Below are 112,897 nucleotides of genomic sequence, written 5' to 3'. Positions count from 1 at the left end.
CTCTCTCTCAGCCCCCAGTCAGTCACTCTCTCTCTTCAGCCCCCAGTCAGTCACTCTCTCTCTCAGCCCCCAGTCAGTCACTCTCTCTCTCAGCCCCCAGTCAGTCACTCTCTCTCTCAGCCCCAGTCAGTCACTCTCTCTCTCAGCCCCCAGTCAGTCACATCTCTCTCTCAGCCCCAGTCAGTCACTCTCTCTCTCAGCCCCCAGTCAGTCACTCTCTCTCTCAGCCCAGTCAGTCACTCTCTCTCTCTCAGCCCCCAGTCACACTCTCTCTCTCTCTCTCAGCCCCAGTCACATCTCTCTCTCTCCTCTCAGCCCCCAGTCACATCTCTCTCTCGTCTCTCTCCTCAGCCCCAGTACACTCTCTCTCTCTCTCACGGCCCCCCAGTCACACACTCTCTCTCTCTCTCAGCCCCCAGTCCACTCTCGCTCTCTCCCTCAGCCCCCAGTCAGTCACTCTCTCCCTCAGCCCCCAGTCAGTCACTCTCTCCCTCAGCCCCCAGTCAGTCACTCTCTCCCTCAGCCCCCAGTCAGTCACTCTCTCCCTCAGCCCCCCAGTCAGTCACTCTCTCCCTCAGCCCCCAGTCAGTCACTCTCTCTCCCTCAGCCCCCAGTCAGTCACTCTCTCCCCTCAGCCCTCAGTCACTCTCTCCCTCAGCCCCAGTCAGTCACTCTCTCCCTCAGCCCCCAGTCAGTCACTCTCTCCCTCAGCCCCCAGTCAGTCACTCTCTCCCTCAGCCCCCAGTCAGTCACGTCTCTCCCTCCAGCCCCCAGTCAGTCACCTCTCTCCCTCAGCCCCCAGTCAGTCACTCTCTCCCTCAGCCCCCAGTCAGTCACTCTCTCCCTCAGCCCCCAGTCAGTCACTCTCTCCCTCAGCCCCCAGTCAGTCACTCTCTCCCTCAGCCCCCAGTCAGTCACTCTCTCCCTCAGCCCCCAGTCAGTCACTCTCTCCCTCAGCCCCCCGAGTCAGTCACTCTCTCCCTCAGCCCCCAGTCAGTCACTCTCTCCCTCAGCCCCCAGTCAGTCACTCTCTCCCTCAGCCCCCAGTCAGTCACTCTCTCACCTCACGCCCCAGTCAGTCACTCTTCTCCCTCAGCCCCCAGTCAGTCACTCTCTCCCTCAGCCCCCAGTCAGTCACTCTCTTCCCTCAGCCCCCAGTCAGTCACTCTCTCTCTCAGCCCCCAGTCAGTCACTCTCTCCCTCAGCCCCCAGTCAGTCACTCTCTCCTCAGCCCCCAGTCAGTCACTCTCTCCCTCAGCCCCCAGTCAGTCACTCTCTCCTCAGGCCCCCAGTCACTCTCTCCCTCAGCCCCCAGTCAGTCACTCTCTCCCTCAGCCCCCAGTCAGTCACTCTCTCTCTCAGCCCCCAGTCAGTCACTCTCTCTCTCAGCCCCCAGTCAGTCACTCTCTCTCTCAGCCCCCAGTCAGTCACTCTCTCTCTCAGCCCCCAGTCAGTCACTCTCTCTCTCAGCCCCCAGTCAGTCACTCTCTCTCTCAGCCCCCAGTCAGTCACTCTCTCTCTCAGCCCCCAGTCAGTCACTCTCTCTCTCAGCCCCCAGTCAGTCACTCTCTCTCTCAGCCCCCAGTCAGTCACACTCTCTCTCAGCCCCCAGTCAGTCACTCTCTCTCTCAGCCCCCAGTCACTCTCTCTCTCAGCCCCCAGTCAGTCACTCTCTCTCTCAGCCCCCAGTCAGTCACTCTCTCTCTCAGCCCCCAGTCAGTCACTCTCTCTCTCAGCCCCCAGTCAGTCACTCTCTCTCTCAGCCCCCAGTCAGTCACTCTCTCTCTCAGCCCCCAGTCAGTCACTCTCTCTCTCAGCCCCAGTCAGTCACTCTCTCTCTCAGCCCCCAGTCAGTCACTCTCTCTCTCAGCCCCCAGTCAGTCACTCTCTCTCTCAGCCCCCAGTCAGTCACTCTCTCTCTCAGCCCCCAGTCAGTCACTCTCTCTCTCAGCCCCAGTCAGTCACTCTCTCTCTCAGCCCCCAGTCACTCTCTCTCTCTCTCAGCCCCCAGTCACTCTCTCTCTCTCTCAGCCCCCAGTCACTCTCTCTCTCTCTCAGCCCCCAGTCACTCTCTCTCTCAGCCCCCAGTCACTCTCTCTCTCAGCCCCCAGTCACTCTCTCTCTCAGCCCCCTCCATTCCCCCCCACCCCAGGTCTTTCTCTCTTACTCTCTCTAACCCCACCCCATGTCTGACTCGCTTCCCCCCCCCACCCCACCCCATTTAGGATTAGTATAAATGGGTGGTTGATGGTCGGCACAGACTCTGTGGGCCAAAGGGCCTGTTTTACCGACTGCTTACCCACTGTTTTTTTCAGGTTTTTTTTCAGGTTTGCACTTGCTGCTGTTCAATATTCAGTGTAGTTACACCTAATCTGTACTAATGCTTTGTCTTTCAACAGACCATTAACATATTGTTTGCCTTTGCTCCGTGACCTTTTGGTCAGCTATGTGGCCTGGTCCAATCTGCACCTTCTCCTTTGTTATCTCTTGCCCCAACCCCACCTCACTTGCTTATAATCTGTGACTGTTCTAATATTTGTCAGTTCCGAAGAAGGGTCACTGACCCGAAACGTTAACTCTGCTTCTCTTTCCACAGATGCTGCCAGACCTGCTAAGTGATTCCAGCATTTCTTGTTTTTGTTGGCCTGTTTCAGTGCTGTATCTCTCTATGAAAACCAGGAGGCATAGATTTAAGGTAAGGGGCAGGAGGTTTAGAGGAGCTTTGATGAAAGATTTTTTCAAGAGGGTAGCTGGAATCTGAAACACACTACCTGAAGGGACAGTAGAGGCACAAACCCTCACAACATTGAAGAAGTATTTGGAAGAGCACTTGAAACGCTATAGCACACAAGGCTACGGGCCAAGTGCTTGAAAATGGGATTAGAACAGATAGGCTTGATGGCCAGCGCAGACACGGTGGGCCGGCCTGTTTCTGTGCTGTATAACTCCAAGACTCTAATCCTTGTGAAGACAAACTCTTGTCTTCGCAAAAAGCACTATCACTATGCTGAGTGGGCTAGACTAAGGAGAGATCTAGCTGCCCAAAAATGGGTACCGATGAGGCACTGTAGGCCATTATATACAAGAAAAATGAGACTAGTAGAAAATCTCCAGGGGCTCAGTTCAGTCATAGCCATGACCGTCTCCAGCTGCTTCATAAGGTCAGGACTGGGACGGTTTGCTGATGATTGTATAGTGTTCAGTTCCATTTGAAAATGAAGCACTCATGCCTGCCTGGTTAACATCCAGGCTTGATCAGATAAGTGGCAGATAACATTTGCACCACATAAGTAACATTCACTGCGAACACAAGAAAGCGCAGCAATCACCGCTTGACCTTAAATGACACGGCCACTGCTGGACACCCCCATCCCCAACCTCTCCACCTCCAACATGATGGGGGCTCTCCACTCACCACAGCTTAATCAGATCAGTCTTCCCAACAGTATGCTTACATCAGCAGGTCAGAAGCTGGATACTCTGTAATGAGTGGCTCACCTCCTGATCCCTCAAAGTCTTTCCACCAGCTACATGGTTCAAGTCAGTAGTGAGACAGAATACTCAATACTCACCTGAATGATGCAGGTGTTCCAACACTGGAAGCTCAATATCACCCAACTCAAAGCAGTCCACTTCATCTGTGCTGCAACCACTGGATTTAGTATCTACTTTCCAACAGTGGGGCACGGGGCTGTAATATGTACCAACTACAGGATACATTGCAGCAACTCATCTCCCTCACAATCTCTACCAAAGAGATGTTGTGGAAACACAATCACCTCCAAATTTGCCTCCAAGTCACATACCATCCCAACTTGGACATAGATCACTGTGTCAAGATCATGGAACTCCCTGCCCAACAACATTGTGGGAGTACCTTCACCACATGGATTGCAGCGGTTCAAGCAGAAGACCCGTCACCACTTTAAGGATAGATAATAATTGCAGACCATTCCAGTGGTCCCCACATTCTAAGAATAAAATTTTTAAAGATCTGTAACTGAGTTTTGTTGCCAAGCGCTCATCAAGGTGAGCCTTCGCTGTACCTGCGCTGGTGGAATGGCATAGCGGCTGGCATAGTATGGACACGCCTTCATCTCCTTCCCCAGCAACACCAGCTGCTCAATGTCCTTCACCTCCACCAGCACCTCATCGCGCAGGGACTGCATCCGCTCGTGGCTGTAGAATGGGCAAGTCACTCGACTCTTACGTTTCTGTTTCGCGCTCTCCTCCTCATCCTCGCTGCGCCTTCTGTCAGCTATTAGAAAAATGCAATTGGAAGGTCAGCTCTCGCTCCAAACCTGATCGTGCATCCTCCCATCTTGTTGGACCTGAAGGTTTCCAGTAGAGGAAAACCTCCCTTAATCCAAATTCATCAAAGAATAAATTAGAATCCTCTCTTTACGTAGAAGAAACATTGTATTAAACAAGCAGCATGATCATTATTAATATTGTTTATATTAAAACAATAATTGGTGGGAGAAAAAGACTCCTGAATATTTGTAATAGGTTACCTAGTCATTTACCTCAAGGCTTCTTGTGGGACCTTACTATGTGCAAACTGATGTCATGTTTCCTACTTACTTTTGAAGTGCATTCACTTGTAGTGTTTAACTGGCTGTGAAGCACTTTGGGATGCTCTGGTTTCCAAGGTGTCATATAAATGCAGGAATTTCTCTCTTTCTGCTTCTTTTTTTAAACCTGCTTGAGAATTTTGTTCCCATGTATTAAGGGATTAACCACATCCCTCAATTAGATTACTAAAGGTCTACAACCCATTTCACTGTGAACACAGGAACAGAAGGAGGCCATTTAGCCCCCAAGCTTCTCTGCCATTCATTGAGATCATGCCTGATCTGTGATCTAACTGTATATCCCTTAATACATTTGGTTAGCAAAAATATATCAATTTCAGATTTAAAATTAACAATTGATCTCGCATCAATTGCCATTTGCAGGAGAGTTAAAAACTTCTACCACCCTTTGTGCATATAAGTGTTTCCGAATTTCACTTCTGAAAAGCCTAGCTCTAATTTTTACACGATGCCCCATAGTCCCCAACCAGCTGCTCTCTATATAGCTCATCTGTTCTCTTTAATATCTTGAAAGCTTCAATCAAATCACCATAATACTGTATTAAAAAAAAAGGACAATGCAACTGTTCTACCAATAGCCAACTGTGGCCTGATATAACGCAGGAGCACGCAGAAGATCTGTGCTATGTTGAGTCATCTGATCTCAGAAGCAAGTGGGGGTGCTACAGTTGGCTTCAGTGCCCCTGGACTGGGGAGAATGAAGAAAATGTCTCTTGTGGGCCTGCACCCGAGACCTGCCAGAGAACACTGGCTGGTGGAAATCTGAAAGAAAAACAGAAAATGCTGGAAATACTTAGCAGGTCAGGCAGCATCTGTGGAGAGAAAAACAATTAACATTTCAGGTCGTGATCTTTCATCAGACGTGGACAAGAGAATGGTCAAATGTGACGCTCAGCATGGTGAAGATAACACTGAGGCTCAGACATGGTCACCCGATCACAGTACCAGAGGGGTGCAAATGTCTAAAGAACTGTCCTACTGCATATGTCTGAGCCACCACCACCACCCCACCATAGAGAATGCAGTTCCTCTAAACCTCCCTCTTCCCCAGAATAGTGCCTTACAAGAGCAGAAAAATCAGAAAACAAAAGAGGACAGAAAGGATGATACTGTGGGACGTGTGGCACTGCCGCTCCCTACAGGACCGCTTCAATTAGCTCTGACAAAAGTTGAATCTGACTTTTCTCCCTCACATTGAGAGTGTCCTGTTGTGTATTTGCAGCATTCTGTTTCTAGCTCCGATCTTCAGCATTCACAGCTCATTTCTTTTATCATTGTTAAATGAGGATGGGCTGCATGTGACTGCACAGATGTAAATGTGTCAGGTGTGCTGAACCTTACCTGTCTGTACGTAGACCAGAAAGTCCGAGGCGACTACCAGGCCACGTTAGCAGAACTTTAGTTTTATGTAGATTGCTCAGTAACAATAATACCTCCAATCAGATGGAAGGTTCCAGACTAAATACATATTCGGGTCATCACTAAGACCACCTAGTTCCACCTCTATAACATTTCCTGATTTCACCCGTCTCAGCTCATCTACTGCTGAAACCCTCATTCATGCCTGTGTTATTTCGAGACTTGACTATTCCAACACACACCTGGCTGGTCTCCCACATTCTACCCTCCATAAACTTGAGGTCATCCAAAACTCTGCTGCCCATGTCATAACTTGCACCAAGTCTAGTTACCCTATCACCCTGTGCTTGCTGACTTACACTGGCTCCCGGTCAAGCAACATCTTGATTTTAAAATTCTCATCCTCGTTTTCAGATCACTCCATGGCCTTGCCCCTCCCTATCTCTGTAATCTCCTCCAGGCCCACAACCCTCCAAGATATCTGCGCTCATCATAAGAACTAGGAGCAGGAGTAGGCCGTCCAGCCCCTCGAGCCTGCTCCGCCAGTCAATAAAATCATGGCTGATCTTTTCGTGGACGCAGATCCACTTACCCGCCCTCTCACCGTATCCCTTAATTCCTTTATTGTTCAAAAAGATATCTACCTTAGCTTTAAAAACGTTTACTGAAGAAGCGTCAACTACTTCACTGGGCAAGGAATTCCATAGATTAACAACCCTCTGGGTGAAGAAGTTCCTTCTCAATTCAGTCCTAAATCTGCTCCCTCTAATCTTGAGGCTATGCCCTCTTGTCCTAGCTTCACCTGCCAGTGGAAACATCCTCTCTACTTGTATCTTATCTATTCCCTTCATAATTTTATATGTTTCTATAAGATCCCCCCTCATTCTTCTGAATTCCAATGAATATAATCCCAATCTACTCAGTCTCTCCTCATAAGCCAACTCCCTCAACTCCGGAATCAACCGAGTGAACCTCCTCTGCACCCCCTCCAGTGCCAGTACATCCTTTCTCAAGTAAGGAGACCAAAACTGCACACAGTACTCCAGGTGCGGCCTCACCAGTACCTTATACAGCTGCAACATAACCTCTCTGCTTTTAAACTCAATCCCTTTAGCAATGAAGGACAAAATTCCATTTGCCTTCCTAATTACTTGCTGTACCTGCAGACCAACCTTCTGCGATTCATGCACAAGGACACCCAGGTCCCTCTGCATAGCAGCATGCTGTAACTTTTTACCATTCAAGTAATAACCTTTTTACTGTTACTCCTACCGAAATGAATGACTTCACATTTATTAACATTGTATTCCATCTGCCAGACCTTTGCCCACTCACTCAATGTATCTATGTTCCTCTGCAAAGTTTCACAGTCATCTGCACACTTTGCTCTGCCACTCATCTTAGTGTCATCTGCAAACTTTGACACCCTACACGTGGTCCCCAACTCCAGATCATCTATATAAATTGTAAATAATTGCGGTCCCAACACCGATCCCTGAGGCACACCACTAGTGACTGATTGCCAACCAGAATAGCACTCATTTATCCCCACTCTCTGCTTCCTGTTAGTCAACCAATCCTCTATCCATGCTAATACTTTACCCCTAACGCCATGCATCCTTATCTTATGCAGCAGCCTCTTTGCGGCACCTTGTCGAAGGCCTTTTGGAAATCTAGGTACACCACATCCACTGGGTCCCCATTGTCCACCTTGCTCGTAATGTCATCATAGAATTCCAAAAGATTTGTCAAGCATGACCTGCCCTTCATGAACCCATGCTGCGTCTGCCCAACGGGACAATTTCTATCGAGATGCCCTGCTATTTCTTCCTTGATAATAGACTCAAGCATCTTCCCCACTACAGAGGTTAAGCTAACCGGTCTATAATTCCCCATCTTTTGTCTACCTCCCTTTTTAAACAGTGGCGTCACATCTGCTGTTTTCCAATCAGCTGGGACTACCCCAGAGTCCAGTGAATTTTGGAAAATTACCGTCAGTGCACCTGCTATTTCTCCCATCTCTTTTAGTACCGTGGGATGCATTCCATCAGGGCCAGGAGACTTATCAATCCTTAGCTCCATTAGCTTGCCCAACACTACCTCTTCCATAATAATGATTGTTTCCAGGTCCTCACCTACGTTCGTCTCTTTGTCAATTACTGGCATGTTATTAATGTCCTCCACGGTGAAGACCGATACAAAATACCTGTTCAATGCCTCGGCCATTTCATCATATCCCATAACTAAATTCCCCTTCTCATCCTCTAAAGGACCAACGTTTACTTTAGCCACTCTTTTTCGTTTTATATATTTATAGAAACTTTTGCTATCTGTCTTTATATTCTGTGCTAGTTTTTTCTCATGTTCTATCTTACTTTTCTTTATAGCTCTTTTTGTGGCTTTCTGTTGACCTTTAAAGTTTTCCCAATCTTCTAGTTTCATGCTGTTTTTGGCCACTTTGTATGCCTTCTCTTTCAATTTGATAGCCTCCCTTATTTCCTTAGACACCCATGGCAGATTACCCCTTTTCTTCCAGTCCTTCCTTTTCACTGGAATATACTTTTGCTGAGCACTTTGAAAAATTGCTTTGAAAGTCCTCCACTGCTCGTCAACTGTCCCACCATAAAATCTTTGTTTCCAGTCTACTTTAGCCAAGTCCTCCCTCATTCTATTGTAGTCCCCCTTGTTCAAGTGTAGGACCCTGGTATTGGATTTTATCTTCACACTCTCCATCTGTATTCTAAATTCAACCATACTGTGATCACTCCTTCCAAGAGGATCCCTAACTATGAGGTCATTAATTATTCCTGTCTCATTACACAGGACTAGACCTAGGATAGCTTGCTCCCTCATCGGTTCCATTACATACTGTTCAAGAAAACTATCACGGATACACTCAACGAACTCCTCCTCAAGGCTACCCTGACTGAGCTGGTTCGACCAATCTACATGTAGATTAAAATCCCCCATGATAATTGCCGTACCATTTTTACGGGCATTAGTTATTTCTTTGTTTATTGCCCGCCCCAATGTGATATTATTTGGTGGCCTATAGACTACGTCTATCAATGACTTTTTCTTCTTAGAGTTTCTAATTTCCACCCAAATGGATTCAACCTCATTCTCCATAGAACCTGTATCATCTCTCAGCACCACCCTGATGTCGTCCTTGAATATCAGAGCTACACCATCTCCCTTACCTTCCTGTCTGTCCTTCCGAATAGTCTGGTACCCCTAGATATTTAACTCCCAGTCGTGACCAACCTGTAACCATGTCTCCGTAATGGCTACCAAATCACATTAATTCGCGATGATTTGTGCCATTAACTCATCAACCTTGTTACGAATGCTATGAGCATTCAGGTAAAGTGCCTTTATGCTAGCTTTCTTACCCTCATGATTTCCAACATCTCTAATAATAACTCCTGAGTTATCCTTCCTTTCTGCTTCTTTCATAGTCTGCCTTGAACTTAAACCCTCCTGCACACGTTAACCTGCTGCTTACCTTTTTATTTACCATCATACTCCCTGTCGTTTTCCCTTTCCCTTCCCCCCGACTCACTAGTTTAAAGTCCTAGAGACCACCCTATTTATCCGTTTCGCTAGAACACTGGTTCCAGATCGGTTCTGGTGGAGACCGTCCCATCGGTACAGATCCCCCCGGTTCCAAAACTGATGCCAATGCCCCATCAAATGGAACCCCTCTTTCCCACACCACTCCCTTAGCCACGTGTTTACTTCCCTAATTTTCTTATCCCTAAGCCAATTTGCACGTGGATCGGGCAGTAATCCGGAGATTATGACCGTCGAGGACCTGTTCCTTAATTTCGTTCCTAGCGCTTTATAATCCCCAAACAGGTCCTCCATCCTAGCCTTGCCTATGTTGTTAGTCCCAACGTGGACCACAACAACTGGATCCTCCCCCTCCCGCTCCAATATCCTTTCAAGCCGGTCAGAGATGTCCTGCACCCTGGCACCGGGCAGGCAACACACCATGCGGGACTCCCGATCCGGCTTGCAAAGGATACTATCTATCCCCCTAATTATAGAATCCCCTATAACTACACCACTTGTCTTTTTGCTCCCCCCTCTTGAATGGCCTTCTGCACCATGGTGCCATGGTCAGTTGGCTCATCCTCCCCGCAGCCCTTTTCCTCATCCACACAGGGAGCAAGTATCTCGTACCTGTTGGATAAGGTCAAAGGCTGAGGCTCCTCCACTCCTGAACTCAGGATCCTCCTACCTGCCTCACTTGCAATCACATCCTGTTGTCCCTGATCACTAACTGAATTTGAATTACTTAATCTACCAGGTGTGACTGCCTCCTGAAACAAAACGTCCAGGTAACTCTCCCCCTCCCGGATGTGCCGCAGTGTTTGAAGCTCAGACTCCAGATCATCAACTCTGAGCCGGAGTTCTTCCAGCAACCAACACTTGCTGCAGATGTGGTCCCTGCCGTTCACAATTGGGTCAGCCAGCTCCCACATCATACAGCTACAGCACATCACCTGCCCAGCCATCTCTACTTAGTTAATTACTTTATTACTTTATATAAATTTATGAGTTAAATACTTTGATACTTCTCTAATGTCTTTTTCAAATAAAGAATTAATAGATAAATCAAAAAAATGAAAAAAGTAAATTTTTAACCAATCACACGATACAGAAGAAATAAAAAAGCTTACCTTATCAACACACCAGAGTCCTTTTGTTTTGGTCAGAGGAGGAGGGTGGGTGGGAGACACTACACGTGTAGTGTCTTGGGTTCAGCCACTGCCCAAATATATAGGTTTTTACTTACCCAGCAGTCCCCTGGTCCGCCGAAACAAAAGGTAATTTACTTTAAGCTGAAACTGACCTTCCCAGCTGATAACTCGCTCGCACTATCTCTGCTTCCAAAAAAGCTGCTGCAACAGACTCTTGAGCACCCCGATTTTAATCACTCTGCCATTGGTGGCTGTGCCTTCAGCTACCTGGGCCCTAAGCTCTGGAATTTCCTCCCTAAATCTCTCCACCTCACTTTTCTCCTTTAAGACACGGCTTGAAACCTACCTCTTTGATCAAGCTTTTGGTCATCTGACCTAGTATCTCCTTTTATGGCTTACTGACATATTTTGTTTCACAATGCTCCTGTGAAGCGCCTTGGGATGATTTATTACGAACATATGAATTAAGAGGAGTAGGCCACTCAGCACCCCCGAGCCTGCTCCGCCATTCATTAAGATCATGACTGATCTGATTGTAACCTCAACTCCACATTCCCGCCTACCCCCAATAACCATTCACCCCCTTGCTCATCAAGAATCTAGCTACCTCTGCTTTAAAAATATTCAAAGACTCTGCTTCCGCTGCCTTTTGAGGAAAGGAATTCCAAAGACTCACGACCCTCAGAGAAAAAAATTTCTCTTCATCTCTATCTTAAATGGGCGACCCCTTATTTTTAAACAGTGACCCCTAGTTATAGATTCTCCCACAAGAGGAAACATCCTTTCCACATCCACCCCATCAAGACCCCTCAGGATCTTAGATGTTTCAATCAAGTCAGCACTTACTCTTCTAAACTCCAGAAGATACAAGCCTAGCCTGTCCAATCTTTCCTCATAAGACAACCCGCACATTTCAGGTATCAGTCTAGTAAACCTTCTCTGAACTGCTTCCAATGCATTTACATGCTTCCTCACATAAGGAGACCAATACTATGCACAGTACTCCAGTTGTGGTCTCACCAATGCCCTGTACAATTGAAGCACAACCTCCCTACATTTGCATTCAATTTCCCTCACAATAAATGATAACATCCTACTAGCTTTCCTAATTACTCGCTGTACCTGCATACTATCCTTTTGCGATTCATGCACGAGGATACCCAGATCCCCCTGCATCTCACAGCTCTGCAATCTTTCACCATTTAGATAACATGCTTCTTTTTTAATCTTCCTGCCAAAATCGAGAATTTCACTTTTTCCCACCTTATACTCCATTGCCAGATCTTTGCCCACTCACTTAACTTATCTATATCACTTTGTAGCCTCCTTATGTCCTCTTTACAACTTACATTTCTACCTATCTTTGTATCATCAGCAAATTTAGCAACCATACCTTCAGTCCCTTCATCTAAGTCATTTACATAAATTGTAAAAAGTTGAGGCCCCAGCACTGATCCCTGTGGCACACCACTCATTACATCTTGCCATCAAGAAAATGGCCCATTTATGCCTACTCTCTGTTTCCTGTTAGCTAGCCAATCTTCTATCCATGCAAAATTATACTCCCTACACCATGAGCTTTTATTTTACGCAATAACCTTGGATGTGGCACCTTATCAAATGCCTTCTGGAAATCTAAGTACAGTACATCCACCAGTTCCCCTTTATCCACAGCATGTTGCTTCTTCAAAGAACTCCAATAAATTGGTTAAACATGATTTTCCTTTCACAAAGCCATGTTGACTCTGCCTGATTACCTTGAATTTTTCGAAGTGCCCTGCTATAACGTCTTTAATAACAGTTTCCAACATTTTCCCTGAAACAGATGTTAAGCTAACTGGCCTGTAGTTTCCTGCTTTCTGTCTCCCTCCCTTTTTGAATAAAGGACTTGCATTCGCTATTTTCCAATCTAATGGAACCTTTCCTACATCTAGAGAATTTTGGAAAATTAAAACCAACACATCAACTATCTCACTAGCTACTTCTTTTAAGACCCTAGGATGAAGTCCATCAGGACCCGGGGACTCGTCAGCCCGCAGCTCCAACAATTTACTCAGTACTACTTCCCTGGTGATGGTAATTTTCTTGAGTTCCTCCCTCCCTTCCATTTCCTGATTTACAACTATTTCTGGGACGTTACTTGTATCCTCTATGGTGAAGAACGATGCAAAATACCTGTTCAATTCATCTGTCATCTCCTTATTTCCCTTAACTCCTCAGACTCACTTTCTATAGGACCAACGCTCACTTGGTTAACTCTTTTTTAAATACCTATGGAAACTCTTACTATCGTTATGCGGATTTTTTTGTATTAAAACTTGGCATTCTGTGTTTTTAATACACTGAAAAAGGATTTCAGTGGACATTGTGACATCTGCAAATAGCTGAGTTTTATGGATGTTTTGAAAGGAAGTCCAACAAAAACTGAACTGGTAAACAAGGACTGGAATGCAGGTAATTTCAAGGAAACCAGCAGAGGGTTGACCTCAGAGCTACCCTTTGTTATGAAAAGGGAGAATTTATGACTGGGCATGTGACTTGTTTCAGGAAGGTTTCGGTTTCAGTTTGGAACTTTAAAAGTCCAGTGAGTTTGGACAAAAAGCAGGCATTTGAAATTTGATTTTGACCTGCCTGGAGATCAGAAGAAGACCCAAAAAAAGTATTACCTCTCTGTAAAGGAATTTTGCATCTCTTGAGAAGAAACCCTTTATTTCAAATGTGGCAGATTCCTATTGCCTCCTGTCTCTGAAGAATCCCTACATCAAGTGTGGTTCCTGTCACCTGCTGTGTTTTAAGAAATCCTGATATTTGAAGAAACCTTCTACTGCTATACTGCTACTGTAAGAAAACCTGTTGCTACACCCCTGATGGAAGATCTTATGCGAAGCCTTCTCCTGTTAAAGGTCTTTGAACGCCTACTCATCATAGACTGTTCATCAACCTCACCTGGGAAGACTTCAAGTAGCAACCAACTATTGGACTTTGGGACAACTCACCAAACAGAACTTCCTTCCAGATCATGACAGACTAAGTTTTTTATTATTCCTTTCATTCCTATTAAACAGCTGGAAACCAAAAATCCCTTTTTTGTTCTGGTTAACCGATTTTTGGATGTATGTGCGTGTGCATGACGGCTAGGGAAAATAAGGAGCTTTAATATCTCAATTCATATATAGATTTACTTCATTATTAAGACTTGGTTATATAATAAAGTTAATTTTTGTTGCTGATTAAAGAAACCTGGTTGGTGTGCTTTATTCTGATGACAAATAGAGTATCTAATTGGCTGCTTTGGTAAGTGGGAAAATTTATTGATCATGCTGTCACCTGTGGAAAAGTGGACTGAATTAACAGTACACTCCTCCCTTCCTCGGTCATAACACCATCTGTTTTTATATTTCTAGCGAGCTTTCTCTCATACTCTAATTTTTCTCTCCTTATTAATCTTTTAGTCATTCTTTTATTTTTATATTGTGTCCAATCTTCTGAGCTGCTACCCATCTTTGCACAATTATATGCTTTTTCTTTAAGTTTGATACTATCTTTAACTTTTTTAGTTAACCACGGATGGTGGGCCCTACCCTTGGAATTGTTCTCTCATTGGAATGCATCTATTCTGTGTATTCTGAAATATCCCCTTAAATGTCTACCACTGCATCTCTACTGACCTATCCCTTAACCTACTTTTGGTAGCTCTGCTTTCATGCCCTCATAATATTTAAGTTTAAAATGCTAGTCTTAGTCCCACTCTTCTCTCCCTCAAACTGAATGTAAAATTCAATCATATCGCTGCTGCCTAGGGGCGCCTTCACTATGTGGTCATGAATTAATTCTATCTTGTTCCACAATAACAGATCTAGTATAGCCTGCTCTCTGGTTGTCTCCAGAACATGCTGTTCTCAGAAACTATCCCGAAAACATTCTATGAACCCATCTAGGCTACCTTTGCCCATCTGATTTTTCCAGTCTATATGTAGATTAAAATCCCCCATGATTATCGCCATACCGTTCTGACAAGCACCCATTATTTCTTCCTTTATACCTCGTCCTACTATATGGTTACTGTTAGGGGGCCTGTACACCACTCCCACAGGTGACTTCTTGCCTTTATCATTTCTTATCTCGACCCAAACCACTTCTACATCCTGGTTTCCTGAATTTAGGTCATCCCTCGCTATTGTGCTAATACCATCATTAATTAACAGAGCCACCATTCCACCTTTTCCTCGCTTCCTGTCCATCCTAAATGTCATGTAGCTTCAATATTAAGGTCCCAATCTATGTCATCCTGCAGTCATGTCTCTGTAATGGCTATCAGATCATATTTATTTCTATTTGCGCTATCAATTCATCTGTTTTGCTTCGAATGCTATGTGCATTCAGATACAAAGCCTTTAGTTTTGTCCATTTAATATTTTTGTAGCCTTGTCTGCTGATTTACTCTTAGATTTGTGCTCACTGTCCCTTCCTATCACGGTCTGTTTATCATTTCCCATATTAATACCATGCTCTCTTGCCTTGTCTCTACTCTTTGATTTACCACAGCTTCCCAAATTTGATCCTTGCCCCTACTATTTAGTTTAAAACCCTTTCTACTTCCATAGTTATGCGGCCTGCTAGAAGACCGACCCCAGCACGGTTCAGCTGTAGACCGTCCAAACAGCACAGCCTCCACTTTCCCAGTACTGGTGCCAGTGCCCCACGAACCAGAACCCACTTCTAACACACCAGAGCCACACATTCATTTCTCTATTATTTGCCCTACTCCAATTTGCACGTGGAGTAGGTAATAATCCAGAGATTAATACCTTTGAGATTCTGCTTCTTAATTTGGTGCCTAGCTCCTCATACTGACTATACAGAAGCTCTTTCCTTGTCATGCCTATGTCAGTGGTACCTACATGGACCACCACGACTCGATCCTCCCCCTCCCACTCTAAGTTCCTCTCCAGCACTGAACAGATGTTCTGAACCCTAGCACCAGGCAGGCAACACAGCCTTCTGGACTCTTGCTCTTTGCTGCAGAGAACAGTGTCAATCCTCCTCACTATACTGTCCCCTACTACCAATACCTTCTTTTTGCTCCCCCCACTTGAACAGCTTCCTGTACCATGGTCGTCTGCTCAGCCACACTACAGCCCTCGCTCTTATCCATACAAGCTGCAGGAACTTTGAACTTGTTGCTCAATTGCAAGGCTGAGGCGCCTCCACTCCCACCTTCTCGATCGCCTTACCTGCCTGACTCGCAGTCACACCCTCCTGTTCCTGACCACTTACAAAAACAGATGACCCTATCCTAAGGGGTGTGGCTGCCTTCCGGAACAAAGTGTCCAGGTAACTTTCCCCCTTCCTGATGCATCGCAATGTCTGCAACTCGGCCTCCAGCTCAATGGCTCTGAGCCAAAGCTCCTCAGGGCACAGACACTTACTGCAGACAGGGTTGCCATAGATTGCTGTGGCATCCAAAAGCTCCCACATACTGCAGCCACGACACATCACCTGTCCTGCCATCTTTATTGTGTTAATTTAATTTCTATTAATTTATAGTTACCCTCCTTACTGAACTCCCTCACTTACCAAACTCCCTTCTTCACACTCTGCACCCTCTAGCAGCATTCAGTGCAGACAAGCAGAACTAAGAGTCCCCTGAATTTATACTCTCTGAAAACAATGATGTGTCAGCTTTGCTAGAGCTCAGAAACCAGTTTAAGCTAGCTACAGCTGTTTAAAACTGTAAGAAACTTAACTTGCCCCTTAAACTAAACAGTAATTTCAGTTAATTGCCAAATGTAAACAAAATAAAAACTAGACTTGAGAGATTAACCCTTAAAATCCCCTCACTTACCAAACTCCCTTCTTCACACTCTGTGCCCTCCAGCCGCACTCGGTGTTAAAAGGTGCCAATATAAATATAAGTAGCTGTTACTATTTATGGACCAGTCACACTGCGTCCAACTCCTGGTGGCACAAAACACAACCAGACAAGATGAATTTACAGTATTAGACTTCAATTCACTTTTCAACTGTAAACACACTGTGCTAGTGAAGGGGACTGACTATCAGAAAACTGTTGAGTTGTTCGATCCCTAGCACAATGTCTCAGGTGACACAACTGGAGTAGTTTGGCAACCGTTAGCTGGACTGTCAGAAAACAGCATCCCAAGGAGCAGCGACATCCGAAAGACCGATCCAGGAATAGAACAAATAAAATAAGCCAACACACTGAAATCCAGCCAACAGGCAATAGAACACACCACAGCCCTGCCAGACAACTAGCGCTGAGCGAAGTCCAGCCCTAAATGTCACCAAATGTAACAGGGAACTGAATAACATTTGGGAAAAGCAATTGCAGGATACAAGAGAAGGTAAAGCTGTCAGACATTTGATTTTGAAATGGGCATAATAGCTCACAGCGACCTTTCCCAATCCTATGCATTCCTACAAGTGCCGCCTTCAACACGACAAGGATGAGGAGGGCAAAGGGAATGTGTGCTATGATGTGTCTCTAGCGTAAAAGGATGAGAGAGGACAGTTCAGATGTCCAAAAGAACATGGGAGGAGGGAAGAGAGAGAAAACCTGTCAGGGGAGTAACAGACTAACACTAAAACAGAACTCTTGGGCAAAGATAAAGACGAGAATAATTATTCGCAACAGCTCCATTTTTAAGAGGGTCATTGGACAGAAATTCCCTCAAGATCAGACTGAAAGAAAAGATACAAGTTTTTAAAGAAGAGAATTACAGCTTCCACTCACCACGTTTGTTCTTCTGCATTTCCAGGCACCGGTCATTGATCATTTGGACCGACCTCAGATGCCTCACTTCATCATTTACACACATGTTCTTCAGGGAGAGGAGATGGAAGGAGCAAAAACAAAGGAGCATGTTCTTTTATCTGCTTACTGTTACACATTAGCCACTACCAAATGGAACGCGTGCGAGAATTGCAATAAACTACGGAAGAACCGAGGCAGAGCACGATACAGTAGAGTTTATTTGAAAAAATATGAATTCAATGTTTTAGCAAAACTCACTCAGACAGGGCAACTCTGAGTGGGTCAGCTTCAACTGTTTTTTGGCTGGATTCCTGTATTGAGTGATCTGCTATATCATCTACCGTTACTACTAAAGCTGAGAAATAAGAAATTTATAGTCAGTGTAGACGAGCTTCTAATGAGTGACCTTTCATTGGATGACAGGTTTCACCACCAGTCTCAAAAAAGGCTGCAGAAAGGTGAAAGTTACATTTACAAACTAAATAAAAAAGAGCTCCCTTGATGGGTGAGTGGGGGAAAAATACGCTATATATAGCATTAAGTTAGAGCCCAGCCTGCATCAAATAGTTGCTACACTGACCTCAGCTCCCCCAGTGTTAGAGAGGAGGGAAAAAAAGACACATACACCAGCAACGTTCAGGGTTCCTGCTCCCCATCACTACCCAGTGATACCTGCTGGGTAGTGTGCACGTGTGAGAGTGCCAGGCTAAGTAAGGCTTGAGCTTTGGCTATGAAGCCATCAATGGTGAAACAAGTCTTTGGCTCTCACTGCCCGGTGAGGTACTGGAGGGCTGCTGGCATCTGCAATCCGTGCCCGGGAAGTCAACTCTGTTACAAGAGTGGAGAAAAAAGGTCATGGATTTTTGCATTCTTTCCTATGGATTCACCACATTTCCCACTTTTAGTCACTCAGAACATAGCTCTCTTCTAACTGGGACAGCAAGAGTGTGAGCAGAGGTTTAAACATGGAAAAATGGCACAAAGAATGTTGATCGATAAAACTTCATTCACCCTCCTCTCGACTCAAGACTCTTGCTGCACCTAAGCAACAAGCAGTCTTTAACTGCTCATCAAGACTCCCGGTATCATGTCAAACTCAACTCACTCTTTCCCAGGACCTCAATACCGGTGAGTAAAGGCCCGTTACCCCACCCGAACCTGAAGGGACCCGACAACATGTGTCGGGTTCGGGTCGGGTCTAGTTTAGAGATACAGCACTGAAACAGGCCCTTCGGCCCACCGAGTCTGTGCCGACCATCAACCACCCATTTATACTAATCCTACACTAATTCCATATTCCTAACACATCCCCACCTGTCCCTATATTTCCCTACCACCTACCTATACTAGGGGCAATTTATAATGGCCAATTAACCTATCAACCTGCAAGTCTTTGGCATGTGGGAGGAAACCGGAGCACCCGGAGGAAACCCACGCAGACACAGGGAGAACTTGCAAACTCCACACAGGCAGTACCCAGAATTGAACCCGGGTCGCTGGAGCTGTGAGGCTGCAGTGCTAACCACTGCGCCACTGTGCCGCCCTCATCTGGTCTGGTCGCTCTTCCGGGTCCGGCTTTCGGGCTCAGGTCGGGTCAGGCCGGGTCCAGGTCAGACACACACAGTATTAATTGGACTTGAAAGGTTGTTTAAAAAGATGAAGATTGGACCCACGAAATGAGTGATTGTTTAGTCACAAATTAAACAGAAATCCATGGAGTTGTGCCCAGACAGCTTGTGCCACACTGTACCAGTGTCTGTATTGCTTAAAATAAACACAGCAATTCCCCAAAGGCTCAGAAAATATTATACATGACCTAGATTCCTGCTTTACAAGTTGAAATACTTGCTGCAAGTTTATCCAGTGAGCAGCTGAGATGCAGAGACCAGGAAGGTCCTGAGTGACTCACTATAGAAAAAGTGAAAAATGGATTCGGAATCGAAAGGTAGGTAAAGTGAACATTTCGGTGGTCGGGTCGGGCTCGGGCAAAAAATGGAAGGACTCGGGCCAGGTCGGGATCAGGTCCGATGTGGTTCTGTCGGGTTCGGGTTGAGTTTTTTTTTTCCTGACCCGAGCAGGCCTTTACCGACCGGTGAGCTCCCAGAATCCCTCAGTTTTCCTTTCTTCCTACAAGCTTCAGACCTTTGAAATTGACATCAGAGTCGCTACTTCCCAATTTATCCCATTTCCTCTCCTATCCTCCCCAACCCTGGTGGTTTCCTGCACTTTCACCTCAGCCTTTCAAATTGGCCTCTCAATTTTTTAAAAAACAAGCAAAACTGACCCACAAGGAGCAGCCTGGTACAATTCACAGTCTGGTTAGTTTGCAGCAGCATCTTCAAGCACACCAATTAATCACTGGAGCCATGTGGGTCTTGGACTTTAAAAAGGGTGGATCAGCCCTTTCTGTTACATACCTGCCGAGACCCAAGCGACACCAGCCTGATCTCTTTGCCAAATGGACTTTTCTGAACCTCGTGTATGAACTGAGCGAGCTGGGAGTGCGTACGACTGCAGTAATAGATCTAGGAACAGAGAAATTGTATGAGGTCAGTTCAAAGACAGTGGGTGCTCACAATCGCAACTCTCCGGTGCTCACTGCCTACCTCTTAGGGCATGGCAGCACAATTCTACCCAAAAAACCTGGCATTTGACCCCTCCTGACGAGGTGGGATGGTGCCACAGAACGGCAACTTCATTTTCTATGGGATTGAGATAAAGCTGCTCCATCAACTCCGCACAATAAATGACATTCTAAACCCAGAGTGCCTCAGCACTCTCCATGTCACTGTGGGGACCTGCACCAGGTGTGTGGTACAAAACATCACTGACTAGAAGGTGCGAGGTTCAATTCCCAATCTGTGTTGAGTTAGCTGATCTCAGCAAGAGAAATAGTAGGGATGCTACAACTGGCCTCAGCACCCGAGACAGGATGGATTAGCAAGTAATAATCAACGACTGTCCTTTGGAGCACTGCCCGATGACTGCTGCTAGATGAGGACGTCCAGTGACAATGCAATTGGACTCACCCAAGAGCCCTTGCCCTCCAAAAATATCCAATATATTTGTTAATTTCACCCTAACCTCTCAGTAAATAACAGCCTGGGCCCAACTCCAAGTACCCATTACTTTCTATATAATGTTTTATGTAACAATTGCTAGAGTCCAGGTTCGTTCCATTGTTTATTCCTACAATATTCTGTTCCTCCCATGGTGACTCACTTCCTCTTGCCCTCGAGGGCATTCTCCACACGGAGGCCCGAACAGTGCATGTCGGAAGACTCTCAGACTGTGGAGGAGAAGGCAAATCACAGTTTAGCTTCAATCTATTCTCATCTATGTCCATATCTCATATTCCAGCACATATCACTGGATAATAATCAGGAGCTGGATCCCTTGCTGAACTTCCTCCTCACTCTTTCAGGACTTAAATTATTTGAGCCTGGGATTGTATTCGACAATGCAGTACCTTCAGAAGGATTAACCAGAACAGAAAATGCATTAAGACAAAAGACAAAAGGTCAAGATCAAGGGTTTAAGGGAAAAAGAATCTTAAACCCGCAAGTTGGCGCACTTTTAAAATGCTTTTATGTCAATGCCAAAAGTATCAAAACCCAAAATACTAAAAACTTCAGTCTTATGCAATACTAGGGAAATTAGATATTATAACTATTTCTGAAAACTGTTTGGATGTAATTGCTGAAATCCACCTGAAACATTGTGTTTTAGCAAAGTTAAGAGTAGGAGAAAAAGCAAGAAGTGCAGCTATTTTTAATGAAAGACCAACTGCTGTAGAAAGAGATGATTTTAGTGTACCCTGTAGCTGCTGAAGCTACTTGGATTCAATTAGCTTAAGCAAATGGTTTCAAATTAATCACTGGCACTTGTTATAGGATTCCAGGACAGGGAGCCCTTTGTGATGATGTACATGAGCACAGATCACTAAAATAGCTGGATTAAGCAACATCTGTCCTCCAAACCTTTGTCACATGCTCTTCCTCCAAATCATCCTCGTCAGACAGGCTGGAAAAAAACGGAAAGGGAAGAACCACCCATAAAACATCATAAAAACATCAGTTCAAATGGTGTAACACAGCAAGTGTTAATTTTCCACAGACTTTTCTAAGTTGATGCCCTCAGTAGACAGAGCTGTCCGAGCCCTGTACGTACAATTCTTCTCTCTACACTATCCTTCCAGATTTCTTTTGTTTGTTTTCTCCCTTCTCCCCTGAAGGCACACCTGTTTGCATGGGTATGCTCCAGGGAGACTGTCAGCCAGCCATGCATTTGCCGAGGTGACCATTTTTACTTGAGTAGAGGGCAATCTGTTCTTGCCTAATATCTGCAACACCAACTGTCCACCAGGGATCATTGGATAGAGCTCAGAAGCAGGAACCCTGGATCTTCATTCTTCTCTAGCCCACAGCCAGTTTAACTTCAGTTGTCAGCCTAGCTGAGATGAACTAACTCAGCATAGGCCAGGGATTGCAACTGGAACCTTCTCAACTAAGTGGCTTAGTTTTTTTTTTATTTATTCATGGGATGTGGGCATCGCTGGATAGGACAGCGTTTACTGTCCACCCCTAATTAGATTAGATTAGATTAGATTAGAGATACAGCACTGAAACAGGCCCTTCGGCCCACCGAGTCTGTGCCGAACATCAACCACCCATTTATACTAATCCTACACTAATCCCATATTCCTACCAAACATCCCCACCTGTCCCTATATTTCCCTACCACCTACCTATACTAGTGACAATTTTTATGGCCAATTTACCTATCAACCTGCAAGTCTTTTGGCTTGTGGGAGGAAACCGGAGCACCCGGAGAAAACCCACGCAGACACAGGGAGAACTTGCTAACTCCACACAGGCAGTACCCGGAATCGAACCCGGGTCCCTGGAGCTGTGAGGCTGCGGTGCTAACCACTGCGCCGCCCCTAATTGCCTTTTAGAAGGTGGTGGTGAGCCGCCCTCTTGAACCGCTGCAGTCCATGTGGGGTAGGTACACCCACAGTGCCGTTAGGAAGAAAGTTCCAGGATTTTGACCCAGCGACAGTGAAGGAACGGTGATATAGTTCCAAGTCAGGATGGTGTGGCTTGAAGGGGAACTTGCAGGTGATAGTGTTCCCATGCAACTGCTACCCTTGTCCTTCTAGGTGGTAGAGGTCATGGGTTTAGAAGGTGCTGTCTAAGGAGCCTTGGTGCTTTGCTGCAATGCATCATATTGCTGGTACACACTGTTGCCACTGTGGTGGAGGGAGTGAATGTTTGTGGATGGGATACCAATCAAGCGAGCTGCTTTGTCCTGGATGGTGTTGAGCTTCAAGTGTTGTTGGAGCTGCACCAGTCCAGGTAAGTGGAGAGTATTAGATCACATTCCTGACTTGTGCCTTGTCGATGGTGGACAGGCTTTGGGGAGTCAGGAGGTGATTTACTCATCGCAGGATTCCTAGCCTCTGACCTGCTCTTGTAGTCATGGTATTTAAATGGCCACTCCAGTTCAGTTTCTGGTCAGTGGTAACCCCCAAGATGTTGATAGTAAGCGATTCAGCGATCATAATACCATTAAATGTCATGGGGAGATGGTTAGATTCTCTCTTGTTTGAGATACTATCATCTTATTGTTCCTTCACCCACAAGGGCATTGGGGGAAGCTGTGAAGTTTAAAATTCAGGTATGGGTAATTGCTGAGTAATGTTGTCATCACTAAATTCAGGTCATCTCTCGATCACAGCAACAGGAAAAGCACCATCAGCAAAACCCCAAGGTCCCAGAACTGAAAATCTCAATAGCATTAAAAATCAATGGTAATGGCAGTGGCTCAGTGGCTGAACTTTTGCCTAAATCAGAAGGTTGAGAGTTCAAGTCCCACTCCAGAGACTTGAGCACATTATCCTGGCTGACACTTCAGTGCAAGATTGAGGGACTGCTGCACTGTCGGAAGTGGCATCCTTTAGATGAGGCATTCAACCGAGGCTCCATCTGTCCGGTCCGGCGGACGTAAAAGATCCAACAGCACTATTTGAAGAGCAGTGGTACTCCCCCCAGCCATTACCCTGGCCAATATTCACTAAAGCACATTATTATATTGATAATTGTGGGATCTTGTTATGGAAACATGGACTGCCACATTTCACAACATTATAACAGGGACTACACTTCAAAATTGGCTCTAAAAAGCACTTTGAGGCATCCAGGGTCATGAAAGGTGCTATATAAATGAACAGTTTCTCTTTCTTTCTTTTAAAAAGGCAATGCCAGGACTTCCACCTACCTAGAATCCTTTGCATTCTTTTCATCTTCACTCTCATACTCTGCCAGAATGAAGCTCTCGTCCTCCCTGTCCAGAGGCTCTGTGCTCGATGCCTGCTCAGCAGTCACCACTTCTCCACTCATCTGAATGAGGCGTTCAGTGTCATCGACATCTCTCTGGGACCAAGCACAGGTTAAATAGAGAACATTCTGGCAATTGTTAGTCAGAGGAAAAATATTTATTTCCATATCGCAGAGCGGAGGAAGTGCTAGATCATGTGTACGGAGACAAACAATGGGTTAAATCTTTCGGTGGAGGCAAAAAGTCTCAGTCATTTATCCAGCAAATGGAGGGGATCCAGGACATCATGGACGAAAGGGACTTGTCACGATCTGGGAAGGACCATAATCCTAAGCAACGACTTCCCTAAGCACTGATCTAACATAATTACTATTCAGCAACTCCACTTCATGTTTTACTTTCAATGAACATATTCAACTCTCCTCTCCTGCATCTCAGCCCCCTACACCATCTTACTGCTGCTGGGCTGCGTTCTGAAAAATGGCTGCAAGGCCCACAGCTAAAGGAGTAGTCAAATTTTTTTTTTGTGCAGAGGGACAGAAGTACTATCTGCTCAGGACATTAGATTCAGGCTGAAAGACCAATGAGTTATAATCCAGCAAGCCAGATGGTGAAGGATAGAACTACAGCCCATCTTTTACACATTTTTAGAAGCATTTATTTACAGTTACATATTACAAATCCTACAACCAGTTTCAGTCTGTCCCTTTTTCTAGGGGCACAAATGAATTCCCAGTTAAAGTCCACCATCTGCATACAATTAATAAACAAACAGTCAGCAAATTCCCTTCTCTCTAAGTAAAAATTAGAGTTTACATCGACAACCAAAATTTCAAAAGAAATTAAATGAAAAACTTCCATATACAGTGCAAAGCATTATATTGTGAGACACCTCTCCAAGACATCTAACAATTTATTTGTACTTGCATTTCTTTTTGTAAAACAGACAGTTGATGACTTTCATCTGTCCATTTAGTTTTATAAATGGCCTTTCTCTCCAGCATTTTTTTCAAGCCAGCAAGGTCAATCCACAACCATTTCTCACTCACACTTTTCGTAAAGTGTACATTATCCTGCAAGGAATGATTATCTACATAACATTCAGTTGGTATACTATCTTTGGTATGCCCCTCATACAGAATCTCGCAAAATATTTGACAAATAGAATCCCATATCCATTGCCTCCACAACAGCCAGTGTTTTGACAGACAAAGTACTTTTAACAAACCTTTTTATTTTCTTAGCTTCTCAAGCTAAAAAGGACAACATTTCCTATTCTCACCCATCTGCAATATTATGAAACCAGCTAGAATATCCATTAGGAAGATTAGCATGTGAAATATTGCTACAAATGACTATTTTCATGTTCTTTGGGTCACCTAAGGATGGAAACTGAAGTATACATTTCTTCAGGTTTAACTTTCTTAATGTTTTATTTGCCATTAAAATATTCTCTGCTTTAGAGTGTTGCATCGCAGCACTTAACTCCAACACATCAAAACTGGCCTCTGGTCTAGTCTGAGAGCCCAACCAGTTCAAATAACCAAGAAAGCTTCACAAATGCTCTTTCGCTTCTTTAGCTATTACATCAGCTTTTTGTGATTACCTAGCAAGACGAACCAAGATGGATACAATGCTCTTTTTTTTTTAATTCATTCATGGGACGTGGGCATCGCTGGCTAGGCCAGCATTTATTACCCTCGAGAAGGCAGTGGTGAACTGGCTTCTTGAACCACTGCAGTCCTTGGGGTGTAGGTACACCTACAGTGCTGTTAGGAAGGGAGTTCCAGGATTTTAACCCAGCAACAGTGAAGGAACGGTGATATAGTTCTAAGTCAGAATGAGGTGTGACTTGGAGGGGAACTTGCAGGTGGTAGTATTCCCTTGCATCTGCTGCCCTCGTACTTCATAATGGTAAAGGTCGCGGGTTTGGAAAGTGCTGTCTGAGGAATCTTGGTGAGTTACTGCAGTGCATCCTGTATATGATACACACTGCTGCCACTGTGCGTTGGTGGTGGAGGGAGTGAATGTTGAAGGTGGTGGATGGAGTGCCAATAACACGGGCTGCTTTGTCCTGGATGATGTTGAGCTTCGAGTGTTGTTGGAGCTGCACCCATCCATGCAAGTGGAGAGTATTCCATCACACTCCTGACTTGTGCCTTGTAGATGGTAGATGGGCATTGGGGAGACAGGAGGCCAGTTGCTCACGCAGAATTCCCAGCCTCTGATCTGCTCTTGTAGCCACAGCATTTATGTGGTTGGTCCAGTTCAGTTTCTGGTCAATGGTGACCCCTCCAGGATGTTGATAGTAGGAGATTCAGTGATGGTAATGCCATTGAATGTCATGTGGAGATGGTTAGATTCTCTCTTGTTTGAAACGGTCATTGCTTGGCACTTGTGTGGCATGAATGTTACTTGCCACTTATCAGCCCAAGCCTGGACATTATCCAGGTCTTGCTGTATATGGACATGGACTGCATCAGTATCTGAGTAGCTGCGAATGGTGCTCAACATTATGCAATCATCAGCGAACATCCCCACTTCTGACCTTTTGATGGAGGAAAGGTCATTGATGAAGCAGCTGGAGATGGCTGGGCCGAGGACACTACTCTGAGAAACTCCTGCAGTGATGTCCTGGGACTGAGATGACTGACCTCCAACAACCACAACCATCTTCCTTTGTGCTAGGTATGTCTCCAATCAGCAGAGAGTTTGCCCCCCGCCGATTCCCACTGACTCCAGTTTTGCTCGGGCTCCTTGATGTCAAACGCAGTCAAATGCTGCCTTGATGTCAAGGGCAGTCACTCTCACCTCACCTCTGGAATTCAGTTTTTTTAATCTATGTTTGGCCCAAGGCTGTAATGAAGTCAGAAGCTGACTGGCCCTGGCAGAACCCAAACAGTGGACAGGTTATTGCTGAACATGTGCCGCTTGATAGCACTGTCGACAACCCCTTCCATTACTTTGCTGATGATCGGGAGTACACAGATAGGGCAGTAATTAGCCAGGTTGGATTTGTCCTGCTTTTTGTGCACAGGATATATCTGGGCAATTTTCCACATTGCCAGGTAGATGCCAGTGTTGTAGCTGTACTGGAGCAGTTCGGCTAGGACCACGGCTTGTTCTGGAGAACATGTCTTCAGTACTATTGCCAAAATGTTGTCAGGGCCCATAGCCTTTTCAGTATCCGGTTCCTTCAGCCATTTCTTGATATCATGTGGAGTGAATTGGATTGGCTCAAGACTGGCATCTACGGTGCTGGGGACTTTAGGAGGAGGTCAAGATGGATCATCCACTCGGCACTTCTGGCTGAAGATGGATGCAAATGCTTCAACCTTGTCTTTTGCGCTGATGTGCTGGGCTCCTCCATCGTTGTGGATAGGGATATTTGTGGAGTCTCCTCCTCCTGTTAGTTGTTTAATTGTCCACCACCATTCACAACTGCACTTGGCAGGACTGCAGAGCTTAGATCTGATCCATTGACTGTAGGATCGCTTAGCCCTGTCTATTGCATGCTGCTTCCGCTGTTTGACAAGCAAGTAGTCCTGTGTTGTAGCTTCACCAGGCTGACACCTCATTTTTAGGCACGCCTGGTGCTGCTCCTGGCATGCTCTCCTGCACTCTTCACTGAAACAGGGTTGGTTCCCCCAGCTTGATGGTAATGGTAGAGCGGGGGATAAGCTGGGCCATGAGGGTACAATTCTGCTGCTGATGACCCACAGTGCCTCATAGATCCCCAGTTTTGACTTGCTAGATCTTTTTGAAATCTATCCCATTTAGCATGGTGGGAGTGCCACGCAACACGCTGGTGGGTACACTCAGTGTGAAGAGGAGCTTCATCTCCACAAGGACTGTGCGGTGGTCATTCCTACCTGCGATAGGTAAATTGGTGAGGACGAGGTCAAGTTGTTTTACCACCTTGTTGGTTCCCTCACCACCTGTCGCAGACCCAGCCTAGCAGCTATGTCCTTTAGGACTCGACCAGCTCGGTCAGTCGTGGCGCTACCAAACCACTCTTGGTGATGGACATTGAAGCCCCCCACCCAGAGAACATTTTCTGCCCTTGCTACCCTCAGTGCTGCTTCCATTTGGTGTTCCGCATGGAGAAACACTGCTTCATCCCAAGAAGGGGTGGTAGGTGGTAATCAGCAGGAGGTTTCTTAGCCCATGTTTGACCTGATGCCATGAGACTTCATGGGGTCCGGAGTCGATGTTCACGATTCCCAGGGCAACTCCCTCCCGACTGTATACCACTGTGCCGCCACCTCTGCTGGGTCTGTCCTGCCGGTAGGACAGAACATACCCAGGGATGGTGATGGTGGTGTCTGGGATATTGTCTGGCATACTCTCAATAGGATTGTTGAATTAAAATTATTCCAGACCTACTCTGCCTAATATCTAAATTAATACATTTAAAAGCCCCAAAAACCTGACTCATACTTTTAAATTCTACCCTAATCAGATTAACACACTTCTCAAATTTCGCAGTACCACTCCATAAGAAATAATCAACATACATCATCTCTTTATGATACTAATAAAATATTGCAGAGTTAGCTTTTAGTTGAACACAACCTATTTTTAGCAAAACATAAAAATACTACACCCTGGAGGCATCATTCAAACCACAGACGCATTTGTTTAGTTTCCACAGTTTTCCTTCTCCAACTGCCGCCTCTGAAAAGTATCACCCTGCAAAATGTGGCTTTTATGTTGATTGACCTACACTCCGATGAGTATGGCCAAGAGAGCTAAAGAGGTTTCTTAGATTACTTTTTCAGCTGTGGGAGACCCTAGTATCTCTATCACCCAGTCACTCTTCAAAATCCCTACTTGCTTTATAAGGTGGAAGGACTTTTTCAGTACACATCCATTTATGTGACAAAGCTGGTTGACCATTATCTGGTACCTCAGAATAAACTCCAAACGCTCTCCAACTAACTAACTCCCTTTGTTTTCCCTCCCATTAAGTTATCCTCAAGTTTATTGGCCACAACCGAAATTCAAGGTCATTAGGACTTCTGCTTCTAGTTCTATTAAGAGACTGTTCTGTGGCCTTTATTTCATTTTATAATCTATTTGAACTATGGCCTCTACTCCCACATCTGTCTGTCGGAACTACTACTGCAACATCTCCCTCTTGCACTATCTGAGGCTCTTTCTCCAGTACGTGATTATTTTCTGACACAAGAGTCCTTTCCGGAGCCATCATCAGTAATTGCAGTGCATTTTCTTACTCTCCACTCTTTCACCCCATTCTGACAGTCCATGGACTTCACTACTTGGTCATAATTTTGACCATTCAACCAATATTCAAATGTGCCAACAGCTTTTCCTGCACATTTTGCTGCAATTGTTGTATCCCTCCATTCACTAGATCCTTCTGGAACATATGTCTCCCGAGTACCTACCGGGCAATTGGCCTGTGGATGTGATAGCTCTGCCATGTGTGTCATCATCACTTTCCAGATTGATTGCCATGTTTGTTAAATACTATCTTACCATCACAACCTATTACCTTACCAGGGTCTTTCCATTCCCTATGACCCTCTCTTTTATAGTATACTAATGTCTGTCTCAGATAATCCTATATGATGCCTTAGTGCTCTCCGACTTTTCTCCCAAAACCTCAGCCTTGATAAAAGCCCATCTCCCTGCATGTAAAGCATTCAAATGTGCTGAAAAAAATGGAATATACTGCAGTACCTTCTACAGCAGGACAACTATTGCACACAACATAAGGCAATTTGGGATTTCACCCACATTCTTTCATGGGACGTGGGCATCGCTGGCAAGGCCAGCATTTGCTGCCCATCCCAAATTGCCCTCGACAACTGAGTGGCTTGCTAGGCCATTTCAAAGGGCAGTTCAGAGTCAACCACTTTGCTGTGGGTCTGGAGTCACATGTAGGCCAGACCAGGTAAGGATGGTAGACTTCCTTCCCTGAAGGACATTAGTGAACTAGATGGGTTTTTACGACAATCGACGATAGTTTCATAGCACTATTACTGAGACTAGCTTTCAAATCCAGATTTTTTATTACTTAATTGAATGTATTAATTAATTGAATTTAAATTTCACCAGCTGCTGTGGTGGGATTTGAACTGGTGTCCCCAGGACATTGGGTTGGGCCTCTAGATTACTAGTTCAGTGCCATTACCACTAAGCCACCATCTCCCTGGGACTAGACCCTCCAATCATCTGGCGTGAATTCTCTACACAAACCACCCTTGCCAGGGCAGTTGAAAACTTGCAGTCTGATTGATCAGCTAATATTTTATGCAGCATTTCATTGATCACTGCAGGATCCCTTTCACAGAGTCCACTGCTGAAAGGACTTTCAGCTGTGGGATTCATGACCATAATGTTCATGTTCTCACACGTCTCTGAACTCATCAATGGTAAATTGCCCTCCATTATCAGTCAGAAACTTCGCTGGTGTCCCAAGTATGGTCCCTACCCATTTCTCCATGATGTCTATAATAATCCTTTTGTCATTATTATTATAGAAATACTAAATCTGGTAGCCAGGTCTACAAAATGTAGAATGAAAATTTTACTGTCTTTGCCCCATACCTTTAGATCCATGGCAACTACCTCATTAAAGTCCCAATAGAAGACTTACAATTGTATGTGGCAGAGTCCTCTTATACATTAAACAGATTTAATAATTTTCACTAATATCTTCCATTAGCATCAATCTTTTTCATAGACAACACCTGCATCTTTTAGCAAGATTTATAACCTTTGGCAGTAGGGTGTGCAAATTGTCTAACTAACTTCAAGACAATTTGCTTTTTTTACCTCTCTGATTCATATCACTGATGCCAGTAATACCTGTCTAACACTCTGACGAGAGACATCAGGTTTTGTTAAGGGTATACAATAATATCCTCTGCACGTTAGGCAGCATCTGTGGAGAGCGAAACGGAGTTAACATTTCAGGTCAATAACCTTTTATCAGACTAAAGCGTTAACTTTATTTCTCTTTCCAAAGATGCTCCCTAACCTGCTGAGTATTTCCAGCATTTATTGTTTTTATTTCAGATATCCAGCATCCGAGGAATTTGGCTTTAGTACATTAATGTCCTGACTAAACTAGGATTAAACTGTAAATCAACTGACTTTCCAAAAATAATTGCCGAATCATGCTCCATGTCAAGTTTCATTTGTGCCTTTTTCACAAGTTTACTCCACAGAATAGGTATCAAAATAGAGACGGCATCAGTATTTATAAAATGGCTTACTCTAGCTATTTTACATGGAATTACAAATTTCATCAGTGACCTCAATGTGTTATCATCACCAACCTAAAGCAAGCAGTATTTTTATACTCTTTAACCTTGCGTCCTCACTAATTAAAGAATCAAGATAACATTTTAACCAATCTGTCCCACATAATGTTGAGGTACAAGCACTATCGAGCACAGTACAGTTAAAAGAGTCCACAAGCAACACATTCATCACAAGGATAAAACTCCTTGAGAACAGTATAATTTGTTTGGATTCATAATTATCTTCATCCTCTTCAGAATTTTCATGCGTGAGTCCGAGGACCTTGCCTCTTCGCTTTGAGCGGTTCAGCACGTAATGATACTTTGAGTCACACTTGAAGCACCGGTTAACCGTCCCTTGGGCATTCCTGGGATTCATTCGCCTATTATTACTGTTCCAATTTTGTCTTCACTGTAACAGTAAGATCCGCTCAAGGTGGTTTCATCCTCATTCTGCCTATCTTTAATCCTTCCATTGTATTAGTGCCCGTGTCCAGTAGTTGGACTATTTCAAAATCTGGAAATCATCGAGTCTGCTCTTCTTTGTGTCACTTGTTAAACTCACGAAAGGAAGAGTTATGAACTTAAGTGAACTAGAACAATTACGAACTGTAAAAATGAACTAGTGAATTAAATTCCAAAAAATGAACACATATTGCTGCAGCCAAGAGGGAGGAAGAGGTCAGGTGACCCCTCCTGTACCATCAATATACATCGTGGCTATTGGAAACTTAACTCATCATCATGTCTGGAGCAGTTCTGGGAAGGCACATTAAAATGGTAAACAGGCCATTCAATGCCAAATGGTTCCTATTTGCAAGAACTGGGCTAACAAAGACATTCGCAGAGCATCTCCTGATGCAAAGCCAAGATAAGAGGTGAGAAGTAACCCCACTTTATCAAAGATAAAGCACATTCCAACCCAATTGTGTAACAATGGCCCCGCGTTGAAAGACATTAAATGGACACACCAGAGTACAGCATCTATGGTCACCTGACCGAAATACAGCCTGATAAGGTTTTTTCTCAAAACAAAGCGATTTCTGAGAAAGGGGGAGACAGAAAGCCATTCCAGCCAGAGAAGCTGTCAGATCGATCAGCTAAGCAAGGAGCCCTGCCAGCACCATCTTTAAACTACTGAGGCAGAGAGATTGCAAAGTAACCTTGAAAACTCCCCATCTGAGAAATTGAACCAGGATTTCCACTACCAACTTCAGACTGAGTTTTAACCAAAGGAGTCTGCAACCCTTCATTAATTCCAGGACAAGGAACATTCAGGCCTGCAACGCTGTTAAAAATTCCTCCCAGAAAACCAAAAAGGTTTCGAAGTGAACTCTCTTTACAACAATTGAATTCTAATTGCAGGAGTTTCCACAATGGCCACTAGGATTTTAGTTTTCTGCCTGGAAAATGTTTTCTTAGTTGCCAACCTTCATTTTTAGGCAACCATCCTTTGCTACCATATTGTATTTCAGAAAGCCAGGTGGTGAAGGACAGAACTGGAGGCAATCTTTACAAACTTTTATAAGTATTTATAGATACACATTATAAACATAGGGGAGGCAGTGGCTTAGTGGTATTATCACTGGACTAGTAACCCACAGACCCAGGGTATTGATCTGGAGACATGGGTTTGAATCCCACCACAGCAAAAGGTGGAATTTGAATCTAATTAATAAATCTGGAATTAAAAGCTAGTCTTATGATGGCCATGAAACCATTGTCGATTGTTGTAAAAACCCATCTGGTTCACTAATGTCCTTTAGGGAAGGAAATCTGCTGTCTTTACCTGGTCTGGCCTACAGCAATGTGGTTAACTCTGACATGCCCTCTGAAATGGCCTAGCAAGTCACTCAATTGTACCTAACCGCTACAAAGTCAATAAAAAAGGAATGAAACCGGACGGACCACCCAGCATCGGCCTAGGTAGTGGACACGACACTGGTAAACCCAGCCCTGTCGATCCTGCAAAGTCCTCCTTACTAACATCTGCGGGCTTGTGTCAAAGTTGGGAGATCTGTCCCACAGACCAGTCAAGCAACAGCCTGACATTGTCTGTAAGGTATGATTCTGTGAGTATGACTATGTCCCAGACACTGCAATCACCATCCCTGGGTATGTCCTGTCCCACCGGCAGGACAGACCCAGCAGAGGTGGCGGCACAGTGGTCTACAGTAGGGAGGGAGTTGCCCTGGGAGTCCTCAACATCGACTCCGGACCCCAAGTCTCATGGCATCAGGTCAAACATGGGCAAGGTAACCGCCTACTGATTACCACCTACCGCCCTCCCTCAGCTGATGAGTCAGCACTCCTCCATGTTGAACACCACTTGGAAGAAACACTGAGGGTGGCAAGGGCACAAAATGTACTCTGGGTGGGGGACTTCAATGTCCATCACCAAATGTGGCTCGGTAACAACACTACTGACCGAGCACTAAAGGACATAGCTGCTAGACTGGGTCTGCGGCAGGTGGTGGGGGAACCAACACGAGGGAAAAACATACTTGACCTCGTCCTCACCAATCTGCCTCACACAGATGCTTCTGTCCATGACTGTATTGGTCAGAGTGACCACCGCACAGTCCTTGTGGAGACGAAGTCCCGCCTTCACATTGAGGATACCGTCCATCGTGTTGTGGACACTACCACCGTGCTAAATGGGATAGATTTTGAACAGATCTAGCAATGCAAAACTGGGGATCCATGAGGCGCTGTGGGTCATCATCAGCAGCAGAATTGTACTCAACCACAATCTGTAAACTCATGGCCCAGCATATCCCCCACTCTACCATTACCATCAAGCCAGGAGACCAACCCTGGTTCAATGAAGAGTGCAGGAGGACATGCCAGGAGCAGCACCAGGCATACCTCAAAATGAGCTGTCAACCTGGTGAAACTACAACCCAGGACTACTTGCATGCCAAACTGCATAAGCAGCATGCAATAGACAGAGCTAAGCGATCCCATAACCAACGGATCAGATCCAAGCTCTGCAGTCCTGCCACATCCAGCCGTGAATGGTGGTGGACGATTAAACAACTAACTGGAGGAGGTGGCTCCACAAATATCCCCATCCTCAATGATGGGGGAGCCCAGCACATCAATGCGAAAGATAAGACAGAAGCATTTGCAACAACCTTCAGCCAGAAGTGCCAAGTTGATGATCCATCTCAGCCCCCTCCTGAAGTCCCCAGCATCACAGATGCCAGACTTCAGACAATTCGATTCACTCTGTGTGATATCAAGAAATGACTGAAGGCATTGGATACTGCAAAGGCTTTGGGTCCTAACAATATTCCGACAATAGTACTGAAGACCTGTGCTCCAGAACTTGCCGCGCCCCTAGCCAAGCTGTTCCAGTATAGTTACAGCACTGGCATCTACCCTGCAATGTGGAAAATTGCCCAGGTATGTCCTGTACACAAAAAGCAGGACAAGTCCAACCCGGCCAATTACCGCCCTATCAGTTTACTCTCAATCATCAGTAAAGTGATGGAAGGTGTCATCAACAGTGCCATCCAGCAGCACTTGCTTAGCAATAACCTGCTCAGTGATGCCCAGTTTGGGTTCCGACAGGGCCACTCAGCACCTGACCTCATTACAGCCTTGATCAAACATGGACAAAACAGCTGAACTCAAGAGGTGAGGTGACAGTGTTTGCCCTTGACATCAAGGCAGCATTTGACCGAGTACGGCATCAAGGAGCCCTAGCAAAACTGGAGTCAATGGAAATCAGGGGGAAAACTCTCTGCTGGTTAGAGTCATACCTAGCGCAAAGGAAAATGGTTGTAGTTGTTGGAGGTCAATCATCTCAGTTCAAGGACATCACTGCAGGAGTTCCTCAGGGTAGTGTCCTAGGCCCAACCATCTTCAGCTGCTTCATCAATGACCTTCCTTCAATCATAAGGTCAGAAGTGGGGATGTTTGCTGATGATTGCACAATGTTCAGCACCATTAGCGATTCCTCAGATACTGAAGCAGTCTGTGTCCATATGCAGCAAGATCTGGACAACATTCGGGCTTACGCTGATAAGTGGCATGTTACAATCGTGCCACACAAGTGCCAGGCAATGACCATCTCCAACAAGAGAGAATCTAACCATCTCCCCTTGACATTCAATGGCATTACCATCGCTGAATCCCCCACTATCAAATCCTAGGGGCTACCATTGAGCAGAAAGTGAACTGGAGTAGCCATATAAATACCGTGGCTACAAGAGCAGGTCAGAGGCTAGGAATCCTGCAGCGAGTAACTCCCTCCTGACTCCCTAAAGCCTGTCCACCATCTACAAGGCATAAGTCAGGAGTGTGATGGAATACTCTCCACTTGCCTGGATGGGTGCAGCTCCAACAACACTCAAGAAGCTCGACACCATCCAGGACAAAGCAGCCCGCTTGATTGGCACACCATCCACAAACATTCACTCCCTCCACCACCTATGCAGAGTGGCAGCAGTGTGTACCATCTACAAGATGCACTGCAGCAACGCACCAAGGCTCCTTCGACAGCACCTTCCAAACCCGTGACCTCTACCACCTCAAAAGGACAAGAGCAACAGATGCAGTGAACCATCACCACCTGCAAGTTCCCCTCCAAGTCACACTCCATCCTGACTTGGAACTATATCGCTATTCCTTCACTGTCGCTGGTTCAAAATCCTGGAACTCCCTTCCTAACAGCACTGTGAGTGTACCTACCTCACATGGACTGCAGCAGTTCAAGAAGGCAGCTCACCACCACCTTCTCAATGGCAATTAGGGATGGGCAATGAATGCTGGCATAGCCAGTGACGCCCACATCCCATGAATGAATAAATTTTTTTAAAAATAAAATAAACATGCACCTCCTCACCCAACAACCACAGTTTCAGTCTGTCCCTTTTTATAGGGGCACAAGTGAATCCCCAGTTAATGCCCACCACCTGCATACAATTATATACAATTAACAGAGCACTGTTTAAATGCACCAGGGGTCAGTCTGATATGTTAGAACAACTGGCACTGTCAAAGAACGATACTAATGGACCGTTAGGGACACGTACTGACACGTGTTAAACCACAGTATTGTTTTGCTGCACTAACACATCCCGGTATAAAGTTAGAGAAGACTGCAGAGATAGGGAGGGGATGGGGTATTACTACCTTACAGAGATAGGATAAATGGGAAGTATTGCAGATGAGATGCTAAACTAAGGCTAAACTATCCTTTCAGAGGCATGTAAAAGCTCTCATGGCACTATTCAAAGAAGAGCAGAGAGTTCTCCCCAATGTGTTGGTCAATGTTTATCAAAATCACTAAAAGAACAGATTATCTGGTCACCATCACATTGCTGTTTTTGGAACCTTACTGCATTTCCTACATTGCAACACTGACTACACTTCAAAAAGTACTTCAAGCTGTGAAATGATCTGGGACACCCTGAGGTTGTGAAAGGTGCTACAGAAATGCAATTTTTCTTTCTCCACTTTGGAGCAGCTGGAATTAGTTTATCGGATGGGTGGCAACGTTCATCACACTGAATTCACTGAAGGGAAACACAATAAGGTGTAATGGGAAGGCAGCGGGGAGGACAAAGGGCCTTCTTCATCCAAACACCTCTTGTGAGCAATGTGTAGTTGAAAATAAAATCTCAACACACAGCCCTTCTATCTCCACAAATCCAAACACCTCCTTCCACATCTCTAGCTTAAAGAAGAATTCCTACCTTACGTTTCAAAGCATATTTAAGCTGCACATTGTTACGCATTTGCTCCAATCGTTCCTCCCTTTTCTTTCTCTTTAATTCTTCATCCTACAAAAACAAGTTTGTAAATATCCACATGTTTTAGAATAAGCTTTGGACAAATATAGCCATGTGCTCCCTTCCTATACCTCAGGTCCCCAGGAAGTAGCCCAGATTCCCTGTGACAGTTCCTAATGTCAGTAAATTGCCTGACTACTGTTCCAGACAGGGCAAACTCACAGTCGTCAGCTACATTTAGGGGAAATGGGAACATAAAGTGGGAAACTTCATTCTTTACAAGAGTTTTTTTCATTACAATTAGCAGAGGCAGAAATTTCACTCCTTGTGGACCTCAGCAGGGAGCTAGTGAGAGACAGTATCTAGACTTCCACCAATTCTTCCAAAGTCGCTCTGGCTGATGGACCTTTTTCATCAACCCTTTGCCCTCTCTTTCCCACTGCTTCTTCCTCAGGTCAATGACCTCCATTAATCATTCAACCTTGTCCAATTGTTTGGTGAGGATTCCACTCTTATAAGCAACTTCTTTCTCAACACTCACCATGTTTGAAACTTTACACCTTGATTTCCTCCACAGCCTTTAATGAGGTTCTGAACATCAGGTTGTTTCCAAAGCTACAAGTTTCCTCAACCACCATGTCAAAACTTCAGCGCCCACCTTTCCCCTTTAATGGGTTCTTTACCTATTGACATTCCTCAATCCACTGTAGTTCCAACATATTAATATGGCAGGCAGACTTTCACACACATCAGTTCAGCCCTCAGAGCAGGAGGCAGCCCCTCTATCTGAAGAATCAGGTTTGTTAAGCTAGATTATCCATCTGCCACGGCTGGCAATAGCAAATCAAGATTATCAAATGTACAACCCACCTCAAATTTATGACTAAACTGACCTTTAACTTATCGACCAGATCCCGCTCAGCCTTCTTCTGAACAAATTCAGTGATCCAGTCTAATTCTCCCCCTGAGGCCTTGACTTCAGACTCCTCGCAGTCAACACCCAAGGAACTCTGGCGATCCTGGGACAACCCTTGCTGTGGTGCACTGTCTTCCAAAATCTTGGCGGTTTCCAGTTTTTTCTTCTCTTCAAAGTCTCTGAGCCAAGTGAGAGCTCCGCAGATGATACTGAGTGACTTCCCCTGAAGGAGTGATGATAGCCATATTTAGTGCATCAGAGGACGTAGGGAGAAAATACATCAGTAAAAAGCATATAAATCCTGCGTTTAGAGAATACACTTACCTCCTCCAACACCTTCCCTCTCACAGAGAACCTTTATTTTTATAGAAAGCATGTGCTTGAAACTTTGAGCAATGCCACAGGTGATCTGTTAATGCACTTTAGCAGATCTCCAGTGATGCTACCCATACTGAGTATAAGGATAACCTATACAAAAAATAAGGCTATTATGCCACGTACAGCACAATGAATAATCAGAAGAACTGACAGAATAAAGTGACAGAATAAAACTGCTTTTCATTCCATGCTATTCTGGGACTCTTCCCATCGTTTTGGTGATTGAATTCCATAATTCTGCCCAGATTTACGTAATAACTCTAAACCAGCGGCTACTATGAAAGTGACTTCTTCTACTCACCTTCCTCCTTTAAGATGTTACTTAAAACGTACCTCTTGGATCAAGCTACACATATGTAGCTGGGTGCTAAATTTTATCTGATAATGCTCCTGTGAAGTGACTTGGGATGTTTTACACTAAAGCCGCTAATAAGCTGTTGATGTTATGACACTCCTGATTTATGATACATCACATCCTCTGACCTATCATAAGCAATGCTGTGGTAGATTTGCTAGCACATAGAGCTGGGGCAGTTCCTAGTTGAGTCAGAGATCACAGCATACAGACGGCAGGAGATATAAGTAACATAAATTGCAGTCAACGTGTACTACCGGGCTCAGGTCAACTATGATCTAATTGAACGACAAAGCAAGTTTAAAGGGGCTGAATGGTCTAGTTTTGATCACCTAAAAGAGAACTCTCTAGTTTTCTCCTCTTTAAATAGGCCTTTGGCTTTATATTGCCTCTCCCAGGAGATCAGGTGCCTGCTGGTGTTTGGAGTGTTGAAAATCACGATGCTTAAAGTATTTGCGCCACACAAGTGCCAAGCAATAACGATCCCACTATCAGCATCTTGGGGGTTATCAGTGACCAGAAACTGAACTGGACCAGCTGCATAACTACTGTGGCGACAAAAGCAGGTCACAAAAGTGAGAATACTGCGGCAAGTAACTCACCTCCTGACTCCCCAAAGCCTGTCCACCATCTACAAGGCACAAGTCAGGAGTGTGATGGAATACTCTCCACTTGCCTGGATGAGGGTAGCTTCAACACTCAGGAAGCTCAATACCATCTAGGACAAAGCAGCCCATTTGATCGGCACACAATCCACCACCTTAAACATTCACTCCCTCCAGCACCGACATACAGTGGCAGCAGTGTGCACAATGTACAAGATGCACTGCAGCAACTCACCACACCTCCTTCAAAAGCACCTTCCAAACCTGCGACTTCACCACCTATAAGGATATGGGCAGCAAATGCGTAGGAACACTACTATCTGCAAGTTCTCCTCCAAGCCACACACCATCCTGACTCGGAAATATATCACCGTTCCTTCAGAGTCATACAGCACAGAAACAGGCCTTTCGGCCCACCGTGTCCGCGCCGGCCATCTATTCTAATCCCATTTTCCAGCACATGGCCCGTAGCCTTGTATGCTATGGCATTTCAAGTGCCCATCTAAATACCTCTTAAATGTTATGAGGATTCCTGCCTCTACCACCCCTTCAGGTAATGTATTCCAGATTCCAACCACCCTCTGGGTGAAAAAGATTTTCCTTAAATCCCCTCTAAACCTCCTGCCCCTTACCTTAAATCTATGCCCCCTGGTTATTGATCCCTCAGCTAAAGGAAAAAGTTTCTTCCTATCGACCCTATCTATGCCTCTCATAATTTTGTATACCTCAATCGCCTCAGCCTTTTCTGCTCTTAGGAAAATAACCCTAGCCTATCTAGTCTCTCTTCTTAGCTGAAATGCTCCAGCCCAGGCAACATCCTGATAAATCTCCTCTGCACCCTCGCCAGTGCAATCACATCCTTCCTATAGTGTGGTGCCCAGAACTGTACACAGTATCCAGCTGTGGCCTAACTAGCATTTTATACAGCTCCATCATAACCTCCCTGCTCGTATATTCTATGCCTCGGCTAATAAAGGCAAGTATCCCATATGCCTTCCGAACCACCTTATCTACCTGTGCTGCTGCCTTCAGTGATCTATGGACAAGTACACCATGGTCCCTCTGATCCACTGTACTTCCAAGAGTCCTAACATCCATTGTATATTCAATGTCGCTGGATCAAAATCCTGGAACCCCCTCCCTAACAGCACTGTGGGCGTACCCACACCAGATGGACAGCAGCGGTTCAAGAAGGCAGCTCACCACCACCTTCTCAGGGGCAATTAGGAACGGGCTACAAATGCTGGCCTTGCCAGCAACGCCCACATCCCATGAAACAAATAAATAAAGAAAAAAAGATGGCTTTACGGGTCAGACTCGATGGACCAGATGGTCTGTTCCATACTCTTCATCTTTCATGTTTTGTGTATGGAGAAGCACATATCATAGCATACAAAACTCAGACTTTGATAGGTACAGAACAATATTCAAGGAGCTTGCAAAGTTGCTTGACTGAACAACTAAACTCTCAACAGCTTGAACAATTCATGTAACAATTAGATTTTGTGGTTTAAAGGGACACAATCCACCTCAGCAGCAGAATATTACATTCTGCCCTTATGAAATAGCAAACAATCCAACCTATGGTCAATAATGGTGTAGGAAATCCATAGTAAATTGATAAATTTGTCACACTTCCGTCTCAACCTTTCCCCCATTATAAATTTCTATACCCACACCTACAAATGGAAGCGCCTTTATAAATTTAGCAACTGCAATTATTCTCCTGCCAGTGGAAATGCTGCATTACTGGTCTCATTCTCCCAGAAACGGGCTCCCCTTCCAAGAAACGAATGGGGAGCCAGAAAAAAGCCCAAGTTTTCATTTCACGGTTTTCTGTTAGATAACGTGCATGTGCTGACACACATCCGCGGATGGCAGGCTTGGGCTTAACTCTGTCACAAAATGAATACAAACATGGACCTTTCTAAAAAGTTAAGATGCTCTGCTAGTGAGTAAAGGCACCACTTGAGAAGAAATAAAAGAACCACTATCTGGTGTCATGAAAACCCTTTATGCCAAATGGGTAATATTAATTTCATGGGTTGGAATCTTACATTAGACTTCTAATGGAAAAATCCTACAAGTTAACTTTTACAAAACTGGTAGCCAGGATGGCCACTGCAATTTACATTTAAAACACCAGAAGATTAAACTGGAGACGAAAAGTATCACCAAGCCCAGCCAGAACAATGGTCTCAGTGATTGAATTCCCTAGAATGGCTTTATCAAGGCCATCTACATCCACTGACTTTGAAAGAGCCAACCCCCTCAAAGTGTGACTGGACATCTTGAGGCATGTAGCACCTTGAATCTCAGAAGATTCCAGCAAAAAACCTAATTAAAAACAAAGGGGTTGATAGAGCCATGTGACTGCCTGCGCAGCTCTGAAGAAACTGTAAGCTTTGTCACAGACAGGCAGTAACTTCTGCCTTCAGGAGCCCTGAGCAAAGCAAGCCAACCACCGTGCACGTGGCCTAGCGAGGACTTCCAGACTACAATTTCAGCTGAGGACTACTGGACTCACAAACTTTATTTAAATTCCATTTATTCCGGGCTTTAATCCAACCAACAAATCTGTTTCCCTCTGTAATCTATTTGCGTGTGTGTGACTCTCATGTGAATGTGTGCGTGAATGCGTAGCGTATTTTACAAACATACATACAAACATACAAATTAGGAGGTGTATTTTAAACCGGGTTAGAGTGTTAAGTGTAATAAACTTACCTCTTTCTTGTTCAAACTCAAGAAAACCTAGCTGATTGGTTCTTTTGCAATCACATTAGAGAAACAGGAACAAACACTCACTGAGGTGGTAAGCTCAATCACTGTGTTAAAAAAAGGATAACCCTGTTGCGGTCAAACAAGAGAAGGGGCGAAAGGGGAGCCTGAGACCCCCCCCTCATCACCTGGCCGCAATACTGATCATTATTACCTAGCTGTTTGTGGAATCTTACTGTGTGCAAATTGGCTACTGCGTTTTCTACATTACAAAAGTGGCTACATCTCAAAAGTACTTCACTGGCTGTATAGAGCTTTGAGATGTCCTGAAAGGCGCTGTATAAATCGAAGCCTTGCTTTAATAACAATAACCTTTATTTTTATAGCAACTTTAACATATTAAAATTCCCCAAGGCAGTTCACGGGTGTTAGCAAACAAAATTTCACACTGATCCACATAAAGAGATATTAGGGCAGATGGTCAAAAGCTTGGTCAAAGAGATTGGTTTTAAGGAGCATCTTATAGGAGGAAAGCGAGGTAGAGACACAGAAAGGTTCAGGGAGGAAGTTAGGGCTTAGGACCTTGGCAGCTGAAGGAACAGCCACCAACGGTGGAGTCATTAAAAGTGAGAATTCTTAAGAGGTCAGAATTGGAGGACCTAAGAGTTTTTGAAGGGTTGTAGGGCTGGAGGAGATTATAGAGATAGCGAGGGGCCAGGCCATGGAGGGATTTGAAAACAAGGATGAGAATTTTAAGATCAAAGCATTGCTTAATCGGGAGCCAATGAAGGTCAGCAAGGGTGATGGGTGAATGGGACTTGGTGTGCGTTAGGACACGAGCAGCAGAGTTTTGGGTGACCTCAAGTTTACAGTGGGATGCTCGCCAGGAGTGCATTGGAATAGTCAAGTCTAGAGGTAACAAAAGCATGGATGAGGTTAAACTGATGAGCTGAAGCAGGGGTGGCATTGGGCGATGCTACAGAGGTGAAAATAATCAGTCTTAGTGATGGTACGATATGTGGTCGGAAGCTCATCTCAAGGTCAAATGTGACACCAAGGTTGCAAACAGTCTGGTTCAGCCTCATACAGTTGCCAGGCAGAGGGATGGAGTCGGTGGCTAGGGAACGGAGTTTGCAGCAGGGACGGAAGACAATGGTTTCAGTCTTCCTAATATTTAGTTGGGAGGAAATTTCTGCTTATCCAGTACTAGATATCAGACAATTTAAAGAGTGATGGGGTCAAGAGTGGTACATGTGGAAACTGACATGGTGATGTTGCCAAGGGGTAGCATGTAGATGAGAAATAGGAGAGGGCCAAGGGCAGATGCTTTTGGGACACCAGATGCAATAGTGCAGGAATAGGAAGAGAAGCCATTGCAGGTGATTGTCTGGCTAAAACTGTATAGATAAGAACTGAACCAGGTGAATGCGGACTCAGCCAGCTGGACAACAGTAAAGAGGCATTAGAAAGGTAAAGAGGAGATGGCGTCATCAACTGTGTCAAAGGCTGCAGACAGGTCGAGAAGGATGAGGAGGGATAGTTTACCTTTGTCACAGTCGACAGGATGTAATCTGACTTCAATAAGAGCCGTTTCGGTACTGTGGAAGGAGCGGAAGCCCGATTGCAGGGATTCAAACATGGAGTTCCGGGAAAGATGGACAGATTTAGGAGGCGACAACACATTCAAGGACTTTAGAGAGGAAAGATAAGTTGGGGAGGGAGTTTGCAAGGACGGAAGGGTCAAGGGTTTGTTTTTTGAGGAGGGGATGATCACTGCAGATTTGAAGGAGAGGGGACAGTACCAGAGCAGGCAGAATGGTTAACAATATCAGCTAACATGGGAGCCAGGAAGGGAAGCTGGGTGATCAGCAGTTTGGTGGGAAAAGGATTAAGGGAGCGGGAGGTGAATCTCATGGACAAGATGAGCTCTGATACGACATGAGATGAGATAGGAGTGAAACTAGAGAAAGAAGGGAGTTCAAGACAAGGGAACCTTAGAGGACGTTTGGCCCAGTGGGCTAAGGAGAGGGATGGAAGCAGCAAAGGCATCTGATTGGATGGTCTCCATCTTCGTGACAAAGAAGTCCATGAGCTCCTTGTACTTGTTGATGAGGGTAGAGAAGACAGGAGAAGGGTTTAAGATGGTTTGCAGTAGAGAAAAGAATCCTGCGGTTATCCTTACATTCCATGATCCTGGAATAGTGAGCAGATTTGGCAGACACGAGCAGGACCCAATAATGCTTTATGTGGTCCAGGTACCAGAGGATTGGCCAGGGTGAGAGGGAGGGTAATGATTTTATTGGAGACTAGGGCATCAAAACTGGAGGTGAGGGCGTGATTGAGCAGATTGATAGCTGTGGAAATATCCTGGTGAATGGAAAGGCAAAGGCTAATCAGTTGGTATTTTGAGAGTACAATTGTAAGTGAATTGAGAGTTTTTTCCAGGGCCAGACACAGAACTAAACAGGGCTTGGAGGGGTAAAGGGGATTTGGGTGGATAGCGACACAGTGATCTGAGATGGCTTTATATGCGATTAAGACATGATATTAAAACATACCGTTCCTGTGGGACTCTCAAATATTCCAATCTTCCCTGCTTCAAGCACATTGTACAGGGCAGTCATGAATTCCTCCTGGATGGAGTAGGGTTTGAAGGGAAACAGAAATCTAGAGGAAACTTGGGACTTCTCTTCAGCCATATCCTACAAAAAAAAAAGGGAGGTGGACAGACAATGATCTAACTGTTGAACAATTGTTAACTCAAATAAATACTAAGCAAGTCTGACAGCATCTGTGGAGAAACAGAGTTAACATTTCAGGTCGATGACCTTTCATCAGAACTTTAGGTTACTGACCAGAAACATTAACTCTGCTTCTCCCTCCACAGATGTTACCAGACCTGCTGAGTATTTCCAGCACTTTGTTTTTATGTCAGATTTCCAACATCCGCAGTACTTTGCTTTTATTACAATAGCTTAGTAGTTATGGTCCTAGGAAATTAATTCACACCAAATTAAACACGAGATCCACCCAATAAGGAGATCCTCCCCTCCCCCATGCCGCCCTGAAGCCCAGCTCCGGCCCAGTCACTAGAGCCTGTGCTGTTACTGCAATGTGATAGGAACAGAGCCGTCACTTACAGCGGACTCGGGCCGACCAGGCTCGGCTTCTGTCTCACGGTTCCCGAAACCCCAGCCTTCAGTAGCTGCTCGGGCCCATAGTGCCAATATCTCCTAGTCCACTGGGCGAGTTGTCAAGCCCTACCACCGTGTATGCCAGGTCCCTGGGTGCTCGGTGCCGAAGCCCGCTAATACAGCCCGCGGCTTAGGCCTCGCACACTCACGTTCAAAGAGCGCGCGAACAGCGGCGGCCACGGGGCGGGCCGCTCACACGGTGATTGACAGCACCTCCTGACCAATTGCCGGAGTTCATGCAGCCCAATTATTGGCCGTATGGGAGAGGGGAAGGCGGGACCGTTTGTGATCAGAAACCAATCACCGCTGGTGGGGGAATGGAGAAGAGGGGCACAGTCTCAGGACTGAGATGAAAAATTACTTCACTCAAAGGGTTGTGAATCTTTGGAATTCTCTACCCCAGAGGGTTGTGGATGCTCCATCGTTGAATACGTTTAACAGGTCCCTTCTGCTGTTAGCAACGTGCAAGGTACAGACTGTACCCAACCAGCCCACACTTGCAAAACTCAAAACACAGTGTCCAACATCAGATGTGATTCTGCGATTGGACAACATTTGCTAAATAATCCTCCGTGTGCTAAGAATTATGCTGACAGCTAATTTAAGATTGTCAGTAGGGCTTGCAGTGTGGCGTTTTTGCACGTAGTGGAAGCTACATATATTAATACAGAGGGCCCTGCTCTTTGCAGACAGAAAGAACATGTACAAACATTGCGCCTGTTTCAACTGAACAAAATAAGTGACAGCCATTCGCTGGTTAATTCCTCAGGGCAAGGCCAAAGCTTTGGCAGTTAACTGTCAGTCACCGTAAACTGGTGCATTCCCCATGGCCACACCTCTACCAATCAGGGTTTACTTGACAACCAATCAGCACTCTCATGCAATATAAGTTGTTGTTTTCCCCTGCATTGGTTATTCTTGCAAATTGTCCTGATGAGTGCAAGACGAAAATCTTCGACATGTCTCTATTTTCAGCAATACTTCTTTATTCCTGTACTCCAATCCTCTTGCAATAAAGGCCAACATGCCATTTGCCTTCCTAATAGCCTGCTGCACCTGCATGTTAACTTTGCACCTTCCTTGTATGAGTACATGCAAGTCTCTCTGAACATCAACACTTAAAAGTTTCACACCTTTTAAAAAATATTCTGCTTTTCTATTTTTCAACCAAAGTGAACCACTTCCCACATCCTTACATTATACTCCATTTGCCATCTTGTTGTCCACTCATTTAACCTGCCTATATTTAACATATATCTCTTTGCAGCCTCTCTATGTCCTCCCTGCAGCTTACCTTTCCACCGAGCTTTGTATCATCAGCAAACCTAGATACATTACTCTCCGTTTCATTATCCAAGTCATTAATATAGAGTATAAATAGCTGAGGCCCCAGCACTGATCCTTGCAGCACCCCACTATTGACTGCCTGCCAACTTGAAAATGCCCCATTTATGCCCACTCTCTGCTCCCTGTCTGTTAACCAATCTTCTATCCATGTTAATATATTACCCCCAACACCATGAGCCCTTATCTTGCTTATTAATCTTTTATGTGGCACCCTATCGAATGCTTTTTGGAAATCCAGGTATATTACATCTACTGGTTCCCCTTTATCTACACTATTAGTTATATCCTCAAAAAATTCTAATAAATTTGTCTAACAGGATTTCCCTTTAGTAAAACCATGCTGACTTGTTCTAATCATACTATGCTTTTCCAAGTGCATTGTTAAAACTTCTTTAATAATAGTTTCCAGCATCTTCCCAATGACTGATGTTTGGCTAACTGGCCTGTAGTTCCCTGTTTTCTCATTACCTCCTTTCTTGAAAAGCAGTGTAGCATTTAATTATAAACACAGTCTCTCAGATTTTATGGAATAGGGATCAAAATTCATCTGTGCCCTGATGAACATGTGATCAGGGTTAAGATACATCTGGGTTTGCACCTACCCAATTTGACAGCTTTGAAAGAGAAGAATGTCAAAGTTGAAGTGTGCTACTGAGGGTATTTATTTTGACATAAATGGAGCAACTCATTGGAAATCAGATGTTGGCTAATCGACTGCAACATGTCTCATGGTAGAAAAGCCTACCAATATTCACTGTTATTCCAACACCTCTTCCAGGAAGTTCATCTCCTGCTACCTCGATACCAGCCCCTTCCAATTCCTGATTTCTATCTTTCCTGGCCCTTATCCTTGCTGATGCTGTACATGGCTCCTTTTACTCACGCATTACTGCTCTCCCTTCCGATGCTGCCATCATCTCCTCCCTCCTTGAAAAACCCAGCTGTCCTCTCCAACTACCACCCTCAATCCACACTCCCTTTTCTCTGTGAGATCTTTGAATGTAACCTCACCACTCAGTTCCATTCTACCTCTCCGACAATTCAAATCCCTTCAGTTTAGTTTCTGATCTGCCCACAGCATTGAGGGAGTCCCAGCCAAAGCCATCAATGACAGTGGCTGTGGTTGTGACCTTGAAGTGATTTGTGATTTTAACCCCATATAGGGACTTAACTAAATCAAGCGCACATCCCTATGAGTCTCCTTTAATTAAGTTCAAACTAGACAGATTCCTACAGACACTTGTTTGGGTCTGAAAAACTGAACTAGTCTTCCCTCAAAGAAAGAAGACTAACAGAGAATATTACTATCTTTCGGATAGCCTATTTTTTAATAATTATAGCTAAGTCAAAAATATCCCAGATATTATAAGGGGCTGGGAAACTCTCTTCAATAAGTATCTCCCCACTTAAGGAGACATAGAGAAGGGGTTCTTGCAGTTGTGTACAGAATGCTACATGAGACGATTTATTAATTTTATATATTTATTAAAGAATTGAACATGCAATACACTTTTAAGTGGATAAGTATATCACAATATCAAAGATTACTAAGAGATGTAAAACATAATCTTATTTCTAAAATAAAATCCAAAAGTTCAACCTTGACAATGTTACAGCAAAATATCTTAGAATATCCATCAAATTTCAAAGTAAATTATTACCTTAAATTCCTCGAGTAAGTCTCTGCCTAACAAGACAAAACACTCTCAGTTAAGGCCGGAATTCTCTTGTCATGCAGTCAGCCGTTCTTACCATAGGTTGAGACGCATTGATGAGGAATTTCAATGCCTCTAATTTTTCAATTCAAAACTCTCACATTTATACTGTTTCTAATCTATCAACTCATCTTTTGGAATGTAGGTATTACCTTTCTGTGCGTGTTTTTCCTGCTTTCACCATCCATATATGGTAATATCATTAGCTACTTATTCCCAATTAATTATCTGCTGAGAATTCTCTTCTCGTGAAGTTTTGAGCTTTTATCTGGTCAAAATGTTTGTAGTGTTTTGTAGTAACAGTAAGACTTTGTTTTATTGTTTACCTAACTTCATAAATGTGTCTTATACTTAAAAGATTTTAAATTAAATTTGTGCAGTAACTGTTTTTTCCTTTTTGGGTTAAATTGGGTTTATGTGGCAATCTGTGATGGTTCCTTGATGGTACCTTGTACCATCTCCTTAGGTCAGTCTGTCTATATCATTAACATTATCAACTAATTAGGATTATAGTTATCAGTACGGACTATGTGCAGCATGTCTCTGTATGATTCATCTTCTAATTCCAATGTAGCAGAGACCTTGGAATGGATTTTTTAACTTAAAGGTGTTTCTGGTACACATTCCATAGTAACAGGGATGTTCATGGATTTTTAACTGCCCTTAAAAGGAATTTCAGTGAGTCTTGAAAACTGATCATTTATTCAATCTTTAATTCTAAAAGGTATAATGTATTAATTATATCTAAATTATACCTAATTAGGCCTATTTTACCTATATTTCATCACAGTCGCAATGCCTTGTCCCTTCCTATCCTCACTGTTAGCTGGTTCACCACCATCCTCTGCTAACTGTCCTCTGGTATAGGTCTGTGGCACTGCACTTGTTTGATTACTTCAGAGCTTTGGGTTTCTTTAACTATTTTTCCACCGAAAAATCTTCAGAAAAAGAGTTAAGTTCTAAATGTTTTTTTTAAAAGCAAGGTGTATTTCTGCCTAGATCAAAGGTAATTAATATGCCAACAGTAATTTGTTTTCCCAAAAGCTTAAAACAAAACAAATTAGTTAATTTGTCTTTGTAATAGTTCAACATCTCACTCATTGTGGTGGAAATCTCTGCTTCTGGGAGCTTGATGGGATCAAGAAGACTTGTATGGAGAAATATAGCATATTCATATCTGAACTTTTCCATGCTCCCCCGCAACCACCCCCCACGCCGCCCCGCCCCGCTCCCCACCACTCTCTAAAATGCACACTCATTCCAGATTACCAGCACCCTGGCTGAAAACAAAGTGGGAGCTAAAGTTGAGATATTAAGTTGTTAAAGTCAATATTGAGGGTAGAGAACTGCATGGTGCCTAACAGAAAGATAAGCTGGTGTTCCTCAAGATAGCTTTGAATTTTATTGGAATGCAATTGAAGGCCAAAGATAGAAAAATCAGTGGGATCTAAAGTGTTAAATTATATGGAGCTAGGGGTCACACTTGTGAACAGTACAGACATATTCAGCAAAGCAGTTGTATGATCTGCGTTTGGTTTCCTCAAGGTAGAGGAGCAGCATATGCAGGTATTTAGTTTGCAGTATTCTCGGTTGGAAGAAATACATGTAAATTGCTACCCCACAGGAAGTGTCTGGGGCCTGGAGAGTATTGATGATTGGCAGCCTTCCATCTGCGAAAGATGATGGACACAGCAAACAATCCGTTTAGGTGGGGTGTCTTCTCTTGGTGCACTTTTGCTGATAGCTGTGAAGGCCAATCCTTGAGAGGCAGGTTCTGCCACAAATGCTGCACATGAAGCTTCCAAGTAACGCTGTGAGTTGTTGTTTTTGACATTGGCGCCTGTTGCCAAGCTGCTGTCGCAACTGGTCATCGTGGTAGTGCACACCAGTCCACAGGATGTATCACCATTTCCCTCTTTCGCCGGCTAGTGACTCCCAGGTGCAATAGTCGACATTTAGGATCTTCGTGTCACGCCTGTAAGCATCTTTGATGCGGAGCTTTGGGTGCCCCACTGGTCGTCTGGACCCGGCTACCTCACCATACAGAAGGCCCTTGGCTATGCGACCAACTTCCATTCTGTGGATGTGTCCAATCCACTGAAACCACCCCTGTTTGATTGGTGCTAACACACTTATGAGCTCTGCCTTTGAGAGGACTGCCACATTTATGATTTTTGTCTTGCCAGGATATACCCAAAATGTGCCGCAGACAGTAAAGATGGAAATTATTGAGAGAGGAGATTTGTGGCTATCATCAACAATGTGTTCAAAACTCCACTACCCACATCCTGTCGCAAACTAAGTTCTGCTTGCTCATCAGCCCAGCCTTGCTGACCTCTTTTGGTTCCTCTCCTCCGTGCATCAACACATTGAATTTACCTTTGTGGTCGTTGTCTAGAAATGCTCCATGATCTTACCCAGCAGATTCCTCCAGCATTTTATTCCTTCCCATGCCATTTGAGCTTGCTTTCTGAGAATCTCTCTCACCCACTGTTCCATCATAGGTGTCAGAGGCTTCAGCTGCCTTTGTCCCACCCTCAGGAATTTCTCCTCCATCCATTCCTCCATTCCTCCACCTCTCCACCTTTCTTTACCCACCTTCAAAAGCCTTCTGAAAACCCATTCCCACAACCAAGCCTTCGGTCTTTCCTGTCTTTCCCAGTAAGGCTAATTACCTACTAGTTTCTTCCTCTGTGAAACACTCTGTGTGGTTTCTATGTTAAAGGTGCTTTATAAATGCAAGCTGTTGTTCTCTGGCTTTACACGTGTATAATGAATGATAAATTGTGAAAAGTACAGAAGGGCTCCCATCATCTTTGAACCCAGACTAACAATAGTCAGTGATATGTCTTCTGGTTCCCATAAGTTAGAAATGATCACACTTTAGACTTGGAAAGGCTGGAGCTCTTTGTTTATTCCATTCAGCTGCCATGCCTGTCTGGTAAGGACTGGTGTAGTGTTATGTGTTACATGACTCCAGTGCTGTCATGAATGTGGCTCCCTGGAACACTTACACATAACAATTAGTTCCTAGCTCATTCGTTCCTAGCTCTTTACCGATAATATAACAACATATAACAGGCAGCACTTTCAGGAGAAGAGAACATCAGTCATAGTAGTATCATATTCTGACACCAGTTTCAAGGATTGCCAGAGGAATGTTGCTCAGTTGTTCTATGTCAGTGGGGAATGTCCCAGCTTCTGGATGTGTGATTGGGTAATGACAGAACTTCAAACTCGACCATTGATCATTTCTTTCATTGAGGAGTTTTGTCTGTTCAAACCACAGGCTGATTTTAACCTTATGCAAAAGGCAGGTGAGCAGTAAAAATCACCAGGTTACTTACCTGCTTGAAAGCTGCCAGGAATACATTGATCCAACTTTGAACCTGATCAACTGAGCAGGCAGCAAGGAGACACAATTGACGGGGTCCTTCTTAACACAGGCATGTCACGTTCCGATGCCATCAACAGGACCTGACTGTAACTTCAACTGCTGGCTGTGCCTTGCCAATGCAGCCAGCGCATGTGCAACATCCATGCATGGGCAGCGCGATCACCAACATCATCAATATAGAATGAAAGATTTGTATTTACAAGCACTTTTTACAACCTCAGGACATCCCAAAGCATTTCACGGCCAATTAAGTATTTCTGAAGTGTAGTTACTGGTGTAATGTAATGTAGTAATGTAGAACGCAGCAGCCAATATGTGCACAACATTGTCCACAAACAGGACTAACATAAATGACCAGATAATCTGTTTTGCTGTTGTTCAGGACTTTCCTTTAAATGTTGGTGCAAGCTGACCTTTAAGCATTTCAGCCTTGACTCATATCCTTTTACACACACTCATTACGAAATCATCTTCCCATCTAATGTAGCTCCATGATGCAAGTATATGTCAGCACAAATACCACATGCTGACACTTGTACCCCTCAACATCACAATGACAAGAGGAACTTCTCACTTGTTGCATTCTCATTGGAGAAAACCCTAATAACCCTGGATACCCACTTTATTTGGGTGGGGAGAAGAGGCAGTAACATCCTGGCAGAAACACTAGGATTGGGTGAAGGTCTTTAATACACATTGCAGCCTTGCTAAATTTCAAAACTGTCCAAGTTGCGGATTGTCACAGGCACAAGAGGAAAATGTCGTCAGAAAGTATGGGGCACTAACTCAACCTTGGCCGAGATTTTAACACTGGATCAGCTTGAGTTTCAGTTTAAAAACTCACCTGTTGCAGCCACATACAGACCTTTTTTACTCTTGGCCTCATTATAACCTCACTCGGCTACAGTATACAGCAGGCCAGCCTGAGGCTAAAACAGGAATGTACCTCTTAAAATGAGGTTTCAAATTGTGACTTCCTTTATTTCTCAGGTGCAAACTGAGTCATAGACAAACTCCCAAGATCTCAGAAGCCTTCCTAGAGATGCTTGTGAAAGAGGAGAGGGTCAAGAGCATTGCCAAACACTGAGGTAGATCTTGCCTTTGTGCGATAGCATAAAGCAGTTGATAGCGAGTCAGTAGCAAGTTGACTTCAGTGGGAATAAAAACAGTGAGTGATGCAAAACTATGATGATGATGATGAGAGATGGACAACTCAATATCACACAAAGTCAACATCTACCCCACTCTCTCCACCAAACGTGGAGAGATTTCAGAGTTCGCCACTCCAGGAGTGTCACCCACTTGGATACAGTGCAGGATGTGCTTGCATTACTTGCTTCCCATTTGTCACCTCCTCATCCTGCTTTCCCTCTCAGCACATGCACTACCAGCACAAGCCCTGAAAATCTGCACTCCCCTTTCAGTTGTCACTTTCTAGCTCTTGCCCTCTCTTTCTTCAGGACAAAACAGTATAATAATAATCAGATGGGCAACAAAACCAGAGAGGAGGATCAGCTTATCTCAACAGCAAACCATGGAAATTTGGGGGCCTGTAAGAGTTGTGAGTATCAGGCACTTTGAGGGAGGTCTGGTGGGGAAGCTTCACTGAACAGGGTGTCCATCATTTGCTTGCATCCCTTCATTAAACACTATAAAACGCACATTCAGCAAGCTTGATTACACTAAATTACATTATAATGCATGTCTTCTGCAACAGTGTAGTCTCCCAATGCCATCCTAACTATTCTCAGTTTTCTCTTTCTCCTAGGTCTTTCTCAACAGTCACAGCTCCCTGAAAAAGACAATCCTTCCGAGGAGGCACCATATGCATTCCATGATAGAGATTGCACCAGTGTCGACTGGCATCCCTGTTGGTTTAGAGAGTGAGGTAAATGTGTCTGCATATGATGATGCACCTCGTACTAGGGCAAAGGAGCAAGAGCTGATGGTATGGACTTCCCGGGGACAGTCTGCCAGAGGGCAACATCTTCTTTAGTGGAAGCTCAAACAGTTACACTACAGACTCTGGGCTTAAATCTGTGCTCTAATTTGGATAGACAGATTGGAGAGATTGGTAGAGCAAGTGGATAGGGATGGTCAAGGTGTCACTCATCTTCTGTAGTCTGACCTCCCAGATTAGTGAAAGCGAGGAACCCCATGGAGAATAGCAGTGACATAACAGGAGTTGGATGTGTTGACCTCCCTCAATACGACAGCATATTTTGTCCCTCGCCAACCCTCATCCAATAGCCGGTACGGTGCCAGCAAGTCAGCTGGGCCACACTGCCCGGGCTGAAGCTGAAGTGCAGTAGTTCATAGCCGGGCCCTCTCAGGCTTGAGAACCCACGACTCACCAGCCACTGACATCTCATGGGTCCCCACATGAGCAACAGCTACCTTCAATCAGCTCTATTGAGGCTCCTAAGCAAGCACTTTGTAGGAGTAGGAGAGTGAGGAAATGTTATGTTAAGAGCACCACTACAGATTGAGCACTTGGGTATCGAGAAATTTCAGTTCGATCTTCTGTTTGTAAATAAATTCATCACTTTTTCACATTTGCTACATAGTTTATTTTCATTGCAGTTGATCTGCATTGTCAGAATGTCAGTGATATAGATATGTTGATTGAATGGTTGAACTTATTTATTTTTATTTATTTTATTTATTTAGAGATACAGCACTGAAACAGGCCCTTCGGCCCACCGAGTCTGTGCCGACCATCAACCACCCATTTATACTAATCCTACACTAATTCCATATTCCTACCACATCCCCACCTGTCCCTATATTTCCCTACCACCTACCTATACTAGGGGCAATTTATAATGGCCAATTTACCTATCAACCTGCAAGTCTTTGGCATGTGGGAGGAAACCCACGCAGACACAGGGAGAACTTGCAAACTCCACACAGGCAGTACCCAATATTGAACATGGGTCGCTGGAGCTGTGAGGCTGTGGTGCTAACCACTGCGCCACTGTGCCGCCCTGTTCTTTAATATAGAATGAAGGGAGTAGTTAGAATGTGGAGTAGTTGAGGCAAAAAAAAAAATCGATGCCTTTAAAGGGAAAGTGAAGTAAGTAAATGAGGGAGAAAGGAATAGAAAGCAGATAGGGTTAGATGAAGTAAGGCAGGAGGATCCTCCTTTGCAACATAACAATCAGCACAAATCAGTCGGACCAAATGGTTCTGTGCTGCTAATTCTATGCAATAAGGCAATCCACTTTATCTGGAGAATATTGCAGGGAGCCCTCAGATTAAGGCGCTAGAACCTTGGCTTCAAAATGTCAATACTCTATCCAATAATGTTTGTGCTAGTCCCATGGCTATTGTTGTACTTGTACTGTGGTAACTTTGACAGCCACTGGTAAAGCATGGCCCCTTGGTCCAGCAGGCAGCAGGTTCTGTTGCAAGAGGCTGCACACATCTTAAACAGTCTGCCTGGTGAAGCACTGCCTGCTGACACACTGCTCGTCTTGAAAGCGACTCTTGGCACATGGACTCTGGACTGGGTTCACAATTATAAACGCTCATCTGCCCTGTTCATTATCCTTCACTGTGCCTCTTTTTATACAGAAAAAAAGAACTTAGATTTATATAGTGCCTTTATCACATCCCCAGGGCAGCCCAAAGTACTTTATATACAATTAAATTGCTTCTGAATTGTTGTCCCTGTTGTTATGTAGGTAAATGTGGGAGACATTGAGATGAATGTTTTTTGTGACGTTGGTTCAAGGAAGAATGTTGGACTGGAGGCAATGATTTAAGAAAAATCGGCTTCAAGTAAACAATTCAACATGTCCAGACACACAGAGGCATTCCTGACTCTTGCAAGTGAGAAATGGAAATTAGATACAGTTCTATTTTTTTAAAGGGAACTCTATAACCTATTACAAACTGAGTCAAATTCCCCTTTAAAGCACTCTAAACCCAATTTTAACTCCAAGTAGGAAGCAGTGGTCAATTGCATGGCGCTAAGGCAACCTACCAACTTCAGCTAGGTGACCAAATCGGCTTTACGAAGATATCTCTTTGGGGGATGGGGTGGTTCTCATGTTCGGAGAAGGAAAGAGGGTCGAAGCTTTCATTGTGGGCCCGTTGAGCACACTTGCCCCTCCTGACCCCACAAGGAAAGTGAACAATCAGAGCTGTTTATGCTTCTTCTGGCCTTGCCTTATCGTCCCCACTGTCTTGAGCTGGTGGGAATTCCACAGTGGATTCCTCCCTCAAACCATCCAGTTAAAAGTTTGTGTTTTTGACAATGCTACCAATAGATGGTGCACTACCTGAACACGCTCATATGCAGTCATGGACTGAAACATCACGGTCAGTGATGTCTGAGGCAGTTACTTGTAATAAAGATGCTGCTGCTCAATTATATACAGAACAGCAAATAAACTCTGCATTGGTAAATTCTGCTTGGCACACATGTGCATATTGTAGTCTGAAAGGCAGTCGAAAAAGCACAACCACCCCTTCCCCCACCTCTATGCCCACTTCTCCCCTGTTCCCTGTGTGGCCCACTTTGACAGTACGTCACAGTATGACAGGGAGATGCTAATTGTAGGAGCTTTGCATACTTAGTATGTTGCACTAATAGTAGGGAATGGCAGGCTCTCCAACTTTGGCTGACCTGGAGAAGCAATGAAATGTCTTTCAGCGCTGATTCAGAGTTGGCATTAATCATAGTTTACACCTCCTCCCTTTCTCTTGGGACCCTGTGGTGCTCATTCCTGAAGAGGGCTCCCTTCGTCTGCTTGACCTCATGCCCCCATCTGGTTTTGGTCTTCCACTGTTTTTTCTTAACTTCCTTCCTGACAGAGAGAAGTACCAAATTACCATCCTTGTCCCTTTGGGCTGCTGCTGACAGCAACAGCAGATTTCCTGCCCACAGTATTTTCTTTGCAGGAAGCTCGCCTACAGTATTGTAAGTGAGGCTGATCCTGGACATACACAGTTAGTTCACTGAAAATCAGATATGTGCTCCTCCTGCAACACCTAACTTCCAGTCAGACGCACACCTGGTCACCTGCTCTACCCCTATGATTGTGGCTCAGCTAACTATAGTCCATTTTAAGTTCAATTATTCTATTTAAAGCAGTATCAAAAATTATATATTTTGGAATTTTTCAAATTACAACCACAAGGGAGCTCTGTTTCTGTCAGATGGCAACCATTGAAACAACTGTTGTGTATTGGACGTTAGCAAATCGAGAGCTGTTGTTTTTTAGGTAGTCAGGAATGCAGGAACTGACAAATGCTGAGACATGCCCCTGACATTGCACAATCCCACTCAGTAAGTGTCAGATGAATTGAAAAGGGATAAACAAAGTGGATAATCCAGTGCCTTCACTCATTCTTCCGAGTGAGCATTAGAGTTCATGATTTTGTCTTGGGTAGGTGTTGTGGGCAATTGCTGACTGCTCAGCATACAAACAATCATTAATATTCCCCAACGTCAAGACGGAATCACTTCTTTAGGGTGTGAGGAGACACCCTCCGAGCTGCCTATGCAGAATGGAGCAGAAATAAACAGTATAATTCCCAGGCTGCAGTGATTATCTGTCAGTGCCATCAGAAGATGAGGACCAACTGGTTAATTAAATACACGCTGTTTTCATTCTGCTACATCTTCTGGGTGAGTGAGTTAACATGCTCTCTTTGCTTTCCCTTTCTTTACCTCCATCAGTTTCTCCTCTGCCGTCACCCTCCAGTATCTAGTCCAGGTCGTCGTTCTTTGAGTGTAAGCCTAGAATGTGAATGCAGGCATCCTATTTTACTATAGGGAGCATCACAGGGACCCTGCCGTCATCCAGTATGATCGGCCACACTTCCGAGCAAGGTTACTGCATGGCTTTCAGGATTGAGAATTGTGGCTGATATTTAGGTTCTTAAACCAAGTGCTGTACCAAAGACCAACTGAGCAGAGCCTAGGGAATGAATTAACCCAGGTCCTTCCTCGAAGTATGTAAGGACACAGATTGAGAACAGCCACTTGAGAGAAGTACCGCAAATGTGTAACGGGTTGTATATAGCCGTACCTCAGCAGGAGTCACCAACCACAGCAAATGTTGTTCACTGGAAGTATAGCAGGTATAGATTTTCTACTCTTGTGGAATTGGGATACAACTTTGGCTGGATCATGGCTGGCTTCCACCTTGCACCCTCTATAAACTTGAGTTCGTCCAAAACTTTGCTGCCCGTATCCAAACTCCCACCAAGTCCCAGTCACGCACCATCCCCTGTGCTCGCTGACCTACATTGGCTTCTGATTCGGCAATGCCTCAATTTAAAAATTCTCATCCTTGCGTTCAAATCCCTCTGTGGCCGCGTCCCTTCCTATGTCTGTGCCCGACAACCCGCCAGGATCTGTGCTCCTCCAATACTGGCCCATTGTGCATCCCTGATTTTCATCGTTCCAGTATTGGTGGCTGTGCCGTCAGCTGTTGAGACCCAAAGCTCTGGAATTCCCAACTTAAACCTCTCCGCCTCTCCCTTTTAGCTTGCTTCCTAAAATCTTGTCTGATAATATTCCTATGAAGCACTTTGGGCCATCTTACTACGTTAAAGGGCTATATAATTGCAAGTTTTGTTCTCATCATCACAAAGATGGGTGCCTGATGATTTTACAGCCTTGGGGTCATTTGCATAGTTTTGGTTAGCTCTTGGCTCCACCAGGGAGCTTGTCAGGAATGCAGAGATTAGTCATGGCAAGTCTTTGAGCTGGTGGTAAAATCTGTAAAAGTGTTAAATGTATGATACAATAACTCATGTAACTGATTGCTCTGCTTTTAATTGTGCAGAATTTCTGGATTGTAAAATATAATCCCCCTTCTACTGCCTGTAAGTTACTTCCTGTAGGAAATCAGGTTTCCACCCCTGCTGCAGCACTGAAAGAGACCGAACCAAAGTGCACATTTCCTTCTTGACATTTCTGACATGGGTCAAGCACACTCCTTAAAAGCCACTCTTTCGTTGTTCAGCTTAGTCACAAGGCCCTCACTTGGTTCCACTCTTACTGTTCAGCAAAGACCTTGGGCTGGAGGTTATGTTGGGCGGACGGGAGCAGGCCGGGAAGGCCTCCTGGAACCTCCTGCTCAATTTTACGCCACCCCGGCCACCATCCGACTCGCTGGGGTGACATAAAATTCCGGCCTTTGTTTCTGTTACCTCTGGAATCCCCCAAGATCCATCCTTGGACCCCTCATCTTCTTCAGCTATATGCTGCCCCTTGGTGACATTAGCCACAGACATATGGGCAGGTCCAATTGTACCCTAACAACATCCAGTTGTACCTCTCCACCATACGTCTTTAACCTTTTATTGGCTCTGTGATATCAGACTGCCATCCCATACTCAATGAGCCAAAATTTCCTCTCGTTAAATTTAGGGATCCCAAAGCCATTGTCTTTGGCCCATGCCACAAACTTCTTTCCCAGACTTCTGTACAAACTCCATTCTTTCACCACTGACTCCATCCCACTTCCTCGCAATCATCTGAGCTGAATCAGACTGTTTGCAACCTTGGTGTCCGATTCAACTCTCAGCTGAGATTCCGACCTCATCTCCAGCACAAAGACTACTACTTCCTCTTTCATGACATCTCCTGCCTCTACCCTGCCTAAGCTCATTTGCTGCTATAACCCATGCCTTTGTAACTGCTAGACTCGACTATACCAATGATCTCCTGGCTGGCACTCGCATTCTCTACCCTCTGTAAACTTCAGCTTGTCCAAACTCTGCTGCCTATATTCTATCCCACACCAAGTCCCGCTCACCTTTCACCGCATCCACAGTGACCTACTTTGACTCCTTCTTCCAGACACTTCAAATTTAAATTCTCATCTCTGTATGTAAGTGTATGGAAAGTAGGGCCTATAACTTTGTCACAAACCTAATTTACTAGTTCTACACACTCAAGATTATTGGCTATTGGTGGGGTTGAATTTAATCAATACTATCCTCTGTATAAAGGAAGAAGTTTTGGTTCTCTGCCAACCCCTATCCTCTGGTGGCTAGTCTGGGTGGCTGTTATTCATTCATTTGTGTCTATCTGTCTTGGTTCTCTCTATATACCTTTTATCTTTCTGCTTTTTGCTTTCTAATTTTTGGTCCCCCAGAGACCTGCTTTAGGGGCATTTCTCAGGTGCTTACCGTGCCTTGAAGGTACGCCAAAGGTGGACTACACCCAGGCGATGGCCTGCATTCCTTAAACTATCTTTTGGCTGATACTGTCCACCCTCTGCCGCTAGCCTTTTTGGGGAATATGTAATTATGCAGTAACTACCAAAGGTACCCAGTTGGGCCCATTTTGTGTAGGTAATAATTGGGTTAAAACACAAGTACACTGCTCCTGTGGAAATAAAAACATACCAACTCCGCATGTGCTATTGGGGACCATTTGTCACAGTCAGGCAGGTGAAAGTGCTCCCACTTTACTAGGAGTAGACAGGTGAGATGCAGGCCCTCTGAACAAAGGTATACCCCTATACTGAGTTTATGGGCTAGCTGACATGAACAGGATACCAAAGATAGAATAATAGAGCAGAGAAGGAGACCTTTTGGCTTACCATACCTGTGCTCAAAAAGCTTGTGAGTGAAGATACCAACTTTCAAACAACAGAAAATATGGCCCTCAAATTGTAGCAGGTCCTAATTTGAAATTTAAAAGTGTTTCAAGGTACAGTAAGTTCTCAAAGAAACGCTGGATTGGATTTCAGTGTCACAATCCTCCTGAGTGGGCTCTTGGCAGTTGCTGGTAGGTGATACCTGTTAACCAGGTTTCAGGACATGGGCTTTTTGCTGGTAGGTGTTACCTGGTAGTCAAGGTATGAGGAGATGGGCTTGTTGCTCTGCTGAAGCTCTGTGCCTACAACTGGTGGAACAACTCCTCCAGGGGATATGATGTGTGTCCAATTTGTTGTCAGGAGGGTCATGGCAATTCTCACTCATTTTATGGTCTACTCGGCTGTTCAATGTACAGTGTGAGTGTGTGGATCTCCTGCTATGCCTTTCCACACAGCAGGGTTCAAACCCACATTTGGCAATTGTCTAACAACCATCTAGTGTCTGTCCTTCAGGTGAGGGAAGTTGAGTCGCTTTGGAGTCCAAATGGCTCTGTGGTAGACTGAAAGCAGACTGGCCCAACCCTTTTGTGCATAGTTGATGATTGACCAGCTACACTGCCTCACTCATAGATTCTGCAGGGCAGACCTGGCTCTGAAGGTGATCCTTTCTGCCTCACAACTGTTAAGGGCTACTTACTTGTGCTTTCTTCTCTTCCCACCTGCCACCACCCACCAACCCCCCACCACCCCCCTCCCCCCCCCCACCCACTTCCTAGAAAACTCCCAACTCCAAGCCCTATATGGGCTAGGAGCTCACTATAAATGAAACTGACCTCACAAATCATGTGGGGTTAGTACACTAATGTTTGGGCTTCAATAATACCCGAATAGCAAGTATTGTCCTGCTTATGTATTGTTCTGGGTGGGAAGCAAGTGTAGGGAGGTGGTGAGTTGGGGGTGGTGGTGCAAGGTTATGCTCTTGGATCCATTAGCACGAGGACTGGTTCAGACTTGTTCAGCAGGACAGATGCAACAAATAAGGCAGCAGTTACAACACGATTGGAAAACAACTCAAAACAGCCCTGAGTGCTCAGGACGTGGGAGATAAATCCACACAAAATGGAGCTGCTTGCTTTTGTTAGAGTGATTCGCACTCCTTGAATAATGGCGCAGTTCAACTGACAGAGATTTTATTGGGCAGCACATGTGAGTATTACAAGCAAACAATGTGTCTATATAATTACCACCACTAATCCAGGACAAGGAGCACCACAGGTTCAGGTTGCTCCAAATGCTAAGTTTTCCGAACCAAAGTTCCATAGCATATTTATACCTTTCTCAAAATACACTGACTGTACAGTTTCTTTGTCTGCTTGCTTTCAGTCACCCTGAGTCAGCAGATATAATATCACTAGTTGTAGTGTAGAACATTATGGTCTGAGGGCCTCAATCCTTTTTTGTCTACCACCAAGGCCACATTCCTTGCAATGCCTAGCTGAGCTTACCCCTTCTTCTCAGTACTGTTGCACATTCCTCAAACTTTCATTATGCTAGTTTCGAACAGTAATGCCTTCTCAGCTTAATTAGGTTCTACTCATTGTTTGTTCCAAATTTAGGTGATCATACGAACATATGAATTTGGAGCAGGAGTAGGCCACTTGGCCCTTCGAGCCTGCTCCGCCATTTAACAAGATTATGGCTGATCTGATTGTAACCTCAACTCCACATTCCCGCCTAACCCCAATAACCTTTGACTCCCTTGTTTATCAAGAATCTGTCTATCTCTGCCTTAAAAGCATTCAATGACCCTGCTTCCAGTGCTCTCCGGGGAAGAGAGTTCCAAAGACTCATGACCCTGTGAGAGAAAAAAATTTCTCCTCATCTCTATCTTAAGTGGGTGAGCCCTTATTTTTAAACAGTGACCCCTAGTTCTAGATTCTCCCACAAGAGGAAACATCCTTTCCACATCCACCCTGTCAAGATTCCTCAGGATCTAAAATGTTTCAATCAAGTCGCCTCTTACTCTTCTAAACTCCAGCTGATACAAGCCTAAACAGTCCAACCCTTCCTCATAAGACAACCTGCACATTCCAGGTATCAGTCCATTAAACCTTCTCTGAACCACTTCCAACACATTTACATCCTTCTTTAAATCAGGAGACCAGTACGGTACACAGTACTCTAGATGTGGTCTCACCAATGCCCTGTATAACTGAAGCACCACCTCCATACTTTTGTTTTCAATTCCCCTCGCAATAAACAATAACATTCTATTAGCTTTCCTAATTACTCGCTGTACCTGCATATTAACCTTTTGTGATTCATGCACCAAGACACCCAGATCCCTCTGCATCTCAGAGCTCTGCAATCTCTCACCATTTAGATAATATGTTTCTTTTTTATTCTTCCTGCCAAAGTGGACAATTTCACACTTTTCCATATTATACTCCATTTGCCAGATCTTTGTCCACTCACTTAACCTATCTAAATCCCTTTGTAGCCTCCATATGTCCTCTTCACAACTTACTTTCCTACCTATCTTTGTGTCATCAGCAAATTTAGCAACCATACGTTTGGTCCCTTCATCCAAGTCATTTATATAAATTGTAAAAAGTCGAGGCCCCAGCACAGATCCCTGTGGCACACCACTCGTTGCATCCTGCCAACCAGTAAATGACCCATTTATGCCTACTCTCTGTTTCCTGTTAGCTAGCCAATCTTCTATCCATGCCAAAATGTTACCCCCTACCACATGAGCTTTTATTTTCCTCCATAACCTTTGACGTGGCACCGTATCAAATGCATTCTGGAAATCCAAGTACAGTACATCCAGTGGTTCCCCTTTACCCACAGCAGCTGTTACTTCTTCGAAGAACTCCAATAAAATTGGTTAAACATGATTTCCTTTTCACAAAACCATGTTGACTCCGCCTGATTACCTTGAATTTTTCAAAGTGCCCTTCTATAACGTCTTTAATAATAGCTTCTAACATTTTCCCTGTGATCAATCATGGACAGATCTGTTCTTGTTCCAGATATTCGTTAATGCCATCCTTACCACCACCTCTCGCCTCCACCCACAGCCTCTAAATGGTCATACTATTTGTCCGAATCCAGTATTAGATGAGAAGAAATTTCATCCCATTAACTAATTGGAAGATTGAAGTTATTACCTTTTGTCCCTGCCACAAACTCCGTTCCTGAGCCATCGACTCCATCCCACTCCTTGACCACTGTCTGCGACTGAATAAAACTGTTTTTAACCTTGGTGTCATATTTGACCCTGAGATGAGCTCTGACCACATATCCACTCCATCACTAAGACTCCTTACTTCAACCTCCATAACCACTCATATCCGGTCTGCCTCAACTCATTTTTCTAATTCTTTCACGGGATGTGTGCATTGCTGGCTAGGCTAGCATTTCTTGCCCATCCTTAATTACTCTTGAGAAGGTGGTGGTGAGCCAGCTTCTTGAACTCTGCTGCACTCCTTAGGGTATGTTACATACAGTTAGGAAGGGAGTTATAGGATTTTGACCCAGTGACAGTGAAGGAACGGCCATATAGTTCCAAGTCAGGATGGTGTGTGACTTGCAGGTGGTGGTGTTCCCATACATCTGCTGCCCTTGTCCTTCTAGGTGGCAGAGATCATGGGTTTGGAAGGTGCTGTGGAAGGAGTCTTGGTGAGTTGCCGCAGTGCATCTTGTCGATGGTACACACTGTTGCTACTGTGTGTCAGTGCTGGAGGGAGTGAATGTTGAAGGTGGTGTATGGGGTGCCAATTAAGCAGACTGCTTTGTCCTGGCTGGTGTCGAGCTTCGTGAGTGTTGTTGAGGCAAGTGGAGAGTATTCCATCACACTCCTGACTTGTACCTTGTAGATGGTGGACAGGCTTTGGGGAGTTAGGAGGTGGGTTACTCACCGCAGAATTCCCAGCCCTTGACCTACCTTTATAGCCGCAGTACTTATATGTTTGATCCAGTTCAATTTCTGGTCGATGGTAACTCCCAGGATGTTGATAGTGGGGGATTCAGCGATGGTAATGCCATTGATTGTCAAGGGGAGATGGTTGTATTCTCTCTTGTTGGAGATGGTCATTGCCTGGCACTTGTGTGGCACGATTGTAACATGCCACTTATCAGCGTAAGCCCGAATGTTGTCCAGATCTTGCTGCATATGGACACAGACTGCTTCAGTATCTGAGGAGTCACGAATGGTGCTGAACATTGTGCAATCATCAGCGAACATCCCCACTTCTGACCTTATGATGAAGGGAAGGCCATTGATGAAGCAGTTGAAGATGGTTGGGCCTAGGACATTCCTGCAGTGATGTCCTGGGACAGGGATGATTAACCTCCAACAACCACAACCATCTTCTTTTGTGCTAGGTATGACTCCAACCAGTGGAGATTTTTCCCCCTGATTCCCATTGACTCCAGTTTTGCTAGGGCTCCTTGATGCCACACTCGGTCAAATGCTGCCTTGATGTCAAGGGCAGTCACTCTCACCTCACCATGTTTGGACCAAGGCTGTAATGATGTCAGGAGCTGATTGGCCCTGGCAGAACCCAAGCTGAGCGTCACTTTGCAGGTTATTGCTGAGTGCTGAGTAAGTGTCGCTTGATAGCACTGTCGATGACACCTTCCATCATTTTGCTAATGATTGAGAGTAGACTGATGGGGCAGTAACTGGCCAGATTGGATTTGTCCTGCTTTTTGTGTATAGGACATACCTGGGCAATTTCCCACATTGTCAGGTCGATGTCAATGTTGTAGCTGTACTGGAATAGCTTGGCTAGGGGCACAGCCATTTCTGGAGCACAAGTCTTCAGTACTTTGCTATTAGGACCCTCATCCATGCCTTTGATACCTCGAAACTTAACTATTCCAACATTATCCTGGATGGCCTCCCACCTTGCACGCTTCATAAACTTGAGCTCATCCAAAACCTGGCTGCCTGCATCCTAATTCGCATGAACTCCTGTTCACCCATCACTCTGTGCTCGCTGACCTACATTGGCTTCTACTCTTGCAATGCCTCAATTTTAAAATCCTCATGCTTGTTTTCAATCTGTTCAATGCCTTGCCCCTCCCTATCTCTGTCGCCTCCTCCAGCCCTTATAACCCTCCGAGATCTCTAAGCTTCTCCAAAACTGGCCTCTTGCACATCCACAATTTTCATTATTCCAACTAGGCCCGAAGCTCTGGAATTCCCTCCCTAAACCTCTCCGCCTATCAAACTCTCTCTCTCTTCCTTTAAGATGCTCATTAAAATCTAACTCTTTGACCAAACATTTGATCACTTGTCCTACTATCTCCTTGTGCGCCTCGGTGGCAAATTTCATTTGATAACGCTCCTATGAAGCACCTTGATATGATTTGCTCTGTTAAAGGTTCTATATAATTGCAATTTGTTGTTGTTCCTGGTTTCCACTTTCTCACGCTAGCTTTACCTTGATATTGTTATACTGGGTGCCCTTGCTGTGCAAAAATATAAACAGACTTGCTTGTATCCTGCTTGTTTATCTCTTCAGTTGGGTGAGGAAGCTGCTTGTTCAAAATGTTTCCCCTTCACATACAATTGCAATAGTTTCCCTTTGTTCTAATGTACTTTGATTTGGAGGTCATGTTATCATGTTAACAGATAGGAGTTGAGAACTAATATTGCTGTACTATCAGAGTTAACTGCTACTAAATTTTGCACGGACATACTTCAATATAGTTACAAGACCCCTGCCCTATTTCCCTGTTGAATCCTTTTACTCTCAGTCGATTTCATCAGGTTTTACTTTATTTCCCAAGTCTTCATTTACTCTGTGGCTGCTAAGTTAAAAATGTAATCCCTGGTAATGTGCATCAACCGCAACAAACAAGATTTTTTCTTTTTCTCATTGTCTAAACAAATTTGATGCCAAGTCTGACTGAGAGTTCAGGGACAGGAGCAATATCCTAGTCTGAGGGTCTTGTTTATACCACATCATGGTTATCAGAGATTGGAGACTCTACTCTGGCTCACTTCTAAAGCTAGCAGAATAATGTTGGAACACACAATCCTGTACATTCATCAGACAGAGATGTTCACACCTGTTTATCTGGCTTTGTTTCATCGCTTGGATATGGAAATACTGTCCCTCCCTCCCTCACAGAAAACAAAAATGTCATCCATATTGTTTGGATGAAATTTGAATCTACGAACATACGAACATACAAACTAGGAACAGGAGTAGGCTATTCATCCCCTCGAATCTGCTCTGCCATTCTATAAGATCATGGCTGATCTGTTTGTGGACTCAACTCCACTTTTCTGCCTACTCGGATCCCCTTTGACTCCATTGTTTGTCAAGAATCTGTCTACCTCTGCCTTAAAAACATTCAGTGACCTTGCCTGCAGTGCTCTCTGGGGATGAGAGTTCCACAGACTGACGACCCTCTGATAGAAAAAATTTCTCCTCACCTCTGTCTTAAATGGGAGACTCCTTATTTTTAAACTGTTCCCCTTAGTTTTAGTCTCTCCCACAAGGGGAAACATCCTTTCAATGTCCACCCTGTCATGTCCCATCAGGATCTTACATGTTTCAATAAAATGACCTCTCATCCTTCTAAATTCCAGTGAATGCAGACCCAACCTGTCCAATCTTTCCTCATGAGTTACAGTTTCTCATCCCAGGAATCAGTTGTGTGAACCTTCTCCGAACTGCTTCCAATGCAATTATATCCTTTCTTAAGTAAGGAGACGAAAACTGTACACAATACTCTGGATGTGGTCTCATCAATGCCCTGTACAACTGTAGTAAAACAACTCTACTTTTATATTCCATTCCCTTGCAATAAATGACAACACTGCATTTGCCTTCTTAATGACTTGATGTACCTGCATACTAACATTTTGCATTTTGTGTACTAGGACACCCAGATCCCTCTGTATCTCAGAGCTCTGCAATCTCTCTCCATTTAAATAATATGTAGCTTTTCTATTTTTCTGGCCAAAGTGGACAAGTTCACACGTTTCCACATTATACACAATCTGCTAAATCTTTGCCCACTCACTTAACCTATCTATATCCCTTTGCAGACTCCTTATGTCCTCTTCACAATTTACTCTCCTACCTATCTTTGTGTCATCAGCAAATTTAGCAACCATACATTCTGTCCCTTCATCCAAGTCATTGTTTTAGATTGTAAATAGTTGAGGCTCCCAGCACTGATCCCTGTGGCACTCCACTAGTTACAGCTTGCAAACTTGAAAACGACCCATTTATGCCTGCTTTCTGTTTCCTGTTAGCTAACCAATCCTCTATAAGAACACAAGAACTAGGAGCAGGAGTAGGCAATTCAGCCCCTCGAGCCTGCTCCGCCATTCAATACGATTATGGCTGATCTCATCTCGGCCTCAACTCCACTTTTCTGCCCATTCTCCATAACCCTCCAACCCATTTCTAATTAAAAATCTGTCTATCTCCTCCTTAAATTTACTCATTGTCCCGGCATCCACCGCACTCTGGGGTAGTGAATTCCACAGATTCACAACCCTTTGAGAGATGTAATTTCTCCTCATCTCTGTTTTAAATCTGCTACCCCTTATCCTAAAACTATGACCTCTCGTTCTAGATTGCCCCACAAGAGGAAACATCCTCTCTATGTCTGCTTTGTCAATCCCCTTAATCATCTTATATACCTCAATTAGATTTCCTCTCATTCTTCTAAACTCTAGAGAGTAAAGGCCTAAACTGTTCAATCTCTCTTCATAAGACAAACTGCTCATCTCTGGAATCAATCTAGTGAACCTCCTCTGAACTGCCTCCAATGTAATTACATCCTTGGACCAAAACTGTACGCAATACTCCAGATGTGGTCTCACTAATGCCTTGTACAGTTGCAGCAACACTTCCCTACCTTTATACTCTATTGCTTTGGCAATAAATGCCAACATTCCATTTGACTTTCTATCACCTGCTGTACCTGCATACTAGTTTTCTGCGATTCATGCACAAGGACAGCCAGGTCCCTCTGCACCGAAGCACTCTGAAGTTTCTCTCCATTTAAATAATAATTTGCCTTTCTATTCTTCCGACCAAAATGGATAACCTCATACTTATCCACGTTAAAATCCATCTGCCAAATTTTGGCCCATTTATCTACTCTATCCATATCCGTTTGTAGATTTCTTATTTCTTTATTACAACTTACTATCCCACCTATTTTAGTGTCATCTGCAAATTTGGCGATAGTACCTTCTATCCCTGCATCCGTCATTTATATAGATTGTATAATCCGAGGACTGAACCCTGTGGCATCCCACTAGTTACATCTTGCCAACCAGAAAAAGACCCATTTATCCCGACTCTCTGTTTTCTGTTGGTTAGCCAATCCTCTATCCAAGCCAATAAATTGCCCCTAACCCCATGTGAACTTACCTTGTGTATTAACCTTTTGTGCGGCACCTTATCAAATGCCTCCTGGAAGTCCAGATAAACTACATTCTATTTTACATATGTTATAGCCAACTGGAAAATTTAGGCGACTCGGTCACCCATCCCTTATCAGATATTAGCCTGGAATATTCAATCAGCATATATAGTAACACTGGTGGGAATTGTGCGCTTCAGTGTGGCAATTTTACAAATTTTTAAACTTACGCACTTCTTACCCCCAGAGGAACATGTGGTAAATCCCTAATATAAAGTAAAAACAGGAAATGCTGGAAATACTCAGCAGGTCTGGCAGCATCTGTGCCGAGAGAAGCAGAGTTAATGCTTCAGGTCAGTGACCTTTCATCAGAACTCTGCTTCTCTCTCCACAGATGCTGCCAGACCTGCTGAGTATTTCCAGCATTTCTTGTTTTTATTTCAGATTGCCAGCATCTGCAGTATTTTGCTTTTATTATTATGTGGTAAATCCCTGGCTGCTATGTGTTGGCGGTGTGTGTTCTCGCACATTAATGATGGAAAGCTCCCAATGCATAAAATCAGGTGGGGGAACCTGCAGGCTTCCTGTTTCCAAAAGGACATTCAAGGCCAGCCAGGTTTTCACATGATGCCAGTCGGTCCTGCAGTGTTAATTTCTTTCTGCTGCCACACATTTGTAAACTGTGGATCTAATAGATGAAGAATTAGGCCGTGAATGTGAAGGACAAAGAGCAAAAAGTAGACTTCACCTCTGTAATATCATCAGGCTCCACCCATGCCTCAGCCCATTGGCTGCTGAAACTTGCATTCATGCCTCTGTCAACTCCTGACTCTACTATTCCAATGCTTTTCTGGAGGCATCCAACCTTCTAATTCCATAAGTGAGCTCATCCAAAATTTTGCTGCCCGTATTGTCATGAGTTTCTTTGTGTTATCTTAAGCAACACAATGAGATACGTGAATTTTAGGTCCTTGAAGATCTCTAGAAGGTTTATTAACAGCTAAATTAGTACATACAATACAGAGCAAACTATATACAGAACATTTTTCCTGGGTGTTACAGTGCAGAGTGACTATGGCTTCTGGTCACATGAATACATCCTAGTACTAGCTCATTAGCATACTGAGTTTTTAAAGGGACATCACTCTTAAAGCAATCATACAACATGTATTCTAACACACACTAAGTCCTGCTAAGACATCACGCATGCTCGCTGACCTACGTTGGTTTCCAGACCCTGAATGCCTCCATTTTAAAATTCTTATCCTCATGTTCAAAACCTTCCACAGCCTCTCACTCAACCCTGATCTCTGTAATCTCCCCCAGCCTCTATAACCATCCAACATCTCTCCTTTCTTCCAACTCTAGTCTCTTGTGCATTCTTCACACCATCATTATCAGCCTTCAGCTGCCTAGGCCCTAACTTGGGAATTCTCTCTGACTCTCTACTTCTCTCACCTCCTTTAAGGCTCTCCTCAAAACCTACCTCTTTGACAAAGGATTTGGTCACCAATCCTAATGTCTGCTTCTTGAGTCTGTGTTAAATTTTGGCTGATTTCGCTCCTGTGAAGTGCCCTGGAACATTTTCCTATATGCATGCAAGTTGTTGTTGTTTTAAAAAAAATTCTGGAAGCATAATGTGATTGGTTTTCCATAAGGAGTAAGAAAACTTTCATTTAAATGATCTGTCCTTTGGATTTGAGGAACATTGTTGAAATTTCCTGAAGGCACTATATGTGTAGAGTGTGAGGAAGTGTATGGTAAATTGTGAAAAGGACTGTGAAAAACTGCAACAGGACCTGGGATGGGCACAGATGCAGTTCAATGTGGGGAAATGTGGCACAATACATTTTGGATGTAAGAATGGGGGGGAAAAGTGCACCTTAAATGGTGAGTTTTTAGATGGAGTAGAGGAGCATTTAGGAAGGCAGCACAAGTAATGCCATGAATGGCAAATAGAATTCTTGGTTTTGTGTTAACAAGCATAAAATACAAAGAATAGGAGGCCACGTTGTCTTGTAAAGGCCCTGAGTTTGACCATATCTGGAACATTAGCCCTGATTTCCTGAGGCTTTGCCCACTGCAGGAGCCTCTCTGGGGACCTGATCTCCAACAGACAAACTGGGGCCTAACAAATGAGACTGCATTACATGAAGGCATATAAATATTTGAAAGAAAGGCTTGTATTTCTACAGTGCTTTTCAGAACCTCAGCATGTCCCAAATCACTTTACAGCCAATGAAATACTCTTGAAATGTAATCACTGTTGGAATGGGGCAGCCACTTTGTGCACAGCAAAGTCCTACAAACAGCAATGAGATAAATGACCATATAAAGTTTCATTGATTTTGGTTGAGGGATAAATATTGGCCTGGGCATTGGGAAGAACTCGGCTCCTATTTGAATAATGAATAATTTGAATATTTTATATCCACCTGAGAGGGCAGATGGGGTCTTGGTTTAACATCTCATATGAAAGACTGTATCTCCAACAGTGTAGCACTCCCTCAGTACTGTACTGAGTGTCAACTCAGATTATGTACTCAGATCCATGGAATAGGATTTGAACCAACAATCTTCTGACTCAGTGCCAAACCTGAGTTGAGCTTCCGACCCTATATCCTCTCCATCATTTAGACCACCTACATCAACCTCCACAATATTACCTTTCTCCACTGCTGCCTCAACCTGTCTGCTGGTGAAATCCTCATCCATTCTTTTATTACCTGTAGCCTTGGAGGTGAAGAGTGGGAGGTTTCTATTATAAAGTGAATGGGAAAAGTTGAGAGGAAGTGCAAGCAGATGTAAGGTTTCTAATATATCAAGGGTAATTTGATGGATGGTTATTGAATAAATGTTGGACTACTTCTTGTCGGAGTGACTCTCGTTTTCTGGTCTCTTGTTAACAGGTTGCGAGCGGACTGATGATAGCTGTGGGGATCTATGCAAAAACTGCAATCGAGGGAGGTAAACCATCAATAAAGAAAAAAATAATGCTGTGATGTTGAGGCTTGTCACTGAACGTAAATCACTAACCGCACTATTTACCAAAATAAAGGTGTTATAAACAATCTATTGTTGTTTAACACTAATATATACAGGTATATCTGCAGCTGTCTCCATAACAAACTTTATGCCTCCCTCTGATTAATGTTATTTTGTCATTACGCCTCTAAACTCTCCTGCTCCTCATAAGCTCCAAATACTCCAAACCCCACACATTCTACCACTTTCCTGTGTTGCAATCAAAGGGTAGATTTTCTCATATATTTTGGAAAGAACATACACATATGTAAAATACCATCTTCAATACACTTTCACAGCAATTTAAGGAGCTATGAAGTATCTAAGTCTCATACAGACTGCAGTGAAAGTAAAGAATGAAGGGCATTGAAGTGATGTCAGATGAGAGAAGGTGTGCCAGGGAGATCAATTAACACATGAGCCAGAGTGTCTTCACCTGCTGTTATGCTGCTGACCATATCTACAGCCTTTGACAAACCTATGTGCCTGTGTAGGCTCTGGGCCAGCTGTAGAGCTTTGCCACTTTCTGCACAGATGCCTGTAGCTACCCTCCAGCATAGGTGTTACATTATCCATGATTGTCCAGCTTATTCCAGGCTGGCAGTGCTGCACCAGTTAATATGCCACTCCACACATTCAAGCGGTGACTGATGATTGAACAGCATGGCCAGCCCTTTCATCTCCACTCCTACTGAATGATGACAGGAGCATGACATATCTGCGCAATTTCATTACACTACTATCTCATTGCTATCTGTCATGTTGCCATTCAGGCAGTAGATTCCTGCTCTTCCTCTGTCACCATCAATTGCTTCTCATCTGTGCTCTTTGCTTCACCTGCCACTACCTCCTCACACTCACCTCCAGATGTCTGCAGCTAGGTTGCTGCTTGCTGGTGAGAGGGATGCAAGGTCCTGTCAGTCAACTGTGCTGGGCAAACTACTTGTCTAGGCCCGCATTGAAAAGAACAAATGGCTCCAAGACCCATCTTCAAACAGAGTTTACATTGCAGAATGCCTTATGTGAGCTTTGTTGGATGAGTATACGGGTGTGTGAGAGGAAGGTGAGACATAAGAACTGGATGGTGTTAGCCCAGGTCTTGGGTGAGAGAGCTGATTCACCTTTCTCTCTCTCTCATAACTCGGGATGGTCTCCTCAGAAGGCTGTAATTTCTGAATATTTCTTCTTTTTGTGTCAGTTCCTTTAACTTGTCATGTAACAGAGAAGTCTTGACATGTAAGTTGAAACAGTACATACAACGTGACAGACTGTGTTCATGCTAGGTTACAGGAAGTAACCATACTTCCTGTGGCTAGATTGTGTTTCAAGGATTCAATGAATGAAGATCTTGGAAAATATGAATGTGGAAAGCCTTTCAATTGTATGTTGCAACCTGAAAGTGTATTTCTGAAGTATAGGTATGTGTAAAAAGTACTGCCAGCGTGATAAGATCATAAGTGAGTGGCTTGGGTCAGCAGAAACAGTGAGCAGGCAACACTTTGACATCAGTCTTCAGCTGCTTACCTGGTACATGACAATGTTAGACAGAGTACCACTCAAACATTTTGTTTGCCAGAAATTTAGAGCTGTGGAGCTCCTCACTTCTTTCAGTCTTTTCTTCCGCCTGCAATGTGCAGACTTTCAAAACACAAATACAAAAGCAAAATATTGCAGATGCTAGAAATCTGAAATAAAATCAGAAAATGCCAGAAATACTCAGCAGGTCTGGCAGCATCTGTGGGGAGAGAAACAGAGTTAATGGGGGGAATTTTATGCTCTCCCCTGTGGCAGGTTTGGAGATGGGGAGAGCGTAAAATCGGGTGGGATGGCTCTGCCAAAATTTAGTTCGGGGCAGGAAGGCCTGTCAAAATTGGTGTTGCATGTATACGCCTTTAAAAGGTGTGGCTGCAAGATCATGCTAATCATGTAAGCTATGATGTAACACACCATATGATTCTGAGTGTTAGTCAGTCTTGAAGATACACCTGTACAGTAACCATCTCAATGTAATTGCTGCTCTCTCAGTAATCAATGAAGAACCTACAATATCTTGAGTGATCAGTCTTTGTGCACAGTCTATACAAACACAGAGATTCAAGGAACAATTAGTTGCTATGTTTCCTATATTAAAACAGTGACTAAACTTCCAAAAAGTACTTAATTGGCTGTAAAGCACTTTGGGACATCCTGAGGTCAGAAAACGTATTATATAAATGCAAGTCTTTCTTTTCATGATTTGCCTGGTTGTAGGATGTTGATGGTGATGGGATTATTCCTTTTACAACAAAGAAAGGAAAGGAAAGCTTGTATAAAGTGGGAATTCCCCAGCTTCCACAGCAAGTGAAAAAGCCTATTAAATAGAGATACTTCACACAGCTGTTCACATGTAACAATTGCTTGGTTCTCATCCTATGGAGAATTTCTGAGCTCCACTTGGTGAATGTTTGGAATTAGGAGTTTACTGTCTGGGGATCATAGGCATAGATTCCCATCACTCAGTTTTGCAGAGGGCATCTGTTAGACAAGGACTGTGACCTTTAAAAATCTTGTCAGGACCCATCTCTTCATCTAAGTCTTCCATCACATCTCCTAACCCCTCTCTTCCTCTGTCCATTTTCTATGCTGATCTATGAAGCACATTGGGACACTTTCAACATTAGAGGTTCCTTGCAAATTATTGTTTTTATAAGGTAAGTGAGTAACTGTGGTGCACAGTATGTTACGACCGGGTGAGAAAGGGGTCTCAGGCTCCCCTCTAGCCCCTTTCCTGGTTCGGCCGTAACAGGGTTTAACTCTTAAAACACAGTGTTTTAGCTTAACCCCTCAGCGAGTCCTTGCTCACTGCTCTCTAATTGTGATTGCAAATGAACCAATCAGACAGGCTTTCTTAGGATTTAACAAGAAAGATGTAAGTTTATTAACCTTATCACTCTAACTCAGTTAAAATTACTAAAATACACGATGCAACTACACTTGCATGCATATGAGTAAACACACACACAAATAGGTACAGAGGAGGAGAAAGAATTAAAGGGGGCGGGTTTGGAGTAGTAAATGGAATTCAGTTACTGTCTTTAGTTTTGCTGCAAAGTCTTTGGTTGGAGTTGCGGTCTTATGGTTCTTGCTGGGGCCAATGCACACTTATAAACTTGCTTCTCTGGAACCAGAAGGCCGAAGAGGTCCTCTGTCTTGAGGCTCAAGTCCCTGAGTCTTTGCTTCAGAGAGAGAGAGAGAGAGAGAGGTTCAATTGCAGTCTGCCCTTTCCGTGTGGCACAATTCAAAAAGTCCCGAGGTTGGCCAGCGGGTTAGTCATGTGACCAACTCTTCGTTAGAAACTGCATCGTCTGTGAGGATTGTTGATTTCAAAGGTTCTCCAGTCACACTCAGTGGGGGGTGGAGGTTTGTCTCTTACAAAGTCAGTGGCTTTCTATGTCTTCTGATCACCACTGTTGACAAAACCAATCTCGTTAACTGAATCAGTGAGCACTCCCATTGTCTCTCTATGCAACTCTCTCTCGAAATGCAAATGTGCAGACACGTTCTAGTTGTTCAGCTCTGTGGTCCTTTTAAACAACTTATGTTCAATGTCCAGTAAAAAGTTCAAGTAGTGTTCCATATGACAAAATTAATATGTTTCCATTTTGCAGGTGTGGTTTCCGTCACAAGTATAAGATCCTGTTATGTGATACAACTGTCTCTGATATGCTGCCAATGTAGATCATGGTGAATCTTCCATTTTCCTTTCAGGTGCTGTGGATTCACTGACAGCAGATCCCGCATTAATACTGATCATTGTTGGATGTTTAATATGCTGTATCACTTTTCTGGGCTGCACTGGGGCACTACGCGATATTCAAATTCTGCTGAAAATAGTGAGTGCTCAATAACTCATCTCAGCCATTGCAAAAGAAAAGAATGCAGAAAAGACATAGTAAGAAAGAACAAGAAAGACTTGCATTTCTATAGCGCCTCAAGAAATCCCAAAGTGCTTTCCAGTCAATGAAGTACTTTTGAGGTGTAGTCATTGTTGTAACGCAGGGAAATGCAATAGTCAGCCCTTGTTCAGCAAGCTCCCACAAACAGAAATAAGATAATGACCAGAAAATCTGATTTTAGTGACGTTTGTTAAGGGATAAATGTTGGCTAGAACCTGAACATGAGACTCCAGTATTGTGTGTATGCGGGATTTTGACAATCAACAGGAATATCATATCCCATAGGCCTATCAGGCCATGATCGTCAAGGTAGTTGGCATGATTCATGATACCCTGTGTAGGTTCATTTACCAATCTGAAGGAGATGCCTCTCTGTGTGATCCTTTCTGTACCCAGTGCCTCCCGCCCCTTCTCACCCTGTCAAAAGCATATGAAGGAATGTCCAGCATCAGCATCCAAACCAGCCAACTGGCTACTTCAAATGACGAATGAAGTGTCAAATTCAGTGCTGGGCCAGGCATGGGCCTGGCACCAGACTAGACATGGTCAGTTGTAGGGCCATCTCATGACCCAATATGATACGTTGGACGACTTTCTCAATCCCACGAGGTGTGCAGCTGCCAGCCACCAGGCTTACGCCACCCCCAACCAAGCAAGCACCCAGGAGGAGCACTAGAGTAGACTGTGGAAGGTGCACTGTATGTAATGTACTTGCTGCAAGCAATCTGGGGGAAACAATTTCTGGAGGGTTGGCAACATCACAAAGTGTCCATCAGATGTGGAGGCAAAGATTGACCTTTGATGCTGGAGCCTCAATTTCCCCAACCTCCACTTACTACTCCACAGCAAAGTCCCACGTCAGGAGAGCAACCTCACAGATTTACCCCTGTATTGCAAATGTAGGCCAAATCTGGAGTCGGAACTCAAGTTGAGCCCTGTGCACTAGAGTGAGCCTGGACCTTAACTCCAGACTTAGACTATATAAATACATATATTAACATTTTTATTGTTGGTTTCCAATCCCTCGATGGCCTCACCTCTCCCTATCACTGTAATCCAGCCCCACAACCCTCCAAGATATCTGCGCTCCTCTTGATTCTGGCCTCTTGAGCATCCCTGATTTGAATCTCTCTGCTATTGGTGGCCACACCTTCACTTGCTGAGGCCCAATCTCTGGAATACCTTCCCTAAACCTCTCCGCCTCTCTGCCTCACTTTCCTCCTTTAAGACACTTCTTAAAACCTGCTCTTTGACCAAGCATTTGGTCATCTGACCTGATACCTCCTTATGTGGCTCGATGTTTTGTTTTATAATGCTCCTGTGAAGTGCCTTGGGATGTTTTGTTACATTAAAGATGCCATATAAATATAAGTTGTTGTTGTCATAAGCTAAACATCATTGAGAAGCAGAAACCCACACTTGTTGCTAACTTTAAATGGACTAATGATACATTCCCAGGGCCAGGGGGTGGGGAGAGGTCAGAGGCCTTAAGGTGGGTGGGATTAGAGGCCTGGGGGTGGCTTCGGGGTGAAGGTTGTGGAAGGCCCTTCGCAGGCAAGCACCTGGATCCAGGAAGTAGGTGTGAAGGCACTTACCTCTTGAATCCACCAAGTCCTCGTCTCGAGGAAACTTCTGGGTTTCCCGATTTTCAAGAAACCCGGTCAACAACAGTTAACATCTAAAATTTGCATGATGATGAGGCTCACAGCCTCATTATCATATCTAAAGTTGCAACCGCCTCCTTAGATCAGGTTGGTCTCCCCCTCCCCACCTTCCAACCTCAATTAAAGCAGAAGTGGACGGATTGTTGGTGGGTTTGGATTGGGAAACAGATTTTTGAGACTTTAACCCTCCATCCGAGCCATCCTGCTTTTATTCAGTTAAAAATTCAGCCCACATTCTCAAATTGTAATTGCATCACTAATCTCTCAATTGAAAGTTTTGCAAAACTTTTCAAGCAAATCTCTACAGTATCAATCCCTGTACTTTCAAGGCTAGGGCTTAAGATTGGTTTATGAGAATATTAGACAGTAATGATGACTGTTTAAATAAGCAGAAACCCACACCCATTGCTAACGTTGTACAGGCTAATGTTCCAAACTCACATTCTCAATGAATTTCTGATGTGTGTTCCCCGATGTAAGTGGGTGTGGGTTTCTGCTTTTCAATGATCACCTTATTTAAACAGTCATTATTACTGTCTAATATTCTTCTGAACCAATTATAAGCTCTGGCCTTGAATGTGCAGAGATTGATATTTTGGAGATGATGGTTCTATCAGGTTTAACAATATGTTTGCATTCAATTTCTATATGGCTCTTGTTGGTCTGCACTGCATAAACTGAGACTTGTGACTTTGTTGACAGTTTAAGTGGACCCTCCTGTTCATCCTGCTGCTTCAGGTAATAGGTGCCACGCTTGGCTTCATATTCTCTGAAAAGGTAAATTGAATATCCATTTATTTTTCTCTCTTTTGTGCACAAACTTCCCTGCTGGTCAACGTTGGTACAGGAAAATAGAAGAATCTAGAATGATTGCACTCTCCGAGATGCAGGCTTATTGTGCATGAGCAGTTTGCAGCGAGCTTCATAAACACATGCAATGTGAATGGCCAGCTTTTCTGGGTCTTCTGATTTACAGGGCTATGGGGAAAGAGCAGTGGAGTGGGACTCATTGAAAAGCTCTTTCAAAGAACAGGAACAGGCATGATGCACAGAACGATTCTATGCATTTAATATCTGTGGTGAGCTCCTGGCATGGACTAGCCTCCGACAATTATCTGGCATTGGTTGGTGAAGGATGAGGGTCCTTGTCCCTGGCAAGTGCTGAGAAAGTTGAAAACTTGGTCTCTTGAAGCATTCAAGAACGGGGATGCTAGTCCATCCAATGGCATTGGTTGTTCTCCAAGGAGGATGGAACCATTCGGTCTCCCTTCCATCTTCTTTATTCTGTTTTACTTTCGCTTTCTCTTTCTGCTCCCTCTGCTGGCTCATGTGTGCATGGTAGTCTCAAGTGAACAGTATGTACAATTCAATTCTCAAAACACTACATCTTTCATTCATTTAAGGTTGAAAGGAAGAGTGTGGCATTATTGGAGAGAGGGATAATCAGGTACAGGGATGACCTTGACCTGCAAAATCTCATTGACTACATCCAGAAAAAGGTACTGATTCTGCTCTGTCAGTGCGCTATGCTCTGGTTACAATCTGCAGCTTAATAATTGGTTTTTGGTTTCAATAGAATCCTTTAAATGTGTTGCTTTCTCATGACACAATGCAAAAGAGCAGTATTAGTTTAAGCAACTTCAATGAGAGTCATTGCCTTTCCCCTCCCTTCCCATTTCTAGTTTTGATTATTGAAATAAACTTTTCAATCTCAGATAGAATTCAAACACAAAGCCAATATTGGTTGTATTTGACAGCCATCTTGGCCTTTTCCTTTGGTGTCTAAATGGATGGATTGACATTCTTTGATTATGTAAGATGGGTTCTCCTGCCAGATGTAGACAGGGTGGTGAAGAAGGCGTATGGCATGCTTGCCTTCATTGGCCGAGGCATTGAGTACAAGAGTTGGGACGTCATGTTACAGTTGTACATAATGTTGGTTAGGCTGCATTTGGAGTACTGTGTGCAGTTCTAATTGCCGCACTACAGGAAAAACGTGATTAAGCTAGAGAGGGTGCAGAAAAGATTCACAAGGATGTTGCCTGGTTTAGAGGGCTTGAGTTATAAAGAGAGATTGGATAGGCTGGGTCTGTTTTCCCTGGAGCGAAGGAGGCTGAGAGGGGACATGATAGAGGTATATAAAATTATGAGAGGCATAGAGAGGGTAGATAGCCAGAGTCTGTTTCCCATGGTAGGGGTGACTAAAACTAGAGGGCGTAGATTTAAGGTGGATCAAAGGGGTAAATTTTTCACACAAAGAATAGTGGGTATCTGGAATGAGCTGCCAGAGGAGATGGTGGAGGCAGGAACAGTAGCAACATTTAAGAGGCATCTGGACAAGTACTTGAATGAGCAAGACATAGAGGGATATGGAATTAATGCAGGCAGGTGGGATTAGTCTAGATAAGCATTATGGTTGGTATGGACGCGTTGGGCCGAAGGGCCTGTTTCTATGCTGTCCGACTCTACGACTCTATGTTTTTATCAAATTTTTGTCAAATTGAATTGTAATCAGTTTTCTGATGAAACATCAGAAGCATGGAAGCTTGTGCCCCTGTGCCCCTCCCCATGCAACTCCTCTTTTTAATTCTTCTCTGCAAACGTAAAATTCAAAATTAGAAAACAGAGCCCCACTAACTAGCTACCTTTTCAGTGACCCATACAAAGTATACTCTGCTCGATTCTTGATGGTAGAAAATGAGCTTCTTCAGTTGTCACTGGATCAATAGTTTTCATTTCATACAATTCAATATTTCTTTAAAAAGTAAACTGGCAATTGCGATAAACTGGCGTTTAGTTCAACGCTCTTTGCTAAACTCAATAGCATGAGCACGGAGTGGGGGAGAAAGAAAAGATGAAGACACTCCCAAGTGTCTGTAAGATCTTCACCTTTGACAAAAGCAGGTTTATTCCAGGTCTAAGCTCAGCAATTGCTCTGGATGGATTTTAGGAGTTGGAACTTTCACCCACTCTATGGATGGGCCTGTGATCCTACCCCTAATCCTGGGGGTAGAGGAATTTACATATTCCCAGTCAGTGCCTACTTCACCTGGGGCACAGAATATGGTAACAGAGCCTGCCTTCTGCTTACGTGGACCAGAGTTGCCAGCCTGAGAAGATGAAGAAATTCAAAAGTTCAAGCCCTGTTCTCTGAAGGCTGTTTTCCTGAAGGCAATTGGTTCTCGGGAGACCAATTTTTCAGGGAACCCACCTTTTAGAATTAAAATGGATGCAGAGAGGTCAATTACCAGGGGCCACAGATTTAAAATGATTGGTAGAAGGAATGGAGGGGACATGAGGAAAACCTTTTTCACACAGAGGGTGGTGGGTGTCTGGAATTCACTGCCAGGAATGGTGGTGAAGGCAGAAACCCTCAATTCCTTTAAAAGGTACCTGGACCTGCACCTGAAGTGCTGTAACCTGCAAGGCTATGGACCAGGTGCTGGAAGGTGGGATTAGATTGGGCGGCTAGTTTGTTGGGTCGGCACGAACATGAAGGGCTGAATGGCCTCCTTCTGTGCCTAATATTATTCTATGGTTCTAAATCCTCCCTCCTGGACCATAAGCAACAGTGGACACCTGGGCTGTAGAAGCATCTCTTATACACACTCAGCATTACTAGGGCACGTGGAAGGAATTATTTCCCAAAATACTATCCCACCTCAATATTCCTAGTGGAATATAGGGCACAGCATTGGTAGGTCTTTCTCCAAATTCTGCCCCCACCATCCCAGATAATGAAGGCTTCACACCCCCATCGCAGGAGAATTAGTTTGGTTAACAAAAGTACTTGACAAACCCAGTGACTGGCAGAATAGCTGTGGTTAAATTATGAAGAGCAGAACACCCTGAACCCCTGCCTACTGGTTGGCAAAGTAGAGGTGGATGCCAGTGAGTTGCTTTCCACTTCAGGGCACCCTCTCCTTAGTGGACCAATGAAATACATCAGGGAGGAGGCAGAGCAAGAGGGCTTGAGGGCACAGCTGACTGATATTGCCATGAGCAGTGGAAGCTCCATGGCACATGTTAGCTGTAGGTGTTCTTGTCCACACCCGCCTGCCTGTTGAACCCACAACCTGCTTATTTGACTCTGTGTAGTGTCATGCAGACCCCCACCTGCTGAGAATGAGGCATATTAATTTTGTCATATGAACATTGATTTTAAACTGTTGCTGGAGTGAAGAAATGACTTGTTTGAAGATCACCAGACACTGGGTTGTAAGGACATTTGCATACTATGAAACGCTGCTTGTGGAGACAAAGGACTGTTCCCTGCTCCAATTAACCCAAATGGATTCTGATCGCCAGACATTAAAGGTGTAAGGAAGTGCATTCCTGGGCCTGCTAAGGTAATAGAATCCACAAACCTCGCAGGAGAGACTGTTCCAAATAAGGAGCTAGTCACAAGGCTAAACTGCTGGGTAACCTGGGTTTTTTTTGAATTGTGCCACGGAGAAAGGAACAGAAGGCAGTGTGCAACTGAATCTGGAACAAGGAAGCATCTCTCTCTCTCTCACTTTCTCCCAAGTCACCGGACTCACAGAAGACATGTAAACCTCAAGAAAGAAAAGACTTCTACATCAGAACAAGTTGATGTAGAAGAATTGCAAGACTTACCGGCAACCAAAGACTCCACATTGAAACTTAAGGACTGTAACTACTAGATATTGCCTCAAACATTTCCCTTTTATTCCTTCTACTTTTTCTGTCTCTATCTGCATGTGTGTTTATCTCGTATGCATGCTAGCATGGTTGTGTCGCATATTCGTAGTCGTTAATTGGATTCGAGTTTAATATTAATAAACTTCTACCTTTCTTGTATCAATCTAAGGAAAGCTGTTTGATTTCTTTGTCTTACAATTGGAGCAGTGAACAAGGATTCCCTAAAGGGGAGCTAAAAACACAGTGTTTTTAAAATTAAACCCTGTTACAGTTAAACCAGGCAAAGGCTGAGAGGGAACCACTAGACCCCTTCTCACCTGGTTGTAACAGTAGTTAGTGTCGATAAATTTGAGTATGAGGTTACCGGCACCTGGTTGCAGTCTTCCTGTAGTGTGGTCTCAACCACCTTGTACCCTTCTATTGTTTTTCCTCTTTACACTTCAAAAAGAGATGGCTGGTGAAGTGGAGTCAGTGCAGAACATGGTGCTAGCATCGAGAGTGGCCCTGCTTTCTATTCTAGCAATAGGGTATTGTTGGACAAAGATGAAGAAAGAGGACTTGAGGGTCCAGTTAGCTATTACTGCCACTGGTACTGCCAAACCTATGATGCATGTTAGCCGCAGGCATCTTTGCTACAATCAGATGAAACCATATACTGTTTATGGGTGTAAGGGACATTTGCAAAGCAAGTCTTAATTCAGTTCCCTAGCTAAGGACCCACTTCTTCTTAGGCAATCCCCTGGGATCGAGGATGACTTGCTTCCTCCCCGGTTCGCTGGGTTCTGAGATGTCTGATAAATCCAATGCGTGATCTGCAGACTCTGTCACATGAGGGGCAGGTGGTGCTTGAAGGGTCAGGTCGATGAGTAGTTTGGAGGTTTGTGCGCTCCCTTGGACGCCTTGACTTTGTCTCCACACGTTCCCAAGGAAGTTCCTCGAAGTGTACAATACCTTCCCAAAAGAGCTTTCTCCATCTCGGACGGTCATGAGCCAGGGACACCCACAAATCAACGGTGATGTTCGATCTGTTCAGGGATGCCTTGAGTACATCGTTAAAGTGTTTCCACTGTCCTCCTGGGAATCTCCTGCCCCGACCAAGTTCTGAGTAGAACAGCTGCTTCGGGAGTCTGGTGTCAGGCATGTGAACGACATGTCCCACCCAGTGGAGCTGGTTTTGGGTGATTAGCATCCTGATGCTGGGCAGGTTGGCTTGGGAAGAGGACACTGCTGTTGGGTGACCTTTCTTATCACTGGATTTGGAGAATCTTGTGGAGGCACCTCTGGTGGTACTTCTCCAGTGCTTTGAGGCTTTTGCTGTAGGTTGTCCAAGTCTCTGAAGCTTTTGGAACACAGGGATCACTGCTGCCCGATAAACCATGATCTTAGTCTCGGGTTTGTGATCCTAATGCTCAAATACTCTTTTCCTCAGTCGGCCAAAGGCTGATCTGGCACATTGGAGGCGATGAAGAACTTCGTCGCCTATGTCTGCCTTTGCTGAAAGGAGGCTCCCAAAATATGTAAAATGGACACACAGTGCAAACTAAACAGGCAATCTCATCCAGTGAGGTCACTGGTGTCTGGCGTGAGACATTGAAAAGTGTCATATTGGTGCTTTTCTGAAGTTGGAGCTGAGGTGTGCTGTTGGGTGAAGATAGGGGGTGTTTGACTGTACGTACCACATCCTGTACCTGTACTGAAAGTGCTTGATGAGACATAGTAGAGGAACCTATACCCTGCAGCTAACCTGGTGCTTGATGCTAATAGTGACTTCCCGAATTGGACAGAATCTCTTAGCACTAACACATCTTATTAAGTACCAAATAAGCATTACATTGACAAAGAAAAATTAAATGAGGATCAATCTTCTCCCAGAGGTTACACTGCTGTACAATTTTGAATATGACCTTTTATCTTTATTTCAGTTCAAATGTTGCGGAGTGTCACATGACAAAGACTGGTCGAAGAATGCGTATTTCAGCTGTGTGGAAACTAACCCCAGCCTCGAAAGGTGTGGGGTACCATTTTCCTGCTGTGTCATGGGCACAGACGAGGTGAGGACTACCATTACTAGCCAAGGAAAAGTTTACTTTCTTTTGAAGCACTGAGATTTTTTTTAGGTGGTAGGAATGCGAAGAAGAGGAATTTAGAATCAATTTTCATGCAAATTTATAAGAAGCTTTAGTAGGAGCTGATCTTTTTGTTTTTTATTCATTCATGGCATGTGGGTGTCGCTGGCCAGGCCAGCATTTATTGCCCATCCCTAATTGCCCTTGAGAAGGTGGTGGTGAGCTGCCTTCTTGAACCGCTGCAGGCCATTTGGGGTAGGTACACCCACCATGCTGCTAGGAAGGGAGTTCCAGGATTTTGACCCAGCAACAGTGAAGGAACGGCGATATAGTTCCAAGTCAGGATGGTGTGTGACTTGGAGGGGAACTTGCAGGTGGTGGTGTTCCCATGCATTTACTGCCCTTGTCCTTCTAGTTGGTAGAGGTTTTGGGTTTGGAAGGTGCTGTCTAAGGAGCCTTGGTGCATTGCTGCAGTGCATCTTGTAGATGGTACACGCTGCTGCCACTGTGCGCGGTGGTGGAGGGAGTGAATGTTTGTAGATGGGGTGCCATTCAAGCGGGCTGCTTTGTCCTGGATAGTGTCGAGCTTCTTGAGTGTTGTCGGAGCTGCACCCATCCAGGCAAGTGAAGGGTATTCCATCACACTCCTGACTGGTGCCTTGTAGATGGTGGACCGGCTTTGGGGAGTTAGGAGGTGAGTTATTTGCCTCAGGATTCCTAGCCTCTGACCTGCTCTTGTAGCCATGATATTTATATGGCTACTCCAGTTCAGTTTCTGGTCAATGGTAGCCTCTAGGGTGTTGATAGTGGGGGATTCAGCGATGGTAATGCTATTGAATGTCAAGGGGAGATGGTTAGATTCTCTCTTGTTGGAGATGGTCATTGCCTGGCACTAGTGTGGCGCGAATGTTACTTGCCACTTATCAGCCCAAGCCTGGATATTGTCCAGGTCTTGCTGCATTTCTACATGGACTGCTTCAGTATCTGAGGAGTCACGAATGGTGCTGAACATTGTGCAATCATCAGCGAACATCCCCACTTCTGACCTTATGACTGAAGGAAGGTCACTGATGAAGCAGCTGAAGATGGTTGGGCCTGGGACACTACCCTGAGGAACTCCTGCAGTGATGTCCTGGAACTGAGATGATTGACCTCCAACAACCACAACCATCTTCCTTTGCTCCAGGTATGACTCCAGCCAGTGGAGGGTTTTCCCCCTGATTCCCATTGACCTCAGTTTTGCTAGGGCTCCTTGATGCCATACTCGGTCAAATGCTGCCTTGATGTCAAGGGCAGTCACTCTCACCTCACCTCTTGAGTTCAGCTCTTTTGTCCATGTTTCAACCAAGGCTGTAATGAGGTCAGGAGCTGAGTGGCCCTGGCAGAACCTAAACTGAGCAGGTTATTGCTAAGCAAGTGCCGCTTGATGGCACTGTCCATCACTTTACTGATGATTGAGAGCAGGCTGATGGGGCGGTAATCGGCCAGGTTGGACTTGTCCTGCTTTTTGTGTACAGGACATACCTGGGCAATTTTCCACATTGCAGGGTAGATGCCAGTGTTGTAGCTGTACTGGAACAGCTTGGCTAGGCGCGCAGCAAGTTCTGGAGCACAGGTCTTCAGTACTATTGCCGGAATATTGTCAGGGCCCATAGCTTTTGCAGTATCCAGTGCCTTCAGTCGTTTCTTGATATCACTCGGAGTGAATCGAATTGGCTGAAGTCTGGCATCTGTGATGCTGGGGACTTCAGGAGGAGGCCGAGATGGATCATCAACTCGGCACTTCTGGCTGAAGATTGTTACAAATGCTTCAGCCTTATCTTTCGCACTGATGTGCTGGGCTTCCCCATCGTTGAGGATGGGAATATTTGTGGAGCCACCTCCTCCAGTTAATTGTTTAATTGTCCACCACCATTCACGGCTGGATGTGGCAGGACTGTAGAGCTTAGATCTGATTCGTTGGTTATGGAATCACAGAATCACAGAATAATGCAGTGCAGAAGAGGCCCTTCGGCCCATCGAGTCTGCACCGATGCATTAAAACACCTGACCTGTCTACCTAATCCCATTTGCCAGCACTTGGCCCATAGCCTTGAATGTTATGACGTGCCAAGTGCTCATCTAGGTACTTTTTAAAGGATGTGAGGCAACCTGCCTCTACCACCCTCCCAGGCAGGGCATTCCAGACTGTCACCACCCTCTGGGTAAAAAAGCTCTTCCTCAAATCCCCCTTAAACCTCCCTCCCCTCACCTTAAACTTGTGACCCCTCGTAACTGACCCTTCAACTAAGGGGAACAGCTGCTCCCTATCCACCCTGTTGCCCCTCATAATCCTGTACCCCTCGATCAGGTCATAATCTTGTATCCCTCAGTCGTCTCTGCTCCAGTGAAAACAACCCAAGCCTATCCAACCTCTCTTCATAGCTTAAATGTTCCATCCCAGGCAACATCCTGGTGAATCGCCTCTGCAACCCCTCCAATGCAATCACATCCTTCCTATAATGTGGCGACCAGAATTGCACACAGTACTCCAGCTGTGGCCTTACCAAAGTTCTGTACAACTCCAACATGACCTCCCTGCTTTTGTAATCTATGCCTCAATTGATAAAGGCAAGTGTCCCATATGCCTTTTTCACCACCCTATTAACCTGCCCTTCTGCCTTCAGAGATCTATGGACAAACACACCAAGGTCCATTTGTTCCTCGGAACTTCCCAGTGTCAGGCCATTCATTGAATACTTCGCTTAGCTCTGTCTATCGCATGCTGCTTATGCAGTTTGGCATGCAGATAGTCCTGTGTTGTTGCTTCACCAGGTTGACACCTCATTTTGAGGTATGCCTGGTGCTGCTCCTGGCATGCCCTCCTGCACTCTTCATTGAACCAGGGTTGGTCTCCTGGCTTGATGGTAATGGTAGAGTGGGGGATATGCCGGGCCATGAGGTTACAGATTGTGGTTGAGTACATTTCTGCTGCTGATGATGGCCCACAGCGCCTCATGGATGTCCAGTTTTGCATTGCTAGATCCTTTCGAAATCTATCCCATTTAGCACGGTGGTAGTGCCACACAACACGATGGACGGTATCCTCACTGTGAAGGCGGGGCTTCGTCTCCACAAGGACTGTACGGTGGTCACTCCTACTGTCATGGACAGATGCATCTGCAGCAGGCAGATTGGTGAGGACGAGGTCAAGTATGTTTTCCCCTCTTGTTGGTTCCCAGACTGGTACTTAGACTTAGACTTAGACTGGTACATAAAATTAATCAGAATGACTAATGGAATATTGTCCCTTATTCAAAGGGACTGGACTAGGGGAGGAAATTATGCTTCAGAGTACTGCATTCAGTTCCAGACACCACACCTCAGGAAGGATATATTGCCCTTGGAGGGGCTACAACACAGGTTCACCAGAATGATACATGAGCTAAATGGGTTAGATGTTGAGGACTGGCTGAATAATCTTGGCTGGTATTGCCTTGTGTATAAAAGGTGCAGGGCGACCTACTTAAGGTCTTTAAAATGATAAAAGAATTCGATAGAGTGGATACAGAGAAACTATTTCCTTTGGTAGGTGAACCAAGAACAAGGAGCTATCATATTAAAATCAGGAAGCACTTTTTCACACAGAGGGTAGTGGAAATCTGGAACTCTCTCCCTAAGTCTGCTGTTGGTGCTGGAGGACAAGTGAAGCTTTCAAGACCGAGATGAATAGATTTTTTGTTGGGTAAGGGTTTCAAGCGATATGGAGCAAAGGTGGGAACATGGATTTGATATACACATCAGCCATAACTAACTGAACAAGCTCAAGGAGCTGAATGGCCTATTCATATTCCTATGTTCCTTCCCATTTCTGTTCTTCCCTACTCAAAGCATTGACTTAGGCTATTCAATGTCCACCAGTACTTAGTTCACGTGTCCTTTCTTCACAGAAAAGTAGCTCAATTATCAGGGGGTAGATTTGACACACCCATGCCTGCCATGCAGAAATTGTATAGGGGGGATGGTAAAATGGAGTTGGGGACTTACCATGCTCATCTGGTTGACTGTAATTCGAAATTGCCATCAATAAGGAGCCCACTTTTTAAATATACAAGTCGGATGACTGCTATTTTGACTTGAGGCCTGCTCAGGAGACCAGTGCTAGCTTGCCCAGCAGACCAAACCTGCCAGGAACAGGGCCAGTAAAGCCCATTGTGGTAAGGTTTAAAAATGGTTTTAACGTTCTTAGTGGGCCAGGTGTGCTTCTCCTGGCCCGGCAAAAAAAACTTTGGGCCTCCCCTGTCCAATTAACCTGTGCAGCTCACTATGGAGCCCCCTACAAGATATGAAAGAAAGAAGAAAAAGAACTTACGTTTCTCTATGTGCCTTTCAAGACCTCAGGATGTCCACAACTGCTTTACAGCTAATGAAGTACTTTTGAACTGTGTAATGTATGAAATGTGGCAGCCAATTTATGTGCAGCCAGCTTCCAAAACAGCAATGTGATAATGACCTTTTTCTAAATGTTGGTTGAGGGATAAATATTATCCAGGACACTGGGAGCGATGGCTCAGTGCTGTATGGGGTGTGGCTTTTATTTGTTAGACCATTGTGCAGCACTCTGACATTTTATGACATTAAATTTTCATGGAATGAGCTACATTCTATTTTACAAATCTTTGATAGGATGCATGAAATAAATCAATCGGTCATACTTTCTCCTTCACAGGTACTGAACACCATGTGTGGGTATGAGACTCAAAAGCTGGAGCTTTGGACAGCCCGGAAACAAATCTACACTGATGGATGTTTGGACAATATCGTCAAATGGGGACATCAGAACCTGTTTCTGATTGGTGGTGTGAGCCTTGGCCTGCTCCTGCTGGAGGTCCGTGTTGCACTCTCGATTTTATCAATATTCATGTCATCATTGGTTCTTTGAACTTTCTTCCAAGCTCCTCAGTTTCTAGGGCTGAAGGGAGGAAAGATCAATTTGTATTCCTGCTCCTGGTCGTTATTCCTGGTCATCTCTTTTTCTGAAATCAAGAGTGTTCACTACTTTGCTTATTCTTTCAATATAGTGCAACTACTCACCTCCCTTATTCAGCACCTCCTATGAACTTTCGATCCTTAAATTCCAAGTGACAGTGAAGGAACGGCGATAAGGTTCCAAGTCAGGATGGTGTGTGACTTGGAGGGGAACTTGCAGGGGGTGGTATTTCCATAGGTCTGCTGCCCTTGTCCATCTAAGTGGTAGAGGTTGCAGGTTTGGAAGGTGCTGTCGAAGGAGGCTTAGTGAGTTACTGCAGTATATGGTACACACTGTTGCCACTGCGCACCGGTGTTGAAAGGAGTTAATGTTTAAGGATGGGGTGCTGATCAAGCGGGCTACTTTGCCCTGGATGGTGTCAAGCTTCTTGAATGTTATTGGAGCTGCACTTAACCAGGCAAGTGGAGAATATTCTATCACACTCTTGACTTGTGCCTTGTAGATGGTGGACAGGCTTTTGGGAGTCGAGAGGTGAGTTACTTGCCGCAGAATTCCCAGCCTCTGACCTGCTCTTGCAGTCACAGTATTTATATGGCTGGTCCAGTTAAATTTCTGGTCAATGGTACCCGCCACGATGTTGATGGTGTGGGATTCAGTGATAGTAATACCGTTGAAGGAGAGAGGGTTACATTCTCGCTTGTTGGAGATGGTCATTGTTTGGCACTCATGTTAGTTGCCACTTATCAGTCCAAATCTGAATGTTGTCCAGGTCTTGCTGCATGTGAACACAGACTGCTTCAGTATCTGAGTAGTTGCAAATGGTACTAAACACTTGGCAATCATCATTGAACAACCTCATTTCTGTCCTTCTGATGGAGGGAAGGTCATTGATGGTTGGGCCTAGGACACTACCCTGTGGAACTCCTGCAGTGATGTCCTGGGGCTGAGATGATTGGCCTCCAACAGCCACAACCATCTTCCTTTGTGCTAGATATGACTCCAACCAATGGAGAGTTTTCCCCCAATTCCCTTTGGCTTCAATTTTGCTACACTCAGTAAAATGCTGCCTTGATTTCAAGGGCAGCCACTCTCACTTTGCTGATGATTGAGAGTAACCTGATGGGGTGGTAATTGGCTGGATTGAATTTGTCCTGATTTTTGTGAACTATACGTACCTAGCCATTGTCGGGTAGATGCCTGTGTTGTAGCTTGGCTAGGGGCACAGCTAGTTCTGGAGCACAAGTCTTCAGAACTACAGCTGAAATGTTATCAGGGCCCATAGCCTTTGCTGTACCCTGTGCCTTCAGCCGTTTATTGATATCACATGGAGTGCATTGAGGTGGTTGATGACTGGCCTCTGTGATGCTGGGGACCTCAAAAGGAGGCTGAGATGGATCATCCAGTTGGCATTTCTGGTAGAAGATGGTTACAAATGCTTCAGCCTTGTCTTTGGCACTGCCATTCTGGGTTCCCCATCATTGCCTCTTCCAATTGGTGTTCAACGTGGAGGAGTACTGATTCATCAGCTGAGGAAGAGTGATAGGTGGTAATCAGCGGGAGGTTTTCTTGATGCCATGAGACTTCATGAGGTACAGAGTCAATATTGAAGACTCCCAGGGATACTCCCTCCCGATGGTATACCTCTGTGCTACCACCTCTGGTAGCAGGGATAGAGATGGAGGAGTTTGGGACATGGCTGTAAGGTATGATTTGGTGAGCATGACTGTCAGGCTATTGCTTACTAGGCTGTAGGACAGCTAGTCTTTGGCACAAGTCCCCAGGTGTTAGTGAACAGGACTTTGCAGGGTTGACTGGTCAGGGTGTGCCTTTGTCATTTCCAGTGCCGAGGTCAATGCTGGGTGGTCCCGTCTGGTTAATTCCTTTTCAATTTTCTGTAGCTGTGTGATACAGCTGAGTGGCTTGCTAGGCAATTTAAGAGTGCAGTTAAGAGTCAATCACATTGTAGGCCAGACTGGTTAAGGACTGCAGATTTCCTTCCAGGAAGGGCTTGGTGAGCCAGATTGGTTTTTACAACAGTCTGGTAGTTTCATGGTCACCATTACTGAGGAAAGATTTTTTGGTTTCTTATTTATTAGTTGATTGAATTTAAATTCCACCTGTTGCCTTAGTGGGATTTGAACTCGTGTCTCTGAACATTAGTCCAAGCCTCTGGATTATTAGTCCAGTAACATTACCATTATGTTACCATTGCCATCTACTCTTGTCAGCATTGTTGCAGCTTTGGTTTTCCAAATAAAAAAAAACAATACCCACGTAATTAAATCTGTAAAGAGAAGAAAATTCTTCTAGGTCAAATGAGAAAGCATCAGTTTGGTAACACTAACATGTTTAATGATATGAATCCTCCATTGAGTGGGTTACCAGCTTTCATCATGTGCAATGAACGGCAGCTGTATACAGTCAGCCTGGCAGACTTCAGATCTGTTGGGCTGTAGCTTTCCTGATAGCTTTGTGAATTTGGGGCTGAGATATACAGGCCTGGAAGGTTCCAGATTCAGTCCTTGGGAGTGAATTTTCTCTGACCTTCTCCCACTCTGCTGATGTCCCATATACAGCTGCAGAATGGGAGTAGATCTGAGGACATTGACCAGCCACCCCAGCCCATGGCCGGTGCTGAGTTAGCTGATTTAAGCTGGGTCGCAAGTACAATAATTGACCTCAGCATCTTTCGGTTAGGGGTTGATTCCTGTTCTACCAAAGCCTGCTGGAAGTATGTGCAGGCGCTGAATAAAGGCAGGATTAGGCACATGGCTTTCAGGTGGGGTGGGGGTATATATATATTGCAACACACAAGGCATCGCAGATGTGTGGGACAGGCTGGATGGACAAGAGGATCTATTCCTGCCCGTTATTGTGCGGTGTTTGCAGACTGAGCTGTGGTGTTGAAACCTGGTAAATAGCCTGTCCCCGGTCACCAGACACCACAAACCAAATACAAAAAGAACATCATTTGGCACCTGGTATCCTTGGAACTTTAACCCAACAAGAAGAGAGGCGAACTTCCTGACGCTCTTATCTTTTCTTTATTTTCAGATTTTGGTGCTCTCACTGACGGTTGTGTTACTGAACCAAATCCAGTCCATCAAGAAACGAATCGTTCAAAGGACCATTGCATAATCACCTCTGCTCCCAGAGCCAGTCATCCTTCTCATTTAGCCATTGGCAACATCCAGGGAGGAGAAACAACTGTTCTCCATAAAGGTCCACTGCATTTCTTCTGACTGCATTGAACCCTCACTACACCTCACTGAACATGGGCAATCTAACTAGACTGTGAGGAATCCTTCCCATATTACCACCACCAGGAATGAGAGGGAAATATTTTTCTTTGCTAATTTTCACTGATCAGCACCGAAAGACACTGCCTCTTGCTAGTTCCATGGATGACACAGCCCTCCAGTAACTCTCTTAAATAGCCAATCTTCGATGACTCACCACAGCACCATTCAGTCGGATATTTTACCATAGGGGATGAGGGTCAATGCAACTATGCCCAATTCTGCTGTCATTCAATGGCTGCACACAAATAAATTCACAGTATATTGAGCAATCCTGGCTGACTTTTCCTCTCATTAGATTCGGGCACTGAGGCCAACTATAGTAACCATCCTGCTGTCCCAATTGTACGGAGCGGATCAATTGGGGCCTTCTGATTTGCATGACCCAGTATTATGTAGGGTGGCACCTGGACCCACTTGGAAGGGAGTTCTCAATTCATTTTAAATACAAAAGGTACAGTCTGCAACCCATTGTAATTTTTGCATTATCTATCTTGCATATTAAAACAGTGGCTGAGAAATTTGTGTTCCTGTTTTTTGGGCACAGGTTTTGTGATTTGCAACCTGCCTGCACTGGTTCTGAACAAGACAGGCAGTGCGTAGATTTGGTGCATCCAAATGTAGCATCTTGCCAGGGTCTGTCCTGCATTGCTTCCTTTTTCTTCATGCGGCCTGCTGCCTCTGCCTCTGCACTCTGCAGGGGGCTGAAGAGCGTTGTGCTGAAATCACAAGGTGCAATCAACCTGCTCGTCTTAAAGGCAGGCTGTCCCTCTTAAAAGGAAGCTGCATTCCTAAACTGAAAGTTGCTGATAAATTGATAAATGATTTTGCAATACTCAAGCTGCAGGGAAATGGTAAAGTGGGCTAGGGATAGGGCTCACAGATCCAGTGACACCGCTTTGGAAGCCCTTGTCACACAACTGGAGCCTAGGAAAGAGGCCATATTTTCTTCACAGGGGTTGCAGGAGGTCCTCAAAGAACACCGGACTGGATTTTGTGCTGGAGGTGGGGCTCCCAGTGCCTGACCGACCACCGTCCCCCCCAACCCCACCTCTGTCTTTTTCCGGTGCCAACACCCCACCCACCCCCCAGCCCCCCCATTCCGGAGCGATCCGCTGGTCTTTGTTTGTCAAAGTTTTAAAGGCGGGATCCCCATCCTTTTAAAGACTTTAAAGGGACAGGCATCCCACCTCCGAGAGCTGCCATTCAGAGGGCCTTGTCCCAGGCCCAGCGGTGGAACCCCAGAACAGAGGTAGATGAGGTGAAGTCGCCGTGACCAGTTCGGAAGGTTGTTGGTGTGGTGGTTATGCGATGTGATGCGAAGATGCTTTCACTCACCTTGACCACTCATGTGAAATCATTAAACTTTTTTCAGCACTGCTGCCATATCCCTGGGGCCAGACTCCGGGTGCTCACCTCCACGGCAACATGCTGCCACTCCCTTCAGAGGATGGCCAGCATTTTATAGGTCCCCCCGAGGCATGATCGGAGATGGCGGGGGGTGCATGGAGAATTGTGGCGGGTGGCGGGGGAAGTGGCGGAAGCCACACAGCAATTAGGAATGTACCACCAGGGGACAAACAGGCCACACACTTGTAGAAGTCCCTTTAAGGTGCACAGCCATGCAGCAATCCTAAATGCACTGCACAGTGCAATGAACCGGCCGCGCACAGCAGTGGGCAATTAGTGGGAGCATTGGTTGTAAGTCACATGTAGAGGGAGTAGCCCTTGTGCTGCAACAGCCAGCCTCTGGTTCTGCGAGGAGCCCCAAGAACAATGGGTTGGGCAGACTGGTGCAGGGTGAAGGCATCAGGGCTGTTGTCAGGTTGGTGGACATTCACCAAAATAAATATCTTGGTATGGTTGGGCACCAACTGCACAGTTATCAAGTGGAAACCCCTGCGGTTCATGTACCTATCCTTGTTGACATGGGGAAGTCACAGAACCACCTGGGTGCAGTTGATGTCTCTCTGCACCATCGGGAATCCCGCTATCTTGGTGAAGCCGCATGCCCTTCTATTCAAGTCTTTCCTCCTGAGTGAGAAGAAGATGAAGCCCTTTGCTTGGTGCAAATGGCCTCTGTCATTGCCCAGATGCTGCAATGTATGACATTCTGCTAGATGTTCACGAAGTCTGCCATTTCCGCCTGGATGGACCTGGATACATAAAAGGTGAGGGTGATGGTGACCTTGATGGCCACTGGGAAGCCTGTCCTCACCCTGCTGTGAGGCTCCATGACCACCTCCTTGGTGAATCAGAGTCAGTTCAGGCATTGCTCCTGTCTCATTTCAACGTAGGAAAGCTGCTCCTGGAAAACCTGTGGCAAGTATGGCCTTCAATGGAGAGCCCTCCTCCTCCTCCCTCCTCTAGAGATTCTCCTCTTTGCCTCCATTCCATTTCTTGGTCATGTTGCAGGCCAAGAAGCACTGCAACAACTGTCCCCATATCTGTGTCAGCTAGCCCTCTCTCCTCTCCAAATGTATTCGGTAAATGGCAAAATACACCTCCAACAACCCAGCACTGTGCTTCCACCAACTTTTCCTAAGCAAAAGTAATTCAAAAGCACCCCACCTTTAACTTGTTGAGTGGCCTTTTAAATAGCCCTGATTCAGGGCCTGTCTTGTAGCAAAGCACCTGTTTTTTTGGTGAGTAATGTACGAATTTCTAGCCAGGACCTGTGTAGTCCAAATTAAATATCCTGGTGTCGCGCCAGCCAGTTGGGCTGTGTGACATCAGGAAAGCATCACTTCAGAGCCTAATGTTGCACAGAGGGGACGGCCACATATGCACCCTTTTACAAATGAGGTGCCACCCGGGCCGTGTAGGAAACAGCTGGCGGCACCTCACGCCCCAGAAAAGTGGTGCTAGAGGAATGAATTTTGTACCCAGTGTGTAGAACACATTTCCTGTCCATCTCACTTCAGGTGTCACACTCAACCCTCCATGTCATACTTCAAAAACCAAACAAAGAAACTCTCCGGGAACACAAAGTACCAGAGCAACAATATTCATAGCCTTGTAATGAACCTTTGTATGAACTCATCCAGTGTTTACTTAACTTCAGTTAACCTTTGCCTGAACTTGCACAGTGTTTCCTTAACTTATTAATATTTGTATGAACTCACCCCAGGTTTACTTAACTGTAATTAAACTTTGTATGAATTCACAAAGTGCTAACTTAACTGTATGAAGTATTGTAGTATTTACTTCACAGTAATTCCACTTTTTAGCCTCAAAGGGACACGCACCCTCACACTGCAGCAGAATAATGACTTACTGGCTGAGAATTTCTTCAGGGCTCACCAGAGTAGTGACCGTCTCTTCATTGGGCGATTGCAGGAATCATCTCTTATATGGTCTATTTATAAGTTACAATGGTCAGTGGGGAGAAACCTGGGGAAATTTGCGACAATTGTGTTTTACATGGTATAACGGGGATGATTCTGTCATTGCAGGATTGCATCTTTCAGAGAGCAGCTCTTGCACCCATTTTCTACTGGCCAACAATTCTCTGGTCTGCTACTTTTTATGTCCTTGAGCGCTTGTGCCCGGTTTGTGCATAAGCCACTTTAAGGTCATAGACATGAGGGTTTTTTTAAATTTATGTAGAGTAAATAAGAAGAAACTGTATCCAGTGGCATGAGGGTTAGTAGCCAGAGCACACAGAATTAACATAATTGGCAAACATATCAGTGGGGAGGTGAGGAGAATGTTTTTACTTAGCAAGCTACTCCCCTTCAATAGCTCAGCTGGTAAAGCTGAGGCTTGTAGAGGAAAGCAAAGCACAGTTGCCAGTTCAATTTCAACACGAGGAAACCAGTATCATTTTGTCAGCTGTGGCCCAGTTGGTAACACTCTTGCCTCTGAGTTACAAGGTTCAGGGTTCAAATCCCGCTTCGGGACTTGAGCACAAAAATCTAGGCTGACACTCCACTGCAGTACTGAGGGAGTGCTGCACTGTTAGAGGTGCCATCTTTTGGATGAGACGTTTAAACCGAGGCCTCATCTGCCCTCTCAGATGGATGTAAAAGATCCCATGGAGCTACTTTGGATAAGAGTGGGGGAGTTACCCCCAGTGTCTTGGCCAATATTTATCCCTCAATCAACATCACAAATACAGATTATCTGATCATTATCAATTGCTATTTGTGGGTGTTTGCTGTGTGTATACAGGCTGCCGTGTTTCCTGCATTACAACAGTGACTACACTTTCAGAAAGTACTTCATTGACTGTCAAGCACTTTGAGATGTCGTGAAAATCACTATATAAATGCAAGACTTCCTTTCTGAAACGTCAGTTCTAATGAAAAGTCACAGACCTGAAACGTTAACTCTGTTCCTCTCTCCACAGATACTGCCTGATCTGCTGAGTAATTCCAACACTTTCTGTTTTTATTTCTTCCAAGTTGTTCCAAACTGGAATGCATTGCCTGAAAAGGCAGTGGAAGCAGCTTTCAAAAGAAAATTGGGTAAATACTTGAAAGGAAAAATATTGCATGGCTATGGGAAAAGAGCAGGGGAATGGGACTGTTTGGATAGCTCGTCAGAGAGCTCACACAGATACAATGGATCAAATAAGCTCTCTCTGTGCTGTATGATTCTATTACTTAATGCAAAGATGTTTATCTGAACATCTATCACAATCCTATGGAATTTACTCTGATGTTTTTTCCTTGTCTGTCCATTTGGAAGTCAAGCTCTGGATGCTGCATGATAAAGCTCTTAATGGGAACAGGCTTTGTATTTTGTCTTGCAGTGTTTATGTGACCTTTCTCACACTGTACTGCCACAGCACTGCCCTCTGAAATGGCCTAGCAAGCTGCTCAGTTGTGCCACACTGCTACGATAAATCAAAATAAGAATAAAACCAAATGGACCATCCAGCATTAACCTAGACATCGGAATCGGAGACAACAAAAGCACATCCAGCCCAGTCAATTCTTTAAAATCCTCCTCACAGACATGGAGATTTGGGCCAAACTGGGACAGCCTGACATAGTCACACTCACAGAATCATACCTTTCAGCAAATGTCCCAGACTCCTCCATCACCATCCCTGGGTATGTCCTGTGTCCCACCAGCTGGACAGACCCACCAGAAGTGGCAGAACAGTTGGGAGGGGATGCTCCTGGGCGTCCTCAACGTTGACTCCAGATCCCTTGAAGTCTCATGGCATCCGTTCAACCAAGGAAACCTCCTGCTGATTTAATAGAAGACTTCAAAAGGGAATTGGATAAACACTGAAAGGAGAACAAATTGGTGCAATGTTGGGGAAGAGAGGTGTGTGATTATAACTGTATTGCTCTTTGAAAGAGCCAGCACACAATTCTATGTTTCTATGATTACCACCTACCGCTCTCCCTCAGCTGATGATTCAGAAATCAATTTGGAACATTATTTGGAAGAACCACTGAGGGCAACAAGGGCACAGAAGTACTTTGGGTGGGGGGCTTCAATGTATATCTCCAAGAATGGCTCAGTAGCACCATTACTGATTGACCTGACAGAGTCCTGAAGGACATATCTGCTAGACTGGGCCTGCAGCAGGTAGTGAGAGAACAAACAAGAGGGAAAAACCTACTTAACTTCACCCTCACCATTCTACCTGTCATGGATGCAACTGAATATGGCAGTATTGGTAGATTAGCATTGCCCAGTCCTTATGGAGACAAGGTCCCGTTTTCACACTGAGGACACACTCCATTGTGTTGTTTGGCACTACCACCGTGCTAAATGGATAGATTCAGAAACAGATCTAGCAGCTCAGAACTGGGTGACCAAGGCTGGGAACGAAATATTCAAGGGTATTTGACATTTCAGAAGGATAGGAAGAAAGGAAAAGGAGGTGGGGTAGGTCTGTTAATAATGAGATCAGTAGATAATAAAAAATGATCTTGGCTCGGAAGAGCAAGATGTAGAATCAGTTTGGGTGGAGATAAGAAATAGAAAAAGAAAGGAGTCACTGGTGGGAGTAGTTTATCGACCCCCGAACAGCAGTTACACTGTATGACAGAGTACAAATCCAGAAATAATGGGGCTTGTAGGAAAGGTAGTGCAATAATCATGGGCAATTTTAATCTTCATATAGATTGGACTAATCAAATTGACAAAAGTAGCCTGGAGAATGAGTTAATAGAGTGTATTAGGGACAGTTTCTTAGAGCAATACATTCTGAGACCAACCCAGGAGCAGGCTATTTTAGACCTGGTAATGTGTAATGAAACAAGATTAAGAAATGACCTCGTAGTAAAAGATCTTCAAGGCAGTTCTGAAGAAGGGTCACTGACCTGAAACGTAACTCTGCTTCTCTCTCCACAGATGCTGCCAGACCTGCTGAGTATTTCCAGCACTTTCTGTTTTTATTTCAGATTTCCAGCATCCGCAGTATTTTGCTTTTATATAGGAGTGCTCATAACATGATCAAATTTCATATTCAGGTTGAGGGTGAGAAATTTGGGTCTGAGACTAATATCTTAAACTTAAATAAACACAATTACAAGTATATGAACACCCAGTTGACTAAAGTGGACCTGGAAAATAAGTTAAAAGGTAAGTCAGTCGAGAAGCAGTGGCAGACATTTAAGTAAATATTTCATAACTCTCAACAAAGATATATTCCACTGAGAAAGAAAGACTCTATGAGAAGGATGCACCTTCCATGGCTAACTAAGGAAGTTAAGAATGGTATCAAATTGAAAGAAAAAGTGTACAATGCTGAAAAGATTAATGGTAGATCAGAAAATTGGGAAAATTTTAGCAAAGGATGGCTAAAATAAATAGGGAGAAGTTAGAGAATGGGAGTAAACCAGCAAGAAATAAAAAATCAGACAGTAAAGGCTTCTACAAATATATAAAAAGGAAGAGAGTAGCTAACGTAAGTGTTGATCCCTTAGAGGATGAGACTGGGAAATTAGTAATTGGAAACAAGAAAATGGTAGAGACCTTAAACAAGTATTTTGTATCTGTTTTCATGGAAGAAGACACAAAAAAATCTCAAGAATATTAGAAAATCAAGGGGCAAAAGGGTGGGTGGGACTTAAAATAATCACTATCACGAGAGAAAAAGTACTAGGAAAACTAAAGGCTGACAAGTCCCCTGGACCTAATGGTCTGCATCTTAGGGTCGTAAAAGAAGTGGCTGCAGCGATAGTGGATACATTGGTTGTAATCTTCCAAAATCCCCTGGAAAGGTCCCAGCAGATTAGAAAACCGCAAATTTAACACCTCTATTCAAGAAAAGGGGAGAGGGTGACAGAAAGCAGGAAACTATAGGTCAGTTAGCCTAACCTCTGTCATTGGGAAAATGCTGGAATCCATTATTAAGGAAGTAGTCACATAATGCAATCATAATGCAATTAGGCAGAGTTAGCATGGTTTTACGAGAGGGAAATCATGTTTAGCAAATTTATTAGAGTTCTTTGAGGATGTAACAAGCAGGGTGGATAAAGGGGAACCAGTAGATGTAGTGTATTTGGATTTCCAAAAGGCATTTGATAAGGTGCCACATAAAAGGTTACTACATAAGACACGAGCTCATGGTATAGGAGGTAATATTAGCATGGATAGATGATTGGCTAACTAACAGGAAACAGAGTTGGGATAAATTAGTCATTTTTAGGTGGCAAACTGTAACTAATGGAGTGCCACAGGGATCAGTGCTGGGCCTCAACTATTTGCAATCTACATTAATGACTTGGATGAAGGGACCAGGTGTTTTGTTGCCAAATTTGCAGATGATACAAAGATAGGTAGGAAAACAAGTTGTGAGGAGGACACAAAGTGTCTGCAAAGGGATATAGATAGGTTAAGTGAGTGGGAAAAAATTGGCAGATGGCGTATAATGTGGGAAAATATGAGGTTGTCCACTTTGGCAGGAAGAATGGAAAAGCAGAATATTATTTACATGGAGAGAGACTACAGAGTGCTACAGAACAGAGGGATCTGAGTACCCTTGTACATGAATCACAAATAGCATGCAGGGACAGCATGTAAGTAGGAACGCAAAAGGAATGTTCACATTTATTCCAAGGGGGATGAAGTATAAAAGTAAGGAAGTCTTGTTACAACTGTACAGGGCTTTGGTGAGACCGCATCTAGAGTACTGCGTACAGTTTCATTCTCCTTATTTAAGGAGGGATATGCTTGCATTGGAAGCAGTTCAGAGAAGTTTCACTAGGCTGATTCTTGGGATGAAGGGATTGTTTTATGAAGAAAGGTTGAGCAGGTTGGGCCTGTAGTCATTGGAGTTTAGAAGAATGAGAGGGTATCTTAGAGAAACATATAAGATTCTGAGGGGGCTTGACAGGGTAGATGCTGAGAGGATGTTTCCCCTCATGGGAAATCTAGAACTTTCAAAATAAGGGGTCGCCCATTTAAGTTGTAGATGAGGAGGAATTTCTTCTCTCAGAGGGTCGTTAAGCTTTGGAATTCTGTACCCAGAGAGCATGCCAGCTGGGTCATTGAATATATTCAAGTTTGAGTTAGAAAGATTTTTGATCTACAAGGATTACGGGTAGGCAGAGGGAAAGGGGAATTAAGGCGAGAATCAGATCAGCCATGATCTTATTGGATGGCAAAGCAGGCTTGAGAGGCCGAATTACATACTCCTGCTCCTATTTCTTATAATCTTAAGGGCATCCATGAGCCACTGTGGACCATTTGCATCCACAGAATTGTGTTCAACCACAATTTATAATCTCATGTCCTGGCATAGCCTTTACTCTACCATTACCATCAAGCCAGGGAATCAACCCTGGTTCAATGATTACTGCAGAAAAGCATGCCAAGAGCAGCAGCAGTCTTATCTCAAAATGAGGTGCCAACTCAATGAAGCTATAACACAAGACTATATGCATGCTAAACAGTAGAAGCAACATGGTATAGAGAGAGCTAAGCAATCCCACAGCCAGCGGATCAGATCAGAGCTCTGTAGTCCTGCCATATCCTGTTGTGAATGGTGGTGAACAATTAAACAATTAACAGAAGGAGCAGTCTTCATGATCATCCCCATCCTCAATGATGACGGAACCCCACAACTGAGTGCAAAAGTCAAGGCTGAAGCATTTGCAACCATCTTCAACCAGAAGTGCTGAGTAAATGACCAATTGCGGCCTCCTCCTGAGATCCCCACTACCTCAGAAGCCAGTTTTCAGCCAATTCCATTCACACCATGCAGCATCAAGAAATTGCAGAGCGCATTGGATATAGCAAAAGCTGTGGGCCCCGACAGCACCTTGGTTGTAGTAGTGAAGACTTGCACCCCAGAACTAGTCACACCTCTAGCCAAGCTGTTCCACTACAGCTACAGCACTGGCATCTACCTGGCAATGTGGAAAATTCTCCAGATCTGTCCTGCCCACAAAAAGCAGGATAAATCCAATCTGGCCAACTACTGCCACATCAGTCTATTCTCAATCATTAGCAAAGTGATGGAAGGGGTCATTGACAGTGTTAATAAACAGCACTTACTCACCAATAACCTGCTCACCGATGCTCAGTTTAGCTTCTGCCAGGGCCACTTGGCTCCAGACATCATTGCAGTCCAGGTCCAAAGCTGGACAAAAGAGTTGAATTCCAGCAGTGAGGTGAAAGTGACTGCCCTTGATATTAACGTATCATTTGACCAAGTGTGGAATCTAGGAGCCCCTGCAAAATTGAAGTCCATGGGAAGCGAGGGGAAACTCCCCACTGGTTGGAGTCATACCTAGCACAAAGGAAGATGGTTGTGGTTGTTGGAGGTCAATCATCTGTGCCCTGGGACATCACTGCAGGAGTTCCTCAGGACAGTATCCTAGGCCCAACCATCTTCAGCTGCTTCATCAATGACCTTCCCTTATAAGCCTTTTTGTTTTAAAGCATTAACTCAGGCTTATCTATCATTTTTACCTGCGAATTGCAAGAGAGCAAATTGATGGCTCACTCAAAAGGTTGTTTTACTTAATGGGGTTATGGTTTTTTTGTACCCATGATTACAGATTTAAAATGGGCACAGACTTAAAATGTTTAGAGAAAATTATTACATATTTGATAGGTTGAGAGGAAGAGAAAAGTGATTAATTAAAAAAATTGCTTTGTTACTGTATGCCATCAAATAAACACTTCACAATATCTAGCATCAGAATATGTTTCCAGTAAGTTTAGATGTGCAGTCACCCGAAGTGGATTGCAGATTCTCCTTCTAATGCTCAGTCTGGATCCCCCCTCTTGACTGCAGTAAAAGTCACGATGTGTTCAACCTTTTATACCCCTTTTCAGGGGATGGACCTGAGTTACTATATTGACAGGCTGTACTGTCCTATGACGTTTCTCTTAAAAACACAATGCCCAATTATATTCTGAGCTCTTTGTTTAAACCATTGGGTTTGAACCCACCCAGAAGCTGACTAGCTTTCTTTTCGTAATTTCCCATCACATGAAGCCCCCTGTAGTCAACCTTCCAGATGAAGATGTTTGTAGAATTTGTAACAGAGCACCAGACACCATCTTATCTAATATGTACAGTCTCCAAGGTCTATCCAAATGCTAATGTCTCTTCTTCACCACACTATCTCTGTTTCTTACTGATCGCATTTGTTTAGTTTCACTGCCTTTCCACAGCCCAGCAAGTTTAATTTAAAAAGACTGAAAAACAAGTATTTCTTCCATCAGTGCTGTTTCCAGCTTCCCAAGGCATGCTGGTTGAATGTCAATTTGCTTCTTTTCTTTACACCTCCATCAAAGGTCAGAAGGGGGGATGTTCACTGATGATTGCTCTATTCACTACTATTATAGCTACCACAGTTCAACTCCCTACCTGATGGCAGCAAGTGTGTTTTGTTATTCGGGTTTGGTGTTTTATTTTTCAAATAAACCGACAGTGACTGGTTTTCTTGTGGGTTTACAAAAACGGAATATCAATTGTTTATTGATCAATATGCCTTATCCTGAAATGTTGCAACCACGTCCACTCATGCATTCGCTCGCACACTCATACAAAACTGACAGATAGAGAGGGAAAAAAGGTAAGGTGATTTTTTGGGGTGGAGAGTTCATGATAAACCTGTTGAACTCTCTAGTCAATCAAGATCTCGATGGGTGCAGGCCTGAGATGATCATAGATTTCTCTCTTGATTGAAAGTTCAGTTGAAGATAGTGGATCACTTCTAACTCACTGCTATAGAATGCAGATGTAGGATTCTACAACAGGAGGCCTGTCTTCTGGCTTGCTGGAAAACAAACAGCTGGATGTTACTTCTCACCTCCTGGTAGGAGATGTTCTGATCTCTTTCCCATGGCCCAGGATATGGCTACTTCATACATTTTTTGTTTTAGAAGAAGACATTCAATTCTAGAATGTTAACTGCTTCTCTCTGCATAGATGCTGCCTGACCTGCTGAGTATTTCCAGCATTTCTTGTTTTTATTTCAGATTTCCAGCATCTGCAGTGTTTTGCTTTTAATTCAATTCTGGAATGTTTTAGGATGGGGTGCAATTGACACCATTTAGCTTTGAAGATTTGTCCTTTGTCTTAGAGTCATAGAATCATACAGCACAGAAACAGGCTCTTTGGCCCATCATGTCTGTGCCAGCCATCAAGCACCTATCTATTCTAATCCCATTTTCCAACACTTATAGAGTCATAAAGTGTCTTTGTCAGACACTTTGAATACACAAAAGGCCAGTCCCTTTTTCTTCGGTAGCCATTTTGGTCCATTGTTCACTTTTTAAAATTAAGGTTCATTTTTAAAAGACAAAATCAGTTTTTCATAACGCTTCAGAATTAGTCCATAATTTGCATTATTGCACTTCCGGTGTGCGTGACACCACCATTCTGGGTACTGAATAGGTCTGAGCCTGTATGCAGCAGGATCTGGACAACATTCAGGCTTGGGCTAATAAGTGGCAAGTAACATTCACGCGACAGAAGTGTCACACAATGACCATCTCCTACAAGAGTCAATCTAACGATCTCCCCTTGACGTTCAATGACATTTTCATCCCTGCATCCCCCACCATTACCATCCTTGGGGCTACCATTGACCAGAAACTTAACTGGACCATCCATATTAATACTGTGGCTACAAGAGCAGGACAGAGGCTGGGAATTCTGTGGTGAGTAACTCACCTCCTGTCTACCCAAAGTCTGTCTGCCATCTACAAGGCACTAGTCAGGAGTGTGATGGAATACTCTCTGCTTACCTGGTTGGGTGCAGCTCCAACAACACTCAAGAAGCTCAACACCATCCAAGACAAAGCCGTCTGCTTGATTAGCACCCCATGCACCACCTTCGACATTCAATCCCTCCACCACCAGTGCACAGTGGCAGCAGTGTGTGCCATCGATAAGATGCACTGCAGCAACTCACTAAGGCTCCTTCGACAGCACTTTCCAAACCTGTGATCTCCAGCCCCTAGAAGGACAAGGTCAGCAAGAACATGGAAAAGCCACCACCTCCAATTTCTGCTGCAAGTTACACATCATCCTGATTTGGGACTATGTCGCTGTTCCTTCTTACTCACTGGATCAAATTCTGGAACTCCCTACTCAACAGCACTGTTGTACCTTCACTAAATGTAATGCAGTGTTTCAAGAAGGTAGCTCACCACCACCTTCGCAAGGGCAATTAGGGATGAGCAAAAGATGCTGGCCTTGCCAGCAATAGCCAATGTCATGAATGAATAAAGAAAAATACTCCTTGGAAGATAAGTTCCAAATCAGGCAGAGGAACAGAGGAACGTTCAGGTAGAGATACACAGATCACTAAAAGTAGCAATGCCAGGTAACAAGGCCATTAAAAAAGGACAATAAACCTTATGGAGATTCTTTCTGGAGGGGTAGACTTGTGAAGCAGAGACGTTATGCTAAACTTGTTTAAAAAATTTGGTTAGGCCACACCTCAAGTACTGTGAGCAGTTCTGGTCTCCATATTATGCCTTTGTCCTTTGTGTTATGACCAAGGCAGGAGTAATGCACTGTTAATTCAGTCCCACTACTCCACAGGTCACAACATATCAAGAAGGTTTTTTACCTACAAAAGAATAGCCAAATTAGACACTCAATTTGTCCCCCAGAATAAAGCACAGTAAACCAGGTTTCTTTAAACAACAACATTAACTATTTATTTGAAAATAAATAATAAGTCTCAACTACTAACAAGATAAATCTCTACATATGAAAATCTCCTTATCTCCTTAACCCTCATGCACACACACATCCATTAAAAAAATGGTGAACTGGGAAAAAAGGATTTTGGTTTACAGCTGTTCCTTAGCAGTGGAAGGAATAATAAAAGAAATAATTGCATTTATCACATTCTGGTAGGATGGTTTCAGTACGGTGAGGTGTCCCAGAGTCAAATAGTCAGATACCACTTAAGTTTCTCTGGGCAAGGTTGTTGAACAGTCTATGATGGGTAGGAGTTCAAGGCAATTTGTTTGCAGCAGACGTCACACCGATCTTTCAGCAACAGTGTAGCAACAGGTCAGCAGTCTAGCAGTAGAAGCTTTCTTGAGATTTCAGGATCTCCCAAAACACAGGAGGCAACAGGAAACACTCTTGAGGCAGAAATTATTCAAAGACTAGTGGCAATAAAAATCTGCTACCTCTGACATACAGGGGTTTCTTCTCTGAAAAGCAGTCTTCCTCTACAGAGAGAAGTAACTCTTTTTTCCCTGGACTTTTTTTCTCTCTCTGGGCAGATCACAGCCACATTTCAAATGCAGGCTTTCTTTTCAAGAGATGCAAGTCTTCCTTTACAGACAGAGGTATTCTTCTCCAGTCTCCAGGCAGGTCTCAGCCAGATTTCAACTGTCTGCTCTTTGTCCAACTCACTGGCTTTTAAAGGGTCCAAAGTGAAAAAAAAGCCTTCCTGAACATGGTCACATATCCAAACATAGAATGTCCCTTGTTATTCCAAAAATTGTTCTGAGGAAGGTTAAACCCCTGTGGTTTCCTTGAAATTGCCTGCTTTCCTGTCCTTGTACAAGTTCAATTTCCTTTCAAAACACCCATAAAATTTAGCTTTTGTTATGAACTTCCTTTCAAAATATTGCAAAATTTTCAACTATTTGCAGGTATCTTAAATGTCCACTGAACATCCTTTTTTTCAGTTTTTTAAAACACACAGAATTCGAAGTTTTTAGTACAAAAATAAAACCTTATAACAATTGCCTCATATCCCTCTTCCTCTGCAATCTCCTCCAGCCATACAATCCTCCGAGATATCTGCACTTCTCCAATCCTGGCCTCTTGAGCATCTTTGATTACATCGTTTCGTCTTTGGCTGTGATTAGACTGTGTAGCTCTTCGTTGACTGACACGGGCATGATGGGCTGAATGGCCTCCTTCTCTGTTGTAAATTTCCTATGATTCCATGTTTCAATGGTGGCCCTGCCTTCAGCAGCTCTGGAAATCCCTCCCTACAGCTCACCGCCTCTCAACCGCCCTTCTGTCCTTTAAGACAATCCTTAAAACCTCCCTAATTGGCCAAGCTTTTGTCCATCTGTCCTAATATCTCCTTATGTAACTCAGTATCAAATTTTACTCTATCATGTTCTTGCGACAGGCCTTGGGAATTTTTTTATGATGGTAGACATGCTACATAAATACCTGTTGCAGTTGTTATAAGAAAGATAAAGAGGCACTGAAGAAGCTGTAATAATGATTTACTAGGATGATACCAGAACTGATAGGTTATACTTATCAGGAAAGATTTAACAGGCTTCTCTAGAAAAGAGAAATCTGAGGGGTAACCTGATAGGGATGTACAAGATTTTGAAAGGGTTTAAAAGGGTAGATGTAGAGAAGATGGCCAATATTTTACAGGGAGGTGGTGGCCCCACCCACTGGCTGAAAAGCCCGGGGCGAGCCCGCCTCCACTGGCCCTGGAAGCCACAAGCATATTTTATGGTTTTCAGGCAACTAATTGCCTGTAGTCATGGCTTCCCCACTCTGAGGCAGGATGTCCCACCTCTAAGAGCCACCAGCCAATCAGAGGGCTGGCAGCTCTTCAGGCCTTGCAGTGCCACTGGGTGCAGTGGCCATTGCTGGGACTGCACCCAGCAAGAAGAGGCACCATGGATGCCGGCCTCAGAAGCAAGTAAGTGGGGTCGGGGCGTGCCAAGGCCAATCAGCCAGGCCCAGGCAAGGGGGAGCAGATCTTGATGGAGAGGGCAGGAGGGGGCTGTCTTTCATGGGGTACAGGGTGCCCAATCAGGAGAGTCCTTCCCAGCCCGCAATGAGGCCACTTAAAGGCCTCAATTAGCTAAAGGGCGGGCTGATCGCCTCTCATATTCCCCACTGCTGGTAAAATACCATCGGGGGAGGATAGGCAACAGGCAAGGCACCTCCTGCCTCCTACCCGATTTTATAGCCCCTCCTCCCAGGTTGAGGCGTAAAATTCCAGCCGATGTTTCCACTTAAGGGTGAAAGCAGATCTAGGGGACATAACTTAGTAACTAATAAATCCAATAAAAAAATTCAGAAGTACCTATTTACCTGAAGTGCAGTTAGAATGTGGAACCCGCTACTACAAGTAGTAGTTGAAGTGAGTAGCATAGAAGCATTTATGGGGAAGATAGATAAACACATGAGGGAGAAAGGAATAGAAGGATATGTTGATGGGGGTTAGGTGAAGAAGGGTGGAAGGAGGCATGTGGAGTATAAACATCAGCATGGACTTGTTGGGCCAAATGGCCTGTTTCTGCTTCATAAATATTATGCAATACGTTAAATATAAGTTAAAAAAATTATTGAAGATGAGAAAAATGGTAGTTTTGAAGAATCATCAATCAGGTAGTTTGTCTTTTTGCATCCCAATTGGTGTGAGAAGGTGGTATGATGAGAGGATGAATGTACAACAGGCACTTGGGTGTGGGGCAGTTAGAGGCAAGAGGTCAAGAGGGCGGCACAGTGGCGCAGTGGTTAGCACCGCAGCCTCACAGCTCCAGGGACCCGGGTTCGATTCCGGGTACTGCCTGTGTGGAGTTTGCAAGTTCTCCCTGTGTCTGCGTGGGTTTTCTCCGGGTGCTCCGGTTTCCTCCCACAAGCCAAAAGACTTGCAGGTTGATAGGTAAATTGACCATTATAAATTGTCACTAGTATAGGTAGGTGGTAGGGAAAATATAGGGACAGGTGGGGATGTTTGGTAGGAATATGGGATTAGTGTAGGATTGGTATAGATGGGTGGTTGATGTTCGGCACAGACTCGGTGGGCCGAAGGGCCTGTTTCAGTGCTGTATCTCTAATCTAAAAAAAAATGAAACCTCCAGGAATGCATTCACTGAGAGTTGGCAACCTTAGCCATTGGCTGAAATAAAAGCCCATTCTGGGTGTCTGTAAGTAACCATGTTTGTCTAATAGTGGTTTGACGTGTACTTGAGGCAACTTTCAGTGGAATGTGTGACAAACGTGTACATATAAACTGTGATAAAGTTATCTCTTTGGTTTGATGGTACCACTCTTTCCTTAGAGTCAGAAGAGTGTGAGTTCAAGCCACACTCCAGGATTTGAGTACATAATCGCGACATACCATGGTAGTACTAAGTGAGTGATGTGCTTTGGTAGATGCCATCATTTGGTCGATGTATTAAATTGAGGTCCTGTCTGCTTAATGGTGAGCAATTAGGTGTGATGGAAGAGCAAAGGGATTTGGGCATTCATCTGCACAGATCACTAAAATCTAGTGGACAGCAATAAGAAATCAAAAAGGTTAAGGGAATAAGCTCTTTGTCTCAAGGGGGCTGGTCCCCCTTTTAGAGTAACTGCATTCAGTTTCTGGGGACTTCAGCTCAGGAAGGTTATACTGGCCTTGGAGGTGGTGCAGTGCAGATTTACCAGAATTATGCTGAAGCCAGAAGTGTTAAATTATGAGGACAGGTTGCACAAATTGTTTTTTATTTCATTGAACTCGGAAGGTTGAATGTTTATCGGGTAACTTGGTGCAGTAAAGAAAGAGGTGCTGTTCTGGTATTTTAGAAATAAAAGAGCAGTCCAAGAGAGGGAGCAGGAGACAGCAAGACCTGAGAGCTGAGGTCTAGAGTCATTAATTAAAATTAATAGTTTAAACAAGGTACTAACTAGATTCTAAAAGAGGGAATAGAGATTTTTGTTTTAGATCATGGATGGGCAGGTGCTTGCAATTCCTGCTCCATATGAGAACTTCAGGACACTTCATGTGTCTTGGGAAACCATCTGTGCAGGAAGCATCTCCAGCTGCTTGAGCTCAAACTCAGGGGCAGCTGGAGTCACTGCGGAGCATCAGGGAGGATGAGTTTCCTGGACCGTACGTTTCAGGAGGTGGTCACCCCACAGGCAGTGGGAGTTCAGGGTAGTAGATGGGTGGCCATTCAAAAGAGTAGGAAGAGGCAGGAAGTACAGGAGTCTTCAAGGTGTGTGCCACTCTCAAACCAGTACTTCGCATTGGACATTGCTGGGAGTGACGACACCTTGAAGGAGTGCAGTCTAGACCATGGTACCAATGGGCAAGGGACTGCACAGGGGGGAACAGCAAAGTATAGAAATGCAGTCATTATAGAAGATTCCATAGGGGGACAGACAGACTTTTCTGGAACCGTCAACATGAGTGCCGCCTGGAGTATTGCTTCCCTGGTGCCAGGGTAATGGACACGATGCCGAGGATGCAGAATATTCTACTGGGGAAAGGGAGAAAGGGAGTGAGCCAGAAGTTGTGGTACACATTGGTACCAATGACATAGAGAGAGCAGGTATTGAAGACTTATGGTCAGATGTTCAGGAGCTAGGGAGGAAGTTAAAGAGTAGGACCTTGAAGGTAGTAACCTCTGGATTACTCCCAGTGCCATCCGTTAGCTGGAAAAGAAATAGGAAGATAGGGACAATCAAAACGTGGCTGAAGACATGGTGCAGGAGGGAGGGCTTCAGATTCTTGGGACATTGGGACCACTTCTGGGGCAGGAGGCCCCTATTCAAAAGGGATGGATTGCACCTCTACAGGACTGGGACAAACATTCTCATGGGGAGATTCACTAGTGGGGTTGGAAAGACTAGGTTCCAGCACATAGAAGTAGAAAAGAGGAATAAGGTGCATAAAGGAGTGAGTGTTGGATAGTACTAGAGAAGGAAGTAGTACCATATTAGACATAAAATCATAGAATTATAGATTGGTTACAGCACAGAATGAGGCCATTTGGCCTGTCATGTCCTTGCCAGCTTTCTGCAAGATCAACTCATATTGTCCCACTCCCCTGCCTTTTCACCGCAGCCCTACAAATTTTTTCTGTTCAAATAATTATCCAGTTCTTTTTTGAAGGCCATGATTGAATCTGCCTCCACCACACCATCAGGCCTTCCAGATCCTAACCACTAGCTGTGTAAAAACATTTTTCCTCACGTTGCTGTTGCTTCTTTTGCCAATCGCTTACATCAGTGTCCTCTGGTTCTGGATCCTTTGGCCAATGGGGACAGTTTCTCCCTATCTACTCAGTCCAGAACCCTCATGATTTTTAATACCACAAACAAATCTCCTCTTAATCTTCTCTTCTCCAAGAAGAACAGCCTCAGCTTCTCCAACCTATCCATTTAACTGAAGTTCCTCATCCGTGGAACCATTCTCGTGAATCTTGTCTGCACCCTTTCTAATGCTTTAACATCCATCCGAACATATGGTGCCCAGAACTAGACATACTACTCCAATTGAGACTGAACCAGCTTTTTAGATATTTTTATCATAACAACTTTGTTTTTGTAATCTATGCCCCTATTTATAAATCCCAGGATCTCATGTGCTTTATTAACTGCTTTCTCAACCTGCCTGCAACCTTCAATGATTTGTGCACATATACCCCAGGTCTCTCTGTTCCACCACTCCTTTAGAACTGCACGCTTTATTTTATATTGCCTCTCCTCATTCTTCCTACCAAAATGAATCACTTCACACTTTCCTGCATTAATTTTCCTTTGCCACTTGTCCATCCATTCCACCAGCCTGTCTATGTCCTCTTGAAGTTTATCACTATCCTCCTCACAGTTCACAATATTTCCAAGTTTTGTGTCTTCTGCAAATTTTGAAATTGTGCCCTGTAGATCCAAGTCTAGGTCATTAATATATATCAAGAAAAGCAGGGGTCCCAACACCGATCCCTGGGGAACCTTCCTCTAGTCCAAAAAACAACCGTTCACAACTACTCTCTGTTTCCTGTCACTCAACCAATTTCGTATCCATGCTGTTACGGTCCCTTTTATTCCATCAGCTCTAACTTTGCTGACAAGGCTGTTAAGTGGCACTTTATCAAATGCCTTTTGGAAGTTCAAATACATTTCATCAATTGCATAACCCTCATCAACCCTCTCTGTTACCTCATCAAAAAACTCAAGCAAGTTAGTTAAACATGATTTGCCCTTAACAAATCCTTGCTGGCTTTCCTTAATTAATCCACATTTGTCCAAGTGACTATTAATTTTGTTCTGAATTACCGTTTCTATAAGTTTTCCCATCACTGAGGTTAAACTGACTGACCTGTAGTTGCTGCACTTGCCCTTACAACCTTTTTGAACAAGGCTGCAACATTTGCAATTCTCCAGGCCTCTGGTACTAACTACATCTGTAGCAAAGGAGGATTGGAAGATTATGGTCAGTACCTCCACAATTTCCACCCTTACTTCCCTAAGTACACTTGGATGCATCTTATCTGGTCCTCCTGAGTTATCAACTTTAAGTACAGCCAGCCTATCTAATACCTCCTCCTTATCAATTTTAGCCTATCCAGTGTCTCAACTACCTCCTCTTTCACCATGTTTTGGGCAGCATTTTCTTGCTTGGTAATGACAGATGCAAAGTACTCATTTAGCACTCAGCCATGCCCTCTGCCTCTATGTGTCAATCCCTTTTTATTTCCCAAATCGGCCCTACTCCTCCTTTTACCACCCTTTTACTATGTATGCGCCTATAGAAGACTTTTGGATTCCCTTTTATTTTACTGCAAGTCTCTTATACTCTCTCTTTGCTTCTCTTACTTGTTTTTTTCACTTCCCCTCTGATCCATCTATATTCAGCCTGGTTCTCAATTGTATTATCCACCTGACATCGGCCATATACACTTTTTTCTGCTTCATCTTACTCTCTATTTCTTTCATCATCCAGGGAGCTCTGGATTTGTTTCCCCTACCTTTCCCCTTTGTGGGAATGTACTTTGACTGTATCTGAGCTATCTCCTCCTTAAAAGCATCCCATTGTTCTGTTATATTTTGCCTTCCAGTCTTTGATTCTAATTTACTTGAGCCAGATACATTCTCACTCCATTGAGGTTGGACCACCCCAATTAGTTATCTTTATTCTGGATTGCTCCTTGTTCTTTTCCATAGCTAACCTATGTTACGGACAGGTGGGAGATGTTAGGGATGGTTTCCCGTTTGCCACCTCTCAAATGACCAAAGACAGCTTGTTTTTGAAATGTCTGTTAACCCCTGAGCGTTTTAATGGTCAACAAACAGACTTTAAAAGAAATATAAATGTTTATTATACAATGCCCGAAAATACACGCAACTTCACCCACTCACACGTGCATACAGACACACACACACACGCACACACACACACACGCACGCGCGCGCACTTGCGCATACACATACACACACATACAAACTCCGCACAGGCAGTACCCAGAATCGAACCCAGGTCCCTGGAGCTGTGAGGCTGCAGTGCTAACCACTGCGCCACTGTGCCGCCCCCAGTCTTCCAGTCTTTTGCCTTCCAGTCTTTGATTCTAATTTACTTGAGCCAGATACATTCTCACTCCATTGAGGTTGGACCACCCCAATTAGTTATCTTTATTCTGGATTGCTCCTTGTTCTTTTCCATAGCTAACCTATGTTATGGACAGGTGGGAGATGTTAGGGATGGTTTCCCGTTTGTCACCTCTCAAATGACCAAAGA

The 112,897-nt window shown here is 44.3% G+C and overlaps 2 protein-coding genes across 3 annotated transcripts in view; one reads left to right on the top strand and one right to left on the bottom strand.

Annotated features, from left to right (window-relative positions):
* The window catches only part of ddx11 (DEAD/H (Asp-Glu-Ala-Asp/His) box helicase 11), a 169,979-nt gene extending 124,838 nt beyond the window's left edge, over nt 1-45,141 (bottom strand). Inside the window, exons 1-9 of one of the 2 annotated variants that reach the window (XM_068051077.1) lie at nt 44,905-45,141; nt 44,323-44,466; nt 37,683-37,928; nt 36,754-36,840; nt 23,715-23,869; nt 21,416-21,458; nt 19,853-19,960; nt 17,415-17,502; nt 4,047-4,258 (exon numbers count right to left, since the gene is read on the bottom strand). In XM_068051077.1, coding sequence (XP_067907178.1) covers nt 4,047-4,258; nt 17,415-17,502; nt 19,853-19,960; nt 21,416-21,458; nt 23,715-23,869; nt 36,754-36,840; nt 37,683-37,928; nt 44,323-44,463 — 1,080 coding nt within the window. In that variant the 5' untranslated portion in view covers nt 44,464-44,466; nt 44,905-45,141. The remainder of the gene's footprint in view (nt 1-4,046; nt 4,259-17,414; nt 17,503-19,852; nt 19,961-21,415; nt 21,459-23,714; nt 23,870-36,753; nt 36,841-37,682; nt 37,929-44,322; nt 44,467-44,904) is intronic. The other variant, XM_068051078.1, reaches the window with a different exon arrangement.
* An 11,636-nt stretch (nt 45,142-56,777) lies between these two features.
* zgc:113223 (uncharacterized protein LOC541424 homolog) lies at nt 56,778-92,429 on the top strand. Its single transcript, XM_068051300.1, has 8 exons — nt 56,778-57,055; nt 71,300-71,357; nt 75,162-75,286; nt 77,716-77,790; nt 78,417-78,512; nt 83,598-83,726; nt 88,450-88,608; nt 91,765-92,429. The coding sequence occupies exons 1-8, from the start codon at nt 56,999-57,001 to the stop codon at nt 91,846-91,848; spliced, it is 783 nt and encodes a 260-aa protein (XP_067907401.1). The 5' UTR covers nt 56,778-56,998; the 3' UTR covers nt 91,849-92,429.
* Nucleotides 92,430-112,897: the final 20,468 nt, after the last annotated feature.

The sequence above is a fragment of the Heterodontus francisci genome, chromosome 18 (assembly GCF_036365525.1).
Source record: "Heterodontus francisci isolate sHetFra1 chromosome 18, sHetFra1.hap1, whole genome shotgun sequence".
Lineage (NCBI taxonomy): Eukaryota > Metazoa > Chordata > Chondrichthyes > Heterodontiformes > Heterodontidae > Heterodontus > Heterodontus francisci.
This window is presented reverse-complemented; position numbering and strand designations above follow the sequence as displayed.

Coding starts and splice junctions, on each gene's coding strand:
- zgc:113223 (XM_068051300.1), top strand. CDS start 56,999: ATGAGGACCAACTGGTTAATTAAATACACGCTGTTTTCATTCTGCTAC. Junction 75,287..77,715: donor TTCAAATTCTGCTGAAAATA/GTGAGTGCTCAA, acceptor CTTTGTTGACAG/TTTAAGTGGACCCTCCTGTT. Junction 78,513..83,597: donor TTGACTACATCCAGAAAAAG/GTACTGATTCTG, acceptor TCTTTATTTCAG/TTCAAATGTTGCGGAGTGTC.